This window comes from Rhineura floridana, chromosome 1 (assembly GCF_030035675.1).
Source record: "Rhineura floridana isolate rRhiFlo1 chromosome 1, rRhiFlo1.hap2, whole genome shotgun sequence".
Taxonomy (NCBI): domain Eukaryota; kingdom Metazoa; phylum Chordata; class Lepidosauria; order Squamata; family Rhineuridae; genus Rhineura; species Rhineura floridana.
In genome coordinates this window covers 90,263,451-90,389,406 of record NC_084480.1, presented here as the reverse complement: position 1 = coordinate 90,389,406, position 125,956 = coordinate 90,263,451, and the positions used below count along the sequence as shown (strand labels likewise).

At 41.7% G+C, this 125,956-nt stretch overlaps 1 protein-coding gene across 1 annotated transcript; it reads left to right on the top strand.

Annotated features, from left to right (window-relative positions):
* The first annotated feature begins 14,660 nt into the window (after nucleotides 1–14,660).
* LOC133376984 (actin-fragmin kinase-like) lies at nucleotides 14,661–120,967 on the top strand. Its single transcript, XM_061610141.1, has 19 exons — nucleotides 14,661–14,705; nucleotides 19,759–19,845; nucleotides 20,666–20,738; nucleotides 21,089–21,131; nucleotides 22,537–22,615; nucleotides 32,240–32,328; nucleotides 47,782–47,928; nucleotides 50,615–50,666; nucleotides 69,949–70,049; nucleotides 71,062–71,147; nucleotides 73,861–73,942; nucleotides 82,400–82,485; nucleotides 83,086–83,170; nucleotides 91,844–91,892; nucleotides 95,085–95,175; nucleotides 99,204–99,304; nucleotides 114,616–114,700; nucleotides 116,197–116,301; nucleotides 120,517–120,967. The coding sequence occupies exons 2-19, from the start codon at nucleotides 19,784–19,786 to the stop codon at nucleotides 120,619–120,621; spliced, it is 1,521 nt and encodes a 506-aa protein (XP_061466125.1). The 5' UTR covers nucleotides 14,661–14,705; nucleotides 19,759–19,783; the 3' UTR covers nucleotides 120,622–120,967.
* Nucleotides 120,968–125,956: the final 4,989 nt, after the last annotated feature.

Sequence of the window (125,956 nt, the reverse complement as noted above, 5' to 3'; positions counted from 1 at the left end):
ATTTTTTGCGTCTTCCTACCTATCTGTGCCCAAAATGATTTTGCCTTTTTACATAACCACCACATATGATAAAATGATCCTTCTTGTTGTTTACATTTCCAACAAACATTAGAAACATTACTATACATTTTTGACAACTTTTCTGGAGTCATGTACCAACGGTACATCATTTTATAAAAATTTTCTTTAAGATTATAGCATAGTGTAAATTTCAAACCTTTTTTCCACATATTTTCCCATTGATCCATTTGTATGTTATGACCAAAATTTTTTGCCCACTTTACCATACACTCTTTTACTTGTTCTTCCTCCATATCCATTTTCAATAAGAGTTTATACATTTTCGCAATTATATTTTCATCATTTGTACACAGTCCTATTTCAAAATCAGATTTACTTATTTCAAACCCATACATTTTCTTGTCCATTTTATATCTTTCTAACAATTGTAAATAGGCAAACCATTGAAAACTATATCCTTCCTTTGTCAGTTGTTCTCTCTCTTTCATTGTATATTCTCCATGTACATTTTCTAATAGTTCTTGATAAGTTAACCATTTCTCTTTTCCAGCCATTTCTCTTCTATAAAACGCTTCTTGACTTGAGACACATAATGGTATTTTCGAATAAAACCTTGGTTTATATCTATTCCATATTTTCAACAGAGGACGTCTTATAAAATGATTGTTAAAGTCTACATTTACTTTTACTTTGTCATACCATAAATATCCATGCCATCCCCACTTCAAATTATGGCCCTCCAAATCCAATAGTCTTTTATTCCTCAATAAAATCCATTCCTTTATCCAGACTAAACAGCAGGCAGCAAAATAAAGTCTCAGATTTGGTAATCCCAGTCCTCCTCTTTCTTTGGCATCTTGTAGTAGTTTAAATTTAACTCTTGGTTTTTTTCCTTGCCATACAAATTTAGAGATATCTTTTTGCCATTGTTTAAAAGGTAAATCAGAGGATATTACAGGTATTGTTTGAAACAAAAACATCATTCTCGGTAATACATTCATTTTTATCACAGATATTCTACCCATTAATGACAGTTGTAGTTTATCCCATCTTAGCAAGTCTTTCTTAATCTCTGTCCATAATTTTTCATAATTATTATGAAACAACTTTGAATTTTTATTTGTCATAATGATACCTAAATATTTCAACTTTTTCTCTATTGTAAAATCTGTCTTGTCCATTAACTCTTTCTGTTCCCTTAAAGTTAAATTTTTCACCAACATCTTTGTTTTTTGATTGTTGATCTTAAATCCTGCTAACGGTCCAAATTCTTTTAATTTGTCCATCAATACATTAATTCCTTCCAAAGGATTTTCTAGTACAATTATCAAATCATCAGCAAATGCTCTCAATTTATATTCTTCTTTTTTTATCTTTAATCCCGAAATTCTTTTATCTTGCCTTATATCTCTAAGCAGCACTTCTAAGACCAGAATAAATAAAAGGGGAGATAATGGACATCCCTGTCTTGTACCCTTTTGTATTTCACATGAATCCGTTAAATCTCCATTAACAATTATCTGAGCCTTCTGAGATGTATAAATCGATCTAATCCATTTTATAAAATTGTCTCCAAAATCCATTTGCTCCAAAACCTGGAACATAAATTTCCAATTCAAATTATCAAATGCTTTTTCAGCATCTAAAAAAATCAAGGCTGCTTGTTTATCATTTCGTTGTTCTAAATATTCCAAGACATTCAAGACATTCCTGACGTTGTCACATAATTGTCTTTTAGGTAAAAACCCTGATTGATCTTCCTGAATAAATTGTTGCAATATTATTTTCAATCTTTCTGCCAAGATCATTGTAAAAATTTTATAGTCATTATTCAATAGAGATATTGGTCGATAATTTTTTGTTTTAGTTAAATCTTGCTCCTCTTTAGGTATTAATGTTATATTAGCATTTTTCCAACTATCCGGTATCTTTCCCTCTTGCAGAATAAGATTCACTGTAGACTGTAAAGGTAGTAAGAGTTCTTCCTCCAAACATTTATAATACATTGCAGATAACCCATCTGGTCCCGGTGCCTTTCCTAATTTAATTTTATTTATAGCTTCAGATATCTCTCTTGACGTAATAGGACCATTAATAGCTTGTCTCTGAAAGTCTGTAATTTTAGGCAAATTCTGTTTAGATATATACTCTTCTATTTTTTCAGATGGAATTTCCTGACATTTGTACAATGTTGAATAATATTGACGAAAAATCTTTTTAATTTTTACATTATCTGTCAACGTCTCATCTCCTTCTTGTATCTTTAAAATGATATTTTTTTGACGTTCTTTTCTTAATTTATATGCTAACCATTTCCCAGGTTTATTTGCAAATTCAAAAGTCCTTTGTTTAGCAAAATTTAGTTTTCTTTCAATTTCTCTAACTGTCAGCATTGATACTTGCTTCTGTAACATTTTGATTTGATTTACAATAGAAACTTTAGTTGGATTCTTTTTCAATTCTTCCTCTTTTTGTTTTATTTCTTCCAAAATTAATTGCATTTTCTGTTGTTTCTTTTTTTTTAATTCAGAGTTACATTTAATAAGATATCCCCTCATAAATGCCTTACTTGTATCCCAAATGATATTTTTGCTTGTTCCTTTATGTAAATTATGTTCAAAAAACTCTTTTAATTTCTTCTTACATTCTTGTACTACTTTGTCATTCTGTAATAAAGATTCATTTAATCTCCATCTAAATCCAAGATTTTTCTTTTTTAAAGTTAATATCACAGGGTTATGATCCGAAAAAGTTTTTGGTAATATATCCATTTTAAAAGTGTCCTTCACTAAAATTTTAGACATCCAAATCATATCAATCCTCGAGAATGTTTTGTGTCTTTCTGAAAAATAAGTAAATTCCTTTGCATTATCATTTATATATCTCCAGGTATCCACCAATTCTCAATGTTCCATCAGTTCAAAGCAAATCTTCGGTAATTTACCCTGTGTCTCTTTGATATTTTTTTCAGAAAGCCTATCAATTTTTGGTGAGATTACCCCATTCCAATCACCCATAACGCACCAATGGTCATATGAAAACTCTGACAGTTTTTCCATAAGTCCTGTGTAAAACCTTGTTTTATCTTCATTGGGGGCATAAATACCCACTATCAAAATGTTTGTACCCTGTAGAGTAATTTCGACCCCCACAAATCTACCACTATCATCCAATAATACCAATTTAGGAAGCAATTGTGGGTTAATGTAGAGAACAACTCCATTTTTTTTTTTTGGTCCAGCCGAAATAAATTCTTCACCCAAATTTTTACAAATCAAATATTTGGAATCTTTCTTCTTAATATGAGTTTCTTGTAAACAAATTATATCCAATTTTAATCTTTTCAAATAATGAAACACTTTCTTTCTCTTCTGCGCCGTATTGGCTCCATTTATATTCCAAGTTAGATATTTGTAATCCATCTTTAAGCGTGTATTTTAAAGTGTGCCTGATGCTCCTTTTAATCCCTCATCTTCCTTCCCTTCCTCCGCATATCTTGTTGACTTTGTTCCCCAGGAATTATATCCATATCTTTGAGCAATTTGAACATCTATTCTGACTGGTGCTTTGGAAACCCGCTAGGAAAAAGCTGCAGTGGGTCCAACTATTGGTGACAGCAGCATATCCTCAGTCTCTGTGCTTTGGGGTAACTGGGTTAGCTGCAGCAAAATAGTAGTTCGTAAGGTGTACTTACTCATAAATGATTTCCTTCCCTTTGCAGAAGGATATGTGCAACAGTGAGATAAGAGGCAAGAGGCCTTCAGAGGGGTAAGAAGAAGCCACCAGCATAAGCTGTTCAGGTTAGACTCAAGTTAGACTCAAGGTACTACGAACTTTGTTTTCAGGCTACCCTGTTTAAGGGGAGGTTTGTCTGTGTTATGGTGTTTTCCCCTGTTGGTTTCACAATCCCGTACTCGAATTCCCAGCTGGCCTTCATGGCCTCCAACTTCCAGCTGGCCTTCATGGCCTACAATCTTCAATCTGTTTTAGTTATGGCGGTAATTGCCAGGGACGGAGTGTAACCTTTCTGGAATTCTTCCCTATAGTGGTGGCTGTTTATTTATTGGCCGAGAGGCTGAGGAACTCTACGGTCCATTTTTGGTGTGATAGCATGGCCATGGTCCATGTTATCAACTCCCTTACATCTAGGAACGCCAGGGTTATGAGCCTTGTCTGGGCTTTTGTTCTCCAGTGCCTGCGTTTCAATATGCTTTTTCGGGCACGGCATGTTCCTGGCATTGACAATAGTTAGACAGCCACAAAAACGCCCTCCCCCGGCACCTGGCTCCTCGGATGAGGAGACGGCGCCGCCATGGGCTGCCATCTTGACGCACCTGGAGGCTTTAGAACAGCTGACTCACTCGCTATCACTGATCAGCTCCAATCAGCAGGAAAGGTCAAGGAAGCAAGTTATAAGACTCTTCTCAGTGGCTAACACACTCCCCTTTCATGCTGATTGGCTTATATGATGCTGGAGATAGGGACCCTGCTGGGAAAGGACTTCCCTGGACTGGTAACCCATGGGCCTTGAAAAGTCCACCCCCAGCCTGGTGACCCAGTGGCCAGAGCAGGCCTGGCAGACTCACCTGTTCCCACCAGCGGCGCCGCCAAACCAGCAACGGGGCAGTCCACCACAGCTGTTGATGTCACTCCAGTCTGGGGTGTCGCCACCTCTCCTCCAGTCCCTATCGCCGCTATTGGCACAGGGGGAGCCACTGGCCCATCACTCACCATCTGGGTAGAGTCAGGGCGGGTCTCAAGAGTGTCAAGCCTCGCTAAACTCAAAGCAAGGATATTACTGTTAGCCCCTTGAGGGAAGATGGCGGCCGCAGCCGGTAAGCTAATTGAGCTGCTCTGCAGCATTTTCCTTTTTATAACTTTTAAACTCTTTTTAGACTTACCGGCTTCCCGTCTCCAGAAACTCTTTTTAATCTAAACAACCCAGTTCGATAATAACTCTGGTTTATCTTATTACGCTGTGTAGGAGTTCTTATTCCTACTATTTTTATTTTTTTTATTTTTTTTTCTGTTTAGACCAGGCGAGCTTCAAGGCCATTTTAAAGCGTAAGAATTTTACCAGCTGATGCTCCTGTTTAATACATTTTAGCTTTTTATATTTTTTTAGTTTCTCTTGAACTTGGAACTTCCCCTTCTGCCTTCTTTGTTTTATTTTTGTTGCTGTTTGAAGAATTATGGTGCTAACTAGGAAGAACTATAAATCTCTGGGCTTGGCCCCCATGGACTCTGAGTCTCTCTCTGGAAAACTTAAACAAACTAAGATTGTTTCTTTCTTCGACTCTAAATCAGAGGCAGAGCCACTAGACGAGCTGGGGATAACTTCTTGCTCAGAAAGAACTGAATGTAAGGAGGATTATATACAGGGGCTCTTTAAACCTGATGAAATCGGAAGCTTTGCTTTGCCGTCACAATCTGCACTTTCATCCTCTCAGCCTTTACAAACGCAAACGGTCCCCATCCAGGTAACTGCCCCCTTGGATTGGTCCCTGGACCTAAATGGAACGTTACAATCTAGATTTCAAGAGCCAGCGCAACTAAATTTAGCTTTAGAGATTGAGGAAGCTGAGAACCGGATCCAGCAAGACATCTCGTTATCGTTTGTTGCCCCTCATGAATCTGAGGGGAATCATGAGGAACCCTCTAATCCTGCAAGTTTCCAGCCATCAACTAAATCACCTCCTCACTCTACAGTATGCACTCCTTTTAATTTCTCAAATGACAGTGGTGGAATCCCTTCGCCCAATGACATTCCGATCGAGTGCTGGCTTCTTATGATGGCCAAAGATCTAGACTATATGAAGACCTTTTTGGCGGAATTGAATATGCTCCTCTCTACTCTAGTTGAACTGGCTAACAAACTTATTCATCGCCCGGAGACTGTTTCTAGGGGTTTACAAACTATTCCAGGGAAATGTAGGAATGGAATTTTACCACACAATAAATAGAAAAAAGGTTCCAATTGGCGGCCCTCGGTCAAGAAGACTTCTCTTACAAAGAAACCCAAGAATATTAAGCGATCTAAATTAAAATCTTCAAATAAGATGAACTTTGCTAGACTTTTTAAATGACTGGATGCACCAATTGTTGCTAGGAAGGCTGGGAGACCGAATTTATCTCCCTCTAAAGTAAACCAGAGAGAGGATAATACAGCTCCTAAAGGGATTCTTATGCCTCCTTCTCCCTTACCTCCCGCTGGTAAAAATTTAGATCGGACTTCACTACCTGTTTTACAGAATTCAAGGGCACATACTCAGCAGGAATCTACAGCTACCCATAGTTGCCCCTCACTCCCAAAATGGTCGCTAGTTCTTAATCGTAAAAAACTTATTTTTCTTAACTACTATAGACCTCGGGGCCATACTACTCCTTTTGAGCGCAAGCTTCATTTTTTAAGAATTTTAGAAAAGACCCTTCCAGGTTTTTTTGTAGTCAATGACATTGTTTGCGTGGAGTACTTAGATTTTACCCATTTTTCTTTACAGACTGCAGTTACTTTCAGTTCGTCTGTGCATGTACGTCAGATTCTTAATAATAGAAATGCTTTGCTCTCTATCGGCATTACTGCACTAAGATTTTTCGAGAATATTGCTCCACCTCAACATCTCTATAGAAATACTTCCTCTTCCCTGAATTTACGAAAATCCCCTCATCAGGTGATATCGGGGGATTCAAATACTTTGGATGGAGACCAAATGAAATTATCTCTCCCTCAGATGCTGGGTAAGATTTCAAAACTCTCTCAACCTCCAGTGAATTCGGATTTAAACTATAGTTTACGATGTACATTAGATAATGATGAACCCAGTGCTGAAGAACGGGAACTCCTTGAAGTTTATGCTTCACTGCCATCTCAAGATCGAGCGAATATTATTGTAAGTTTACATAAACTTATTCTTCAACTAAAACAACTCTCAAGTGAGGAGTCCCCTAACAAAGATCATGGTCTCTGTATTACCTCAGCTGCCATAAATATTTCGATGGATCTAGACGATTGCTCCTCAAAGCTAAACCAAGATAACTCTCCCCTCTTGACATCTCCTACTTGGACTGATAGGAGACTGCTGCATTCCTCAGAAGAAGATTCACCTCAAAGAGCTCCCTCTTTTCAGCGGAACCCTCTTCCTTCCTCTGGGGTAGTTATCTGTAATGTTAGCCGAATGGATCCTAGCTTCGATTTAATCGAACCCCTTGAGAATGATTTATCAATAACGGACGATGTTTCCATAAATCAGGATACTATGCCTATCCGCTCTACTAACACCATGCCTTGACTAGAATCTCCGAACTCGATATCCTTACTAAGGATTCTATCTTGGAATATTGCTGGATGGAGATCTAAAGAATTGGACCCCTCATTCAAAGAATATGTAAATAAATATGACATTATTTTTTTACAAGAAACTTGGTGTATTGAGCCGTTAGTATTTGATGGCTTTTCAGTTTATTCGATGGCTGCTACTCCCAGTGAAAAAGGTGGCCGTCCTAAAGGCGGCCTACTGGTGATGATCACCTTAAAGCTTAACATTAACGTCATTGTCTTAGATACTTTGCCTGGCCTTGCTTTGTCTCTCACCCTCAAGTTCACCTGGTTTTCTTTGATATTAATAAATGTTAATCTTCCGCCGATTCGTAGGAAACAACATACTAGCAAATCTTTTTGTGAACTTGAGAAGTTCATAGACAAACAGACATCGTTAAACCCGATGGCGGAAGTTGTGTTAGCGGGTGATTTCAACGCGAGACTAGGTCCTAATGACGAAATGCTATTTGCTCATTTCCACGAAATCCCTCCTCTCTTAGATGAGCTTCCTCACCTTCCCTGCCGACGCTTTAAAGACCCTGGACTCAATTATGCTGGTTTATGCCTTACACAATTACTCTTTAGGCTGAATCTTGTTTTATTGAATGGCTCTGTATACGGCGATACTAACGGGGAATTTACATATTTATCTGGATTAGGAGCTTCTATAATAGACCTTTTTATTACATCTATCAAATTATATAGTAAGACTCTTTCCTGTACAGTTGAAAGTCGCCTGGACAGTGACCATCTCCCTTTGCTCCTAACATTAGACTTTGATGACACGATCTATTTTGACCATCCAATCTCTCTGGAAATAGTTCCAGAAATGAGAGCTACTCGTGTAAGATGGTCGCTAAAAACAGAAAAGGACTTGAAAGCATCCCTTCATACTCCTTGTTTCCTTAGTTGCCAAGAACATCTTCTAGAGGCTGATTTTGGTGCATCTATATTGGCTGCATATCAGGAGCTGATACTGGAAGTCCAATCAAGTCTATCCGCTAATTTTTCTTTAATGCCCCCTCCACGTCAAAGGTCATCTAAGCCATGGTTTGATAAAGACTGTGTAAATTTAAAGAATTTGCTTGTTCAGCGATATAGGGATTATAGGGAATCGGATTTATCTGCCCTTCTGATTGAATGCCTCGCCCTAAAAAAGGAATACAAAAATTTAATTCGTCAAAAAAAAAGAGCGACCCAGTCCCATCTCTGGCAAGCCCTGATTGTTGCCTCCAGGACAAATGATACAGCTACATTCTGGAAGCTTGTGTCAGGGGGTTGGGCAACTAATTCAACCACAGTGAATTATCATGTCTCTGTCAGCACTTGGGAATCCTATTTTCGAAATATTTTTGATTCTGGATTAATTAAGCCTAAAAAAATGCAGCCCTCTATAGATGATTTGCCTATTTGGCCCCCTGTCTCAACTAATGAGATTATTTATTTATTTATTTATTTATTTATTTATTTATTTATTTATTTATTTATTTGGGTTTGTATACTGCCCTTAGCAAAATAGCTCTCAGGGCGGTTGACAACATGAGATAAAATACATAGATCATAACAATAAATCACTAAACATATACAATACAAAAGAAAAAAAGTACAATGAAACAAAATAGGAGATAATTAGGATTAGTGTAACACGATTCAAACGATACGATAAAAATGATTAAAATGCCTTGGAGCATAAAAAGGTCTTTACCTTATAATCTCCCTTATAGAAAAGCTGAAACCACATAAAGCACCTGGGCCTGATAATATCATCCCTGAGATTATCAAAACTAACATGGAGTGGTGGGCCCCAGTTTTAGCAGCTCTCTTTACTAGTATAGACCAGTCCCTCTGCATTCCGGAAGACTGGGGTTGTGCTATCATTGTTCCGATTTTCAAAAAGGGCTCACGAGAGAATCCAGCTAATTATAGACCCATTTCCTTATTAAACATAGTAAGTAAGCTAAATGCAAGCCATCTACTTTGTAAGCTTCACTCCTGGATGGAACAAGAGAATATCCTTGAACAGGAACAGGCTGGTTTCAGGGCATCGCGCTCCCCGTTGGACCACATCTTGGTATTACAGCATCTAATTAGAATAGAATACTTTATTGCAAGCTTAGCCATAGGCCATGTGCAACCAAACATACATATACATACATATATACACAAAACCTCTAGTTGGTTTAGACAGCTAAACAAATGTAAAAATAAGGAAGGTCTTTTCAGGATATGATTCGTTTCACAAAGGCATCTCTCAGTTTTTGTGCAGCCAATGCAAAATTGGCGACTGCGCGGGTCACTGAATCAAAATTATCCATTAAAACGTCGATTACCTTCTCACTATCTGAACTATGTACTAAAATATCTAAAAATGGAGATAAAAATTTCCTCCTGGGATCGTCGTAGAGTGGACAATGGAGTAAGTAGTGCACAATCTCCTCAATTGCATCGCAGCCATAGATACAGAGACGCTGAGTCACTGGTATGCCACGATAACGGCCATCAAGATAGGCTGTGGGCATTACTTGGTACCGTAATGCAGTAAAAGCTTTTCTGATTGGTGCTCTATCAAGTACTTCTAGGTACTTTGCTGCCATATGATTCAGTTTAATATATGGGAACCAGGTTGAGAACGGGGCCAACACTATGGACGCACGGTCCTGAGCAGCATCATAATCATAAACCCAGTTGGTAAGTGCTGCTTTGCTTAGTTCCAATAATTTAGCTGGGGAAAGATCATATTTGGAGAATAGTGACTGGCATTCCATGGCCCACCCTTCCCGCAGCATTTGATCATACCAACATTTCTTAACCAAGGTTGAATCTTCGCTGTTCAAGATTCGGATCCAATATCGTAAGTAAGTTAGATCAATTCGTGCCGTGACTGAGGGTAATCCCAGCTCAGCTCTAAGAGCATTACAGCATCTAATTGAAAAATATACGAACCGTCCCAGAGGCTCTCTCTTTGCTGCCTTTATTGACTTCAAGGCAGCCTTTGACTCCATTTCTAGAGAGATCCTTTGGGCTAAACTTGAATCTACCTCTATAGACAGACGTTTATTGGCCCTGATCCGAGGTCTTTATCAAAACACTCATGTCCAGATTAGATGCAATCGTGCTGGCTTACTTTCTAGTTCCATTCCCACATATAAAGGAGTGAAGCAAGGCTGCATTTTGGCTCCTACTCTTTTCAATTTGTATATTAATTCTTTAATTATAAATCTGATGCAAAACCCTTTTCATTATCCATCTCTAGCTAATAGGCCTGTGTTGATACTATTATATGTGGATGACGCTGTCCTTTTGTCTCTTTCACATGTGGGTCTATGCCGATTGTTAAGAGCCCTTTCTTCTCATTGCTTGAATGACCAGTTAGAAATTAACCATAGTAAATCTAAGGTAGTTGTGTTCTCAAGAAGGAAGACGAAATACCGATGGCAGATAAATGACTCCTCCATTGAGCAAGTCGCATCCTATAGATATTTAGGAATTTCACTCCATTCTTCTGGCCGATGGCACCTCCATGCGGCGGGCACTAGAGCAATTGCTGCAAGAACATCTAAAGCTCTGCTATCTTTTTTTCATACAAATGGTGGCCAGTATATTCCCTCGGCATTAAAGGTCTTCTCTGCTAAGGTTATCTCTAAACTGCTTTATGGGGCCCAAGTAAGTATATATAGTACTTTTTCACTTTTTGAGATAATTGTCCAAGTTTCTCAGAAGTATATTAGGCACTCCTCCTTGTGTCTCGAATGCTAAGTTACGATTTGTTACTGGTATGCCCACTATTGAGTCCTGTATTTGGATTCTTAAATATCGGTACTGGCTGAAACTAATTTTTGAACCAGTTGGTCTGTCTCCCCTTGTACTGACAGACAATTTTCAATCAAAATGGAAGAAATCCCTTGATACTCACCTTGTGTTCTTGGGATTTTCCCCTCTACGTGTTTTGGCATTGGGCCCTGTGAAAGCTATGGAGACCATTAAGCAGAGAATCCTAGATGTGGATTATCAAACTCTTATGTCCTCCTCTGAGTATGGGCATTCATTTAACCTGCACTCAAAACCATTCACTATGGCCCAGTATCTATCTCATTTATATACACCAAAGCTCAGAAGAGCATTTACATTGGCCAAATTTAATGTATTGCCGTCTGCTCTTTTAGAGGGCAGGTTCAAAAAAATTCCCTTCTCTGAACGATTCTGCCCTTGTGATGCTGGAGCTATTGAGACTGCTGATCATGTGCTTTTAGACTGTAAGTTCTACGACGACCCCCGATGTCGTTTCATACTGCCTATATTACAGAAACTTCAATGCAGGGATTCAACTTTATACGTCCAACATTTATTTGCTGACAAAGATCCTTTTATTACCTGTAAGGTGGCAAACTTTTTTGCCTCAGTGATTGAAATTCGAAAAAAACTGATGACCCCGAAATTCTGAATCTTATTTATATATTTTAAATTGCTCCGACTTAAAATTGCCCTGTATTTTATTATCTATTCTCTGATTTTTTAATGTGTTGTTTTTAACTGTATATTTGTTTTGTGAATATCTATATGAAAAATTTCTGGCTGGTCTATGACCGTAATAAAATTTATACAGTACTGTTAGCCCCTTGCCGCTGCCCCATATTTGAGCCACCTGGAGCCTTTGCTTTTGTTCGCTTTGGCCTGGTAGCCCCCCCAGTGGAAGTCCCCGGAGTGGCTTCCTGCTCTGAAACAGGCCGTGATAACCCAGGAGCCGGGGTTGGTGTCACCCTCCCCCGCTGTCATTCTTAGCAAAGGCAGGTGGTTTTCAGGATTATGCAGGGGACTTCAGGGTCCACCGCATGTTGGCAGGGTGGGCTAGGGAGCATCATGCCATGCCTGATTCCCTTCGACCTATTTCAGTCGACATCTTAATAGCTTTGAGTGGCCAGTGGGACAAACTTTGCTCCTCCAACTATGAAGCCTTACTATTTCAGGCAGTGGCCCTCACACTGTTTTTTGGTGCCTTTTGAATTGGAGACGTGGTAGCTGGCTCCAAGCGAGACTTATCTCGTCGTGCCCTTCATTTGGCAGATATTACCATGGAAGCGGGTTGTGCTTGCATGAATCTGAGAAGGTCTAAGACGGACCAGAAGTGTAAGGGACGACGCGTCAGGTTGGCCCCATCCACAGTGCCTACCCTCTGCCCAGTGTGGGCTTTACAAGCATTTTTGGCAGATAGGGGACCGGGGGATGGATATTTATTTACCCATGCAAGTGAGGTTCCCCTCACAAAATACCAGTTTGGGGCATTAACAAAGCAAGCATTGCATAAGTTGGGGTTTGACCCCTCACAGTTTGGAACCCATTCATTCAGAATTGGAGCTGCTTCTACGGCAGCAGGTATTGGTTTTCCCCAAACAAGAGTACAGGCAGTTGGACGTTGGTCCTCTGGTGCCTTTAAGGGCTACATTCGCCCCTTTTAGAGGGCTTGGGAATCTGGAAACCTAATAAGTTTTATTTGTTTTGACAGGTTGCTGGACGGGGAGGGAGCAGACGCGCATCCTCATATGCGGCCACAGCATGATCTTCTGGGCAGCCCGGAGGGCAGCGAGGTCGAGCATGGGCTCGCAGCTAGGCCTCAGTCGTTGGGCTACGGTACAGTGGCTTGGCCGGCGAGGAATGCGTTGGGAGGGGCTCCTACCCACTCTGTTCCAGCAGGATGTAGTGCGGACAACCCCGCACATGGTGGTCATTCACCTGGGTGGTAATGACCTTGGTTTGCTGCAGGGCAAGGCCCTCAGGGTTCAGGCATGTAAGGACATGCAGGTGATAAGGCAAAGGTGGCCTTCGGTACGTCTGCTATGGTCAGACTTGCTCCCACATAGGGTGTGGTGTGGGGTATGGAATCCATGGGCGCTCGATAGAGCATGGAAGAAGGTCAACAGGCATATTCGGTTGGCTCTTCTTGGGCATGGGGATTTAGCCATTCCGCATCCCCATATTCAGCATTCAGAGGTTGAACTATACAGGACCGATGGCGTTCATCTGTCTGATGCAGGTAACGACTTCTTCCTGAAAGACCTGCAGAGGTGTCTGCGAGAGGTTTTTCTCAGCAGTGGGGTAAAGGGGGACTAAATAGAGATTTGTCCCCCTTTTTGTGGTGGGAAGGTGCGGGAAGGGAAATAGGTAAGGACAGCTAGGTGGCCCCCTTAGGCACCTTTGGAGGTGATTGGCGGTTTTGGAGGCCTGTCTGTCAGAGCTTTCCGGCTTGAGGGCAGGATATGGGCTGCCTCTGGGGCCAACTTATCTCATCTACCCAAGGGTTATCCAGCCCCGGGTGGGGATGACGTAGGAAGGCCCCCCTACTCACCTACAAGGTGTGGCCTGGGTAAAGGTAAGCACATGGGCTTGCCCTTCCTCCGGCAGGGGCTGGTCGCCCGAGAGCTGTATGGCAAGATACTTGCTTAGAGACAGTTCCCGCACCTAGGTTCTCCTTCTGCAGGTCACTTTAAATTGGGTTTTTGTTTAATGTAATTTAATAAAGTGGCCCTTGTTCAACCCAAGCTGACGTCTCTGTGTTTTATTTCGCCCCTCGACTGCAACTGCTTTGCTAACTCTCCTGGCTATACATGAAGCAAAGCAGTGCTGTTGCAAAGCCCAGATTGAGCCTGTATAACAGCAGTTCTCAACAATAAAAAATAATAAAAATAAAAATTCATGGACCGCTTGAAAATTGCTAAGGAGCTTGATGGACCATTTACATTTTTTCTTGTTCTAGAAATCAAAGCACATATATAACTAATATTTTAATAACCATAGTCTTTCCAACGCAATGGATGTGCTTTGTAACTGATTTTTTTTTTAAGTCAGCCGTTTCAGAGGCCCCTGTCAGCTGCAGGGGCCCTTGGCTAGTGCCCAACCTGGCCACCCACTGGTGCTGGGCCTGTATGGTGGCAAAGATTTTGACACTGATCTAAGTTCAAACCTATTAATCCGTTCATAGATTTAAGCTCATTTACAATACAGGCCTGCACATATCTACACAGAACTAAGCACCCCTGAGTTCAATGGGACTTATTTCCAGGTAAGTGTATGTACAGTTGCAATCTAATTCTAATTATTCAGGGAAGTCAAGGTTGTTGTGGTTGTTATACTGGTCCTGCTGCTACTGTGACTTTAATGACAGTCTGCCATGCAGAAATGTAACAGGTTTTTCTTGACATAGAAATAAACTGATGAGAGTATTGTTACAATGTGTGGCCTAGATGTACAGTATACTTTCTCTATTGAAGTTGCCATGACTTCAAGTAACCCGGAAATAATGCTGAATCAGAAAGCAGCTGTGAGGTGTGTGTTTCTCTCTGTGTATTTTGGTGTCATAGCAACTACTATCAAGGTAGGTAAAAAGCTAGATAAAGCTGGTGAATAAAGTAGACTAGAAATTAATATTGAGAGCTTATTGAGCTTGCAGAGACCTATTTCCGGTGTTCCTAATGAAAGATTGAGGAATGACAGGTAAGCGAAAGATGGTAAGAAGAAAGGAAGAGGGGAAAAAGTCAGTTCTGACTCATGCTTTGTCATTCCTTTAACTTTTTTGCAAACTAGCATCCAATTAGCAGAACTATTTTGATCTTGAAAGGCTGAAATCCAGAGGGACCTCTGCATTTGCAACTGAGCTTTTCTGGGTTCCTCTTCTTAATGCAGCTCTTTGTGCTCTCTAAAAGCTTTTCAAGGGGCCCTTCTAGACAACCAGTTTATTGAGTATTCATTCTGAATTGCTTCCACAAAACTAACATGGAGGTTAGATTATATGCAGTCTTTATTGAGCATTATTTCTGTTTTGCCTGCAGGTCCATAGTGAATGGTCATTTGCTTTTCACACATTTTTTTGGAAGAGTGCAGAAGCGTATACTTTTTAAAAATTCCCACATGTGCAGGTTTATGGATGTGCTATTGGGTGGGAAGGAGACAAAGGGCTTGGCATATGATGGAGGAACTCCCATGGACTGCCTATGGCAGGAAAGTCCACGACATTGCATCTGAGCCCTCAGACATTAATGCCATTGATCATCAGTTTAGGAAAGCATCTTGGTTTTTCGGTGATATTTCTAATGTGGATTTGTTAATGCAAAAATCTGCACTAGCTTGCAGTGCCATATGGATGATGGTGAATTAATGAGGAGACAAAGCTATAACATTGCAGATTGTACAGTCCACAAACCTAAAATTCCAGTGTGCAGTTGAATCCCTCCAACAAAATGGTGATGGTCTGGAGGCACCCCTAAAGATCGGGGGGTGGGGAACTGTGAAGTGGATTTCTAGTTGGAAACCAGCAAGACTTCTCAACCCAAAAAATTGAAACATTCTCCATTTGCAAATTGGGCTGTTTGGATCCCAGACATAATGAATATCCATTTGCAAACCATTTTTAAAAAAACTTTCATATAATTAAGACAATTCATACTTCCCCCCCCCGAACACAATCTTTTCAGTAGTTCTAAGCAGAGCTTGGAAGTAACTAGTTACAAGTAATGAATTACTTGTAATTCATTATTTTTTTGAGTAACGAGTGGGTAATTCCTTTACATTTTGATTGTAATAGAACTAGGAGTAATTACTACTTTTGTGGGGTAATTGTAATGTTTCCAGCATTACTTTTGGGCATTACTTTTGGGCATTACTTTTGGGCATTACTTTGGGGAGTGTCGGGAGGATGAGCTGGGCTCCTGGGGGGTTGTCAGAAGAGGATTCAAATGGCTGGCAGAGGGAGGAGGGAGGAACTTACCCTCTGTGGAGCGAAGCCGAAACAGAGGACATGCCAGAGATAGGGTCGCCTAGCAACGGGGAGCCTGAGAGCCTTGAAGTTTTAGAATCCCCCCCAGACATTCCCAGGCCCTCCCTTCTCCGCAGCTCAGAGCAAGAGGGAGGGCTGATCACAGCAGAAAGGCGGAGAGATGGTTTACCCTCAGCTCCTCCTTTATCACCCATAGGGGAATCGGACACTTCAGAAGAGGAGGAGGTGATGCCTCCCCCCTCACCACGCACACGCAGACGGTTGAAAAGACAGGAGACAAGGGGGGGAAGGCGGGCAGTACCTGAGGGGGAGTTAAGGAGGAGCGAAAGGTTGCGCGCCCGTTTAGCCCCTTCTTAAAGAACAGGCGGGAAGCAGCCCCTTGCTCTGTCAACTTTCTCCCAATGTCGCAGGACCTGTATCCCTGTATTGCTTCATGAGAAAGCGCAGTCTTTGTTGGACATTACTCTAATAAAACACGAATTAACTACAACCTCTGGTCTGGTTCCTGAGTCGCATCCTGGGCCTGACAGGGAGGGATTTGTGGATGAGAATCATGTGCCTCAAACTGGGCTTCTGTGCAGCATCGCTCTTCCCTCATGCTCTGTGGATGGGTAGGAGGTGACGAGGGAGGAGGCGGAGAGTGAAATGGGGTGGAGTGGAGAAAACAATTGTTTAAAAAATGGATAGCGGTGGTGAAGAATGGAGTGGAGGGAAAAAGGAGCCGGAGGTCAAAAACATGGATAAAGGAGGAGAAGGAGGCAGCAGCGCAATGGAGATAAAGAACTGTGGAGGTGAGAGATGACAAAGCTTGTGTGTGTGTGTGTGTGCTGTGTTTGCACTTAGCACACAAAGTGGCCTCCACCACCCTCTTTGGCTACTATGCTGCATTTGCAGTATTTTAACTTTTTTGCATCTCAGGGGAAAATGTTTGCTTGAGTGAGTGTCCCTTAGTTGGTGGCAGGGCAGGCTCTGGGAGGTGGTTAAGTGAGAGAGATTATGCTGGCTGGCTGAGTGGGGGGGATTGCACTTGGTTTAACATGCAAAGATCTGAGTAGTGGCCTCAGCCTCCCTCCCCACCACCCTTACCAGCGGAGAGACCACCATTGCTATCTTATGAATAAAAATAATTACCGTATATTCCGGCGTATAAGAAGACTTTTTAACCCTGGAAAATCTTCTCCAAAGTCAGGGGTCGTCTTATACGCCGGGGGTCGTCTTATTAGGGTTGCCATATTGCCCAGATATCTGGGTTTTACCCAGATTCTAAGCATGCCACCCGGCGCCCGGCTAGCCCCTTAGGTGGCCCGGATTCTCAGCTTTCATTTAAAAAAAAAATTAAGTTTCTAGGTGGTGCGGTTCTCGAGATATATATAAAAACGTCAGGCACCCCCCCCAGTTAAATCTTTTTTTAAACTACTGTATAGCACTTCGTAGCTTTAACCCCGCCCGTTCAGGATTTCAGCCAATCAGTGAAGTGTTTGTTTGGTGGCAGTGTCTGCAAAACCTCATTGCGAGGCCAGAAAATGGTGGTTTCCCCTCCTGTTTATCTGAAAATCTCATAAATTGGGTAGGTATATACATTTCAGTTTTTTCCCCTGTTGTGTGTAGGAAGTCAGATCCTGGGCAGTGTTTTGAAAACCTTCCCAATAGTTGCTTTTGGGGGTAAAAACAGTGTTAATCCCATATGTCCAGAGTAAATCCTATTGAATTTAGTAGGAATTACTTTTGAGTAGACATGATTATGAATGTGCTGAAAATCAATGGGACTTTGGAGTGAATGTAAAAAGGAATTGTTTTTGTGTTCTCTTTCTGCCCCCCCCAGTCCTATTTTAAAGCAAGTAGGCAGGGCTTTGTAGGTATTGCAGTTTTATTCTGTAGGAAACTAATACTGATTTTTAAAAACTAATACTGATTTTTCTGCAATGACCAATTGGTTTGACAATAAACTATTATATGGGCTGTATGTATTTATACATCTGCAGTGTGTGCGTGTGTGTATGGAGTCTTTCCAACACCCCTGTGAGGTAGGGTTGGAAACCAAAGCAGCTCACAACAAGAAATAAAGCCATTTAAAATCCAATAACCATAAAAACAAGTATAAACAGTTGCAAAACAGTGTAAAGTGGCATGATTCGGAATTTTGGGTTGTGTGAATGAAGTTGCTTATCACTTGAGGTTGCATTTCTGTCCCTGTTTGAGTAAGCCCCATTGAATACGCTGGGACTTGCTTCTGAATAAATAAATTTAGGATTGCACTATAAATATCTTTACAGTTTGTGTAAATAATAAATATATTTGATAGTTATGCTTATATAAATATTTCTTCATTTATCATATTTTTGGTTTTTGGTTAGGAATCCTGATTGGTTGTGAGATGCTTAGTTTTTTGCCTTATAGGAATCTTGTTGTGGTTGGTATGGTATTACATTTAGGAAAGTGTTACTGCCTTCTGTATTTTTTTTTCCTATTTGCATTTCACTTATCTTTAACCTCACTCCGTTACAGCCATAGAAGCAACAGCAGCATATGCAAGATAATTAACTCCCATTAGTGATAAGAACAAGAATTTATAATTATTATTTCAATTAAAACAAGAGGCTTATCAATACTTTGAAGAGGACCAGATATTTATTTTCTTTCTGAGCCCAGGACTGTGTCTTTCATGATGCCCGGTGTGTGTGTGTGGGGGGGGGAGCAGGAGAGTAGTCGATAAGACAGACATCCTGGCATTGATAATCGAATTAGCAAGGTATGTGTGGGGTTGTTGTACACTTCCAGGCTCAGTTTCATTTTGAGTATGGAGGTGGAACCTGTGTAGATGTGGTTATCAAAGGGAGAAGAAATTTTGAGTTAAGCAAAGCTCTGCTTTTATAAAACCTAAGAAACATACAGTACTTTGAATGTCTGAGTGCCTGCACCAGTGGAATACTGGAGGAACTTGTAAAACTTGCTGCAACAGTATTTAGAACTGAGCATGTGGTGTGAAAGACTCCTTTTCCTAACATTTTGGCTTGTTTTTCTCTGATTGTGTATTTTTATTGTTTTTACTATATTTGTAAGCTGTGCTGAGCTCTGTTTTTAACAGCAAAAGGGCAGGATATAAATTCTCTTAATCAATCAATAAATACTCCATAGTGTTGGAAACTAGAGTCTAGGCATTTAATGTTGCTTTTAAAAAAAAGATTTCTCACATCTTTCCCCAGTTTTTGGTGGTAATTCCTAGGCACAAAAACAAAACAACTGGACAATCCAAATATTAATATTTATAAGTTTATAAGTGACAGTTTTCCTGCTAAGTACCTGCATGTCATAAGCAGGGGTAGTCTTATACAGCGAGTATATCCCAAACTCTATATTTTAACTGGAAAAGTTGGGGGTCGTCTTATACGCCCAGTCGTCTTATACGCCGGAATATACGGTATTCTACTACCTCTGTATATGTTTGTTTATTTTTAATGTTGTTTTAGGCTACTTAGATGTGCAGCAGCAAAGGCCAGCACCTTGTAGGTGTTTTTTTTAAGTAACTGAAATGTAATTGTAGTGATTACTTTGGAGGAAAAGTAATCAGTTACTTTCAGAGCAATTGTAATTGTAACGGTAATTGCTACTTTTTTGGGCCATGTAACTGTAACTGTAATTTATTACTTTTTAAAAGTAATCTTCCAAGCTCTGGTTCTAAGATGGCATTAGCAAGTGGACACTGGATCAGAAAAGAAGTGATTGGGAACCCTCCAAATCCTAGGTAAGGCATAATGGTACAGTTGGCTTTTTCACAAAGTAGCTTGTTCATTTATTGGTATGAATTCTAATGAAACATAATGTTAAAATATTCAATGTATTATTGTTGCATTTGGTTTTTTCTCTAAGGAACATCAGCTATTATTTGTATTTAATGTTTTGACTTGACTTGTGATACAGCTTAACAAAAAAGAAGAGCAGTTCAACATATTTCAGCAATCTTTTTTATTCAAAACTAACGATACACATGTCTGAAATTAAACAACCAGATCAGGTAAGCCTTGCATACAGACCACTTGAAGGCTTCTTCCAAAATGCATCCAGGGAAGCCTGCCTTGCCTTTTTTCTTTTATCATGTAGCATCTTGCTATAGCAATCTAAAGCTTTAGCACAGTTCTCTCCGTACACTCATAGGCAGGCAAGGGGCAGCCACCACCACCTGTGGTGCACCACACCACCCTGTGCTTGGTCTCTCTCTCTCTCTCTCTCTCTCTCTCTCTCTCTCTCTCTCGTCCTGTTGGAACTGAATATACCACTTTGAGGGACCTGAGAGGATTGTGCGAAGAGTGCGGAGGGATGATGGGGGTGTACTTTGATAGATTTTGTGGATAAGCACTTTGTTTCTCCCAGGCTATGTCAGCTTCAAGTCATGAAAAATTGCTGGCTCACTCACTTATACGACACCCAATTTTACCCTGTGAAAAGAGCTGTATTCATAGGCACACACAATCGTTAGGTTGGCCACTCTTCTGAGTAAGGGGAGAAAGATAAACTGTTATTGTTGCGACCAAAGTTATTTACCATTGTTTCATGTTACTCTTTAGACACGGACATGCATTGGCAGTTGCAGGAAATATAGCATTTATATTTGGAGGCTGCTCCTACTATAATACTTCTGTAAGTACCACCAGTTGATGTTTGTTGTCCTTTGTTACTTTGATTACTATTTGTGCTGCATAATAAATGGCATGTCTCATGTATGTTTGCTGTTTGCTTTACACGCTCTCTATTTTCCACCATACACAAGTATTTACTTAAGAATTACTGCATTCCAGTCATTGTCTACTAATGGGCATTATGAAGACATGCCTGCTTCTGTCTGGGTGACTGGCTATTATTTCTAGCAGGAGTCACTTGAGATAGCTTAAACTTGAATACAATTTTAAAAGCATTCCTTATCTAGATGACAATATCGATGCCCTGTAAATAAAAATATCAACTTCAATCTATCTCTCTTTCTCTCCCAGGATGATCAGCCAACATATTTCAATGACTTCTACATGTTGACAAGTGAGATACTATTAATCTTTTCTAGCAGGCAGCTTGTTCATGGGTGTATTCCTCCCTTTGGAGTTACATATATTTCACTATAATAGGCCAGTCATTTGTAATGCAAAAAAAGGCTTATCACTATAAAATTGTAGAAGGGCTTTGCAAACAATGCAGAGCATAATACTAGAATGGATTAAGGTTAGGTGTGTTGTTTTGTGTTTTTCCTCCCAGTCTAGTCTGAACAGTTGTACAAAAACCAAGATATCTTTTTGCTAGTATGAATGTCCCTACTATGGTCCATTTTTGCATCAGTAGAGCATAGTGAGTACTATTATGTGCAAGTGTAATCACTCAGTTGCTGTTTTTGTGAGTTTCATAAACATGTATTTTTATTTCTTGAGGCATATATGTGCACTTCATATTCAGAAAATTTCCCATAGAAACAGCCATTCTACTGGTCTTACATCTTTTCTCCAAGTTTAGCTTTAAGCACTTCAAATCGGTGCCATCAGAAGCAGTGCAATTGTTCCTTAAAACAACCTGAGGTGGCCGACTTTATAGGTGTCTTTATGATCAGCCTAACTGGAGTTTTTCAGAAGGCAGGAAATTTTTCCAGGCAGCCAGAAGTGGACAATGTGGTACACTGGTGTCACTCACTGTACCTCCCAACAGTTGAGTCACTGCTGCTTACCAGGAAGGATGAGGCAGCAAAGATGGTGCAAATGCATCATCAGGAATGCCAGATTGGCTTTACTGGTGTGTTTGCATTGTGCCAACCTCCTGTCACCTTGCTCCTCTCCTTCGTGGTAAGCAATAGTTTCTCAGCTTTCAGAAGGTCACGTGAGGTCAGGTCGCTCACCACACCATCCAGTATTGCAGGCAACTGATGCCAGTGATAGTGGTTCTCTTGACTGCCAAAACTAGTACTAAGGTTATTTCTCAGTGAGACCTATAAAACACGGTGTGGCAGTTACACCATGAGATTGTTTCACCATAATGATGTCTCAAAATACCACTAGGTTGTACAGGAAAGGTTTGATATTTTGCTTGCAAATGGGGGCCATTATCACTACGGACAAGCTAACTGGACTTCATTGTATTTTGGCAGTAGGAGCAGATTATGTCATATAGCATACTCAGGATCACGATGTAGCTATGATTTGATTTTTATTTATCAATATGTTACAAAGTTGGCAAAACATTTTATGAACGAGAAACTACTTTATAAGGAGTCACACTGTTTATGTAGCTAAACACTGGTTTTTATGGGGGAAATAATGGTGAGAACAATTACAATTGACTGCTCATACACATACTGCTGGTAGTTTTAGTAAATATATTTTGATGCTATCCTTCACATGCATTTGTGTGTGTGTGGGGGGGAGGTAATTATACTGATCAGCTCAAATTCATTCATTTTCAGTTACTTCCACTGATTTGACATGGGAGAGGATACCACAAGATGGACATATTCCTTGTCCCAGGCAAGGTCACTCGCTTTGGTAAGCAAGCAATTCAGCAAAAGAAATTCTGGTTATTTTTAGTATTTTTATGTCATTCACTGTAGTAATGAGATAGTATGCATATGTGGAAATACATTATATTGAAATTAAGATAAAGACTTCCAAATAAATGTGAATCTGATTGAGATGCAAATATTTATAGTGAGTAATCGCTATTCAACCATAAAAACAACAACCAGGCCTGTATTATGAATAATTTGTGAGAACTGTAGATAAGTCTGTGAGAGAAAACCAATAACTGAAAACAACGCTTTATGTTTACCAGTTATGAAGATGAAAATACTCGATTATTGTTAGCCACCTACTTCATATAACAGACAAAGCTGTCATATCCAGCACACAGAATCAACCAGTAAAAAAACCCTATAAAATATAATATTCACATTTTTGTTTAAATCGTATTTTTTTAAAAAAAAACAACATATAGCTACATTATAGCTTCATTTATCGTAGTGATAAATCAATTTAGCAAGCACATTTTCAGGTGTGATTCAAGTCTTAGTTTCTGGTGCAATCTTTGCTGCTCACTTTGTTCCTTATTTGCCCATTGAGGGCACAATCCAACGTGCATTTACACTGGGCTGAGAGGAGTTGGATGTGGCAGATCTCCAGCTGAGCCAGCTTAGTCCTGGCTCAGCTGGGCTACGTTGGCAAAAGTCTGTGAGCCCGGCTGAGCCAGGACCCAGCCAGCTTATCCAAGACTGGTGCAAGTGGAGCCAGGGTAAGGAGTGTGTCAGGGGCATGTCAGAGGAGAGACCCAAGTGAGGGGACTAGGCCACATTCAATTTGTGTTCAGTAGTTCCCAATCTAGGCAAACGTTACGCTGGGAAAAGGTTGGTCTAAGAAAATAATTGCAATAGAAGCAGAGCTTGGAAAAGTTACTTTTTTAAACTACAGCTCCCATCAGCCCTAGTCAGCATGGCACTGGAGTGGGCTGATGGGAGTTGTAGTCCAAAAAAGTAACTTTTCCAAGCTCTGAATAGAAGTCAATGGAGAGGACTTACTCCCCGGTAGGCATATTTGGGAGAGGAGGCTTTTTTCTTTCTGGTCCCTATGTACAGCTCTCAGCTGAGCCGGCGTTCAGTCAACCCAGAGGCTCCTGAATGGTAACCGGATTCAGTGGAGCTTTACGCCAGCTTCTCTTGCTCCAGCACAACTTTCACTAGCTTCCCCCAAGTTAGATTGCCCTTTAGGTGATTTCTTATTTTATTTTCTAGCAGCTCCAGACCTGCTATTTCTTTCATCCTGATCTTGTTTCAGCTAGGCATGGTGGTGGTTGCTTTAATCATCTCAGCCCCTTTGCCTTGCTTCCTTAGTGGATGCCTGGAGTATTATTAAATCTGCTCAGTTTATTAGACCACCTCTTGTACCAACATTATTCTAGGCCCATCTTTTAAAGCCTGATTATAATGAGATTGCTCATAGATAGAAAATTTGATTTTAGAAAGAGTTTGAGACTGGATTAAGGCGTTTGTATTCTCTTCTGCCTAATGAAGAAATAGCTGTTTCTGCTATTTACTGAATCCTTTCCTGAAAGGCAAGCGCTGATTTTGTTTGATGCAAAACTGCCCTGCTTCTAAATGCCCAGGTAGTGGTGGTGACGAGGGATGGCTTTTTTGGCTTCATTTTTTATCCTATCTGTGCCCTTTCATAGAGAAAACCAGACTTGTCCTCAGTCGTTCATCTTCTAGTAACTAGTGATGGACTCCGTTTCTGCAGTAATTGGATTTGCCATCAGATTATCCACTATTTCTGATATTCTCTGTCTTTGTGGAGAGGATTTAAAAGTCTCAACTCTCTGCACAGGTTTTCCAATTCGTATTTCCCCCCCCAATTTTTTTTAATCCACTTTGAAATCATCGATAGTGTGAGCCTCAGTTACAGTACATAGCTATTTTAAAATAAGCAAGCCTCATTGAATAGCGGGGGTAAGGCTTTTCAATGAATATCTTTAAAAACTGACAGATAGAAAGCAAGGGGCGAAGACACTAACTTAATGATGGGCAATTATCTGCCTAATTTGCACTTGAAAAGGAATGTAAACAGGCAATAATTACAGAGTTCAGAATAAAGATTGATACCAGTGCAGGAGACTCATGAATAAATAGCTATTATAATATCAATAATTCTCTGCAAAGCCAAAAAGAAAAAAAATCAGATCAGATCAGAAAAAAGGATAAGATATGGAGGAAAAAGGAATTGGATCGTTAACGATCACCAGGGGGCCACACTTAATAATGAAATGTAGAAAAGGAGAGGATTCCATCCCTACTAGCAACTCTTATGTTAGATTACTCTAAAGCACTCTGTGACCTTGAAGACAGTCAAGAAGCTTCCATTCGTTCAGAATGCTTCTGCCATAATATGGCAGATCATAGTACACCAGTTCTTTATTGGATACACTGCTACGAATTTGTTTCTTAGCTAATTCAAGTTGCTGTCTTTAAATTCATAATTGCTAAGAAGCTTTTTTGTTTATATTTTTAGAAAGGTACAATAGAAATTTTAATAATAAATAAATAAAACAAAAATTTATATGCCAGACTATCCACTAGACCAGGGATGGAGAATCTGCAGCTCTCCAGATCAGATGTTATTGAATTCCAACTTCCATCAGCCCAGCCAGTATGGCCAAAAGGTCAGGGGTGATGGGAGTTGTAGTCTAATGATGTCTGGAGACCACCAGGTTCCCTACCACTGTGCAAACCTTTGGCTAGAATCACATTATCTTATATTTCTTACTACTTTTATGATTCTCTGTTATCTAATCGATAGGTTTTCTTATGTGAACTACAGTTGTTCTAAAATTAGGCTGCAATCCTACGGACTGCTTTATGGATTTTGAGGGTAGAGAGACACTTACTGTTGTGCTGGTTTCAGTGTGTCTCTACCTCCCATCTGAAACGGGCACACAACGCTAGTCAAACTCTGCCCCTTTTTACTCTAAAACTCTGGTTAGATCAGCTTGAGTGTGGTTTTTTTTAATTATTCAGCTGCAGGCAGATTTTGCAACTGATTGGTAGATCAACCCATTTGTCTTCCAGGTGTGGCCAATGGAAACACTTTGCTGCAGGCTCAGGCAGAGACAGTGACTGGCCCAACACTTTGCTGTAGGTTGTTCTGAAAGGTCTGAAGTCAGCAGTGGGGAAGGGAGGTGTGGCCTGCAGAGGGCAGAATGGCTTCAAAATGCAGCCAGAAAAACAATTCTGGCTGTTTTTGTAGTGTGCCCACAGCCTGAAAGTAAAGCTGTTTGTACACTGAGCATTTACTGTGGAATAGCTAGGCTTTGTTCACTCACTTTCTATGGAGCATCATTCCCATCCCATATTTTCTTCTTTCAGTTTTTCTTTTTTCCCCTCAGATCCCAGAAAATCCATTTTTAATAGACACAATGGAACACCTAGCTGAAGATGACCCATCATGAACTCCCTAGCTGTAGATGACCCATCATGCAGCTGTTTGATAGTTTTTTGTTTTGTTTTTAAACTGGTTATGGCATATATAGCCATTCCCTTCTCTATGGTCCTTTTTCCCTCTCTAGAAAATATCTTTAAGCCTTCTTCTTCTTCTTCTTCTTCTTCTTCTTCCCCTTCCTCCTCCTCTTCCCCTTCTTCCCCCTCTCCTCCAAACTGAAGCAGCAGTGGGTGACCAGCTTCAGTCACAAATGGGACTGCGCTAAGGGAGGATGTGGTCCACATGAAAATTGCCTCCAACATTTCCCCCACTGCAATCATAGAATGCCATTAGGATTGCAGAGGTTCAGATGTAGAGTTGCTATTCTGTTTGCAGCTTGAACTGGAAGAGCAATGATTGGATGCTATTTAATTACCCATCTCTGGAAGCACCTGAATTTTCATTAATATTGTCAACATGCCTAGTAAACATGAATAGGATCAGGCTGCACGTCTTCATATTCACCATGTGGTGGCTCAGGGAAGTAAAACAAAACAGAACAATCTCACAAACCCAGAAGAAGGGGATCAGAAGCTGTGAGTGCCTTTTAAGCAGCAAACATCCGCTCATTGAGTTCCCTGCACTGTGCATATTTAACTGATCCCATATGTTAATCACTTGGATCCTCTGTGCTTGCTTTACATTGCCTCTGATTTATGCTGCTGCCTTTGCTGCCTTTCACACAAACATTGCCCATATGGAGACCATATTGACTATACCAAGTTTAAAAATGAAAGCTCCAGGCAGGAGGAGGAAAGTTTATGAAAGAAGAACCTCTTGGGTTTCAGTAGTGAATATCGTAATGTCTCAATCCTGGAGCCTAAGAGTGGCAAAATGGCACTCTTGCAGCATAGCTGTGCTGCTTAGGACCCAGGAGGGCAGCAGTGACCAAGGAAGCAGCTGCTTCAGGAAATGTCAGGGCACCAAGGCAAGTAGTTTTATGTAGTTTATTATTTCATAACATCTAATATTATGTTCTGTATTTGTGGTCAGTTGACTGTAAATAAAGATTTGATTTGAGTTTTAGTATCTATAATGCCCTGATACTTTATAGCACAAAGTACTGATAGCCCAAAAAAGGGGGAAGGTGAGAACACAAAAAAGACACCCCAATTTCACTGATTCATAATTATTCTTGCCAATTTGATTATCTCCATTGACATTTCTGTACAAGCAATTCTGGTTGCAATCCTAATGAACACACACCAGGAGTCAGTTCCTTTGAATCCAGTGGAGTATACTTCTGAGTAGCATGTATAGGATTGCAGGCAAACTATTTAACAACACCAAATCCCATGCATGCTTCCTCTGAAGTAATTGATTCTAATTAGACTCTGAAGAACCCTGAAGTTCTAACTGAGTCATATTCTAATGTAGTTTGTAACAGTGGAATGTAGTGAGAATAGATTCTGTCATCCGCCTTTGCTTGGGGTCTGCAGGAGAAGTAGTAGCAAATACCAGAGCCACAGGGAGCTCCCAATGTTCCCTCTTAGCTGAAAAGACATTTTTTTCAACAAAGCCTTAGATAATCCGAAGCTTCAAAAAGGCGAGCAGGGCTTGACCTTCCAGTGGCTCCACCCCCTGGGAGAGCTGTTTGCAGTATTTAAGGGGTCTGTAGCCTATTGTGCAGTCACATGCTCCTGTATGGTGATGGAGCAGGAGAGGCTGCAGGGAAATCATTCTCAGACTCTAAGGATGATGGAAGAGCCACATCCTCAGGCCAGGGCAGTGTAAATGGGGGAGCTGAGGGCTTCCCTTTCTGTGGGGCAGCAACTGGTGCATCACCTGAATCAGAGTCCTCCTTGGGCCAACGCTAGGACCAGTGACAGAAGGATCTGTCAATTTCGGTTCTCTCAGTTTCTCATTTTTCCAGTTTTCCACATTTCTGCAGCAATTTGTGATTTTTTTTCAAAATCCTCGTGAAAGTTCTCTAGCATTTTAGTGAGAATTTCTCTAACTAAACATATTTTTGTAGGTAGTTTTGACTAATGTACACATTTTATGCAAGCAATTTCTCTTAGTGTAATGATTTTTATGTTATTTTTATTAATATATTTGTTTTTATGCTCACTTTCCCCTTATATAGGCATTTTTGCAAACATTGCTTAGATGGAGAACTGCATCACAAAATTCAGAAAGATGGCCATGTTTCGGTTCTCATGTTGTTTTGAAAAGTGCGCATTTGATAAATTCAGCTTTAAATGTGAACTGAATTGAATTTCTGGCTCATCCCTAGCTGGATCCCTGAGCCAGGGACATGATAACTTTCTCCAAATAATAATGAAACTTTTTGCCTTCTCAAGTGTCCATTATAGATAAATGCCTACACAATATATTATTTTGCTTGCACTAAAAAAAATTGGCCTGGAAAACACTTAACTTTTGGAAAGTGTTGTGCTCGGTAATTGTTTCTCCTTAATTTAAAAGTTGAAAAGAAGTATTTCTTTTGAAGTTCTTTTTTTAATGGTTGAAAATCCAGTGCATTCCTTTGCCAACTTTAGCATGACACTAGCAAAATGTGCAAAAGTTCTACAAACATTTGTGAGCCAAAAGCTGTCAAAACCACATGGGGCATTTCACGCCTCCCCCCCCCCCCCAAATATGCCATTGAGCTCCAAACAGTCGCCTTTTCTTTAAGGAAATGTGTGAATTTGTATTTCTAACTACATAGTTTATTTGATTGAATATATACTTCACTATGTCCAATATGCACAAGATGGGATGAAGGCAGTCCCCTTTTTAGCACATAGCGCTCTCTGCATGTGTGTGTGTGTGTGCGAGAGAGAGAGGCACACACACACACACACACACTCACAGAGAGAGAGAGAGAGAGAGAGAGGTGGTATGTATGTTTTGGGCCCATCCACCACTGGCACACAGCCTTTGACAGCTTTCCCCGTGTCATGATTCCCTCTGAGAACTCTGATTCAAACCAGGAGTGGGAGGCAGTTGAGGACGAGGTCTCAGAATGGGAGTGGGGATGAGACTATGCAGCTGACACCTCCCCCCATTCCTGGATGTGCCCAATTCTACTGACAAGGCAGAATATCCATGGGCTACCCCTTCCCTGCCCATGAAGGATGAGGGGAGCAACCACCTCTGACTAGGTATGGGCAAAAATTTCAATTCAGTTCACATTTAGAGCCAAACTGATCAAATCTGCACTTTCTGAAACAATATGAGAACCAAAACACAGCCATCCTTTGAAATTCGCACTCATTCAAATTTTGCGATGCAGTTCACGAAACCAAGTAGTGTTTTCAAAAATGCATATATTTGGGGAAAATGTGCATCAGAATGGTATATAAGTGAAAATAACATGCAAAAATGCATTACATGATGAGAAAAATGTGTACATGAATCAAAACTGCATTTTTCTGTGTTTCAGAGAAAAGGGAGTTAGGAGAAATTCACACTAAAATGCTAGAGAATTTTCATGAGGATTTTTTAAAAAAAATATTGCAAATTGCTGCAGAAATGTAGAGAACTGAATTTAAGACTGGAAAAATTAGAAATGGAGAGAACAAAAACTGACAGATTTGTCTATCCCTGGCTCTCGCAGAGCAGGAGGATTCAGAGGTGGAGGCAGGTTCAGCGCTGTCTCCCAGGGAGAGGTGGCACATCAAGAGAAAAGAGAAGATGTCACCTCTGGGTGAAGCACCTGCCTGCAGGCCAGGAATTTCTGCAAAGACAGGAATTCTTGCAAGTAGCTAGGCATTCTCCACCTCTGCTTAAAGACTTGGCAGGTAGGAGGGGAAACTTGTTGGAAGAACTTTGCAGCTCCCGTGTAGTCTTGGAAATCTTGCTGCTAATCTTGGACTTTGCTCTTGGATCAGATTTATAGTTGCTACTCCTTTGCCTTGTAAGAGTACCTGGACTAGAGTCTGTTTTTTTCCTAGCCTCTTGGTTTGTACCATTGTACTGCTAACAGTTCACTTCTTTACTTGCAAGCAAGCACACCTATCTTGTTTTGGGGTTTTGGACGGAAGCCAGGACACCCTGAGAGAATAAGGTCTTTGGAGGGAAGGGAAAGTTCTTCACCTGTCTTACACTGTTTTAAAAGCACTCATTTAACCCTTGGGCCATTTTCCCCAGTCCTGTAGCCATTGCTTGTCTGCTAAAGCTGATATAACTATGGTGTCTGCCACAGGCCTCTGTAAACTGTTCCACATGCCAGCTTTCACTGTCTGGTTAGCCCTTCATGTGCAGCAGCTTTCTAAGCAGATGGTGCTGTTTGGGGTGGAGGTTGCAGTATGCCTCTGAATACCAGTTGCTGGGAAAATGTTGCTGTGCTCAGGTTCTGCTTTGTAGGTTTTCCACAAGCATCTGGTTGGCTACTGTACGAATAGGATGCTGGGTTAGATGGGCCATTGGCCTGATCCAGCAGCAGGGCTCTTTTTACGTTTTTGCACACACAAATGCCTCCCAGTGCCAGGACTGCTGAAGTAATTTAAAAGTGGCTTCTGCATTAAAAGGAGACTCAGCCGTTAAGTTCTAGGATAATGTCTGAAAAACAAAATAGCTTCCTTCTGATCTTGTCTCTTTCCATTCACTTCTGGAGCTTTTCAGTTTGGAAAAAAACTTTTTAGTTAGGGAAAAACAAAGAGTCATGATACTAGAAGATGTTGATGATGGGAGATTCAGGACAGATAAAAGGAAGTACTTATTTATATAGCCTGCAATTAACTTATGGAACTTACCATCTCACGATGAGATGACCTCAAAGCTAAATGGCTTTAAAAGAGGAATTAGACAAATTCATGGAGAATGAATCCGTCAGTACTAGTAGCTATATGTTATGTGCCTCCAAGTCGACTGCAACTTATGGTAACCCTATGAATCAGCGACCTCCAAGAGCATCTGCTGTGAACCACCCTGTTCAGGTCTTGTAAGTTCAGGTCTGTGGCTTACTTTATGGAATCAATCCATCTCTTGTTCGGCCTTCCTCTTTTTCTACTCCCAGCATTTCCCAGCATTATTGTCTTTCCTAGTGAATCACTTCTCATTATGTGTCCAAAGTATGATAACCTCAGTTTCATCATTTTAGCTTCTAGTGATAGTTCTGGTTTAATTTGTTCTAACACCCAGTTATTTGTCTTTTTGCAGTCCATGGTATCCGCAAAGCGCTCCTCCAACACCACATTTCAAATGAGTTTATTTTTCTCTTGACCGCTTTTCTCACTGTCCAACTTTCACAGAGATCAGGCATACCATGGTCTGAATGATCCTGACTTTGGTGTTCAGTGATACATCTTTGCATTTGAGGACCTTTTCTAGTTCTCTCATAGCTGCCCTCCCCAGTCCTAGCCTTCTTCTGATTTCTTGACCATTTTCTCCATTTTGGTTAATGACTGTGCTGAGGTATTGATAATCCTTGACAAGTTCAATGTTCTCATTGTCAACTGTAAAGTTACATAAATCTTCTGTTGTCATTACTTTAGTCTTTACTAGTTATATGCACTCTCCTAATTCAGAGGCAGTATGCCAGTCTATACCAGCTTCTGATGAGCAACGACAGGAACTCTACCTATAGGCCTCCCAGAGGCATCTGGTTGCCCACTGTATGAAACAAGTTGCCAGACTCAATAGACCTTTCGTCTGATCAACTAGGATCTTCATATGTTCTCATTTGAGCCTCCACCCTCAACACAAAACTCTCCCCACCTATTCAACTTATTATCCCAAGCATTTCCCTGTTCCTGACCCTCCATCCCCAATGCCCATCAATTCTTGCTCATTCCTGCTGTAACTAAAGTCCCTCATCAGAGTTAGCATCCTTAACGCACGATAGGTTGTCCACCAACAGCCATTTCACTAGGAGGTATCACTACACTCTGCCATTGACATGATTCCTAGCTAGAATTGATCATCTTTTTGTTTCCTGTAACTGTTTTCAACAGAGCAATCTGTTCATGTATGTACACACTGAGTCAGCCCATTCCCAAATGTAAAACAAGCTGTTGTACAGTTGCAGGTAATGAGCTGTCAAAAGTAAACACTGGCCAGAATCTAGATTATAGATATAACTGTGTGGCCAAAAGATAAAAGAGCTTGGTAATGTCTGCTGTGACACGAAGTGTATATTTTTCTATACAAAATTCTGGGGATATGGTTTATGGCTGACTGTACCATTTCAACTTTGCTTTATAGTGTAGTAAAAAGCAAGATATATTTATTTGGAGGTTGTTCAAGCAAGAATGCTGATCGGTGCCTTCCAGGAGTCTACACCTTTGATCTTGGTGAGTAAAAACATATAATAAGTTTGCCAGGGATTTATAGTTCATTTAGTTAATGGCAAGTCAAAGGGCTCTTGCTCTTGTTACATAAAAAGCATTTATTATTTTAATTTATTATTGTTTGGGGGCAACAGCAGTAGTTTGCAATTATGACTTTGGATGATCCCACCCTTTTCTAAAAGTGGCCAAATCATCTTTGTGATGTAACCTCACCATGATGGGGCAGGGGAAGGAATATACCACCTTTGCAGAAAACTAATAATTTTAAAACCACAGGCTTTAAAGAGAGATAAACAAAAACCCAATTGGTTATCTGGACTCCTGGTTCATAACTTATTATTTCCCTCTGGTAAGATTATTTATTATTTCTATTCATGGAAAATGACCTCATTTTGCACAAATATATCTCATAGTGGTTGAACAAATGAAAGATGAATGAATGCCATTTGATTAGGTCTATTGCCATGGAGTTTTGGAGCTTGCTTTTCCATGGCACCTAGAGATCTGAAAGGAATGTAGCTCATTTAAAACAGCTCCTTTTTAGATATATCTTCCGTTTGCTCACTGAAGGTGATTTGGCTCTTGGGTTAGATTCCCTGCTGAGAATATTCCAAATCAAAGGCTTGCTCACTGCTGAATGCCAGTTCATAATGCACCATTTTTTAAATCCCACTTTCAATTGATTAGTTCCAGAAGGGAAAACACTTTAACATATTGAGTATTTAGCCTGGGGAAACATCCCAGCCCTAATTTTGGCTGGAGTTGTAAGATTTTGTAATGAAAACAAATGTGACTACCTTCTGAAAAGCAAAAATGTATTATATAATAGGTGGTTTAGGATATAGTTTCAACATTCTTGATGAGTAGCCACTCATGCACTGGTCACTGGAGGAGTTCCACTATCTCTACTGTCACTAAGTGCCTCTGCGTGAGGAAGGGAAATTGACACCCTTACTGGAGAGTGTTGCAAAGCAGGAGAGTAGACCGCAGGGCCCACTAACTCAGCATCAGCCCACTAAGTGTGCATCAAAAAACAGTTAAAAACAACAAAAAAGCAGATACATTAAAAAAAAAAACAGACATCCATAACAGAGACTCATTCCTCAAGCTGAGAAAGCCTGTTGGAACAAAACTATCTTCATTTTTTCTCCAGAAAGTGCAAATAGTGAGTGCATGTCGTATGTTGACAGGAATGCTATTGCACAGAACAGGGGCAGCCACACTGAAACCCCTGTTCTGAGTTATGTGCTAGTGTTATATGCTGGTGGTAGTTTGTGCCCACCAGCAAGCTGGCTGCCACATTCTGCACCAGTTGCAGCCAACCTCAAGGATAGCCCTACACAGAGCACATTTCAGTAATATATCTGTGAAGTTACCAATGCATGCACAACTGTGGTCAAGCTATTTCAATCCAGAAACAGCTGTAGCTGAATAACCAACCAAAGATGGTAAAAGTCACTGAGGACAACTGCACCTCTAGAGACAGAACTGTATCTAGGAGCACCCCCAACTACACACCTGCTCCTTCAGGGAGAGCGCAACCCCACCCAGGGCAGGGAACTTATCAACTTCCCAGACTTGGAAACCACTCCCACAAAGCCTCCCTATTGCCAGGAATCAGATTCAGTTTATTAGGCTCAGGGCTTTTTGTGTGACAGTACTCACCGGTACAGAGTACCGGTACCTCTTTTTTTGCTGCTCATAGCAACCATTTTGTGCTGGCACCCACAACACTTTTCTCAAGTATCGGCACCTCATTTTTTACCAAAAAAGCACTGATTAGCCGTCGGACCGCCCACCACTGTATCCAGATACCAGTCCAGGGCCTTCTCAGCCATTTCTGATTCAGATGTTACAGAGAAATAGAGTTGGTTGTCATCAGCATACTGGTGACACCTTGCTCCAAATTTTCTCATGACTATTCCCAACAGCTTCATGTAGATGTTAAGTAGTGCTGGAGACTGTATAGTGCCCTGCGGTACCTCATAGCTCAAGAGCCAGGGTGCCGAGAAGTACTCATCCAATGCTACCTTTTGGAATCGTTCCTGGAGATAAGACTGGAACCCCTGCAAAACAGTGCCCCCAGCCCACATCTCCCATAGACAGTCCAGGAGGATACCATGGTTAATGGTATCCAAAACTGATGAGAAGTCTAGTAAGAGCAGCTGTTACACATGTGTCTATAGAGAATCCTTGAGTGTGAACCTGCCACCCATGTATCCCCTTAAACACACCTCTTAGAGAGGAGGGGGATCTTTTGCTAAAACCAAACCAGGTGCTTGCCCTGAAGTGTGCCTAAACAGTTTGTGTATAACCCAAGAAATGTAGATCCAAACCAGGCTAAAGCAAAGCTTTCTTTAATTGGAAGAAAATAGAAGAATAGTGATACAAAATTACTGGGAGCGTGGCAGCATTAATCATTAATACACTAATCCATTCATAACTCTAAAGAGATAACAGGTCCCTACTGCTATAAAAAATATCAGGCAGCAGAAATTACCTTTCCTAGACCCAAGAGTGTGGGCAGTGCAATACATCTGCAGTGGTGTGAAGGAGTTCTGACCAAAAAGCAGGAAGGAATCTCTTTGCCTCAAGGGTTGCATCAAGACACAGACTTCTGTCCTGACTTGTGGCCCGAAGTCCTGTGCTGCATTCCTTGAGAGCATAGTTACAAGTTGGAACTCTGATTGTCATCTTATGTCTCAAACCCTGCTCTTACATACACCTTTTCTCTTACAAATCAATGTGAAAGCAGGGGTCTGGGTATGAGGTGATCTTGTGCTGTGAATGTATTTCTTGCTGACACTCTGAAAAAAATCTAGTTCTCCTCTTCTGACGCCATCTTAAACAATGGGATTGTTCTGCTAGGTGAAAGGAAAATTTGCCAAGAAATAAGATAAAATTTAATTCAGGGTCTGCATGTTCCTTGGGGAGCAGCCAAATTATTAATGTGTGGATTGTTGCAACTGATGACTGAGTCCATGTCTCTCAATAAGGCTTCACGGGCTAGGGAAACCAGAAGGGGGAGAAGTAGTCCAGGGTGATTTTACAGTTGCCAAGTCCCCAGCTCCAAACGAATCAAGCTGGGCTGCCATGGGCACACACCTTACACAACAGGGTCACACTCCCTCTGTCCCACTCCTGATAGAGGTCATCCATTAGAGTGACCAAAGGCAGATTCAGTCCTGAACCCAGGTCTGAACTCAGTTTAGAATGGGTCCAGATAATTAGTTTCCTCCAGGAAAGCCTGCAGCTGTGCACTATGAACCTCTTGACTCCCCTGCCCCAAAAGGGGGAATTTGCAATGGGGCTGTAGTTGTTAAATACCATCAGATCCAGGGTGTTTCTATCAGGTGTGGCCGCACTGTTGCCTCCATTATAGGAGCATTTATCATGCCCTGAACCGACACAGTCATGCCCCCTCTGGCTAACTTTAATCAACCATGAAAGACAAGTGCCAAGAGGGCATGTCATTAGGTGTATGTTCACAAGTATCCTGACAAGTGTCATCAGTGTGCAAAAAAGGAAATTAATTACACAAAACATGGCTTGTTGGGGTATTGGAAACCTCACTTGGATCTGAATAAGTCATGGCATCTAGCTCACTATGGAGACAAATGACTTTTTCCTTAATGTGCCCAGAAACGCACAGAGGGTCTCTGACGTATTCTGGGTTCATCCACTGATATAGGTGTCAACAGTCTACAGAGCACCCTGGAGCTCCACTGGGTGATTACTCAAGGACTTGATGGAAGCAGCAAATTAGGCCCTATTTGCTGCTTTCACTGCCATGCAGCATGCATCATTATGTTCTCTAGGATGTGTTTAGTTGTCTTCGCAGCAGGACTTCCACCACCTGCACTCTAGCCACCATCCATCCTGTTTTATTGCATGTAGCTCCCCAATATACCAGGGAGCTGAATGTGCTCCACAGTGTTGGAGAGGGCAGTCAGGAACGATTGTATCTATGGCCCTCTGATGGAGAATTTTCTCCTGTGGGATCTTTTACTGGGGGTTCTTGAAGAAATTTGAGGACACAGGCATGAAGCAAAAAGGTAGGCCTTTATTCTTTACAAGCATATGCAGGGTCAGCCTCCCAGAGAGTCTGGAGAGGACTGCACTGAGGTACAGTCTGCATAGATCTTTTATACAGTACTAAATACACATGTGACATTAGTTTACCAATCCCATAAGTTCCTTCCCACATAACATAACAGTTCCTCCTCTCTGCAGTCTTTCCAAACCAATCAGAAAGCATTAGGTAATATACTTCTTATTCCAATTTTCTGTCTGTCTTACTAACATCACCATTGTTCTGCTGTCCACCTGGACTAATGGTCTTCCAGGCCAGTTGAAATCAGTTACTATTGTGAATGTGCCTTCAAGCAAACCCGGTACACCCATTGTTCTTGATCGGCCAGGCTAACATGTTCCTTAACAATGCCAGGTTGGGTTTGGCTTAGCTTAGGGTGCCTGAAAGTTTATGAGCACTTACAGTTGTATTTGTTGCTATAGGTTTCTTATTCCTTATATTTTCTCAGAAATCCTATTCCAAACTATAAGAATACATAGGAAGGGATAGAATTAAGGTACAGTACTGTGCATGGAGACCATACATTTAAGACAAGGTACTGGGTAATTTTCCATAGGAGGAATGCCATCATGCGAGTTATAGCTCCACCTATCGTCCGAAGGCAAGAATGTTTCTGAAGTCAAGACTAGGGGCGTCAGGCCCCTCCCACTCTCCAGTTCATTCTTGCCTTCATCCGTGCAAGATCTATAGCTAGTGACTAGATAAGTTTTGTGTGACAGAGAGTGGAGTTTTGTGTGTGTATCTCACGTTGTTCCCTCTGTCTTGTCTTTTATTACTGTTTGTGTGTCATTCCTGGGGAATCCCTTGGGGAGGTCCTGCCTGGCCCGGGTGTTTCTTCCCAGGTCAAGCCTAACGACGCTTTAGAGAGACCATGGCTGCGGTCTCTCTCCCTTAGCGGCGGACGCAGCCTTAAGCAGGAGCTGCGGCTGCAATTTCCTCCCTGCTCCGCCGCCTTTTTCGTGCCCTGACGATCGGGAGCCTGCGGCTGCGGCTTCTTTTTGTCTTCGGCTTTTTTCTGGGGCGGCGTTTTCAATCTCCCCCGCCAGGAGCCTGCGATTACGGCTCTCTGCCTTCCCCTTTTTAGCAGCTTCTGCTGGTTGGGCTGCTTTGCCTTTCCCGACTCTTCCACGGCGTTTAACTCCTCGCCGGGACGGTCTCTGCAATCTGCGGCTGCGGCTTGCCTGTTTGCCGATTTTTCTTCCTGTTCGGGGAGTTCGCTGCTGCTCTGCCTCTTTGACGGAGGCTTCCCTGCCTAACTTACAGCCACGATTGCGTTCAGCCCCACGGCTGTAGAACTATTTAAGGTTGTCTTTTTGCAGTTAAATTTCTGACATCTTATATTTTATCTCAACTGTTGTTTCTGTGCAACGTATCCACCATTTTTGATCAAAATTTTCCCGCTTTTTTCACGGGCGCCATTTTGTTTGTTCCCCCTTTTTTTCCCGCCCTTTCTGTTTAAGGTACTAACAGGGGGCCTAGTTTGACAGAGCTGTGGCTAGCAGTTTCACAGCCTCCAGTCAGTTTCTCAGCGTTCTCTATCCTGTGTGTGTGTGTGTGCTGCAGATAGAACCCATAGGGTCACAAGTTATACTTTTTCTGCCTTTTGCAACACCTATTGATTTTACACGTTCTCATCTGGCTGTCTCAAGGCTGTGGCTGTGCACCAGGCTGTTTGAATCGTACATTCTGCCCCACTCGTGGCTGTGTACTAAGACTGTGGTCATTGTGGAACGCTATTCGAACTGTACATTCTGCCCCATCCGTGGCTGTGTACCAAGGCTGTTATTACTGGGCAAAGATATTTGAACTGTGCATTCTGCCCCATCTGTGGTCGTGTACTAAGACTGTTCATACTGTACAAAAGTCGCTGTGTACCAAGACTGTTGCTACTGTACATTCTGCCCCATCCGTGGCCATGTACCAACGCTGTTAACATTGTACATTCTGCCCCATCCGTGGCCGTGTACTTAGCCATCTGCCAGTGCATTCTGCCCCATTCGTGTGCCGTGTACTGAGCCTGTCCGGGTCTGTACATTCTGCCCCACCCGTGGCCATGTACTGTTACCCATAGAAAATATAAGATGGCGGAACAACTGGAGACAACTAAGACAGCCAAGCCGAAACTATCCAAGGCGACCAAGCATAAGCACAGCAAAGCGGTTGCCAAAACTAAACATCTTGCCAGCCACAGCACAACTAAGTGCCCACGCTATGTCTCTGTTCCGGCTTCCGATGGCACAGCCCAGGAACAGTTAACGAATCTATTTCACTCTCCTACTGCTTCCTCCGAGGAGGAGGACTCCCAGCCAGCTGCCTCCCATATTACCGCCCAGGGCTTATCGATCATCACAGTCCACTGGTCCGCCTCTACAAGCGCAACCATCTGCTTCACCGGGGCTGCAGCTGTCTCATGAGTTCCTATCCCAACTACAAGACATGCTCTCGTTCTTTACTCAATCACAGTCACCGCCTCAAGTCTCTGCCATACCTCAGCACAGTATGGGCCACCATCCATCTTGCTCCCCAAATCCCTTTGACATTGCCAGAGGCAGATGCATTGATGACGTTTCATGTGGGGAGGAGGCATCCTTTGCGCTACAAGCCGATGGAGACAAATGGAGTGATCATTCGGAACATGAGGAGGATACTTCTTAACACCTGTTCGATGCCTCAGATTATCAGCCTCTTGCTCACAGAGTATTAAACACCCTTGGTCTCCAACCTACACAACCAGCAGCTACCGCTACCGCTATTAAAGGGGCCAGGGTCTTGAAATCCCCCGCGCCAACAGAGCACTACCTTCCTGTGCCAGATCCCATTGCTAAACTGGCCAATGACGAATGGTCCCATCCATTACAAACCCATCGCTTTAACACACTTGCTAACAGGCTTTATGTTGGTCAGTGAAGCAGGCTGTGAGACTCACAGACAGGGTTTTTAGCAAAGAGAGTGAAACCTGAAGCAGAAGGGTTAAGCTGTGAGAACAGAGCGCCAAGTTTGCCAAGGTCAGTAGCTGGCTGGGAAGCCTGATAAGGAGGGATGCTTGGAAAATCTCAGTGTGGGGGAAACGTCGTCTGTGGAGAGAACTGTGTCTAATGTCTTTGCCTATTAAAGACTCTTACAAGAAACTTGCCTGGCTTATTCCTGTTCTATGCGACTCTTGGATTCCATCCTTGTATGATCTATACACGCACACACGCAACAGGGGTTATGGGCCCAGCTTATCATACAAGGTAGCGGGTTCGAGAGCAGTTGACGTGACGTTGTTGCTGAGAGAAACAAAGTGCAAGAAAGAGGCAAGTAAGAGTGGGCAACATGGCTGTAAACCTGTTATCCGGGATGCCGATGGAGAGACTGAATGCTGTAAACTACTCCAGCTGGAAATGGAGAATGAGAGCAGTTCTGATTAAAGAAGAGTTGAATGATGTCGTAGAAAACCCCCCTCCGGCAGCTCCTTCAGCAGCGTGGTTGAAGAAAGACGAGAAAGCGAAGGCTTTTATTACTCTGGGGCTGTCTGATTCACAACTGTTGCTGGTGAGTAATGAGCCGACAGCTTATCAGATGTGGGAGAAGCTAAGAGCCGCTCATGTGCAGCAAACTGCGGGGAGCAGGCTGTGTTTAGCACGGAAACTTTATCAGATGCGTTTTACAGATGAAGTGACTATGACAGAGCATCTGGCTGAATTTCGTAGATTAAATGCTGAGCTGCAAGATAGAGGAGTGCATCATAGTGACATTCAGATGGTCTATATACTGTTATCTTCATTTGATCAAAAATGGGATGTCCTGGTATCTAGTCTGGAAACTTTACCCGACGGACATCTGAATTTGGACTTTGTAGAACAGAAACTTCAACAAGAGTGGAATAGAAGACAAGAGAATAAGAAAACAGAGTTAAAAGAGACTGTGGCTGTACAACAACAACAAAATCAAAGAAGCAGGCAAGAGAATAAAATATGTTACTTTTGTGGGTCCCGTGGACATATACAGAGACATTGTTTAAAGAAGAGGAATAACAGGGACTTTGGAAGTCAGAGAACAAGCGTGAACTTTGTTACTAAGGAGGACAATAAACTAATTAACTCTAAGTGGCTTCTCGACAGTGGAGCGTCTAATTGCCTAATCACAGACTCTAGTTTATTTTACACTTCACAGCCAGCGCAGGAGAAGATTTATCTGGCTGACGGATCGACTCAGGACGCGATTGCAAAAGGCACGCTCAGGTTGAGTAATTTGGGAACTATATTAACAGATGTGTTATTGGTTTCTGGTTTAAAATATAACATTCTATCAGTAAGAAAATTGGCTCAAATAGGTTGTAAAGTTACATTTGAAGGGGATAGATGTTTTGTGAGAAAGGATGGTGAAATATGCATGCAAGGGAAATTACAGAACCAAATGTTTATGGTTGAGTGCAATCTTGATAAACCCACGTGTGCTTGGATAGGAGTTAATAAAGATAAACATGATAATTGTTTACATGAATGGCACAGAAAATTAGCACACGCACATTTCGAAAAGGTACAAAACACCCCAAAGCATAGTCAAGATTTGAAATTAACACATTGTGAGCATGTGGATGAATGTGAGGTATGCTATAAAACAAAAATGACTGTGACTCCGGTAAATAAGAGCTGTTAAAGCATGACCACTGAACCCTATCAGCTCATACATGTGGATTTGGCTGGACCTTTCCAGTGCTCAAAAGGTGGAGCAAGGTTTTATTTAGTGATTGTGGATGACTTCTCCAGATTTACACATGTGTTCTTATTGAAAAAGAAAAGTGAAGCAGAAGAGAAATTGAAGGCATTTATACAGAGGACAGAGACACAATATGGGGTTGTTATCAAAAATATCAAATCAGATCAAGGTGGGGAATTTACCAGTAATTCATTTAAAACATATTTGGAAAAGAAGGGAATAATACAGAGTCTCACTGCTCCCTTCAGCCCATCCTCCAACGGAACTGCAGAGAGGAGGAACCGGTCATTGCAGGATTCAATGAGAGCCATGCTACCAGATGCAGATATGAATAACACTTATTGGGGTGAATGTATTCTGTACACTGTTTACATTCAGAACCGCCTTATGCACAGAGTAATAGGCATGTCTCCCTATGAGAAGTTGACTGGAAGAAAGCCCAGGGTGAAACACATAGAGCGTTTTGGGGCAAAATGCTGGGTACATGTTGCAAAACAGAAAAGGCATGGTAAATTAGGCTCAAGAGCTCAGGCAGGACGCATTTTGGGATTTCAGAATTCATATTATAGAATTTGGTTGCCTGAGAAACAACAAGTAGTGTTAAGCAGAAGCATAAAGGTGATAGATAAACCTTGGAGAGACAGTCAGTTATCCTTGATAGTGCAAGCAAGCAGGAAGCAGCAGATGTTCCTTTTGGGCAGCAAATTCCATTAAGAACTGCATTGACTGATCTAATACACGGTGGCAAACGTACTGTAAAAAGGCTGAGAGGTGAAGACATGGCAATGCAAGATACAGAAATGCCAAGTACCAGTGCAGGAACAGGTGCAGGTCCAAGTAAAATTGAAAGTGAGGAAGAAATGGAAATAGATAATGTTAGGAGATCAGAAAGAAAAACGAAAGGTCAACCACCTCAGAGATTCACATTTAATGTTACACAACAGAATAATGAAACAGATAAATATCCAGTAGAATGGGAAAAAGAAGGACCAATTGATAAAGAAACAATGGATCTCATGTGGAAGTTTTGTGTTGAGGAATGAAATATAAATGTATTATCAAATAAAAGTGAACAAAAATGACTCTGTGAAACTTGTGTGAATAAAGAAATAAAGAAACCTGAACTGAATTGAAAAATGTAAATAGAAACTGTAAGAAAACAAACCATGTACTGATATGTATAGTAATGAGAAAAGTTAATATTGTAGAAATGTAATAATGAACAATGAAGTTTTGTAATCTGTGAGTCTCAGGTGGGGGCTGTTGGTCAGTGAAGCAAGCTGTGAGACTCACAGACAGGGTTTTTAGCAAAGAGAGTGAAACCTGAAGCAGAAGGGTTAAGCTGTGAGAACAGAGCGCCAAGTTTGCCAAGGTCAGTAGCTGGCTGGGAAGCCTGATAAGGAGGGATGCTTGGAAAATCTCAGTGTGGGGGAAACGTCGTCTGTGGAGAGAACTGTGTCTAATGTCTTTGCCTAGTAAAGACTCTTACAAGAAACTTGCCTGGCCTGGCTTATTCCTGTTCTATGCGACTCTTGGATTCCATCCTTGTATGATCTATACACGCACACACGCAACACTTTATTCTCTGGCTCCTGACTTCACCAGCAGACTGGCTGTTCCCGGCATAGACGAGCCGATATCCAGTCTAGTATCTAGCTCCCTTTTGCCGAGGGAAGGAGAGTCCCATCTAAAGGACGCCACTGAGCGGAGGCTGGACTCTGCCTTACGCAAGAATCATGAAGCCACCGCCTTCTCCATGCGAGCCTCTGCATCAGCTTCCATATTTTCCAGGGCAGCGATGATGTGGTTAGATGACATTTTAGAGGATCCTAATCCTGATCCTGTATCCCTAAGGAGGTCATTGATAAAACTGCGCAAGACAGCGGCATATGTAGCTGATGCCACCTTGGATGCAAACCAACTGGGAGCACGAGCTATGGCAGCTCAGGTAGTCGCTCGACGGACCCTCTGGCTTCGTCACTGGCAAGCTGACTCTACAGCCAGAGTTAATCTTTCAAGGGCACCTTATTCCGGATCGTTACTCTTCGGCGATGAAGCCCTAAAAGCAGTGCTTGTTGACCCCAAGGATGCTCGCAAGCCTGTCTTGGCCACTGTTAGAAACGTTGAGCGCAGACCTTTCAAACATTTTGCCTCGTACCGCACGTCTCACCCCTTTTGAGGAACGCGGCCCGGGGGACGAGGCCGTGATTTCCCAACACATGATTTCCGTTCCTCCAGGGGAGTCTGGAACAGATGCTTCCCAGGCAGAGGTCAGTACCAGGGGCGCAGAGGTTCTTCAACGTCCTCATACAGGGGAGGGTCTCACCAGCGCAGACAGTACTAATGCAATACCGGTTGAGGACAGACTGCTTCTGTTTGGAGAACATTGGCTGCGTCTGACTCAGGTCTCCTGGATCAGAGAACTTTTTAGTTATGGATATGCACTTGAGTTTTGGGCAACACCCCCAGACAGATTTCATCCCTCCCCTTGTCCCAGGGCACCAGCCAGGCACTGCATCATGCAAACAGCCATACATCACCTCTTGGACATAGCGGCGATAGAGCCAGTCCCTACTACAGAGAGGTCGGAAGGGGTATACTCCCTCCTATTTGCTGTGCCCAAACGAGATCTGTCATGGAGGGCGGTATTGGACCTCAAGTTCATTAACCGTTGCGTAAAGTATCGAAGGTTCAAAATGGAATCCCTCCACTCCATTACAGAAAGCCTGCACGAAGGAGACTTCCTGGCTTCTATCGACCTAAAGGAAGCGTATCTCCATGTGCCTATTTGCATAGCCCACAGAAAATTCCTTCGATTTGCCTTTGGCTCCCAGCATTTCCAATATCGAGCGATGCCGTTCGGTCTCTCGTCTGCCCCGAGAGTATTTACCAAGGTGCTACTCATACTAGTAGCTTACCTCCGGCTTCAAGGGGTCCACATCTACCCCTATCTGGACAATCTTCTAATACGGGCGAGTTCCAGGGAGCTGGTTCATCGCCATCTAACTCTCACGCTCCATGTCTTACAGGCCCATGGCTGGCTAGTCAACTTTGACAAAAGCCATCTCCAACCAACCCAAAGCCTACAGCATCTCGGGGCGATGTTGGACACCCTGCAGGCAACAGTGTTCTTGTCCCCAGACCGCATAACTGCTATCACAGACATCGCAAGATCTCTGATGCACAAAACATCCGCAGACGTCATGCTTCTAGCCAGGGCTCTCGGAATGTTGGTGTCCACCATCCATATTGTTCCATGGGCTCGAGCTCATACTCACCATCTACAGTGGGCTTTGCTGCCGTTCCAGCAGGACATTGCCACCTCAAATCATCGCACAATTCCCTTGAGCCCCGCACTGCGCCTGTCATTTCACTGGTGGACGAGGGTCCAACATCTTACCAAGGGCACTCCGTTCAGAGAACCCCGCAGGACTGTTATCACCACAGATGCCAGTCTACTTGGCTGGGGAGCCCATTGCCACTCCCAGTTCGTTCAAGGGGTTTGGACCATAGTAGAGCAGGCTCAGAGCATCAATTGGCTGGAGCTAAAGGCTGTCCACTTAGCTCTGGTTCATTTTCAATCTCTGTTCCCCTTGGACCATGTTCTCATTCGAACGGACAACACGTGTGCAAAATCACATTTAAACAGACGGGGACACCAGGTCCTGTGCTCTGCAGAACCTAGCTTACCCCATCTTCGACTGGGCAGAACAACATCTACAATCCCTGAAAGCAGAACATCTCAGAGGAATTTGGAATGTGACAGCAGACTGGCTCAGCAGACAACAGGTCTTTCCGGGAGAATGGAAACTTCATCCGACCATTTTCCATCTTCTCCAACGTCGGTTCAGCGTCCTCTCAGTCAACCTATTTGCCTCCAGTCGCAATTGCCAGCTACCCAGGTACTTTGCACGATACCTGGACATGACAGCGGAAGCTGTAGATGCTCTGTCAATACCGTGGCCGGAGGGCCTATTGTATGCCTTCCCTCCAATATCACTGGTAGTCAGAACCTTGAGGAAGGCGTGGCGCGAGAGGGCACGGCTGGTTCTGATAGCACCATATTGGCCCCGTCGACCGTGGTTCTCGGATCTCCTTGCAATGTCAGTGACGGATCCTTGGACACTCCCAGTCAGGCCAGACCTTCTATCCCAGGGCCCAGTATGGCATCAGGACCCCAATTGGCTCAACCTAACAGCGTGGCTTTTGAACGGCGACATTTGAGGTCAGCTGGACTGTCTGACGCTGTTATTGACATTATCTTAGCCTCAAGACGACCATCCACCACCCGTATATATCAACATACTTGGGTGGCATTTTCCAGGTGGTGTCAGACTCAGCACCTTGATCCTTCACAGGCTACAATACAACAGGTGCTGCAATATCTTTTGGCAGACGAGTGTTGCAACAGGTTCTTAATGATGATTAGCATGTGGATGGTCCCTCCTTGTTATGGGTTGCTTTGGTACATCCTGCATGATGGCATTCCTCCTATGGAAAATGGACCATTGGTCTCACCTGAAGGGTGATTTTCATAGGAGGAATGCCATCACGACCCTCCCAGTTGGAGGAAATTTGGATGCCTAGTTGGAGGATACCTGGATTTCTTTTCTAGGGCCTTTTATATATTCCTGTTATGCTATTTTATTACATTCAGTAGTGAAGTCAAGACTGCTATTAATGTTATATCACTATGTTAGAGTCATGTTATTATGAATATTGTTATTGTATTATGTCTTTGCTGGTAGGCCAGTTGGCCCTTTTTCCTGCACTTTTAGATATCTCTCTGGACTCGCTGCAAATGAACTGGAGAGTGGGAGGGGCCTGACGCCCCTAGTCTTGACTTCAGAAACATTCTTGCCTTCGGACGATAGGTGGAGCTATAACCCGCATGATCGCATTCCTCCTATGAAAATCACCCTTCAGGTGAGACCAATGGTCCGTTCTGAATCAGTCCCTGTCCCTCAGCCTTAGAGGGCAAACCATTTCAAAATACCTTTTTACTATGAATACCCACTTACCAAGTTGTATTCTATTTATCAAAAGTGAGAAAACACACCTAGTTATTTTAAAAATCATTATTAAACCTCACAGTTTCTCTCATTTCTAACTCTACACAAGAATCAAATATAAGTGATTTCTACCTATTTCCCAGGATCAAGCAGTAAATTATATCAATCGCAGCTTACAGAGGTTACATGTCCATTGGGTTTAAACAATACACTAATTAATAATTGTCAGTCACGCACCGGCCGAGTTTTGGCAAGAAAACAAGAGTTCAACCTGAGTTTACTTTGCCTGCTTCTATAGGCCCTTACTCACAGGTCTGATTCTGAGGCCTATTGATTTTTAGGGTTCTCTGTGAGACTGGATCTTAGGGTCTCAACAGGCCTGCAGGCCTATGGTTAATTCCTTGTGATTTTAAAACATATACCTTCTAATATCTATGATTATTATGTGTGTGGATATATAAAATTTCCCATTACCTCCACAACTTACTATTCCACAGGTGGACGAGGGCCTCAGCAACATTGTCAGTTCTATCCACTGGAAAATCCCTGAGTATTCAGTCCATAAGTCTCCAGTGGTGGACCATTGTAACAGGTTCCTAACCCCTACAGGGAAATTGGTACCATTAACCCAGGCTTCACCAGGAAGTGGTCTGACCATGACAATGGGATCACAGAAGGCCCCCTCCCTTTACTTCCAGACTACCAATCTCACCACTAGGGGCAAAAACCAAATCAAGTTGTGGCCCACACCCACATTGGGCACTGCTGAGCACTTGGCAATCATGTACCTTCCTGGTGCTAAAAGATTCTATCCCTGCCTCGTAAGGGTGCCAGGTCCCCTTCCTCTCTCCAGTGGTGCTCTGTGTGGGATTCTGCACATCTAAAACAAACTGCCTTATCAGCCACCATTACTCATCATGCCTGGCCTATACTGTGGAGGTATTTCAGACCATGCTGGTCTCTGCTACTCCATAGGGAGAGGGCCAACAGATCTGGCTACCCACCATGGGGAAAGAATCGCCCCCAGGATCTCTGGGGAAAAGATAGCCAACACACCAGAACTGCAGGAAGCCACCATTACAACAATCCTGAAGCTTGTTCGTGTAATTCTAAACCATACTTTAGCATTCTGTCTGAATGAGACCACTTTTATACATGAAAAAACATGAGCAAAAACATGCATTGGATGTTGTCTTTTTGTATCAGATTAGCAGCACAGTATTCATACATCTGGGTACATAGTGTGCAGGACTGAAAAGCTGATGCCTAATTTGTGAGATATTTGTTTGAAATATGCATGATGTGATTCTTTCATAGCAAAATAAATATTAGATTCTCAATTGTTTTATCACAATACAGCAGCAATAAAAGCTATTTTAAAAACTATAGAGACCGTTTAAAAAGTTAAGAACATGAAGAGCCTGCTGGATTAGGCCAGATAAAATAGCCATTTTAAAACCAAAAGCCTTCCTGACAAGGCAGGTTTTAACCAACTTGTGAAAGGGGACACACTAGCCTTCCATTTAGCAAGGTTTTGGCAGTACATTGTGGAACAAGCTGAATTAGAAAGTGGATTCCTCCCCCACCTCACCTTACCTCACCTAACCTAATAGTAAGAGGAGATTAATTTACTGTAATTTTCTTCTTAAGGTTCTTTAATGTGGCAAAAAGTAACCGCTACTGGCATTGCACCTCAGACTCTCAAACACAGTTCAGCTGTAGTTGGGGAAAACATCTATGTATATGGTGGCAAGCACTGTGGAAAAGCTGTTGATGACCTGCATGTGTTCAACACAGGTGAGTAGAAGTAAATCCTCATTAGTATATTCGTTTTAGTACATGATCAGTCAATCCACAATTATTCAATAAAGCAGGTTCTATCCATAAGTACAAATAGAACGTCTAAATATTTGTTTATTTTTAGGATTTCTTACCCTCTCTTCACCATAAGGTCCCAGGTCAGGTTACAACAATGTAAAGATACAGTATTTAAATCAATTAAAACAATTTACATCAAGCTGATCCCACCAGGTTTTACAGTAAAAAGGAGTGGGGTTTAACTAGTGTCATGTGCCCCCATTTGCAGAAAAGAGATGGAGACACACTGGAAATGGCAGAATAGTGAGTGTGTCTCTACCCAGAGCAAGAGGATTCCCAGGGAGAGGCGATGTATCAAGAGAAAAAAGGAGACTTGTCTCCCTAGGCAGAACACCTGGGGATTCTTGCGAGTAGCCGCGTATTCAGCCTCTGCTTAAGATCTTGGGGGTTAAACAGGAAAATTTGCTGAAAGAGCTTCACAGCTCCTGTGCACGACAGTCCTGAAACCCTTGTAACTGAACCTGGACACCTGAACTTTGGCCTTCATCCTTAATCCTTATTGTTGCTGTCCCTTTGCCTTGTAAAACCATATGGACTATATTCTGCTCTTTCCACAACGCTGAATTTGTACCATTAGTCTGCAATAATAAACGTTCAGTTCTTTACTTAGAAGAAAATGCACTTCTTGTTATTTTGGAGTAGGAGCTATGACTTTGGGCCTCAGCATTTCCTCCTACTTTTTATATTTCTGCATTTACACTTCCAGGCTTTTAAAAGTTTGATATTAGTTTGGTACTGCAACTATTTATACAGTGAATCCCTAGAGCAGGAGTGGGGAACCTGTATCCCTCCAGATGTTGCTAGATGTGTGGAGGAAGCATTAGTGCACCCATGTCTGTGTAAGTATTTGCAGGAGGCCCCACCAGCAATAAATCAGGCCCAGATGAAGGGACATTGCTTCTTTCAGTGTGCACAGATAAAAGGCAAAAACACTGAGGGTGGGGGATGGGCTAGATTAGGAACCAGAAAAAGGAAAGCTGAGAGAAGCAAGAGAAGGAGACGGAGAGGAATTATCAGGATGCATTCCATTTCTCTCACAAAGTGAGCAGTTTGGTGGGGGAACAGAGATAAGAGGGGTGCGCCCTCTAAGAAGCATTCAGAGAACAGCCAGAAGAGAAGGGGGAGAGCCCTCACAATCTGAGCAAATGAGAAGGGAACAATAACAAGAGACATTGGAATCAGAGTCTGGGACAAAAAGTCCTGGGCTATGTGCACATTAGTTGTTTCAAAAGCAGTAAGACCGTTTTGTCTGGCTATAGTTTCAAATATATTTGCCCACAGCTGGACACAACTTCCTTCCCTGCTGCTGATGTCAGACATTTTAGGACCACCCACAGCAAAGTATTATACCAATCACTGACTCCGCCTGAGCCTACAGCAAAAAGTTGTCATTAGACACACCTGGAGTGGCAACTGGGTTGATAGCAAATCAGTTTTGAAGTCTGTGTGAAACTGACTTCAAGGTAAAATGCCCTTGATCTCCAGTTTCCCAGGTTTTGGAGTAAAAAGGGGCAGAATTTCACTTAATGTCATGTGCCCCTGATTTCAGAAAACAGTGGTGGGGACATGCTGAAACCAGCACAACTACGTCTCCAGCCCTAGTGGTGAATTTAAAACAGAGAATGATGAAACATAAGGAAAGTAGGGGCAGGAAGCAGGATAAAGGACAAGTGGAGGGAACGAGTCCAGAGACAAAAGGGGAGCCTGATCTCTTGTAGTATACTCTGGAGTAAGAGTATATTGGCACTTTGAGAATCCTCGGGGTGAGGGAGAAGAGAAAGTAGATGAACACAGAGTGAATATAACACTGGACTACAACTCCCACCATCCCTGACCAATGGCCATGCTGGCTGGGGCTAATGGGAACTGGAGCACAACAACATCAGGAGGGCACCATATTCCCCACTAGGGTTGCCAAGATCAGGGCCTAAGACTGATCCTGTGTCTAGGAGAAGAGAAAGTCAGCCAAGTGCAGGTGTTCTTACAACACTGTAATGGGAAAAACCACAAGATGGAATTCTCCCTTCCCCCTGCACAACTTTTAAAGATACAGAAGACCTCTTGGAGGCTGGGCCTGGCAACCAAGAGGTCTTCTGTATCTTCAAAAGTTGTGCAGGGGGGAGAAAGAATTCCACCTTGTGGTTTTTCCCATTACAGAGTTGCAAGAACACCTGCACTTGGCTGACTTTCTCTTAACTTTCTCCTAACGGTACAGGATCAGTCTCAGGCCCTGAACTTGGCAACCCTATTCCCCACCCCTGCCCAAGGTGGACCAGTGCCTTTATGTGCCAATTATTATGGTTTTGAAAGTATATAGGCACACTTTTTATACACATGCTTTCCAGTTTTGATGCTAAAAAATTAATATTATATTGCAATGGTAGCCAATTTCATGCCCTCCAGTTATTGTGGACTCCACTTCCCATCAGCCCTAGCCAGTTTGGCCAGTGGTCTGGAATGATGGGAGTTAAAAGTTCAAAACACCTAGAAGTGTATCACATTGTCTACCACTTTTATATTGAATGCATTTTTCCACTTCTGTACATTATTCTTCAAAGCATCCTAAAGTACTCTCTGCTACCATGACATTTATATTATCTTTCAGTGTCCCAAAGCTGGATGCCAGTCAAAACCTCTGGTTCCGCCCCTGGTGCCAGGTTAGTCCTGATGATGATGATTAGTCACTAGCTAACCTCAGAGCTGAACTGAAATAAAATAGCACAAGCAAAGACAGTTTAGTCATGTGCTCCTCTTCTCTGTCAGAGAAACTGCTGAAAAAGACAGAAATAATGTTTTAAGTCTAAGGCCTTGTTCTCAAGGCCAATCCACACACAACATGGCTGCCATTCCACCTTCATCTGTAAAGCGGGTAGGGGGGTAGAGGGACGTCTTACTTTACAGCAACAGCATTGTGCAGAAGAGGGAACTGAACCCTTGGGTCCCTGCTCTTGGTTGTTCCAGACCCTTTTCCCCAGTCCTGACTCCAATAAAATGTGAGTTGGGAACAAAGAAAAGAGGCTGGTGCAACAAACTGTAATGACACATAGGAGGGGAACAATGTCTGTACAGGGCCAGCACCAGCACTCAACACCCTCAGGCAGTGGCTGGGGTCAGGTACTCACTGCTCATTCCCCCAGAGAAGGACTTATCTGATGGCTGTACTTGGTTCTGAGTACCCCACCAACATCATTTTAAATTTCCTCCAATGTGTCAGAGAGATATTATGACAAGGTACTGTGGGAGATCAATGTGGCAGCGCAGCTTAGGCAGCAGCTTAGGTGGCAGATTCAAGCTATGTCCCTTTGGGACTTTTTTTCTGGGTTAGGAAGCTGTGTGGCTCTGCTTCTTAATTCTGCCCTTGTCCTGCACTTCAGGATGGAGATTATCAGAATGAGGGCACAAGGTGTGTTCTTTTTTTACTTACTTGCTGGGTTGTAGGGTGGTATACAGAAGGAGCAGCCCCAGTTATTGCATGAACGAAAGTTTGGTTTCAGGAAGTGATGATGATCCTCTAAGCCAGCCTTTCCCAACCAGTGTGCCTCCAGGTGTTGTTGGACCACAACTCCCATCAGCCTCAGCCAGCATTGCCAATGGTCAGGAAAGATGGGAATTGTGGTCCAACAACATCTGGATGCACACTGGTTGGGAAAGGCTACTCTATGCATAGGCCCAAGGCCGTGGAAGCTGAAAAGATACTGGTCAAACTTTCTTGAATACAGGGGTCATACTTCCTACCATAAAATGTTGAGATAAACATAGAGATAGACCCTATATTTTTGCTGACAGTGGGGCACCAGGATGGGAGATAGCTGTAAGGAAAAAATGAAACGGACTGTCTTCAAGTTGATCCAAACTTATGGCAACCCTATGAATAGGGTTTCCATGGTAAGCAGTATTCAGAGGTGGTTTACCATTGCCTTCCTCTGAGGCTGAGAGGCAGTGATTGGCCCAAGGTCACCCAGCGAGTTTCATGGCTGTGTGGGGATTCAAACACTTGGTCTCCCAGGTTGTAGTCTAACACTCTAACCACTACACCACACTGGTTCTGATAGCTCTAATAATAACACAGAACGCATCCTTAGAAAATGCAATTCCCTCCCACACACACACACCACCACAAATAAATAAGCAGATAATTTATTTCTGTGACCCATTCAAGCCTGCACTGAAACAGCACATAATTTTTGGTTAATTGGGAGTGAAACATTAAGCCACAAGGCTAGTGGTATCTAAATGCTGCTTTTTGATCTGGTTAATACTATGTACCAACCATGTCATGAATGGTTGGGACTTTTATTGTCTCGCCAAAGACTGTTGACTCTTCCTTGGAAGGCAGAGATAATAGTTTGAATTCTAAAAATCTGTTTTATTCTTGGACATTGCCCTGATGGACAGTAGAGGTTGTTGTTGTTATTGTTCTATCTCTTGGTTTTAGCAGAACTTGGAGTAAGGGTCTCCTACTACATTTTGCATTTATTACCTATTTCCTTGTAAGATGCCTGATTCCTGGTTCAGCCCTGCTTAAATTCAGAGAGAGTCTATGCTATCTTTTAAATTTATTTTATTTACAGTCCCATAGGCCAGTATCAAATCTTGTTAATTTGATCCATTGGTATCTTTGGATATCTTTTGATTTGACCTGATCCCTGTTCAGAGTTAAGAGTTTCCTATGTTTTTGTGTGATTAAATTGGAATGCAGGGGTTCATGGAAAAGCACTCCAGTTATCATAATCTATAGGAGATGGGGTGAAGGGGCCAATAAAACATGAACCAAACACTTCAGGGTTGAGGTGAGTGATGTCTTCCTCAGTTATTTGGTAACTACCCAAGTATGTGTAAAAATAAACCCAAGGTTGGAGATTTATTTCTCAGAATGGCCTAGCTGGTCAGGGACAGATTACTTTTAACTAATGCACACTTAAAAGTTAAATTAGTATAGGTCCAGATGAGATCTTGGAGTGTTTTAAACTAAAGTATTTCTCAGTTTTTCATGTTTTATTCTCATATGGTTTTATTGCTGTGGGGTTGCCACAATAAATGTGGCTCTGATGTGGAAACGTGGAAACTTTTATTTCTGATGAAGTGAGTCTTGCCTTCTCCTCCGTAAGCCAGAGAGGGAGAAAGAGGGGCAGACATGGCTGGATGGCCTAATTTTTGTAGTGTTGCAAAAGTCTGATGAAGCCCACATTACATTGGTTACATTAGAGCAGGGTTAGGGAGCCTCCAGCCTCTGGGCCAGTCATAGCCCTCAAAGGGGTCCAGATTGGCCTCCAAGGCCATTTTCCCCAAACCGCACCCACCCACCAGCTGATGTCATTAGTGAGAATGGGCGTTTGAAGGCCTGCTCCCATCCGCCCTTCAGCTGATGAGTCAATCGGAGCATGCCTTTAATCCCCTCCGCACTTCTCTGTGCAGATTGGAGTGCAGCTTTGGGTTCTCTTTGAAGTCTTGAAAATTGGGGCTTCAGAGGGAAGCATCACCTAATGTCACTATGGCATCAGGTGACTGAGAGGTGTAGGGCCTGCCCACCTTCAGCTTAGGCCCACCATGGGTCGGGGAGATGAAGATCTGGCCCTTTGGACAGAAATGGTTCCTCACCTGTGCACTGGAGGATTAATTTTATTTTTAGAAACTTATTTCCCCTGTTCAGAGGTAAAATCCTTTACTTTGGGCAATTAGGCTGAGAAAAGGGGGGCGGTAGATTTATGATAAGAATTCATGGGGGTATAATCTTCCTCAGCCAGAGACCAAGTGGTGTCCAAGTTCCTCTTGGCTTAAACAATCTGTATGACCCAGTTGTGATAAGGATGATGAAAGATTTCAGGTTGCCATTAGAAGAAAGAAAATGAACAGTCTGAAATGTTGGGTTGGCATCGTGATTGATTGGGGAATCAATTTTAAGGAAGTGTAAGTTACACCCTCTGAATCACCCTCTAAGTCAAAAAAGAACTAGAAAGAACCAATCAGTGGCCGGAGATTTAAAATGAGAGGGGCTTTGTATTTTTTTCTCTCCCCCCCCCTTACAATGTTTAGCTTACACTGGTTTTCCTCTATAGATATCTTTCTCCCTCTTCCAACAGCATCTTCACTGAAGGCATGCTGGTTTAATGTTTCTGCGGAGATGGAGTAGATCTGTGCTTCTTGCATTTAACCTTAGCTTTTACCCCAAGCCATTTCCTTGAGTAAACTGGTCTGTTTGCTAAAATAAGACCTGTACTCCTCCCAGGACAAGCCTCATAGAAAATAGTTTTTGTGGGTTTTTAAGGCTCTTTTTCCTCCATTTTTTAATTGTGCTATTCCTCATGGGTGATTTTTCCTCAGGAATCTTCCAACAGAAACCAGTAGACTTCACTGCAGCAATTCTAGTAGACTTTTAACTATCTTGTAGATTAGGCAGTTAAATATTTTCACTGCTTTTGTTCTTAAGTTAGCTGAACAGGAGGGTGTTAGAAAGATAATTGCTTTCTTATATTTCATTTTTTTCTTGTTATGCCTTAAGCAGTTAAATTGTTTTTACAAAATCCAATCCAGTTCGTTTTTAAAGGGAAACCCTAATTCCCACTGTCCAAAACAAGATGCAAACCAAAGCATAGCCATCCTTCAAAATTCAGACTTCTCCAAATTTTGCAAAGCAGTTCTCCAGCCAAGTAATGTGTACAAAAATGCATATACTAGGGGAAAGTGTTCATATAAATGCACAGAGTAGTGCAAATAGCATATATTAAAATTCATTATATTAGGGAAAATTGCTTTGCAAAGATGTGTATATTAGGAGAAAATTACACTAAAATGCTGATGAGTTTCCATGAGGACTTCTTTTTTTAAAAAAAATCACAAACTGTTGTGGAAATGTGGAGAACTTAAGACTGGAAAATATGAGAAACTTGAGAGAGAGAGCAAAATGGACCAATTTGCCTATCCCTAATCACACTGGAGCAAATTATCATAGAAAGTTGAGAACCATTTTTCAGGGGGCATTTTTTGTCAGGACTACAGCACAGGGGAAAGGGTTAAAAACACTCATCTTTATGCCTCCATGTCACAGCTGCTATTGAAAGTGGGGGGAGGGGGAAATCACACAGCACCAAATTATACATTTGAGTGTAATTTATAACTAGGGTTGCTAGGTCAGAAGCATCCCAAATCCTGAGATTTCAGGGGTGGGCCCTAGTGATGTCATGGGGGTGGACCCTAGTGATGTAATTAAGCATGATACATTAAGCCTCAACCACAGATGCTGGGAGGATACACTGAAAAAAATTTTCTGATTGGAAATTAAGATAGAAATCTTAGCTAAATGAGGGTGTTTCCAGGTCCAGCTGAAGTGATGGGATAATTCCTTCTTACCTGCTTAGAAAGCCTGGGTAAGGAGTATTTAATCTAGTCTACTTGCTTCTGGCAAGAAGGGTTTAAGTGCCCTCAGGCCAGGCCAGTCACCAGAAGGCCATCGTAGGAAGAAAGAAGCCTAGTGTTGTGGAGATGTTAGATGGGAGCACTCAGGAGTAAAGATGGATACCCCTGAAGGTTGCAATTCTAAACACTTACTACGGGACTAAGCCTGATTGAACTCAGTAGAACTTACTTCTGAGTACATATGGTTAGGATTGTGCTGTTGGTAGGGCTTGACTAGGAATCCTTTGCAACAATGTCCATATGAAAGCACGGTTGGCAACCTCCTGCCTGGAATGCCCTGCCTTTTAACAAGGCTGTTCCAAAAGTCTTTACAGAGTTGACTCTGGACTGCAAAGAGAGGTTTGAGAAACGAGTAAGAGTTAAGAAGATTCTCTACTCTTTCCTGCCTACCTTGTGGGCTCCTATAAACTCACTTTGACAGCCATCCCAATTCCATTGAGTAATAACTGACAGAAAGAAAACACAAATGGTATGGTCTACCTTCCTAGGCAGTAGATTGGGAAAACAGCAACTGAAGCCACACTTCCCAGCATGTGAAACAAATAACAAGGTGCATCATCGGTGGGTTTAAGGGGGCTGAGCTGAGCGCATGGAACCACTGTTGTTGCTTCTATGGATGTAAGGGAGTAAGGTCAGAGATAAATTAAATGCAAATAGAAGAAGAAAAGACAGTGATGATTTCCTAAATGCAATACCATACCAACCACAACAAGAGTCCTATGAGTAAGACAGAAAACTCAGCATCCCCCAACCAGTCAGGATTCCTAACCAAAACTAAAAAAATCCCAGCACCCAGTCAGCCAAGGTCATACAAATCCCCATGCAGCACAACCTGACCCCGGGGGCTGCACTTAATGCAAAATGCTGCGGCATGATTGCTGACATGAGTGAGACCCTATCAGCACATAATACCTCTGCTTTGAAATGTGCACTGATTGTCGATTTGCTACCTGGCCAAGTTGAAGGTGTTCTTTCCATGTTACAGGTTTCATGTTGTACTTGTTCCGCTCTTGTAAGAAATTGATCCTTTAGTGTAGCAGCACCTATGCTTGGGAACTCCTTGCCTATTAACATTAAGCAGGTGCCTTCATTGTACTCATTTTGGCACCTGCTAAAAACATTTTTGTTTAAGCAAGCCTACTCATGCATGTAGAAGCTATTATATTTTTTATCTTTTTAAACTCGTTGGTTTTGTTATTTTGAATGTTTTTAAATACCTGTCTTTAACTGTTTTTGCCAATAATTTTACTGTTTTAATTCCTTCTATAAACCACTTTGAGGGTGTGTGTGTTTTTACAATAAAACCATATATAAATGTTGTAAATAAAATAAATAAATAAATTTTGGAATTACTGTGGCCCTTGAGTCTCTTTCCTCTTTTGTACCAAGTCAGGCCATTTGGTACCATCTAGCTCAGTACTGATGACATGGACTAGTATTAGCTCTCCAGAATTTAAAAAAACCCTGCATACACACTTTTATTACAATTATAACTAAAATTGTTTACTGTGTATGCGCACCAAGATCCTGCTGTAATCTTCTGTTGTAGCGCAATCCTGTGCATGTTTACTCAGAAGCAAGTTCCAATCCTGTACACAGTACTCTTTATGCTGCTGAACATTATATATTTACTGAATTCCTGCTGTGAGACAAGCAGGAAAGGAAACTTATCAGAACTTGCAATGGGGTTTAGGTATTGTCTAGGGGTCAACAAATCTTGTCAATCATAACCCTGACTTCACTTATTGGCTAAAAACGTGAAATGGCAAGGATAAGAGCAGCTGGTACTAAGAGAAGTTGCGGGGGCAGGGCTGACATTTTCATTTATATCTTTTGAACCAAACCACCTAGAAACTTTTTTTTAAAATGAAAGCTAAGAGTCCGAAGATTAAGGTGACTCACTCAGAGAGGATCCCCAAAACCCAGCATCTCCGGGTGAAAACCAGAGACTTGGCGACCCTAAATTACACCCTTAAGTAGCATGTGCTCTGGCCCTTCTGCATTATGAGCTGTGCTTAGTCTACTTTTAAAGATAAATATTAAAATGTATTAGTGGTATTAAATGTTGGCAAAATAGTTCACAAGAAGAGACATTGTAAATTACAACTAATGTATTATAGGGAGTTTGATACTATTGTGAGGGCTTGACTGAGTATGGCTCACAGACATTGTCTTAATTCCTTTGATTCCTGACCATCTATGCATGCATCTCATCAGGTTCCTTGAGCTTTAAGTTTGGACATGGCAGGGGACACTATGCTTAGAGTTCTTCCATAAAGGTGCAAAAGCTCTTGGCAGAACAAAGTCAAAGAGAGCTTCTCCACACAACCTGACATGGCAGTAACAGCTAAATGCAATTCTTTTCCATAGTGTGGTGTAGTGGCTAGTGTTGGACTAGGACCTGGGTGACCAGGGTTCAAATACCGACTCAGTGATGGAGCTCACTAGGTGACCTTGGGCCTGTCAGAATCTCTCAGCCTAGCTTACATGATTCTTGTGTGGATAAAATGGGGAGGGGAAAAAACATGTATGCCACCTTGAGGTCCTGGGAGGAACGTTGGGATATAAATGTAACAATAAATAAATATTAAACTATGTGTAGAACTGTCAGAGCATTGCATATTGTGCTACTCAGATGCTCACCCAGAAATAATTGCCATTCACTTCAGGGGCTTGCTAAACCATATGAAAGGCGCTTTATTTCTAATATAAGTGATTTTTCACTTCATTTATTCCCTCTACCAGTTCTACCATAACTGAGGGAGCTAATACCAGTTTATGAAAATTTTGAAATTATTCTTTGCTCACTCAGAGCATGAAGGGGAGTGTGTTGTTTTTTAATACTCTGGAGTATGCATAGAAACCTGAACATGACAAATTACAGCCAACCTAAAATCATTAGAGAACACAATGCACTTGCTCAAAATGCAAGCATGACAAATTAGTAGCTATTTTTCCCCTCAGCCTCCAAGAATTCAGATGCATGTGCCAGACAGGAAAAAGGGACTTGCAACAGTGCAGCATTCTGAGGAGCTGCCATCACTGTAAAGCACTAGAAGTGCTGTAGTCTCCATTTCTCCAGTCATCTTTGTATATGTTATTTTGTAAAGTGACAGTTTAAAATAAAGTATGAATAACCCCTTAGACATGACATGTGAAGATTTGATTTGGCAAGCTGCAATCCTGTGACCACTTTCCTGGGAATAAGCCCCACTGAATGCAATGAGACTTACTTCTGAGTACGCATGGATAATGGAATGGGTAACCTTTTTCAGCCCAAGGGACACATGCCCTTCTGGGGGCCACATGCCAATGGTGGGCATGGGCAGAGGCAAAAGTGGGCAGAATAACAAACATAGATTTAATCTTTGTGCAGTAGATTAGTTTTAACATACATTTAGACACCCTTCCTATTCTCCAGCCAGACAAGCAAAGGGCACTGAACTCTGACAAGGGCACATTTCAGCAAGGCAAAAACATTCAAGGAAGATTCAAAGCAAGGTCAGTGAGGGGTGTAGCTAGGAAGGGGTGTGGCTGTAATGTGGTGTGGGAAGAGCCCCAAGGGCCAGATAGAGAGCTTGGGGGACCACATTTGGCCCTTGAGTCTGAGTTTCCCTATCTCTGATGTATAGGGTTGAGCAGTAAGCCTCCTGGATCAGATTTAAGGTACATTGGGGCCACAGATGTACAGAGATGATCCACACAACAATTCAAACCAATAAGTAAAATGCTATTTTGTTTAGCAGTGAGTTACAAAGTCTAAGGCATGTCCCAGTCAGGATTCTTGTAGATACGGGAAGCTGGACTATAGATCCAAGTGCAGATTTGTAGGAATTTGGACAATATGACTCATTCTATATATTGATATGATTGCTACTAGAAAACTTAATGGCAGAAATCCTTGAATTTGGTTTATAAATAAATGGCACTTATGTAGCTTTGGATGAAATTTTGTCTTGGCATAAGCATGCACAAACACATTATTATGCCTTGCCTTTGCCAAGATCGATTTTGTATTTTTCTGTAACTAAACTACTGTAATAAATGTACTAAGTTTAAAAAATCAACAAGTGGAGCTCCCAGCATAAAAATAATAGATGTTGTTCCAGTTGTATAATCACATTCCTTCTGAGCTAGGCAATGTACCAATTATTGTGGTGGAACAAATTATTTGGTATATTTTCAGTTACTATAAGGAAAGCAATAATTTGATCACTGGGAGTGGGGGGCAATAGTGCCTTCTGTTCACACAAGTTCACACACACATACACACCAATTCCCCTTTACCACTGCATCCCCTCCATCCCATCCCGGAGGATCCTCTGACAGCCCTGTAGCCAACCTTCTTTGATAGGTGGGGCAGCCACATTTCTAGATGGGCAATTGGGGGTAGACTCAGAGCACTAGCAAACCCTCCCCACTTGCGGAGACGGCATGAGGGTCAGGACAGGGGAAATGAAAGGTAGTGACTTTCCCCCTCACTCTTACTCTATCCAGAGAGTGTGTTAACTTACATGAATGAAGTTTAGTCTATTGAATTGCCTCACCCTTTTTTGAGAGACCCCCGGGAATACCAGATTCAAAAGCTTGACTTTGCCTATAGCTATAGCCCTCTTTCATTTGTAGACTATCCCTGTGCTCTGATTCTTCATGAAATGAAAATTTTTGATAACGACAATGAGCTCCTGAGATTGGCTTTGATACCGCGTTAGGTATCTCCGTTTATTCCACACACAAAACCAACTTGCCAATTCTACACTTTTAGGGAAGGGCAGAGAGAAACTAAATATTTTAGGGCATGTTTCTTAACCTCCTTGAGAGTCCCTCCCTATATTCTTGTTCCTGACCTTTAGATTTTCCTTCCTGTTAGACAATCAGGGAAAACCTTTTAACTGGTTGCTGTAGAAAGGACTTAGTAAGCAACTAGAACCTAACTGTGGAAAGCAATTGAATTTTTTTCTGGTTGTTGGGTTGATTTTTTTGCCCAGAAACCCCAAAAAGCCTTCATACTGAGCTGTTACAGAGGCAGAGTTACAGACTAGGTAGTCAGCCAGTTAACTGTAGTATGTACATCAGTATTTCTATGCCTGTAGGGCTTTTTCATCCTTTGACATCAAATACTCAAGAAAAAGAAGATAAAATAGCCACTATGATTATGGGAACAGAGTGTTTTAAAAGAGTAAAGAGTTGATCTTTCTGTACAGAAACCCTGAAAAGGCCTCATGCTGAGCTGCACATATTGGGAAAATCAGAAATCAGGCCTGAGTTATAGCCTAGGTGGCCAGGCAGCCAGCTAACTAAGTGCAGTGTTGTTGTTGTTATGTGTCCTCAAGCCGATTTTGATTTATGGCGACCCTAAGAATCAGTGACCTCCAATAGCATCTGTTATAAACCACTCTGTACAGATCTTGTAAGTTCACGTCTGTGGCTTCCTTTATGGAATCAGTCCATCTCTTGTTTGGTCTTCCTCTTTTTCTACTCCTTTCTGTTTTTCCCAGCATTATTGTCTTTTCTTGTGAATCATATCCTCTCATTATGTGTCCAAAGTATGATAACCTCAGTTTTTATTATTTTAGCTTCTAGTGATAGTTTGGGTTTAATTTGTTCTAACACCCAATTATTTGTCTTTTTGTGGTCCATGGTATCCGCAAAGCTCTCCTCCAACACCACATTTCAAATGAGTTGATTTTTCTCTTATCTGCTTTTTTCACTGTCCAACTTTCAGATCCATACCTAGAAATCAGGAATACCATGGTCTGAATGATCCTGACTTTAGTGTTCAGTGATACATCTTTGCATTTGAGGACCTTTTCTAGTTCTCTCATAGCTGCCCTTCCCAGTCGTAGCCTTCTTCTGATTTCTTGACTATTGTCTCTATTTTGGTTAAAGACTATGCCAAGGTATTGATAATCCTTGACAAGTTCAATGTCCTCGTCAACTTTAAAGTTACATAAATCTTCTGTTGTCATTACTTTAGTCTTCATGACGTTCAGCTGTAGTCCTTGTTTTGTGCTTTCCTCTTTAACTTTCAACACCATTCGTTGCAAATTACTGGTTTCTACTAGTATTATGGTATGGCATATCTTAAATTATTGATATTTCTCCCTCCAATTTTCACATCTCCTTAATATTGGTCCAATCCTACTTTCCATATGATACGTTCTGCGTACAGATTAAACAAATAGGGTGATAAAATACACCCCTGTCTCACACCCTTTCCAATGGGGAACCAATCAGTTTCTCCATATTCTGTCCTTACAGTAGCCTCTTTTCCAGAATATAGGTTGCGCATCAGGACAATCAGATGCTGTGGCACCCCCATTTTGTTTAAAGCATTCCATAGTTTTTCATGATCTACACAGTCAAAGGCTTTGCTGTAATCTATAAAGCATAGGGTGATTTTCTTCTGAAATTCCTTGCTCCCTTCCATTATCCAACGTAGGTTTGCAATATGATCTCTAGTACCTCTTCCCTTTCTATATCCATCTTGGACATTTGGCATTTCTTGCTCCATATATGGTAAGAGCCTTTGTTGTAGAATCTTGAGCATTACTTTGCTTGCATGGGATATTAAGGCAATAGTTCGATAATTACTGCTTTTCCTGGGATCCCCTTTCTTTGGAATTGGGATGTATATTGAATGCTTCCAGTCTTTGGGCCATTGTTTTGTTTTCCATATTTCTTTACAAATTTTTGTCAAAATTTGGACAGATTCAGTCTCAGTAACTTGTAGCAACTCTATTGGTATACCATCTGTTCCTGGTGATTTGTTTTTTGCAAATATTTTAAGAGCAGCTTTCACCTCGCATTCTAAAATTTCTGGTTTTTCATCATACGGTTCCTCTGTGAATTATTCTGTCATCCTTGCATCACTTTTATAGAGTTCTTCAGTGTATTGCTTCCATCTTCCTTTTGTTTTATCTCAGTCACTCAGTGTGTTCCCCTGTTGATTATTCAATAGTGTTGATTATACCTACTCTTAGTTTAAATTTCCCTTTACTTTCTCTAATCTTTTGGAATAGGGCTGTTGTTCTACCTGTTTTGTTGTCCTCTTCTATTTCTGCACAATAATTATTGTAGTAGTTCTCTTTGTGCCTATGTACTAGTCACTGTATTATTGCATTTAGGGTTCTGACTGTGTTTCTATCTCCTTTTGCTTTTGCTCTCCTTCTCTCTTTAACCATTTTAAGAGTCATCCATTGAGGTCTTTCTTTTTAACTAGAGGTATTGTTTTTTTTCATTCTTCCCTGATAATGTCTCTGACTTCAATCCGTAGTTCTTCTGGTTCTCTATCAAGTAAGTTTAAAGCCTCAAATCTGTTCCTTATTTGATCTTTATATTCTTCTGGGATATTATTAAAATTGTATTTTGGCATTATGATTGTTTTGTTCTTCTTCTTTAGCTTTACTCTGTTTTTGATATTACCAGTTCATGATCTGTACCTCAGTATGCTCCTGGTCTTGTTTTCACAGAAAGTATGTAATTTTTCCATTTTCTGCTACAAATTATATAATCAATTTGATTCCTATATTGACCATTTGGTGATGTCCACATGTATAGTCATTTTTTTGGTTGCTCAAAAAATGTGTTTGCAAGAAATAAATTATTGGCTTCGCACAATTCAATAACTCTTTCTCCTTCGTTTCTATCTCCTAAGCCCTGTTTTCCCATAATTCCTAGTTCTTCTCTGTTCCCTACTTTTGCATTCCAGTTCCCCATGATGATCAGAACATCTTGTTTTGGTGTGTGATCAATTTCTTCCTGTACTTCTGCTTAAAATCTCTCCAATTCCTCTTCTTCTGTGTTTGCTGTTGGAGCAATGACTTGGATGATGTTTATGTTAATAGTTTTCCTGTTAAATCTCATTGATATCACTCACTCAGACCTTGTGTTATAGCTCCTAATTGCTTTTGCTACATCACTTCTCACTAATAAAGCAACCCCGTTTCTTCTTAATTTCTCATTTCCTGCATAAAATATTTTGTAGTGGCCTGATTGAAAGTGTCCCATTCCTGGCCATTTTAATTCACTCATACCAAGTATTGTAATGTTGATATGTTCCATTTCTTGCTAGACAATTTCTAACTTTCCATTGTTCATGCTTCTCACATTCCATGTTCCTACTGTATATGTCATACAACTCTGGACTCTTATTTCGCATCTGTGTACATCAGGCTCTGGGCTTCCTTTCGGCTTTGATCCCAGTAGCATCATTATTTACTTATTTATTAAACTTGTATACCACCCCATAGCCAAAGCTCTCTGGGCGGTTTACAATAACTAAAAACAAATACAATTTAAAATACATCTTTTAAAAACAATTTAAAAGACAATTAAAAAAATTAAAACAATGTAGAACAATTAATTACAGCGCTACTCATACTTGTCCATTGTTCTTCCCCGTAGCTCGTTGAGTGCCTTCTGATCTGGGGGTTTCATCTTCCAGCACTATCTTGTGTTGCATTTTGGATACTCTGTTCATAGGATTTTCATGGGAAGAGGTATTCAGAGGTGGTTTACCATTGCCTTCCTCTGAGTTTGGATGCATCTTAGTCTGGTGTCTCAGTTTTGACCATTCCGCCATGGGTGCCCCTGTTAAGAGTCTAGCCTTTTGGTCTAGACTCGTGACAGCATTGCTCTCAGCTTCTGTGACACTCTCAAACCCCCTCATCACATCAAGGTGTGCATCCTAGAGGAGGAAGTGTAGGGTACACATCAATATTTCTGTTCCTCTAGGACTGTTTTTATCCTTTGGCATCAGGTACTCAAGAAAAAAAATAGCCACTATGATTGTGAATATAGTGAATGCTTTAAAAGAGAAAAAGGTAATCTAGAGTAGCCATTTTTTCAGATCACTATAAGTTCTCTCTCTGTTTCACTCTTTTGTGATAAGCATCCAGTTGTGCTCTGCTCATCATAATAATTGCAGAATAAACTCTTCCTTCTTACTATAGGCAAATAACATGCTCCTTTATTGTTGGCTGGGTAGAGAACACAACTGAAACTGAAAAGCAGAGCAAAGGAAACTTTAAGGGGTGGAGTCTAACTCTGCCCCATAATACAAAGTTCTAATATTTAACTCTTTAAGGGTCATGTTATTATATAGGCTGTTTTTTTCCAGGATCTCTTAAGTAATTATAGGGTGATTGTGATCATGAAATATCCAACCTTAGGGAAAGTCTTGAGTAACTGTTTTTTTTTCAGGATCACTTAAGTAATTATAGGGTGATTGTGATCATGAAATATCCACCCTTAGTCAGGGAAAGTCTTGAGTAACTGTTTTTTTCAGGATCACTTAAGTAATTATAGGGTGATTGTGATCATGAAATATCCACCCTTAGTCAGGGAAAGTCTTGAGTAAGCAGACTTTTGCGGGCTCTTCCAGATGAGGCTTTTGTTGTGCACTCACCCTGCCTTATTCACTGACATTTTAAGAGGATCTTATTCTTAAATTGCTCCTGTTCTTAAAACAAGTTGTCAAAAAGTCTTTTCTTCTGTTGTGTGTATGAGTCAAACAAGTTTAAATTTTCCTGGGCTGTTGAAGAGGGCAACCTTCCCAATATGAAACTTTAATCCTATACAGTAGGGCCCCGCTTCCCAGCGCTCCGCTTCCCGGCGTTCCGCTAATGCAGTGGCTTTCCTCCCCTCTTTTAAAGCCGATTTTGCGGCATTTTCATGGCATTTTTGTGCGACGTGCCCCATTAAAGTCAATGGGGTTCCACTTTATGGCAATTCCCACTTTACGGCGGGGGTCCGGAACGGAACCTGCCATATAAGCGGGGCCCTACTGTATTTGCTTTTCTGGGAGTAAAGCTGAAATGCTAATCCTACATACCCAGAGTAAACCCCATTGAATTCAATACGACTCACTTTTGAGTAGACATGGTTAGGACTGTGCTGTAAATTAATGGGACTTTTGAGTGAACATAGCAAAGATTGTGTTTGTGTTGTAAATCTTTCCCTCTCCAATCCTATTTTTTAAAGCAATTAGGCAGGGCTTACATAGATATCACTGTTTTTATTATGTAGGAGACTAATACTGATTTTTTTTTTAAAAAAAGTTCTGCAATGACTAACTCATTTTGACAATAAACTATTGTATGGGGTGTATGTAGTTTTATATCTCCAGTGTGTGTGTATGTGTATGGAGTCTTCCCAACAACCCTGTGAGGTAGGATTGCCAATTGGAAACCAAGGCAGCTCACAACAAGAAATAAATCCCTTTCATAACTATAAAAAGTATAAACAGTTGCAAAACAGCTTAAAGTGACATGATTCTGAATTTTGGGATGGGTGAGTGTTTCTTATAACTTGAGGCTGCAGTTCTGTGCAGGCTTCCCTGTTTAAGTAAGCCCCATTGAATACATTGGGTCTTGCTTCTGAGTAAACAATCATAGGATTGCACTACAAATATCTTTACAAGTTGTGTACAGTAGGTCCCCACTTTACGGCGTTCCATTTTCCGGCATTCTGCTGATGCGGCAGCTTTCAATTAGGAGAAATTCCCCGTTTTAAAGCCAATTTTGCAGCATTTTCACGCAACGCGACCCATTATAGTCAATGGGTTCTGCTTTACGGCGATTTCCGCTTTACGGTGGGGGCCTGGTCCCTAACCTGCCATATAAGTGGGGCCCTACTGTAAATAATAAATATCTTTGACAGTCATGCTTCTATAAATATTTCTTCATACCAGGTCCTGATAAGTATTTGATTTCACACTATGCTTGCACATTATTACTTCCTCTACATTTTAAGTGTGCCCTTCTTCCTTGAGGTTGTCATGGTTCCCCTCTGTGGTTTCATTCTGAAGGGCAGATTAGGCTGAGAGATGGTGAGTAGCCCATGGTCACCCAGTAAACTTTATAGCTCAGTTCAATTTTAAAAAATTAATTAAAACGATTTACATGCAGGCAAAGTTTATTAAGTAGATCCACACAATACATTTAAAGCACATCCAATAACATTTAAAGTGCATGACGTCCCCTAAAGAATCCTGGGAAGTGCAGTTTCCCCCTCAATTATAGTTCCCACCACCCTTAACAGACTACAGTTCCCATGATTCTGTGGTGGGATTAGTGTACTTCAAATGTGTGTTTAATTGCTTTAAATAAATGATATGGATCTGCCCTAGATATGCTGTGTATTCATTAGTGAATTGAAAAGAACAATTTTAAAAGATACTTTTTAAAACAGTGGTAGGGTATATGCTTTGCATGCAAAGGTCCAAAATTCAATCTCTGAAAAACACGATTGTCTGGAATTCTGGAGTGCCAATGCTAGTCCATGTCATCAGTAATGAGCTAGATGGTACCAAATAGCCTGAATCGGTATATGGCAGATTCCTTTGTTTCTAAAAGTGGAAAGAGAGCCATGGGCCACAGTGACTCCAAAATTTATTTATGTATTTTATTTACAACAGTTATATACTGCTTTATTGTAAAAAAAAATCTCAAATCAGTTTTCAGAAGGAATTAAAACACTAAAATTATTGGTAAAAGCAGTTAAAGAAAGGTATTTAAAAACATCCAAAATAATAAAACCAACAATGAGTTAAAAACAGATAAAAAAATAATAGCTTCTACCTGCCTGGGTAGGCTTGCCTAAACAAGAATGTTTTTAGCAGCTGCTGAAAAAAGTACAATGAAGGTGTCTGCCTAATGTCGATAGCCATGGAGTTCCAAAGCATAGGTGCTGCCACACTAAAGGACTGATTTGTTACAAGAGCAGAACAAGTACTATGTGGCACCCATAGCATGGAAAGCACATCTTGAACCTGGCTGGGTAGCAAATTGGCAACCAGTACAAATTTCAGAGCAGAGGTATTATGTGCTGATAGGGTCTCACTCTTGTCAGCAGTCATGACACAGCATTCTGCAGTAATTTCAGCACTTGGGTCAGGGTGTGCTGCATGGGGATTTGTGTGACCTTGGCTGACTGGCTGCCAGGATATTTTAATTTTGGTTTTTGGTTAGGAATCCTGACTGGTTGTGGGATGCTGAGTTTTCTGTCTTACTCATAGGAATTTTGTTGTTGATGGTATGGTATTGCGCTTAGGAAATCATCATTGTCTTTTCTTTTTCTGTTTGCATTTCATTTACCTTTAACCTCATTCCCTTACATCCATAGAATCAATAACAGTGGTTCCATGCACTCAACTCAACTCCCTTAAACCCACTGATGATACACCTTGTTGGTTGCCTGACGGTTTGTTTCTTGCCTAATAGTGGTAAAAGACAATTCATGTACTGGGAAGTGTGGCTGCAATTGTTGTTGTTCACAAGCTGCTGTCTGTGAAGGTAGATCAAACCATGTGTATTTTCTGTCTGTCAGTTATTACTTGCTGGAATTGGGTCAGCTATCAAAGTGAGTTTATAGCAGCCCACAAAGTAAACAGAAAAGTGTAAAGAATCTTCTTACTTTTATCCATTTCTCAGACCTCTTTCGTGAAGGGTCAAATCTGTAAAGAAGTTTGGAGCAGCCATGTGGAAAGGTACGGGCAGGGTGTTCTAGGCAGGGGGTTGCCAAATCTGCTTGGATATGGATATCTTTGCAGAGGATCCCTAATCAAGCTTTACCAACAGCACAATTCAAACCGTATCTACTCAGAAGTAAGTCCTGTTGAGTTCTATAGGGCTTAGTGTGTTTAGAATTGCAACCTTCAGGGGCATCCATGTTTACTCCTGAATGCTCCCATCTAACATCTCCACAACACGAGGCTTCTTTCTTCCTACAATGGCCTTCTGGTGACTGGCCTGGCCTGAGGACACTTAAACCCTTCTTGCCAGAATCAAGTAGCTAGATTAAATGTTCCCTATTCAGGCTCTATCTTTTAGCTAAGATTTCTATCTTAATTTCCAATCAGAAAAATGTTTTTGTTTGAATTGTATGCTCCAAACAACTGTGGTTAATGCTTAATGTATCATGCTTAATGACATACCTAGCACCTGCCCCTGTGACATAATTAGGGGGCCCCTTTGACACCACTTGGGCCCACCCTGTGACATCACTACAGCCCATCTCCATGACATCACTACGACCTGCCCCTGTGACATCACTAGGGCCCACCCCTGAAATCTCAGGCTTTGGGATGCTTCTGACCTGGCACCTATCACCCACAGATTCCCTACCTTATTTTCTGGGTGCAAATTCCTTGATGTGGGAGGAGGCTGCAAGCATATGGTGATGATCACTGGCATTGAAACACCTGCAGAGATGGAGGCATGCCATCTTGGATGTACACCGAATGACTGTCTGCAGCCCATTCTGGGTCTGGAACAGGTCACGCTGATCCTGCCTGGGAAGATGGGAGGCCTAGCTCCTTGATGTCACCATTCCAGGGTGTCATCAGAAGAAAAAAGAAAACATTAGGATGGGTGTTCTTTATTCTTGGAGGGGGCAGACAACACGGTAGCCCAACTGTACCTAACATGGTGTGATTCCAGTGGGAAAGTAGGGGTTTCCTTGATTCAGAATAATTAGATCCCAGAAATGAACACACACCCCTTTGTGCTTTTTAAAAGCTTGGCTGCAGTGTAGCTCAATGTCAATTCATTTGTTCAAGGTAGTTCCTATGTTTCCTGAGTTCTTATTGTTTCACAATTTGTTTTATAGTGTCAGCACATTCCAAACCTGGGGGAAGCATTTCCTATAAGAATAGTTTAAAGCAGTAGTTCCAAAACTTTTTCCCCCATAGACCACTTGAAAATTGCTGAGGGTCTTGGTGGACCACTTAATGATTTTTCTGCCTGTTGTAGCAATTGTCATGCATTATGCTATTTTTAATTTAATTTTATTGTTTCAATTCTATTCCACCTCTCCTCGAAGGAGCTCAAGGAGGCATCCACAAACATTGTTCTGCCCCTCCCAATTAGGGTTAGGCTGAGAGACAATGAATGGCCCAAGGTTACCCAGTGAGCTTCACAGCCGAGCAGGGATTTGAACCCTGGTCTCCTAGGTCCCAGTCCAACACTCTAACCACTGCACCACACTGGCTTTGTAACAGATGCTGTATAATTTTGATTGTATTTTTATTGCTTCTTTTAATTTGTTAAACTGTATTGTATTGTGTTAAAATTTGAATTCCATAGAATTCAGATTGTGAGTGTTCTTCACAGACACGCCATGGACCACCTGAATGAAAGTTGTGGACAGCTGGTGGTCCATGGACCACGGTTTGGGAGCCCCTGGTTTAAAGCATCTGTTTCCAAGCAGTGCATGTCCTATAACTTCCTGCTGAAATCCTGTAACTTTTCATACCACAAATACTCTGGTTTATGTTTGGTCCTGCTTTTGCAAGAGTGCCCCTCCAGATGGCAATAATGCAGAAATATTGGGGAAGCATGACAGAACAACTAATCAATGTAATTATGGATGGATGGTCCAGTATAAATCTACCACTAATGCACTAGTGACATGTTGCAGAATACACCTGAATAGGTCTTTATATCCTTTTGAATTCCATGACATTTCTGTTTGAGTAAGCTGTGAGGCACAGCGTTCAGTTCAAATGATGTTTTAACTTTTCAGGTCAGGCCACGCTTTTGCAACAATTGGAGACATCATCTATATGTTTGGAGGTTGTTCGGATGAAGATGAATATTGTACTGATGTGTTTGCACTGGACACAGGTGACTTTCATTATTACAGATCATTTCCCTCACTGTATGAATTACTGGTGTAAATTAGCAAAGTAGTTTTATAAACAGATGAAAGTCAATATAACAACCCTGCACCTCTTTTGCATCTACATCAGTACTATCATCCCAGAGAACTAAGAAAATCAGAGCCAAACATCAGATAGCAACTTATTCATGGAAATCAGCTTTGAATTCCACTCCATAAACAAAGAAAGGAAGCCATGGAGATATAAGTAAAAACATGCAGGCAGTATTCTAACTTATTGCTCAGTGAGAAATTACCTGCCTCCAATTTCTATTATTCAGGCCAACCAGTACAAAAGTCCTTGGAAAATTGACATACACTTGGGACTTTGGCACTTATTTTATAATTGTATTAAAATTGCAGTGAACCCACCAGACCAAGCTAATTACATTTCTGTAAAAGGTAAATCCCATTGATTTTAATGGGAACTAAGTGTGATAATTTGGTCTAGAACCAACCTTTTGTATGTACGTGTATGCCATTTCCTGTTGGCTCACTGGCCATCTCCTAGAAAAGCCATGTTGGGTGAGTGCACTAGACTTCCACAGAGCTAAACTCTTAATGTTAAATGCCGTGAAATTCTTCATTGCAATCTTAAACCACATTGACTCTCACTCCCTGATCTCCTTTCTCAGTTTGTGTAAATATTGCTGTGAAATCTGCTCACTTAATAATATCGGCACTTACTGCTTTGGTTAGTGATGCTGTTATGATCTTCCACACGTCCATTGTCTCTGATCAATTACTCCAAAAGCCATGGGTGTGAAATTAGAGCTAATGTAATTTATGAATGCTGTCAGGTAAACTTAGAATAGGCTAAACAGTCTGGTCAATGGGCTGCTCAGTGAGTTAGCCCTATTTTGATAAGAATAAATGAGTGCAAATGTCAAAGACTGAAAAAGAGCAACACTCACAGATGAAAAATAACAATGCAAAACATATATGTACTTTTTCTTCTCTCCCTTATCCCTGCCCAAGTATCATTAATGTGGCAAAAGTGTAACATCAAGGGAGAAAAGCCTATTGGAAGGGCACATCATACATTTACAGCACATCATGATAAGGTAAAAACCTGCAAATTTTATCCCTCTGTTTTAAATGAGGTTGCCTTCAATTCCATTGGGTTTGAAAGAAGAATGGGAAATCTTGTTTGCATGGCACCAGTGGGCTGAAGTGTTTATAGCTGGGGTCCCCATTGTGGCACCCATGCCCCCAAGGCGCCCTCAGACAAACACACCCTTAAAACATGAAGGTTTTTGTTTTGCTTTTGTTGTTGTTGGAGGGGTTGTCTGTTTTTTGTGGGAGCTGCTTTCTACCTGATTTATTTGTTTTGAGGTGTGTATCGGTGTTTTGCCTGATTTGTGGAAGGAAAGGGTTTTGAGCACTGCCGGTTTTTCTTCTGTGAAATGGGTATCTTATGGTGCCCATGACAGTTTGCTAGATTTCCAGATGTGCTCCAGCCCCAAAAAAATTGTGGACCGCTGATGATCTATACTACTGTAGGTAAAGGAAAGGTAAGTCATGTTGAACTATAACAAAAAATTACAACATCTATAGTAGTGCTGTACCTTATTGTCGGAGTCCTTGACAAGGGTGGTAGGCAGAAAACATCACCGTTTTGAAGAAATGGATCTACATCAAATTACAGAGCTAAATCCTCTGTACAAATTCTGCACATAAACAAGAGTCTCATAGAGTGCCTCCAGTCTCAGTATTTACAGGAGGGATTCATGTGCATACTGGAATTTTAGGTTTATTCAATTAAACTGGATTAAAGTGCTTTATTGCCCTAGTGCAGAGGTAGGGAACGTTTTTGGCTTTGGGAAGCCACCCCACAGGTCACCTTTGACAGATAGGTAGAATGACCCACCTGTCAATTAAATGACATAATTATGATATTGCATGATTGACATGTGAATCATCCCGCCTACCTGCCAATGCTTTGCAAGCCTTTCTGTGCTACTCCTTTCCACCTCTGATGCCTTTCAGGCCAAATGAGGAGCTCTGGCAGTTTGGCCTGAGGGGTGGAGGTTTCCCTCTCCTGCCCTACCCTAACACAACACACCCATTTTTAAAACGAAACAGACTTTTTGCAGACTTAGGAAAGAGACCAAGAAATGCATGGAAAAGTGTGGGGTGAATGAATGACTAACTGGAAGATGTATAAACACTCCACAAGCAAATCAAGATGAATGCGGGATGAATTCTCATTGTATAACCACCCCTAGAACAAATCAGAACAAATAAGGACTGGACATAAGTCTAATCTCCATGTAAGCTTTGTGCAAACAAATTAATGCTCAATAACAACATCATCTGGAGGAGCCCATAGGCAAGAAGGAGGCCACTAGAAGTGATGTTAGATTTATGTGCACTCTGCATTCCACAGGATTAGGCAGTATACAGATATTAGTTGTACTTTACGTTTTAAGGCTTCTTGGGACATGAATCTGTTCTTTTTGCTTATGTTACTACATAAAACATGTACATTGATGGTTCTAGGTTAATAATTATGATACTAAGAAATATATCAATAGTTGGAGCACTGTGTGTCTCTTCTGTATCTTCCAATGACTCCTGCTGCAACAGGACCTTAAAGGAAAACCTAGGAAGAACAGTTATAATCTATGCAGCCTGGAACAAAAGGGTACATAGAGATCCTCTCCACAAACTGCCCATCAAACATCTCCTGTGGCGTTCTCCTTGAAAGGATATCAGAGGAAGTGCTGCAAGATGATATCTCTGTGCATTCTGCTTGCTCAGGGGAAAGAGCTGCAGATCCTGTGTTGAACAGAGGGAGGGGGTATTCCCCGATGCTCAGCTGAGAATTCTCTCTCAGCACTGGACTCAGGGAAGCTGGCCGGGAGCCAGGTTGTGCAGTCCAATCCCCAGCTTGGTCCAAGTTTCAGTCTTCTCCACAGACTCTTGGTTTCAAACATCAAGGTTCAGGAATGATGGAGAGATAGGAAGATGGTTCCGCATTCTCCCCTTCTTCACTGAGGTTCAAACCAAGGGGCAATGGAGTGCTGCTTCCTTTTCCAAACTTCTTCCATCCCCCATTCTTCCCCATTATGCTTAGAATTTCACAGGTGTTTAGTTATATTCACCATGTCTATGGGCCCCAAGAGTGGAGAAGCTTCCCTGTGGGTTTGCCAGACCACACCTGTCATTTGTAGTCCTTTGAAATGTAAGGTAATGAGATAAGCAGGAGTTGGCTACAGTCCAATCCAGAGCATTTTAGCAGATTGTTAATTAGCAGACTCTGGCCATTTCCAAGGCAACCAGCAGTAATGGTCCACATGTATCCCCAGAGGTTTAGTTGAGGTGTGTAGGGCAAGACAAAGGATTACAGCAGACTTCCAGACATCAGCAATTGGAAGCAATCAAGGGATCCCCTGAGTCTATGTGTTTGCAGGATGAAAGGAGTTTAGAACAATCTGTCTTTTATAATGGTAAAGGAACTCAGATTAGCAGATAGCTCTTTCCCCTCCCCCCACCCCACCCCCAGCAAAATGAGCAAATAAAGTTGCTAGTAATGTTCATTGTAGGTATTAATGCCAAGCCTCAGCAAGAAGTTGAACAGATACCCTTCATTGTTATAAAAATGTGACACCTTGATTGTTCATCAAAAGGAAGCCTTCAATGGGATGCATAAAAACATCCCAGTAACTTTTCTTAAAAAATGGCAGTTGCCTTAGGGAAGAATAAAACAAAGATAAAACTCTGAGGACCATATCTATTACTGTTGCTACATTTACTTTTTTTTCTTCCTTTCAGGACATTTATTTGTTTGGAGGAACTTCCAAGTCCAAAGATGGGAGTAAGATCCCAAAGAATGATATTATGAAATTAAGTTTAGGTGAGTGGGGGTGGAGGGTGGGAGAGGAAGGGGAGGATAAGAGATGTTGTCTACCAATGACAGTTTGAAATTATTACTTTTGAGGCATACTTTTGCTTTTGAAAACTGCCTTCTTCTCTAAGCTTCAAAACATACCTAGTTCTTTTAATTCCTGTTCATCAAATGTCTGCAGTTATCCCTTGTAATACTTTCCTTTGAATCTGTTCTTTGTTCACACATCCTGGAAAAATGTGGCAATCAAACAAGAGTACTCACTCCATTCACTCCAGTTAAATTTGATGTGCATTTTTAACTTCAGGGCAGTTTTTTTTAATTATCATTTTAAAAAAACCAATCCAAGTGTCTTGTGGCACCTTAAAGACTAACATATTTATTATGGCATATGCTTTTCTGGACAGAAAGTGCTCAGCAGCTGCTTACATGTTGCTTCTGAATCTTCTTTATACAGCGGGGGAGGGGGGGATACTGTTTCACATAATCAGGGCCAGCCTTACCATTACATAGAGTGACCAGCTAATTCTAAGAGTTATGAAAGGGCGGCAAATTGTTAGTTATCTAATCCATTATTGCTGCATTTTTTACCAGGAGAGGAGCTTATGGGACTCACTGTCTCAGGCACCAAAATAACTTGGGAAAACAAGGAGGGGAGGCACCCTGGTCAACACAAAAACAAGAGAGAAAACAATTGTTTCTCTCAAAGTGCCAACTTTATTGGCACGAGATGCATTTCAGTAATAATTATTTCCTTCTTCAGAGGCTTATCTAAAAATCATACAAATGTGTTATAGGTTCTGTAATTAATCTGTTACAAAAAAGATTAAAGAACATAGAGCACAAATTCTCAGTCAGACATTTTTTAGGATAATTATGTCATCCACGTTTAAACTATAAACATACATTCCATGCATCTGAATGAAAATATTTGCTATATTTTATGCCATTGAAACCACATATTGAAGCAAAAAGACTCCTAGGAGTCTAAACCACAAGGAAATCTTAACTTTAAAACACAAAACATAACACTTAACATTCCTGACGTCAGTACTAACTTCTTCACTCAGGAACTTTTGCCAGAATTGGAACTTTCCCTTTTATTTGTACTTTGACACAGGGTAAACAGAAAGGGAGGAACTACTAGTTGGTATGTCTCACCTTTTTATGGTAGATGGAGAAATGTTCCATCTGGACTTGGGTTGCTGGCTTCCAGAGATGATAGACTAGGTAGCCGCCTTCAGAGCCAGCCAGGAGAGGGGGAAGAAGTGAGAACATCCATAGCTCAGCAGTGGAGCACATGATTAGGATTTTCATTCCACAAGTCATTCTCTTATTACCCACTTTTTAACACTAAACGTCTGGCACAGTGGCAGATCCCATACAAGTGGTTAGGTAGATAGAGCCTGTAAATAATGCTGGGTCCACAGACAGGCTAGAGGGATGAGGAGTGACCTGAAATGACTTTAGTTAAGACAAACTTGTGCAACAATCTGACGTTTGGAACTGCCTGGATCATGTGGCCTTAGGGCAAATCCTCAAATTACCAATTTGTTAATACTAAGGCAATATCTCCAGATCACAAACTCCATGATTACAGGGCCTAATGAATAAGAGGCAAGGTGACTATGCCACTGTAACCCCTGTATTGATCAGGAAAGGACCACACTAGTGCATTATTCTTCTTTCAAAAGGGAGCTTGCACTTTCAGTCATTGGGAGATTGCTGCCTTTCCTCTTTGAGGGGGGGAAGCTATAAGAATAACATCCCTGCCTTGTCATACTTAACCTGCTGCACAACATCATCTTTGGCATCTGGCTGCTGCGTCTTGAGAGCCAGAAACAAGATGGGGATGCTGGAGTCAGTGCCACACTGCAGTGGAAAGAGCTACAGTGGCTGTAAGGCAAGGAGGCAGCCCCATCACCAGAAACATATACCAATGGCAACTGTGGGGGGGGAGAGGGAAAGATAAAACAGAAAGATAGATGCCAGAGTGGTGACTTTTGAACAAGGAGGGACATGAGAAGGGCTTCCCAACCTTAGAGGAGGGAGGAGGAAGAGCTATAACCTCTAGTATAACAGTGCCAGATGCCCTTATAGATAGAATCTTGTCAAAGATCCTGGATGCTTCCAGATTGTTGCTGTTTTCAGGAGGGATTCTATCATGTGCTGGCAAGTTCAGGTTGCACAATTATAGTTTATGTAAAGCTCTTGCACAATAACCATCTTCCCCAAAAGGCTTTTTTAAAATAAGGAAAGTGATTGTTCTGGCCAACTCTGTTGATTTCAGACTCACTGGTGTGATTCTCTCCCTTATGTCTCTGCCACCCTGGGCACTTCTGGGAGGAAGGGCGGGATATAAATCTAATAATAAAAATAAATAAATAAATGTTTAATGTGAAATTTCAGCTTAGAGCACTTCATATATCAGCTTACAGGTTACACAGGATTCTTCATCTCTACACAGCATAACTAGACAAGACTACTTAAGCTAAAATGTCGCAGCAATTAGGCATGCTCCTTGAAATAATTTAAGTAGGCTCAGCATAAAAAAATGTAAATGTACTGCCTTCAAATCAATTCTGACTATGGCAACCCTATGAACCTCTCATGAAGCTGAGAGGCAGTGACTGGCCCAAGGTCACCCAGTGAGCTTCATGGCGATGTGGGCATTCAAACCCTAGTCTCTCAGGTCATAGTCCAAAACCTTAACCACTACACCACACAGGCTCTCATAGGCTCAGCGTAGGCTCCCTCTATTTGCATGGGGATGGTTTCTCTGGATGGGACTGTGTGTGCAAGTGAGCACTCCTGCTCAGTTGAAAAGCTGGCACTATCTGTGCATGCCTGCAGATCTACCTGCACATCCTTGGTGACAGCAACACTTCATTGAGCTTGGGCTGAGTCTCCAGCTCCAGCGGCGTCACTAGTGGGAGTGCAGGGGGGGTGCAGACCTCCGGCGCGCGCCCTCCCAGGACATGGATGGGGTGGCTGGTCTTGCATGCGTGTGCATGCGCTCACCACGTGCTCCAGGCTGGTGGTGGAAGGCCCGTCCCGGCTTCACCACTAGCGAGCGGGCCCCTGCTGTCGGTCTCGCCCGCCCACCTCCGAGGAGGAGTTGGCTGCGCCGACCCGGAGCGCTTCTCAGCTCCTATGCCAGCCAATGGTGTGGGGCGGGGCGGATCTGGGTGTCACCCCCCTCAGGGTGTCACCCGGGTGCAGTCCGCACCCTCCGCACCCCAGTAGTGATGCCCCTGTCCAGCTCCTCCTCTCAAGGAGGTGTGCACATCAGCAACTCAGGCAAAGAGGGAGGGTGGAGGGGAGGAGACGGGACCAACTCATTGTAGGACACCGTTTCTTCAGTTGCAGCTAGAGCTAAGGGGGTGGAGCTGTCATTGTCAAAAGTGCTGAAGTCTCCTGTTTCAGTCCTCCCTGCTGCAACCCACTGGGCCTCTCCCCCAGATCCCTTTCTGCTTTTCCTGTTTCTGATAACTCCAGGAATGCTCCACGAGGCTCATGACAGTCATGGGAAAATGCAGTCAAAAGTGTGAAATAACATTTGCTTTGAGACAACATTTTGCCTCTGGCCATACCCACCACTGGCCCTAAGGGAATCTAACCCTCAGGCTGAAAATGTTACTCCCCTTTGAGCAGCAGACTAGGAGTGGGGAGACTCCATTTCAAATCCTTACTCAGCCATAACATTCACTGGGTGATCTTGGGCCAGCCATTGTCTCTCAATCTATCCTACCTCACGGTGTAAGGATAAAATAGGATTGGGAGAGAATCATGCATCCTACCTTAGCTCCTTGGAGGAAAGGTGGGTTAGAAATGTAATAACTAAATAAATAAATGTGAATGACAAGATAAAGCCTTGGAAGGAAATGTTGAGTTTGATTTCTGTCATAAAAATCAACCACAAATAGATGCCACCCCCACCCCAATAAAGGGCTTTCTGTCTTGGAAAAGCTTGTGATCCATTAGTTGCATCATAAGTTATTAGGCAGTCCCCACTCAAACATTTTCTCATACCAAGTCTAAATAATTGATTATTTAGATCAGAGGCTCCTGAACTGTGGTTCGTGAATTACCAGCGGTCCACGAGCTTCATCCAGGTGGTTCACAGAATGTCCACACTGAATATTTATGGTATTTTTAATTGTGTTTTTATTGCTTCTTTTATTTTTTGTATTATATTTTATTGTATTACAATTTGAATTCCATGGAATGGAAACTTTAATACAACTTAATACTGTTGATGGTGGCGGTTCTTGCGTGACACAGCATATGTTACGTTGGAGTTAAGTTGAGCAAGAAACTTCTCAGAGGCATTAGATCAGGTTAAGAGTCTTTACTGCAAGACATTATGGCTTAAGGCTTTAAGATTACATGTAGAGTTGCTCCCCCCCCAGGAGAGAAGTTCTCAGTTCAAAGACATGACACAGAAGACTCAGCTCAACACAGATAGCTGCTAGAACTCTCCCAGTCTATCTTGATGCTACCATGGCAACGGCCTTGGCTGTCCGTTCCCAGACTGGGCAAAGACATAACTCCTTCTAGCTACAAATTTCCAGACTTGCAGACTTGATGGAAAATAAACTCAGTGACAGTACAGTTCAATGGTCAACAATTCCCCCTTTTTCCCATCATGTCTGTAATTCATGACAACAATAACAATAATACATTTCTACAATACATCTTGCAATACAGTTTACATTTCAGTACAGTTCAGAACATCTCTGTACATTTAGCTAACACTTTATTCAATCAAACTTTGGCTGAACACAAGTCAGATATAACGTATCAGGATCCATTTCAACCTGTTTGTGCATTCCAGGACTGGTCACCACCCCCACTGTGAATCTTTCAGGCGGTTTCCCTATGTTTGATCTTGTAGAACGTCTTAAAGGCACTAGGGCTTCTGCTCTCTCTGCCCCCCCATTTGTGCTTGTGCTTGGCACAGCGTGCCCAGGATCCTCCATTTCCTCAGCCTTACGTTTCTTCGATCTTCGTTTCCCACAAATGAGCTCATTTAACGCATCTCTGAGTGGAATATGTGTGCCCTCCACCTTTATGTCTAGATTTGGCTTAAATGTTTGTGCTTGTGTGTCATCTGACCCTGTAAGAATGACTGTTTCCCTTTGATCCCAAGGCTTTTCTGAGACTTTAATGCTTCTGCTCAGAACTAATTGCTGTGTTTCTGGCAACCAAATTCTGAAATATGCATTCTGAAATCCCAAAACAAACCCTTGAAGTGCTTTGGGTGCAAGTTTGCCTCTTCTTTTTCCTTGTGAAATGTGGACCCAGCAACGTGCACCGAATTTTTGAATGTGTTGTATTTTCGGCTTTCTGCCAGTGATTTTCTCATAAGGAGACATTCCAAGTGCACTGTGTAATACCCTGTTGTGAATATAATTCGCATAATGAATTGCTTCTCCCCAAAAGGAGTTCCCTAAATTGCAATCCATTAGCATGGCTCTCATTGCTTCCTGAAGCACCCTGTTTTTTCTCTCTGCAGTTCCGTTGGAAAACGGGCTGTAAGGAGCAGTGAAATTCTGGTTTATTCCCTTACTCTCGAGGAAGTCACTCAATGTTTTACTCGTGAATTCCCCCCCCTGGTCTGAGTGTATCGCTTTCACAGTGACGCCATGTTGAGTTTCGATTCTCTTAATGAACAGCTTCAGCTTCTGTTCAGCTTCACTTTTATGCTTGAGCAAATAAAGATTAGTGTATCTAGAGAAATCATCTACCAGTACCATAAAGAATTTCGCACCTCCGCGTGAAGCATTTATTGGCCCTGATAAATCAACACGAACTAGCTGGTAGGGAGCTGTTGTGGTTCTTTCAGCCTCCTGGTTAATTGGTGCAATAGTCATTTTAGCTTTATGACAAGAATCACAATCCATTAACTGTCCACAGTCCTTCAACTTCATGTTTTCACTATGCATTGGGGTTTTCTTAATCGTGTCAAAATTTGCATGCCCCAGCCTTTGATGCCATTCATGGACGCAGCCTTGATGTGTGTGTGCCTCAGCGTTTAACACAGCACACCCTGCTTGACTGCTTTTTATTACAAACTGAGAATCATTCAGGCTTCCCTGCATGCACACTTGATCTCCCCTCATTACAAAACATTGGTCTTTGTGAAAGAAGACTGAAAAATCACAACTCACCAGTTTTCTCACAGACAACATGTTATGATGCAGTTCTGGTACAAACAAACATTCTGACAGTATTCCAAGTTCATCAAATCTCACCAGTCCTCGGGCTTCCACATTTTTGCGTGATCCATCCGCTAGTGAAACAAAGTCCTGCACGTCTTCTGAAGCGTAAAACAAACTCCTGTCTTTGATTAATATATGGCTTGCACCGCTGTCAAGAATCCAGTCAACAGGTGCTAAAGTTTGTGGCTTCTGTTTACAAACAAAGTTCACACTTCCCTGCTTCAAGCCTCCTTCCCTGGAGTTGCGCTTGACTGCACAGTCTCTTTGAAGATGCCCACGAGCCCCACAGGCATAACAAGATTTCAGCCGCTGCTGCTCCCGCTTATTTTCCTGTCTGCAGCTGCTTTCTTCTTTCAGCTTGGCTCTTTGCTTTTCCTCAGCACTTTTCGCCTCTTGTCTCCGCTGCCATTCCTGGGACAGTTTTTCCTCAATAAACGCAACGTTCAGACCTCCGTCAGGCATGGCTTCGAAAGCCATGACCATATTATTCCAAGTCCCATCGAGTGAAGCCAGGATCAGATAGATCTTCTGAAGTTCAGAGTGTTCCATGCCTCGATCCTGCAACTCAGCAAATAGGCATCTGAATTCAGTGAGATGCTCACTCATTTCACACTCACCCGTGAAGCGCATCTGGTACAGCTTCCTTGCCAAACACAATTTAGATCCCGCAGTCTGTTGCACATGTAGGGCCTCCAACACATCCCACATCTGTTTGACGTTTGTAACATCTCTCACGTGTAACAGTTGAGAGTCTGATAGAGCCAGAAGTATAAAAGCTTGCGCCTTCTGATCTCTACGCGTCCAGGCCGCGGTCAGTACCGCCGGAGAGGGTCCATCTATAATGTCCCATAAATCCTCTTTTATCAGCAAAGCCCGCATCCTCGGCTTCCAGCTGGCATAATTCTTTTCCGTCAATCTTTCCATTGGCAAGCCTCCCCCAGACAGGTTTACAGCCATGTTGCTCACCTCTGTCTGGTACAATCGATCAAGCTGCCCTCTGGAACTCCGTCTGCTGTTCAGACCAGCCACTTACTCCTGTGTAACGCGCTGTGGATCTGGGCCCATAACCCTGTTGATGGTGGCGGTTCTTGCGTGACACAGCATACGTTACGTTGGAGTTAAGTTGAGCAAGAAACTTCTCAGAGGCATTAGATCAGGTTAAGAGTCTTTACTGCAAGACATTATGGCTTAAGGCTTTAAGGTTACATGTAGAGTTGCTCCCCCCCCAGGAGAGAAGTTCTCAGTTCAAAGACATGGCACAGAAGACTCAGCTCAACACAGATAGCTGCTAGAACTCTCCCAATCTATCTTGATGCTACCATGGCAACGGCCTTGGCTGTCCGTTCCCAGACTGGGCAAAGACATAACTCCTTCTAGCTACAAATTTCCAGACTTGCAGACTTGATGGAAAATAAACTCAGTGACAGTACAGTTCAATGGTCAACAATAAGAAATAAAACATTTCCAGACTTGCAGACTTGATGGAAAATAAACTCAGTGACAGTACAGTTCAATGGTCAACATAAGAAATAAAAGAAGCTATAAAAATACAATTTAAAGTCATAGAGCACCTAGCTCGGTGCCTTATGATTGCTACAACCAGCAGAAAAATCACTGAGTGGTCCACCAAGACCATCAACGCTTTTCAGTTAGTCCATGGGGAAAATGTTTGGGAACCACTGACTAAGACCAAGGAGTCAAAATAATCTACTACTTTGTTGTTATTCTTCATGGGATTTATAAAACATTTTGAGGGAACTGACAATTGAAAGACAATTTATATAGGTGTCAGGTTTGTTGTGGTAAGGTTGGCTTTTCTTTCATCTTCTGTTCCTGAACCTTTGCCCTTTCCGGCTTGTTTTACACAAATTCATTTCATTATAACATTGGTGGCATGTATTTGGATTGAAGGTGGTTGGTTGGCTTTAGTCATGTTGAACACACTCTGTAAAAACTAGACAATAATCTTTCTCAAAGGATTTTTCCTTTATCTTTTTTGCTACCCAAATGGGGGCTTAACTCACTGTTGTTTTTTTACAGATCCCTTGAAGTTTGTTTGTTTTTACTACTACTGCTTCTCTAGCATGCTCTACAACAATTATACAAAGCTCATATATTCAGAAGTTTTCTCAGGAGATATTTATACTACTAAGAACACCTCTGGCATGACCCATTGGAAAGACTCATTGTTTAGCTTATTGTCAGTGAATCTTGTTGTTGTTGTTTCTTTTGTGTTCTACAGCACGGATGAAATGGAAGATGCCACTTTATGTAGGAATCCCCCCTGCCTGCAGACAGAAACATATAGCATTTATCCTTCATAGCCATGTAAGTGAAAATCATTCTGAAGCCAAAAATCTGCCATTCTTTGAATGTTACTGTGTTTCTCAGCCTCTCTCAGTGGAGAGATTCTAACAGATCTTCATATTTTGAATAAATACAGAGCACAAACCAGTAGATCATGTAATATATATGCTGAGCTTTAAAATGGAAATAGATAATGGTGACTACTAGATCCCTCTTCCAAAACTTATACTGGATGTATTATGGGAATTTAGTGATTAAGGCTGCAATCCTAAACCCACTTACTTGGGAGTAAGCCCTACTGAAGTGATCAGGACCACAGGGGAAGGGGATTCAACCCTGAGTCAACCCTCTTCCTGTCTTGAATGAAAGGCAACCCAGTATTTGGCAAATGGCAGCAAAAACTGACATGTACAGTCTAATTTCAGAGTGTGGATTTGCCTACAGTTTAGGGTGAGGCTGGTGGACATCTGTAGTAGCTTGGGCTTGGGAGACAAAGCCTCCACAGTGACTATTCCCAAGGAAAGAAACATGAGCTTCCATAAATGTGATTTGTGTTATTGTTGTTTTAATGCATATTAAGCTAATTCACTATTGTGTGTGTTTATTTGTCTGTATTCATAGCTTTATATCTTTGGTGGAATAAATGAAAAAGAATTCAATGATCTAATGGGAATGAAACTGATAAATCCTTCTGACAGACAACCTAGTAAGTTTCTTTAGCATCTGTTTAGTTTTTGATGGCAACTTATCACTTATATAAATGATAAAAGGGCCCGTGACCCTTCATCACCTGGCTTCACAGTTTTCAAGTGAGGCATCAGCCATCACTGCTTTGCAGTTATAAAATCACATTTGGAAAGTACCCAGTAAATTTTCAAGTTTCACGTAAAGTGCTCCTGTCCAGGTTTTTTGAAAAATGTTCAAACTCCAAGGAAAAGTAGTCTACAACCTCCTTAACTGTCCTGTTCCATTGCTGAATATGCTCTACCAGCTTCTCTTGTGAATCAATATAGCAGAATGCATTCGGCCACATAAAACTGATTTCACCAAAGGTAAATTTCTGCATCCTATAAATCTAAGTTAACTATACTTGGAGGAATAATATGACTTGTTTGCAGCAGCAGTGGAAGGCTGTGGCTCAGTGACAGAATATCTGCTTTGTATGCAGAAGGCACCAGATTTGGTCCCTGGCATTGCCAGGTTGGACTGGGAGAGACCCCTGCCTGAAACCCTGGAGAATATAGATAGTACTGAGTAGAAGGGCCAGGGGCTGACTCCATCTAAGGCACCTTCCCAAGTTCCTGTGTCATTAAGTTTACATTATAACCTGATTGACACTTTTACGTGTGATCTGCCTTCCTACAATTTTGCATTCCTTATCTGATAAAGATTGTAATCCTAATCAATGCCATAATAGAGCACATGCTTCAAATGTTTGAGCGGGACTTTCTGGTGCACCCTTTCCCAGCTCATCTGTTCTGGTTGTGCTGTATTTTATGGTCTAACTGGGCTGATTGCTGTTTCCTTTGGTGGCTATCTTAAAGTTATTGGTTGTTGTTGAAGTTTTAAATTATGGGTGACAATTATGCCCATTTGCAAATGGAAGAAACTTCCTCTTGTGCAATGGAACTTCCCCTTCTCTCCTCCTCTGCCCCCCCTCCGTCTCCCAAAACTGTTTTAGACAGTTGGAAGACCCTTCAGGGCAGATTGGGGGAGCTGCAGGGGGGAAGAAAGAGATAGAAAGTCATGTTGTGCAACCAGAAGTCCACTCATATCACACTGGATATCACCCTATGTATTTATATACTGCTATTGTATGTTGTTTAGTTCAGGGGTTCTCAACCTGTGGTCCGTGGACTACTAGTGGTCCACAAGCTTCATTCACATGATCTGCAGGTATGTCTGTAAAAATACAATTAAAAATCATACAGTACCTAGCACAGTGCATTACAACGGCTACAACAGGCAGAAATATCATTATGTGGCCCGCCAAGATGATCAGCAGTTTTCAAATAGTCAGTGTGTGGGGGGGGGGAAGTTTGGGAACTACTGGTTAATAAATAAATAAGTTCTTATATTTATATTTGCCATCTTGTGAGGAAAGGCAAGATATACATTTATTCAGTAGTAGTAAATAAATGACAAGCTGATGTAGGTATCTGAGAACAGAACAAGTCCCAGAAGGGAGGAGAAACTGGGTTTTCAAGAATGATGCTTGGGGACAAACTCCACATAATGTTAAACATGTGGCTCAACATTGTATCTTTTTAAAACTGCAAATTCTAAAAATTAATGTTGTGTGTATCTTTTTAAAACTGCAAATCGCAGCCACTTGGCAATGGAGCGGGGTGTGATCAGGGCCACAGTGGGAAGGAAGAGGGCATTTAACCCTTCCTAACCTGAACGCATTCTATTAGACTGACTCATGACAGAAACCTGTACTGTATAGCATAATCAGCAATGTAGTCCTGATACTGATTGCCCTGACTTAGGGTAGAAACACACTCACTGTTCTGCAGGTTCCAGTGCATCTCTCTCTCTCTTTTCTGAAAACCAGTGCACACAACAATACTCAAACCCCACCTCTTTTTCCTGTAAAACCTGGAGGAGCTGCTTGAGTGCTTTTTTTTTTAATCACTTCTAAGAGATTTCACAACTGCTCAGCAGATAAACCTGTCCCCCCTCTGGGTGTGGCTAATGGAAACGCTTTGATCCAGTGACTAGTGTGTTTACAGCCCTAGAAGCTTTTACATGTAATCTTTTTACATGTACTGCAGAGTTTCCCACCATGCTTTGTCTCTCCTCTCCTCCAGGGATAGGGAACCTCAGGCCCAGGGGATAAATGTGGTCCTCTAGGTCTCTCTGTCTAGTCCTCAGCATTCTCGCCAGGCCACACCCATCACCAGACCTATGTAGAATGTGTCTTTGAATGATGATAATACCTCTTGCTTACCTGAAAGGAGACAGATGTCTAACCATGTAAAAACCTCTGGCTTTTGTGTGGCTGGAATGCAGCCTATGTAAGAGTCGCATCTGTTGCTCTGCCCACTTTTGCCTCTGGCTCTGCCAACTGTCATCCCACGACTGTGGCTCCTGGAAGGTTGGCTATAAGGGATGGGCGGAGCCACTATGCTAACTTCCCTGCAGATGGGTTGTGTTACTTACCAGGAATGAAAGGGGTGAGGCAGCAGAGAGATCGGTGTGGTGCAAATGCACTAGCAGGAGCTCCAGATTGGCTCTTCAGGTGCATTGGCTCCGCACCAACCTTCTCGCCATCTTCACCCCTCTCCCTCCATCAAGTGCTTCTGTTCCCCACCCCTGGTCTACTCAATTGAGGCCACACACACACACAATCTGAAAAATGCTGGAGCATTCAGCCTGCAAGCACAGACACATTATGACTCTGGGAAATATTTGAACTTGTTCCACCCCTCTGTAATGGCCTTCTGTAGGATGGTCAAAACCTCCCTTTTTAGGAAGGCTTTGGGTCTGTGAATGGTTGCTTTCTCTTTGACGTGCTTTTTATTGTTATGATTAAATTATTTTTAATTGTTTGTGTTTTCTGGCTTTCTTCTGTGGTTATAGTGCTTTATTGCATTTATTGTTCTTGTAAAACTTTTTTATTACTGTGCTGATATTCAACTAAGTCGTACTGAGAAGAGACCATTGAAATCAATGAAGTTATTTTGCCCATTTTAATGTTTTTTAGGTTTTAAATTATGTATGACATCCAGTTGTGTCCATCTGTGAGTGGAATGGGCTTGGATATCACTCATTGTTTTAATTTATTTGTTAGCCACATTGAGCTCATTAAGGAAAGACAGGATATAAATGTTTTAAATCAATCAATAAATCAAAATAGAACAGGTTTTTAAGCAAAGGAGAAAAACAAGAATAAATTACAGTTAATTGGGCAACCTGCTACTACTCCATGTCTGATGAATGATCAAGAAATTATTAGAGAAAAAGGATCTAAAAGATTATTGCTGACATAATGAATGCAATAATTATTGAAAAGCACTTTGAACATTAAAACCACTGTAGAAATGATTAATATTGGAAATCCATTATAGAACCTCCTGTCTTTAGTCAACTACATTTATGCATCAAAGGCTTAAAATGTCAATGTAACTTGTCAATTTTATTTTGCTGTAAACACTGGATATTTTTTTTTAAAACTTCTAGATCTCGCATAGTAAATTATGAGAAATAAAAGCCATGAACACCATAAGGTTAGCAGTATGGATATAATGCAAGTAACATACTTTGATTTGAACTTCTCCATAGTGCAGAAATAATGATAATTTATGGCTTTACTGAAAGCCATTTAACACTTCTTGAAGCATGCATTCCTGAAGAATAAATGTCACCATTTCACCCTGTAGGACAGAGTAATAAATTACCCCATGGAATACAGCATATCAGCATTGGGGCTGAACTAGACATTACACTAAATGCATTATACTAAATACTAAAGCAATAGTTGCACATGTAGTTCTCTATTACATTTAGCAGAACTAACCTCATATTGTGACATTGTGATATTCTGCTCTTTCCCACTTTGTATTCCCACTTTCTGCATTGTTGACTGTGGAAGTCTTTCTGGAGTCATGAAACCTATTAGATGTTACAAAGAGAGAAGGGGAGCTTAAACGCAAAACTGTCATTTTTGACTACAACAATGCTTATGGTAGTATCTCATTTTAGCATTTAGTCACCACTCTGTCAGAATAAAATGTGTGGGAAAAAGAAAAGAAAATACTATACCTTTAGACTCATTTATTTGTTTATTTATTAAAATAAATGATTCTAAAAGTATAGTATTCCCCCTCTAGGATGCACACCTTAACGTGGTGAGAGTGTTGAAGAAGCTGAGAGCAAAGCCATCAGGAGTCTAGACCAAGAGGCTAGACTCCTAGCAGGGGCACCCAAGGCGGAATGGTCAAAGCTGAGACACCAGACTAAGATGCATCCAAACTCAGAGGAAGGCAATGGTAAACCACCTCTGAATACCTCTCACCACGAAAACCCTATGAGCAGAGTATCCAAAATGCAACACGAGATAGTGCTGGAAGATGAGACCCCCAGGTCAGAAGGCACTCATCAAGCTACTGGGGAAGAACATCGGACAAGTACAAGTAGCGCTGTGACTAATGACACAGCTGGGTCAAAGCCGAAAAGAAGCCCAGAGGCTGATGCGCACAGATGTGAAAGGAGAGTCCGGAGTTGTACGATGCACACAATAGGAACATGGAATGTGAGAAGCATGAACCAGGGAAAGTTAGAAATTGACAAGCAAGAAATGGAACATATCAACATTACAGTGAGTGAATTAAAATGGACAGGAATGGGACATTTTCAATCAGGCAATGACAAAATATTTTATGCAGGAAATGAGAAATTAAGAAGAAATGGGGTTGCTTTAATAGTGAGAAGTGATGTAGCAAAAGCAATTAGGAGCTACAACGCAAGGTCTGAGCAAGTAATAATGAGATTAAACGAGAAACCTATTAACATAAACATCATCCAAGTCTATGCTCCAGCGGCAAACACAGAAGAAGAGGAACTGGGGAGACTTTAGACAAAAGTACAGGAAGAAATTGATCACACACCAAAACAAGATGTGATGATAATCATGGGGGACTGGAATGCAAAAGGAGGGAACAGAGAAGAACTAGGAATTGTGGGGAAATGGGGCTTAGGAGAGAGAAATGAAGCAGGAAAAAGACATTGAATTCTGTGAAGTCAATAATTTGTTTCTTGTAGACACATTTTTGAGCAACCGAAAAGATGACTGTACATGGGGACATCACCAAATTGGCAATATAGGAATCAAATTGATTATATAATTGGTAGCAGAAGATGGAGAAGTTTCATGCTTTCTGCGAAAACAAGACCAGGAGCAGACTGCGGTAATGAACTGGTCGTATCGAAAATCAGAGTAAAGCTAAAGAAGAACAAAGCAATCATAATGCCAACATGCAATTTAAATAACATCCCAGAAGAATATAAAGATCAAATAAGGAACAGGTTTGAGGCTTTAAACTTAGTTGACAGAGAACCAGAAGAACTATGAAGTCAGAGACATTATCAGGGAAGAATGCAAAAAGATAATACCTCTAGTTAAAAAAAGAGAAAGACCTCAATGGATGACTGAATGAACTCTTAAAATGGTTAAAGAGAGAAGTAAAGCAAAAGCAAAAGAAGATAGAAACACAGAACCCTAAATGCAACAATACAGCAACTAGTATGTAGGGACAATGAGAACTATTAAAATATCTATTGTATATAAACAGAAAGGACAAAAAAAGGGAAGAACAAGAGCCCTATTCGGAACGAGTAGAGAAATGAAAGGGAAATTTAAACCAAGAGCAGGGATGTTGAACAATCAACACGGGAACACACTGACTGACTGAGATGAAATAAAAGGAAGATGAAAGCAATACACTATAAAAGAGATGCCAGAATGACAGATTCATTCATGGAGGAACCGTATGATGAAGAACCAGAAATTTTAGAATGTGAGGTGAAAGCTGCTCTTAAAATACTTGGAAGAAACAAATCACCAGAAACAGATGCCATACCCATAGAGTTGCTACAAGCTACTGAGACTGAATCTGTCCCAATTTTGAAAAAAATCTGTCAGGAAATATGGAAAACTAAACAATGGCCCACAGACTGGAAGCACTCCATATACATCCCAATTCCAAAGAAAGGGGATCCCAGGGAATGCAGTAATTATCCAACTATTGCCTTAATATCCCATGCAAGTAAAGTAATACTCAAGATTCTACAACAAAGGCTCTTACCATATATGGAGTGAGAAATGCCAGATGTCCAAGCTGGATTGATAAAGGGAAGAGGCACCAGAGATCATATCGCAAACATACATTGGATAATGGAACCAAGGCATTTCAGAAGAAAATCACCCTGTGCTTTATAGATTACAGCAAAGCCTTTGACTGGGTAGATCATGAAAAACCATGGAATACTCAGAGCTTGGAAAAGTTACTTTTTTGAACTACAACTCCCATCAGCCCCAGCCAGCATGGCCACTGGATTGGGCTGATGGGAGTTGTAGTTCAAAAAAGTAACTTTTCCAACCTCTGGGAATACTTTAAAAGAAATGGGGGTGCCACAGCATCAGATTGTCCTGATGCTCAGCCTATACTCTAGACAAGAGGCTACTGTAAGGACAGAATATGGAGAAACCGATAGGTTCCCAATCGGAAAGGGTGTGAGACAGGGGTGTATTTTATCACCCTATCTGTTTAATCTATACGCAGAACATATACAGAAAGCAGGATTGGACCAAGATGAAGGAGGTGTGAACATTGGAGGGAGAAATATCAATAATTTAAGATATGCAGACGATACCATAATCTTAGCAGAAACCAATAATGATTTGAAACGAATGCTGGTGAAAGTTAAAGAGGAAAGCACAAAAGCAGGACTACAGCTGAACATCAAAAAGACTAAATTAATGACAACAGAAGATTTATGTAACTTTAAAGTTGACAATGAGGACATTGAACTTGTCAAGGATTATCAATACCTCGGCACAGTCATTAAGCAAAATGAAGACAATAGTCAAGAAATCAGAAGAAGGCTAGGACTGGGGAGGGCAGCTATGAGAGAACTAGAAAAGGTCCTCAAATGCAAAGATGTTTCATTGAACACTAAAGTCAGGATCATTCAGAACATGGTATTCCTGATCTCTGTATGGATTGTGAAAGTTGGACAGTGAAAAAAGCGGATAAGAGAAAAATCAACTCATTTGAAATATGGTGTTGGAGGAGAGCTTTGAGCGTACCATGGACTGCGTAAAAGACAAGTAATTGAGTGTTAGAACAAATTAAAGCAGAACTGTCCCTAGAAGCTAAAATGATGAAACTGAGGTTATCCTACTTTAGACACATAATGAGAAGACATGATTCACTAGAAAAGACAATAATGCTGGGAAAAACAGAAGGGAGTAGAAAAAGAGGAAGCCAAACAAGAGATGGATTGATTCCATAAAGGAAGCCACAGACCTGAACTTACAAGCTCTGAACAGGGTGTTTCATGACAGATGCTATTGGAGGTTGCTGATTCATAGGGCCATGTAGTGGTTAAGGTGTTGGACTACGACCTGGGAGACCAGGGTTCGAATCCCCACTTAGCTATAAATCTCACTGGGTGACCTTGGGCCAGTCACTGCCTCTCAGCCTCATGAAAACCCTATTCATAGGGTCATCATAAGTCAGAATCGACTTGAAGGCAGTACAATTACATTAATTAAGTTGTAATCGACTTGAAGGCACATAACAACAGCATTTATTTATTGCATGTATATACTGCCTTTTTGCCAAGGCACCTAAGGTGGTTATAATATTATAAAAATAAATAATGAAAGATACAAGGAGAGAATCCTACAAAGTCCTCAGGAAGGCTATATATCACTGAATTAAGATGCTTTCAAATCCAAAAGTTCATTTAGCTGACTATTCTGGAGCATTCAGTTCAACCTTTGCAGAGCAGGGCTTTTGCATGGCATACAGTGGAGCCCTTCTTTGGGAGACTCACTGAATGCATTTTGGACATATTCAGAAGATGCCCAGCAGTCATTTGGGAGGGCTGAAAAAGGATATTCCTTAAAAACAGGTTGAACAGGTCAGTTACGCTTATTGGCTTCTGTTTAATGTGGTTTGCCAGTCTTCCTTGCTTCACATTATGTGCTCTGTGAGCACCTTTCTGTGGGACACCTGCCCACTGCTTGTTGCACGCTGTGCAGCATAGATCTAATGGGAAGAGGGTTAGTTGAGACAAGCAAATATCTGTGTTGACCAGCTTCTGTGCCCATAACAGCATTTTCATCAGCAAAAATCAGCAGGTGAATCTTTTCATAGGATGGAGATAAGCACTCCTCTGGACACGTCCCAGTTTGTCAAAGTCTTTCTTAACGTGTCATGCAGAAGCGGATACAGCATTCCAGGTGTGGTCTGACCAGTACCAAAAAGGTGGAACAATTACTTCTTATGATCTGGACACTTTGCTTCTGTTTATTAGAGCACAATCCTATACATATCTACTCAGAAGTGAGTCCAATTATTTTCAGTGGGGCTTACAACCACTTAAATGTGTATATGTTTACAATCTTAATTTCTTGGAGGAAGAAAGCAATAAAGTTTTCTCTTCTCTCATTTATCACCTGCAGAAGCTGCCAAGCAAGCCTTTGTATGTTTTTCTTGTGACTACTGCTAATATTTAAAAACTGTATATGGTGCATATAATTGCAATCACATAGTCTTTCCATTTTTTCTTGATGATTCCATGATAGCTTGTTAATTTCTTTTTAAACAAAACATAGTGCTGAACTAATTTCCGGTGTTTTTTTCAGTTATGAAGGGGATTCTTTCAGAACTGGGAATCCAGGGAATAAGCAGCAGGTATTGTTTCTGTCATCCTTCTTTTCTTCTCCATTATCAGAGGGAAAACGGTAGGAAACAGCAATTATTTTTGTAAGGTGGTACTGTATGAATCTAATAGCAAGAAAACCTGTTCCATATATCTTAACATGAGTTTGGACTTGTTCCTGCTGGCTTTAGCCTGCAACAAATACCCACTTGTCTATAAATCAGCCCCATTGAACTCAATGGGACTCACCTCTGAGCAGCCATATATAGGATTGTGCCATTAGGCTGCATACATGTATACCAGGGGTGGGAAACCTGTGGCCCTCTAGATGTTATTGGACTCCAACTCTTAATAGTCCTTCCCAGCATGGCCACTGGTCAGGGATGAAGAGAGTTGTAGTCCAGTAACATCAGAGGTGCTTACGTCTGCACAGACGTGACTAGGATTGTAGTTTTCCTACCATGTTTCAAATATATTTCTGCAGCTATTTTTAAAATAAATTTATGCCCTATTCTTAAGTTTTTTTAAAAAAAATCACAACAAAAATCACAATATCTAAAAAAAAAAGCAATAGAATATAATAAACCAACAATGAGAAAAACAAGGTAAAATAGAAGCAAACCATCATATAATAATTTTTAAAAGCAATCTGGGATATTCAAAAATGATGATACAGAAGAGCAAAGGCAATTATAAGCAAACCATAAGTCATAAACTCACCTCTGCCTTAATGCCATGTTACTCTTCATAGATTTTTGTTTATTTTATTTATTTTCTTATATTTACATCCCCCACGTTCTGCAATGGAATCTGCAGTGACATACATGTAGTTCCCAAGAGCCAGACCTGCTTACTTCAGCAAGGTGGTAGTCTCGTGTGCTTTCAGACAATACCCATGTCTGCTCCAGTGACAATCTACTGGCAATCTAGGATTGCCTTGTGAATATCCTTCCAAAGATTTTGAGTTCAATCCCAAGTGTTCAGTCTTACAAAAACGATATCTCAACCCATACTATTCTGCATAATGTTCAGAACTGCATGTAATGCACTTACCTGCAGAATCCATGCAAATCATTTCACAGTTGCATCTTACAAAACAAACCATATAAAAGTTTGCAACAAAGCTGGTCAAAGGATTCTTAGAAGAGTGAAAATGACATGATCAGGCTCTGTAGTGGTCTTCAGCTTTTTCAGAAATGGAATCCATATGTAGCCAAACATGATTTTGGGACTCTTCTCCTTCTCCTCCTTCTTCTTTTACAGTATAGTTGTATAGTGGTAGCGCTGGCTGTGACTGGCCCCAATGCACCGGCTGAAGGCACAGTTCTAGTAAATTGTTTCATGGGGGTGTTAGTTCCCATTTTGCCTATATAGCAAAGAAAAGCAGTCAAGTTCTGTAACGTACTAGAAGCAGCTATCCATTTGCTAAACACACCCATTGATGGTTATAATGCCATCCTCCTATATTGAACAACATATGTTTGCAACAAGGCATTGGACATTAAGAGTTTCCACTATATTCAGTTGGTATGATTTGTTCTTGTTTAAAAGAGTTACAAGAACCAGACAGAAAACTCATGACAGAGATTACACCTCCACCTATTGACTGGACTAGATAAGCAAATTTATCACTTTTTTGTTTAGTCAAGCCTATCCAAACACAGAGATGTTAATCTGTTTTTACTTTTTTTGTTTGTAGCAGTTTTAATTATTTAAATATGTTTTAAACTATTTTATTGATAATTTTAATGTTTTTTTGTAAATCAGAGGTTTTTACATTCAAGAGGTATATAAATTTTGTTAAATAAATAAAATGACAAAGGGAATGATGGAGACCATAATGACATTTCTAGCTAATGGCAAATATGCTTTTCTTCACCTTTCATACACTAATACAGGAATGGCTGCAGTTCTAAGCAGCTTTAACATGGAAATAGTGTTAAAATATGTGGCAAGAAAATGAGCTTGGTATTGGCGTGTTAGAATCCAATGCTCAAATCTCATTTTTTTGCATGTGCAACAAAAGGTTTTGGCTTTCTTACGGGCTCAATACTAAAATGGATTGATTATCTGTGCAATTTCAAAATTGCATATCCAATTACTCACATGCAACTACATTTGGCTATAAATAAATATCTGCCAGACTTCCTTTTTACATACTGGGGTGCTGATGAAAGAAATTGCTTGATCATGTCAAAGAAAAGGATAGGTCCCTGACTTCAGGCTTATCCACGTGGTAGCATTACTTCGTACTACAGACACTGTTTTTACCTCCATTTACTATTTGCACCGTCCACACTAAGAGTTCAATACCAGCTGCAAACACGGTGTTTTTTATTCACAATGAGGGGAAGGATCAATCACACAGTTTCCTAATGACCACACCCTCTAATTTAACATTTCCACTCCCTCTGGTTACCTGACAACTAAGCATGCTCAGTTTGTTCTACCAGTTTCATTTTAAAAAAAGAACCTGGAAGTGTGATTATTTGTATTTTCACTGGTACAATACAGCTGAAATACAAATCTTTGAGCATTTTTATGCTTTTGTGCACAAGATGGGGGGGAAAGAAAAAAGGCAGCAACATAAAAACATTAAAAAGCTTGCAGGACTGGGGAGAGCAGTTGTTTGTCAGCCCACAGGAAATGAAAGAAGGGAGGAAGAGGGAGTGGGCATGGAGAGGGGAATGATTGACATATCCACCTAAAAGCATTGGAGCAAAGTGTCTGCAAGCACTAGAGGCTAGATTCCTTCCCTTTTCATATTATCAGGATTGGGTTAACACAAATTTACAGGGAGGAAATTGTGTGATAGCTTGTTTGCCAGTAACTTCAAGTGAACCAGAGAATTAAAAGGGAATGTGAATAGCACCAAACACACACTAAACCACTGTGTAGAGGAGCCATTTTTAAAGAGGCATGTTGTGGGGTGTGGGGAGACAAAGAGGATTCAAGGACAACTCTGACAAAAAGCTCAGTTAAAGTACAGCTGCTTGCAAAATGTTACTCAGTTCAGCTGCTCCTAGTGTATATAGATAAGAGACATGTTCTGGAACAGCTATGATTCCCTCAAGGAATTAGCTTTCTAAAACCTTGTCTCCAATTATACACATAACTAGCAAAGACGGTAAAATACCTTCACTAACACTCACTCGCTGTATCTCACGTGATATTAGTCTAATCCTAAATTCACTTTGTTAAAAAGTTTGTGTTTGGATGTACAGGTTTATTCCCACTAAAATCCCCAAAGTGAAATATGAATTGACAGAGTCTCCTTTGCTGACTGGATCAGTTTCTCCTCCACCTCCTGTTCTAGTAAGTGCCTTACTTCAGTTTTGCCTGGTCAAGGGCTTTATAAATGTCTTAGTATAATATTAGATCCTTGCTGTTGTTGGGACATAGGAATGTGAGAGATTATCATTCCCCTTGCAGCTGAGCAACTATGGATTGGCAGGATATGTTTCATGCTGTGACATTATATCTCAGGTGCATTCGTGATAAACAAGGCAAAAATAAGTGTGCTGAATCCCTTGGGCATGTTTCCTTCTGCACCACACATGCCTCATGGTAATTAAAAAAGAAAGACTTCCTGCCAGATGGATTTGTCATATGTGTCTAGGATTTCTGCTTGGTTGGTTTTTCTTAGTGTTTTTCCACAAGAACTTCCAAGAAAGAAAGAAAAGAAAAGATTGTTGTTAGGTAATAGTAATGATAGCCCACCCACCCACTGAGAGAGGTAATATTTGCCCAGGGATGATGGATGGCATTTCTGATTAGGATAATGCCTCCTATTGCAAGGAACAGGCAGGGACCACAAAAGCATCTTCCTGGTGCTTCTCTTCTGGAACTGACCCAGTAGCTCCAGAGGTTAAGGATGTGCTGGAGTTTTTTCTCTAGGAGGGCGTGATTAAGGGGCTGAGCTGCAGCACCATTAAAATATAGGCTGTCATTTTAAGCAGTGCTAGCTAGGTTGGGTGTGCTCACATCCCATCTACAAACATTTCGTGAAAGGTTTGGCCCTGGTTTCTCTCCAGTAGTGCACCAGTTTCTCATTTGGGATTTGAATTATATCCTCACTGTACTGATGGCCACTTGTTCAGTAATTTTTGTCTCTTAAGATGGCATTTCTGGTGACAATAACATCAGCCATAAGGGTGTCAGAGTTAAAGGCTAGGTCTTCCTATTCACAGCTTTGTATTTTTTCCATCCTGATAAGGTGGTGTTGCAACCCAATCCATCTTTCATGCCTAAGATCAACGCAGTGCTCCATCGGTCCCACAGAGTGTTCCATCAGTCCCAGGAGGTGGTGATACCCTTCATGCTCACAAGAGTGCAGGTGGCACCCTTTGGATGTCAGGACACAACACTTTTATCTAGAGGGAACCAGGGACTTGGGGAACACTGAGTCTCTGTTTCTGGTTTTTGCCAACCCTTCGACTGGGAAGAAGATTTCTTCCTCCTTTTCTAGGTGGTTCAGGGAAGCCATAGCCCAGTTCTATCTGGCATTGCACAGGCTACTGCACATTTCCTTAGGAGTGTTGGGGCTTTAGCTGCTTTTAAGAATAGCTTTCCTGTGCTGGAAACTTTTAGAGCAGCAATTTGGGCTTCTCCTCACACTTTCTTGAGACACTATAAATTGGGTACATTTTCATCATCGGCTAAAGTTTTTGGTAGGTAAGTCCGGCAGAAGGCTGTAAGGCAGTGAGGAGAGGGGCAGAGGAAGCGCACCCAGGTCTTGGAGACTGTTCAGTTATATCCTTAATCAGAAATGTCATCCATCCTCAGGCAAAAACAGAAATTTGTCTTACCATGAATTTCTGTTTACTGGGGATGATGGATGACATTCCACCCAGCTCTCCTTCCTCTGCTAACAACCTGAAGGGTGTGGGTTATGGCTCCTGTCACTGTCATACATATGTTTTTTTGGGGGGGTCTGTCTTTTCTGCATCTGTGCTGCATTGGTTGTGGGGGTGTCTATTCCACCTTGGTGTGGTTAAGCCCTTTTTTTGTTGTGCTTCTCTGTTCCCTGTTGGTTTCTCTTTTTCTGTTCAGTACAGTTTCTCAACAGATAGGTTTCAGTCATTGACAGAGTTGACATTGGAATGTCAGCAAGGGGTTGATGAGTTGTCTGCATTGCCAGTTGGTCTGGTGAGAGGGATGACCCCTCCCCCTGGAGAGATGGCAAAAGGCTTTAGTGGACCCTTCCTGTTCCTTCCATTGGGATGTGTCATCCCTAATCAAGAGTGTCATCCATCATCCCCAGCAAACAGAAATTCAAAGGAAGACAAATTTTTCCATACTCTGCATCATTTCCTGCCCACCTCCTTGGCAATCCATGCTATTGGGTACAAAAATACTGGCCTGTCTCAAGTGGTAGCTTTTGGGGTAGTATGAAAGGTTATTATACTTTTACCACCTCATTTGGATTTCTGCCTCAGCACCAAAGTATCTCTGATTTCCCTCCCTCCCAGAACATGGTAATTTATTGGTGATATGGCCTGACATGGAGCAGAGAGGGGAAGTACCAGCAAGGAGAGGCATGACCTTCTCCCCACTTGACACATCCACACCTGCACTTCCTGTGCTTTTGTTTACATGCTTTATCACTACACATGCAAGAGTGGAAATTGCCCCTTGAAAAAGCAGATGAAAAAGAAGAAAAAGAAGCTGTATTGGTCCATAAAACAACAACTCCAGAACCCCTGGTTGGCCAATACTTTTATGTGGGGCAATCAAAATGTCACAGATGTGTGGCATGCTTTTGAGTTTATTTTATTGCATTTATCCTTCCTCCCAAAGGAGCCAAGGGCAGCAAACTCACAAGCAATTAAAACAATTAAAGCATCTGAAATAAATTCCAGTACAGATGCAGACTGTTTTCCAGAACTCTTAACCAAGCGGTTAACAAAGCAGAAGTGCAGGGGAAAGAGAAAAAAATTTAAAAGTACAAAAATTAGCTCTGAGATCAGCTTGTAGACGTAGTTCATTTTTTCAGATTTTGAAAAAGCAGGTATAAAAAATATTTTTCTCCTGTAAAGTCTCCATGTTAACCATGTGGTATATGATGCAGCTAAGAGCCCACATATAACAAAGTGTTACATTATTCTAAACCAGTGGTTTCCAAATGTTTCTTTCCTACAGACCACTTGAAAATTGCTGAGAGTCTTGGCAGATCACTTATTGATTTTTCTGCCACCTGTGGTCCACAGACCTGTTCTAAACTGATCTGGGATTAGTTTTGATTAAGGGTTATATATAAATATTGTAAACAAACAAATCCAGGGGCATAGTTGCTTACATATCAGGGTTGTTCAGATAGTCCTTGAGATGCTGTTGAAAAAGCCATCACTAGATTCTGCAGTCTGTTGATGTGTAAGCATTGAAGCCCAGGCACTAATTCAGCTGGATCACTTTTGCCCATATGCCCACGCTAGAGGACCAAAAGGCAGGGTTAACATTTAAGAAATTATTAAAATATAAACAAATGAATTCTTTTTGAACACAGCCCTGCTTGACATGTAAGAGAGCTCCCAAAACCCATCAGGTCTGTTTTATGTACTTCTTCCAGTATTGCAAGAGAAAGTCTGCCTATCTAGTCTGAGACCTACGCATTTTGTCTCCTGCAGATGTGACTTGAAAAACTTTATTTACTCAAATGCAATTTCAGGATAAACTCTTTGCTGGAGGGACCCATTTAATTATTATTTAAATAATTTCTTATAAAGATTTCCCAGATTTCCTCATTATCACCATTACTTAGCAGATTAATTGCTCTGTACTTAATTTACTTAGCAATTAAACTTCCAGTTAAATATTTGTCTACATAATATACTCCTTGGCAAATGAATGAATTAGCACAACATTGAGAAATGACTGTTAAGCAGTAGGAATTATGTTTAAAAGACTAGTTACATTATGTTAATGACTATTAATAACTTTATTAATTAAGTAAATGCCAAAATTTTCCCCTATTGCCTTTAAGTGCTGGAACAAAATATTTGATAATCAAATATAAAAGCAAAGCAAGATTTACCAGTACATTTACTAATATGTAGCAGAGTTGATTCAGTGGTAGGACTGAATGACAGAACAAGATAATGGGCCACTGGTTCTGAATCAGTGTTGCAGTAACAGCACTTGTAATAAGTGCTGTCAGTGATTACCACCACCAAGGAAGAATCTATTAGGCTAAGGAGCAGATTGTGATGGGGGAGGGGGAGGCTAACAGTAAAAGACTGCTGTCACTCATCATAGCAGAGACATGAATCATTATAAAAGCTTTTTCTTCATTTATCCACCTTTATAACAGCCCTATTAACTGATACTAATGGCTTTCCACCCAGACACCTCAGCTCCAAGATTTTCATTCTGTGCGTAACCAAGCAGTGGACATGATTTCAGGAGCCTTTGATTTGCTGGATTCCGAGTTTCAAAAGCTCGACTTGTAGGTATTTTTTTGGCATCACCGGAACTACTGTTTCATCTCATGCTTCCATGAAAGATGGGGTGGGTGTCCTTATATGAGTGGAATCAGTACTTTTTTGACCGTTATGAAATGTTTAACCCTTTGAAAATTCTGAATGACACTCCTCATTACTTTAAAACTCAGGAGAACCTTGTGATGTCCTTCCCCGCCTGTGACCACTAGTGATGTCTTACCACTGTCAGGCCCACCTTATGATGTGTAGCCTACCTCTGGCCACCCCCAGTCAGGAACATCAGGTTTATTTTTACCTTTCACCGCACTGGCACAGATCTCAAAAGATCCCCCTGCTAGGCCTCACTACCCAACCCTCTGTATCCCTTATAGCCTATAGACTGTGCCTTAGTCTCTGCCTGGCTATCTCGATACCTTGTGTCTATGGGTATAGGTAATTCCCAAACCCCCCTGCAGCCTCTTGCCTCTGAAGCTTACAGCTCTGGGTTTCTCTGTGGTTCTGGATACAATATCTTCTCCGCCGCTGCCACCATTTGATACAATTACTGTTCAGCCTTGGTTACTCTGCCATCCCCCCTGGATTGTGTATCCCAGCTGAAGAATCAGGCTTTTTGTAACCCAAGAAATATTTATTAAGCATTAGAAATAACAAATTACTTAAGACTTTGTTGACAAGTGTATGGTTTCATATATGTTCTCTTATGTACTTTACTTCTTAATAATTGCCCCAGAACTCCTATTTCACTCTCTCAACAACCACCTTATACTCTCCACACCAACCTCTCCAACACACCAACAACACACCACCACAAAACACCACCACAAAACACCACCAAAACACCACCACCACACTCAACTGTCATCCTCTCATTTATACTTCCAGCCATTCAAATGCTCAGTCAATCATCCAGCATTCTACAGCCCATGTACTCCCCCTCCTCACTCACTCCACTTACCATATGTCTTATATTAAACCAGCACTTACCATATTTACATTACAATTCAGGAACATCACAAACCTCACTGCAAATAAAGCTATTTCTCCTCCACATAGGTAGTGTGTTTCCTACTGTTGTTAGTACTTTAAAAACAAATGTGAGGTATAAAATACTGATGATCCTTCTTATTGGCCCAAAGTCTGAAGATGAAAATTTAGCAGGGCTAGCCCTAGACATTTTGCCGCCTTGAGGCAAGGACAGCACCCTTCTCCATTCCACATAAAGAAGCCAACCGGAGTCGTAGCTGAATCTTGCTTCAATACAAGTGATGCGATTGCATCCTCCAACACACCTGAGGTAGCAAACTAATTTAGGGCTTGTTCACATTTGAGCATTATTTAGCTATTAATCCACTACCCCCCTTTCAAATTAGACCAGAGTAGTGCACACCCACACAAATTTGAATTTGTATATGAGAAGCAAGCTCAATTTTTCCCATTCATATGAGTAGGCATTCCCTTTTGTGTTTGTCTGCTGTGTTTGCTGATTCTATTATGCCAATTAAGTACCAGAGGGCTCGAATACAGATAGCAGTGTGTACACCTTATTTTCAACCAATTTCCTCTGCATAGGAAGTGCACAAAAGCACAAATTTGCTTGTGCAGTTTTCTGGTTTTGTGCAAATCTGAAGAATCAAAAGGTACATATATATGAGGCTATATGCAGGAAATAGTTATGAGCTGGGCTAGAAAAGAAATGAAAGTAATTGTAAATCCTCAGCATACACTTTTCAGATTGCTGCTCAATAGCTGGTGTAGAAATTTTTAATGTGGTTCTTATGCAGTTTTCTAGTTTTGTCCAAATCTGAGGGATCAAAAGAAGAAAATATATTTATTTATTTATTTTATTTTATTTATAGACTGCCCATAGCGAATAGCTCTCTGGGCGGTGAACAGCAGAGTTAAAATACAAAGTTACAATAAAACATACAAGGTCACAACAAGGTAGAGTAAAAAACATTGAATATAAAACATGAACGTTAAAATGCCTGGGGGTATAACCAGGTCTTAACCTGGCGCCTAAAAGAAAGTACCGTAGGCGCCAGGCGTATCTCCTCAGGTAAGCTGTTCCATAGTTCAGGGGCCACCACAGAAAAGGCCCTGGATCTAATAACAATCCTCCGGGCATCCTGATGGGTTGGTACCCGGAGGAGGGCCTTAGATACTGAACGAAGTGAACGGGTAGGTTCATAGCGGGAGAGGCGTTCCATCAGATATTGCGGTCCCACACCGTGTAAGGCTTTATAGGTCAAAACCAGCACCTTGAATCTGGCTCGGAAACAAATAGGTAGCCAGTGCAAGCAGGCCAGGACAGGTGTTATATGCGCGGACCAATGGGTCCCCGTCAACAACCTGGCTGCCGCGTTTTGCACTAGCTGAAGTTTCCGAACGGTCTTCAAGGGCAGCCCTACGTAGAGCGCATTACAGTAGTCCAATCTAGAAGTTACCAGAGTGTGAACAACAGAGGCGAGATCGTCACTGTCCAGATAGGGGCGTAGTTGGGCTACTAAGCGAAGATGGTAAAATGCATTCCGCGCCACCGAGGCCGCTTGAGCCTCAAGCGACAAGGAAGGGTCAAAAAGGACCCCCAAACTATGAACCTGTTCCTTCAAGGGGAGTGTAACCCCATCTAGAACAGGCTGAACATCCACCATCTGGGCAGGTAAAGAGCTCACCAACAGTGTCTCAGTCTTGTCTGGATTGAGTTTCAGTTTATTAGCTCTCATCCAGTCCATTATCGCGGTCAGGCAACGGTTCAGCACATCAACAGCCTCACCTGAAGAAGGTGAAAAGGAGAAGTAGAGTTGCGTGTCATCAGCGTACTGATGGCAACGCACTCCAAAACTCCTGATGACCGCACCCAGAGGCTGCATGTAGATGTTAAAAAGCATGGGGGACAAGACCGACCCCTGAGGGACTCCACAATGGAGAGTCCAGGGTGTCGAGCAATGTTCCCCCAAGCACTACCTTCTGGCGACGATCCGCTAAGTAGGAGCGGAGCCACTGCCAAGCAGTGCCCCCAACTCCCAACTCCGCGAGCCTCCCCAGAAGGATACCATGGTCGATGGTATCAAACGCCGCTGAGAGATCAAGGAGAATCAACAAAGTCACACTCCCCCTGTCCCTCTCCCGACAAAGGTCATCATACAGGGCGACCAAGGCTGTTTCGGTGCCAAAACCGGGCCTAAAACCGGATTGAAACGGATCCAGATAATCGGTTTCATCCAAAAGCGCCTGGAGCTGGCCGGCGACCACCCGTTCCAAGACCTTGCCCAAAAAAGGGACATTCGCCACCGGCCTGTAGTTGTTCAAAACATCTGGGTCCAAAGAAGGTTTCTTCAAAAGAGGTCTCACTACTGCCTCCTTGAGACTACCAGGGACTACTCCCTCTCTCAAGGAGGCATTTATCACCTCTTTGGCCCAGCCGGTGGTTACAGCCCTGCCGGCCTTCACCAGCCAAGATGGGCAAGGATCCAGGGCGGATATATAAGGCTACGCTCCCTATTCAGGAGAACTCTGAAGATAGTTATGAACACTGCTGGAAAAGAAATGAAATCATTGAGGAACTAGTGGGCGTGGAAAGGGGAGTAGCAGAAAGTGATGATTGATCCATCCACCAAAACCACAAAAACAAATTGTCTGCGACCCCAAGTGGAGCTGCTTGGAGCCCAATTTCCCCCAACTTATCAAATTATCCCAGTATCAGGTAAACCCAGAGTTACTGGGGGAAAGCATAGATATTGGTGTTGTTTAAGGGTAGTGTCATGTGGACTATGCAAATTAAATGGAAATGCTAACAGCTGCAAACACACAGTAAACTCTGGAGTTGACAAGTTGTACAGGGCTTTGTACACCGAAACCAGAAACGTGAACTTGGCCTGGTAGGTAATGGACAGCCAGTTCCAAGCCAGCAAAGGCTCTCTTGGAGGAGGAATAAAAATACCCATGGAGGAAAACCAATGTAAGCTAGAAGCTGTAAAAAAAAGATAGGACAGAAAAAGTAACCTAAGAAAGCTCAATTTCTGAGTGTGTTTCCCTAATATAAAACCCCTCTCATTTCAAATCACCAGCCATACTGATTGGTTTTCTCTGGTAACACCCCTGAATAATTTTACTCCTCATTAAACATTAGTTCTTCATTGAGTTAAGACTTACACCAAGATCATGAAACTTCTTCATTTTCTCTTCCTTTAATTCCATCCCTGGGTCTTATCAAAACTACATCGTATATATTGACCATGTCACATAAAAGAACATGGAAACCATTTGGTTTCTGCCTGAGAGGTATATTGTAGCCCCCTTTTCTCAGACTAGTCCCCCAAATCAAAGGGTTCTATCTCTTAAATCAGGTGTTTAAACGAAAAATAAACCTCCAATGTAACAAATATGTCATCCCCACTACAGTAATTGATAAAAGAGTAAAACTGGAATCTACTTTGTAAAACAGCCCTACCCCAAATCAACTGGACCTATATTATCTTTTAACTATGGATTAGTAAAAGGCAATCTGCTTTGTCTCATAACCAACCAGGACATTCCTAGAGATGAATCTCCATCTTTGAGTTTGACATACAGGTACACAGTTGGGTAATTACCAGTAAATGGTGAAGACATCACTCACCTCAGATTTGAAGTGCTCAGTTCATATTTTAGACTTTCATCCCAAAATGAAATTTAATTTAGGTGTGTTTTTCCATGAACAGCTGCTTCCCAGTTTAATCAAACAGAAACATAGGTAACTCTGATCTGTGAACAGGAAACATGTAAAATCAAAAGGTACCTGAAGATATCAATGGATCAGACTAATAAGCTATTTCATTTCCAATTAAACAACAATTCTGTGTTGCTCCAGCACAGACTTGAATTAATCACAGGGATATATTCTCTCCTTTTTTTTGGTTTTAATTAGAATAGGGGGTAACCAGGATTCACTCATCTAGGAGTCCTTTTGGTGCTGCTATCAGAGAGCTATCAAGCATCAAGACTCCCATCTTCAAAGGAAGATACAGAGCATATCACTGTGTTTCTCTTGAAGCTGGAATGGTAGGAAGCTAATGATGCCTGTATTCAAGGACACTTAGCCAGCATCAGTAGTAATACTAGACCACCTCACGTCAAACAGCTACGCCATGCCCCTTTTGAGTTTGATGGGTGACGTCAGCGGAAGGCCCACCCCGGAAGGCCCACCCGCCATTTCCGGTTCCCCTGATGACCTCACTGGATATCCTGTCCCCCAGAAGCCCCAGCCCTCATACCCCACCCCAGAAACAGTAACCCTGTGACCCCCCCAGGAGCATGTGGCCCTCGCTGGACCACTGGGCGTATTTTTACTCAAAATGGGGTCCCGGATTGGTCCCTACAGGGGCATGTGACCCCTCTATGAGCACGTGGTCTCCAGGGGACCAATCTGAAGAGGTTTAAACCCCAAAGGTGAAAGCAGAGTGCCGGAAATGCACCCCAAAGGTGAAAGCAGAGTGCCCCCCTCTCCGGACCGCTCCCTATAGGGGCATGTGACCCCTCTATGAGCACGTGGATGCCTGGGGACCAATCTGAAGAGGTTTAAAACTCCTAGGTGAAATTAGGGTACCGGAAATGGACCCCGAAGGGGTCCATCTCCACCCCTCCTCTCCAGAACAGCCCATTAGGGGTAAGTAACCCCTCTACAGCTACGTCACCCAATGGGGAGGTTTTGAATCCCTAACCAATCAGGAGAGGGGACGGAGAGATCTGGTACAGAAGTGCATTTTGCATGCCCAGACACGCTCTGAGGATCGAACATGGAACCTGCCAGCACCCCTTTGAGTCCTACGGAATTAACTATACCCGCAGAGAGACCTAACCCTCGAAAGCGCTTTATTAGCACAAGTTCTAATGAAGATGAACGTTTTTCACCAACTAAACTGCTAAAAGAGGAAGAGAACAGCCAAATGTGGAACAGCATGTTGGAGGCCATTGCAACAGATAACGCTGTAATGCCGGTAAGATTTAAGTGTAAACTACATGCGTGGAGAACTGCAAAATATAGGAGAGGCAAAAAATGTGAAAACATGTCCTTACTTTTCTAGGGATCTTCAGTAACTGAAAACGCTGCTGAAGCTAGCTCCCCGACATGTCCAACAGTCCTGTGGAAGACGATATCAACAGGAAACATTCACATGCAGGTTTGTAGAGTGATTATATGCATGGTGTATTATAAAAACAAACAAAGGTCTGTGTTTGATTTTTTTCTAATTTTTTTCTTTTTTAGGACTCTGCAGATCTGACAAGAAATCATCCCAGGCATATCATCCTTAGAAGCATTCTAGGCATTCAAACCCATGAAACAGACAATATTTTACCAAGAAAACAGAAGGCAGCAATGAAATGCATTGTCAGAGCAGCTGTGCATGCCATTTTGAAGCACTGTTTAATGCAAAATATGTATGAAACTTGTGAGGAATGTCTAATTCAAGTCCCAGGTCAGAAATCACATGAATGTCTGAACTGGACAAATCCTGTCCTTTCTAGAATGTTGAGAATTATATGTGGAAAGATCTGTTTTAAAGTGTGCTTCATGTTGTTATCTTAACAGCTTACAGTCTGAATTGTCTTGTTCTAACACAAGAAACTGTTGATGAAGTATTAAATCTTGTTACCAAAGTAGGCCGTTCCCAGAAGTCTGTCAAAGTTGTTGAAAAGATACTGAGAGATACTGACCAGTCATATCTAAGCCACATTTTAAATGTTATTAAGAACAGAAGTTACAAAACTTTTCTAATATCTCTCAATGAATCTTCTGAATAAAACGCTCTATTTGGAAACATAGTGTGTTTTTCTTTCTTTTTTAAAAATAAAGATGTAAATACATGACTCCTCCAATGGAACACATGAATGATTAAATTAGGACAGGGCTCACGGGGTGGGTGGGGGGTGGGGGTGAGCTAATCATCCTCACCATTTCTGCTTTAATGCCAAAAGTAAATACATCTATTGGATGCTGACCATGAGCAGCTTCCTAGGATTTAATCCTATATGGACAGCTTCTCCTAGGCCTTAATTCAAACTAGGGAGATTACTGTTTAAACAGAATAAATGTACAGGATCTGTTTTTTATACCCCTCTAGGTAAATCTCTGAAAACTAAAATATAGGGTTACCTGTGAGCTAAAGAAGCTGCCCCTGCATGCAGCATGTTTGTAAGATGTAGGGTTTTTATACTGTATAATCTGAATGAACTGTGTTAAATTCAGGCTTACCAGAGAGCTATAGCAACCCCCACAACAACAAAAAAGAGCCACTTTGCAACATACCTGTAATATTGTGGAACCAATCACAGATCAAAGATACCCAGTTTAGCAGTGTTTTTCAGGATGCAGTTATCCATGGTTATTTTTGTAAAACACGTGGTTTTGCATGGCACCCTAGAAACTAGCCATCCATACAGTGTAAGGTCCTGGGAAAAATGGCTGTGACCACATGGGCCAGAAGAAAAAATGGCTGTGACCACATGGTATTGGATGTGGCCAATACTGGACGCTCTCTATAGGTAAAAAAAAAAATAGCAGTTCTCCAGGGTGTAAACCAATCACAGAGCCTTGGTCTGTATACAATAGGTGTGGTGATATAAAAGAGCCTACACAACTCAAGATCTTTCTCTTTTACCTGGCATTGGTGAGTACCCTCTACTGTTTTCCTAGCATGATTTAATAATTTTAAGGCCTGGTGGCTGTTTCTAGCCCTTTTTAAAATTCTTTTTAAAATTCTTTGCCCCCCGCAGTCTGTTTCTCTCAGCAGATACTCTCTAATCTTCTAGAAGGTAATTGTTTATTTCATTAATGTGGTGCATGGTTTAAACATAGTATAGATTACCCCACAGCAATTATTTGCAAGTATGTACATTTTTCCCTAGCACTTTTTAAAATTCTTTTTAAAATTCTTCCCCCCCCCCCGCAGTCTGTTTCTCTCTGCAAACACACTCTAATCTTCTAGAAGGTAAATTGTTTATTTCATTAATGCGATGCATAGTTTAAGCGTTGTATAGAAAAGTCCACAACTATTATTTGCAAGTATGTACATTTTTCCTAGCACGATTTTAAAAGTTTGAGACCATGTGGCTGTTTCTAGCCCTTTTTAAAATTCTTTTCCCCCCGCAGAGGCTGTCTCTCTCTCTGCAAACACACTCTAATCTTCTAGAAGGTAAATTGTTTATTTCATTAATGTGATGCATAGTTTAAGCATTGTATAGAAAAGTCCACAGCAATTATTTGCAAGGATGCACATTTTTCCTAGCACGATTTTGTTGATGTGTGTGCGTTGTTGCGTGAAACAGCATACGTTACGTTGGAGTTAAGTTGCTCAAGAAACTTCTCAGATGCATTAGATCAGGTTAAGAGTCTTTTATTAAGACATTATGGCTTAAGGCTTTAAGATCCCCCCCTCTAGGAGAGAAGTTCTCAGTTCAAAGACATTACACAGAAGACTCAGCTCAACACAGATAGCTGCTAGAACTCTCCCAGTCTATCTTGATGCTGCCATGACAACGGCCTTGGCTATCCATTCCCAGACTGGGCAAAGACATAACTTCTCTTAGCTACAGATTTCCGCACTTTCAGACTTGATGGAAAAACACTCAGTGACAGTGTGGTTCAATGGTCAACTATCCCCCCTTTTTCCCATCATGTCTGTAATTCATTACAACAATTACAATAATACATTTCTACAATACATCTTGCAATACAGCTTACATTTCAGTACAGTTCAGAACATCTCTGCACATTTAGCTAAAACTTTATTCAATCAAACTTTGGCTGTACACATGTCAAATACAAAGTGTCAGGATCCATTTCCACCAGTTTATGCATTCCAGGACTGGTAATTACCCCCACAGTATATCTTTCTGGCGGTTTCCCTATGTTTACTCTTGTAGAACGTCTTAATGGCACTAGGGCTTCTGCTCTCTCTGCCCCCCCATCTGTGCTTGTGCTTGGCACAGCCTGCGCAGGAGATTCCATTTCCTCAACCTTACGTTTCTTTGATCTTCGTTTTCCACAAATGAGCTCATTTAACACATCTCTGAGTGGAATATGTGTGCCCTCCAGTTTAATGTCTAGATTTGGCTTAAATGATTGTGCTTGTGTGTCATCTGACCCTGTAAGAACAACAGTTTCCCTTTGATCCCAAGGCTTTTCTGAGACTTTAATGCTTCTGCTCAGAATTAATTGCTGTGTTTCTGGACACCAAACTCTGAAATATGCATTCTCTTGTGCTCTAGGTGCACGTTTGCCACGTCTCTTACCCTGTGGCTTGTAACTTCGGCTGCTTTGCACTCTCTTAGGCATTAACCTGATTGCATTACATGAAGATTCCATGTGAGCAGTAAACACTGACTGTGTGCCTTTTTCCACTGTCTTTTTACAGCTCTGGCGGTCATTACCTTTCTGCCCCATTAAACTCAAGGCATCAGCACACTTCACACCTATGGTCATTTTAAACTGCCCTTGTGTCATGAATCCCTGGCAGACAACTTTGTCTCTTCTCTGCACAAAACATTTTCCTCTGTCAAACGTTACACAATACCCAGAATTCACCAGTTTTCTGACTGACAACATATTATGAGCTAATTCTGGAACAAACAAACATTCTGAAAGTACTCCCAGTTTATCAAATCTCACCAGTCCTCGGGCTTCCACCCTCTTCTGTGATCCATCCTCAAGTTGCACAAAATCCTGCACGTTTTCTGAAGAGTAAAACAAACTCCTGTCTTTGATTAATATATGGCTTGCCCCGCTGTCAACAATCCAGTTAACAGGTCCTAAATCTTGAGACTTCTGTTTACAAACAAAGTTCACACTTCCCTGCTTCAAGCTGCCATCCCTGGAGTTTCGCTTGACCGCACAGTCTCTTTGAAGATGCCCACGAGCCCCACAGGCATAACAAGATTTCAGCCGTTGCTGTTCTTGCTTGTTTTCCTGTCTGCTGCTGCTTTCCTCTTTCAGCTTGGCTCTTTGCTTTTCCTCAGCACTTTTCGCCTCTTGTCTCCGCTGCCATTCCTGGGACAGTTTTTCCTCAATAAATGCAACGTTCAGACCTCCGTCAGGCATGGCTTCGAAAGCCATGACCATATTATTCCAAGTCCCATCGAGTGAAGCCAGGAACAGATAGGTCTTCTGAAGTTCAGAGTGCTCGACGCCTCGGTCCGTCAGCTCAGCAAAGAAACGTATGAATTCCGTGAGATGCTCACTCATTTCGCACTCACCCGTGAAGCGCATCTGGTAAAGCTTCCATGCCAAACACAATCTAGATCCCGCAGTCTGTTGCATATGAATGCCTTCCAACACGTCCCACATCTGTTTGGCGTTTGTAACATCTCTCACGTGTAGAAGTTGAAAATCTGATAGAGCCAGAAGTATAAAAGCTTGCGCCTTCTGATCTCTACGCGTCCAGGCCGCGGTCAGTACCGCCGGAGGGGGTCCATCTATAATGTCCCATAAATCCTCTTTCATCAGCAAAGCCCTCATCCTCGGCTTCCAGCTGGCAAAATTCTTTTCCGTCAATCTTTCCATTGGCAAGCCTCCCCCAGACAGGTTTACAGCCATGTTGCTCACCTCTGTCTGGTACAATTGATCAAGCTGCCCTCTGGAACTCCGTCTGCCTTTCAGACCAGCAACTTACTCTTGTGTAACACACTGTGGATCTGGGCCCATAACCCCTGTTGATGTGTGTGCGTTGTTGCGTGAAACAACTCAGTGACAGTGTGGTTCAATGGTCAACAGATTTAAAAAGTTTGAGGCCGTGTGGCTGTTTCTAGCCCCTTTTAAAATTCTTTTCCCCCCACACAGAGGCTGACTCTCTCTCTGCAAACACACTCTGAGCTTCTAGAAGGTAAAATGTTTATTTCATAAATATGATACATAGTTTAAACATTGTATAGAAAAGTCCACAACTATTATTTGCAAGTATGTACATTTTTCCTAGCACGATTTTAAAAAGTTTGAAGCCGTGCGACTGTTAGCGCTCTGCTGCAATAACACGGTTTAAAATTACTTTTCTTTTTTAAATATAGTATAGAAAAAAGCCCCCAGACGTCATAAAGAGAATGTCTGCAAGTAAGCTCTTTTTTCTCGTCAAGTTTGCAACATATAGTTTATTTATGGTCCCATGTGAAGAATTCCCCCTATTTTTTTCCACAGATTCTGTTCTTCAGGGTGGGAAAGCATCAAAGACAATGCAGCAAAATTTATCCAATCTGTTTGAAGGTAATTAATGCATGTTTATATAAAGAAATCCTCAAAAGGCACGAGGTCTAAAGACTGGTGCATAAATTATAGGAGACCTTCTGAATGTTATGGGGCTTGTACATTTATTTCTCAGCTAGAAAATTAAACTGGGTATATTAACCAAAACATCGAATAGTAAGTCTTGAATAAGTCCATGATTCTGATCTTCGCATTGTGGAAAGGTCTCTCAAATTGCTTAACAAAACCATATTCCTGCAATAAAGATAGAGAGAATTTATTGTTATGGCTGAAGTCAGCTATTTTCTCAAACTTAAGAACTATATATATATATATATATATATATATATATATATATTTGTCATACTCACCCAGCCACCATTTTCCAAGATCCATTCTGATTTTGTACTCATGATGTATGCTGTGATGTAATGTGTAAGCTGTTCCTCATTGCTCTGTGTCAGAGGAACTCCACACAACTGTAATTGTGAGTCAGCCTCTGTGGGGGGGGAAAGAATTTTAAAAGGGGCTAGAAACAGCCACACGGCCTCAAACTTTTTAAATCGTGCTAGGAAAAATGTGCATCCTTGCAAATAATTGCTGTGGACTTTTCTATACAACGCTTAAACTATGCATCGCATTAATGAAATAAACAATTTACCTTCTAGAAGATTAGAGTGTGTTTGCAGAGAGAGAGACAGCCTCTGCGGGGGGAAAAGAATTTTAAAAAGGGCTAGAAACAGCCACATGGTCTCAAACTTTTAAAATCGTGCTAGGAAAAATGTACATACTTGCAAATAATAGTTGTGGACTTTTCTATACAACGCTTAAACCATGCATCGCATTAATGAAATAAACAATTTACCTTCTAGAAGATTAGAGTGTGTTTGCAGAGAGAAACAGACTGCGGGGGGGGAAGAATTTTAAAAAGAATTTTAAAAAGTGCTAGGGAAAAATGTACATACTTGCAAATAATTGCTGTGGGGTAATCTATACTATGTTTAAACCATGCACCACATTAATGAAATAAACAATTACCTTCTAGAAGATTAGAGAGTATCTGCTGAGAGAAACAGACTGCGGGGGGCAAAGAATTTTAAAAAGGGCTAGAAACAGCCACCAGGCCTTAAAATTATTAAATCATGCTAGGAAAACAGTAGAGGGTACTCACCAATGCCAGGTAAAAGAGAAAGATCTTGAGTTGTGTAGGCTCTTTTATATCACCACACCTATTGTATACAGACCAAGGCTCTGTGATTGGTTTACACCCTGGAGAACTGCTATTTTTTTTTTTACCTATAGAGAGCGTCCAGTATTGGCCACATCCAATACCATGTGGTCACAGCCATTTTTTCTTCTGGCCCATGTGGTCACAGCCATTTTTCCCAGGACCTTACACTGTATGGATGGCTAGTTTCTAGGGTGCCATGCAAAACCACGTGTTTTACAAAAATAACCATGGATAACTGCATCCTGAAAAACACTGCTAAACTGGGTATCTTTGATCTGTGATTGGTTCCACAATATTACAGGTATGTTGCAAAGTGGCTCTTTTTTGTTGTTGTGGGGGTTGCTATAGCTCTCTGGTAAGCCTGAATTTAACACAGTTCATTCAGATTATACAGTATAAAAACCCTACATCTTACAAACATGCTGCATGCAGGGGCAGCTTCTTTAGCTCACAGGTAACCCTATATTTTAGTTTTCAGAGATTTACCTAGAGGGGTATAAAAAACAGATCCTGTACGTTTATTCTGTTTAAACAGTAATCTCCCTAGTTTGAATTAAGGCCTAGGAGAAGCTGTCCATATAGGATTAAATCCTAGGAAGCTGCTCATGGTCAGCATCCAATAGATGTATTTACTTTTGGCATTAAAGCAGAAATGGTGAGGATGATTAGCTCACCCCCACCCCCCACCCACCCCGTGAGCCCTGTCCTAATTTAATCATTCATGTGTTCCATTGGAGGAGTCATGTATTTACATCTTTATTTTTAAAAAAGAAAGAAAAACACACTATGTTTCCAAATAGAGCGTTTTATTCAGAAGATTCATTGAGAGATATTAGAAAAGTTTTGTAACTTCTGTTCTTAATAACATTTAAAATGTGGCTTAGATATGACTGGTCAGTGTCTCTCAGTATCTTTTCAACAACTTTGACAGACTTCTGGGAACGGCCTACTTTGGTAACAAGATTTAATACTTCATCAACAGTTTCTTGTGTTAGAACAAGACAATTCAGACTGTAAGCTGTTAAGATAACAACATGAAGCACACTTTTAAAACAGATCTTTCCACATATAATTCTCAACATTCTAGAAAGGACAGGATTTGTCCAGTTCAGACATTCATGTGATTTCTGACCTGGGGCTTGAATTAGACATTCCTCACAAGTTTCATACATATTTTGCATTAAACAGTGCTTCAAAATGGCATGCACAGCTGCTCTGACAATGCATTTCATTGCTGCCTTCCGTTTTCTTGGTAAAATATTGTCTGTTTCATGGGTTTGAATGCCTAGAATGCTTCTAAGGATGATATGCCTGGGATGATTTCTTGTCAGATCTGCAGAGTCCTAAAAAAGAAAAAAATTAGAAAAAAATCAAACACAGACCTTTGTTTGTTTTTATAATACACCATGCATATAATCACTCTACAAACCTGCATGTGAATGTTTCCTGTTGATATCGTCTTCCACAGGACTGTTGGACATGTCGGGGAGCTAGCTTCAGCAGCGTTTTCAGTTACTGAAGATCCCTAGAAAAGTAAGGACATGTTTTCACATTTTTTGCCTCTCCTATATTTTGCAGTTCTCCACGCATGTAGTTTACACTTAAATCTTACCGGCATTACAGCGTTATCTGTTGCAATGGCCTCCAACATGCTGTTCCACATTTGGCTGTTCTCTTCCTCTTTTAGCAGTTTAGTTGGTGAAAAACATTCATCTTCATTAGAACTTGTGCTAATAAAGCGCTTTCGAGGGTTAGGTCTCTCTGCGGGTGGCGGTATAGTTAATTCCGTAGGACTCAAAGGGGTGCTGGCAGGTTCCATGTTCGATCCTCAGAGCGTGTCTGGGCATGCAAAATGCACTTCTGTACCAGATCTCTCCGTCCCCTCTCCTGATTGGTTAGGGATTCAAAACCTCCCCATTGGGTGACGTAGCTGTAGAGGGGTTACTTACCCCTAATGGGCTGTTCTGGAGAGGAGGGGTGGAGATGGACCCCTTCGGGGTCCATTTCTGGTACCCTAATTTCACCTAGGAGTTTTAAACCTCTTCAGATTGGTCCCCAGGCATCCACGTGCTCATAGAGGGGTCACATGCCCCTATAGGGAGCGGTCCGGAGAGGGGGGCACTCTGCTTTCACCTTTGGGTTTTAAACCTCTTCAGATTGGTCCCCTGGAGACCACATGCTCATAGAGGGGTCACATGCCCCTATAGGGACCAATCCGGGACCCCGTTTTGAGTAAAAATACGCCCAGTGGTCCAGCGAGGGCCACGTGCTCCTGGAGGGTCACAGGGTTACTGTTTCCAGGGTGGGGTATGAGGGCTGGGGCTTCTGTGGGACAGGATATCCGGTGAGGTCATCAGGGGAACCGGAAATGGCGGGTGGGCCTTCCGGGGTGGGACTTCCACTGACGTCACCCGTCAAACTCAAAAGGGGCGTGGTGTAGCTGTTTGACGTGAGGTGGTCTAGTATTACTACTAGCATCTTTTTTGCTCCTCCAGCCTTTGACTTAGACATAATGATAATCATGGCTTTCTGAAGCCAAACATTGGTTCATACAATAAATGGATTTACTACTCCTTCTGTACAGCATCCCAGAACCCTAAAAATAAGTGCAAAAGGGACATAATTAACACCCCAAGCAAGACTGTAGGAGCACAAAGTCAATGTCCTAGCTGGGACAGTGGGTGGGATCTTTTTAAAGAAAATGCACTAAACTATGTGATACTTTTTTTAAAAAAGTGCCAAAACCATAATTTGCTTTGATCTACCCCTTATCTCTTTGGTATGTTTAAGTTTAGGTTTTCATTTTGGGTGTATGTGGGGGGGGGAGGAACCCCTCATAAATCCAACCTTTATTTTCTTGTATGGTCTGTTTTCAGTGCAAAAGCTGAACTGGTCCAGGCGACATTGGCTTTCCAAGATGAAAAAGAGCAGTACAACAAACACTTTAAAAATCAACAGAAGGTAGGTTTCTGTCCCTCTCTAAAATACTGACCTGGCACTGCTACATCTGCTTAGGTAGCTTTTACTTATGACACTTGGCTGGTACTCTGATAGAAAAAAGGCTAAAACAGGTGGAAGCAAAAAGAAATTTAGTGATGACCACAATTTTTATTAATGCTGGTATTGCTTCACTGCCTACATTTCATACGAAGAACATGATTGGCAACCTCTATCACCACTTGACTTGCTCTGGACAGATGTTTTGGAGTTGAATCGTTTCATTGTGATTTAATGGGAACGTCACTTAGTTTGATGCCGTGAATCTTCTATTCTACTGATTGCTTTGAAATACTTTTTGCTTGCTCAGTTTTTATTGTTGTTACATGAATGAATGAATGGTTGGAAGGGTTCTAAGGCTGAGATGGGCAGACTTCAGCCTTGCAGAAACTACTTTTTTACTAGGATCCCAAGATCCACCCATCAGAGGCTGATGCAAAAAGATTTACACTTTGAATTAAAGAATTCTTAGCCCATGAATATTTTTTCGTATCAGAATTGAATGGAGTTCATAGTTTCCCTGCATTAAAGTCTACTCATGGTTGTCCCAAGCTCTCTCCATTTCAGCAGTATAATTTAGGATCAGCTGGGGGAGGAGCTTTTACTGCTGCTGCTATTATACATTTGGGAGTCAAAAATCCTTACTGATGTATTGTAAATCGCTCAGAGATCTGTCAATAGATCCAGTTCTATATTATGGCCACCTCTGTGAGCATGTTAAATTAGATGTCTGGAGCTATTCTGAATGTCTCATTAATCTCTGTCATGGGGTGAGATCCAAATGTGGCAGTTAGCGGAACAGTCATCCACTAGACAGGAGTTCTGTTTTTAACTGAATCCGATGGGCAGACTGAGTTGGAGGAAGTGATGTGAAGCATTAATCTTTCATATACTTTATTGTACTGTTATATACTACTTCTATTTGTACTGCTGCCTGTGCAGTGAAAATCACTTGTGCAACAAATACAGCGCCAACTCTCCCACTTAGAGAAGACAGAGGGGAGATATGATTGCACTCTTCAAGTACTTGAAAGGTTGTCACACAGAGAAGGGCCAGGGTCTCTTCTCCATCACCCCAGAGTGCAGGACATGGAATCATGGACTCAACTTACAGGATGCCAGATTTTGGCTGAACTTCAGAAAAAACTTCCTTACTGTTAGAGCAGTATGACAATGGAACCAATTACCTAGGGAGGTGGCGAGCTCTCCAGAACTGGAGGCATTTAAGAGGCAGCTGGACAGCCACCTGTCAGGTATGCTTTAACTTGAATTCCTACATTGAGCAGGGAGTTGAACTCAGTGGCCTTATAGGCCCCTTACAACTCCGCTATTCTATTTATGATAAGACTTCTTGTACTGTTACGTTTGATCTCGCCCTATATCTTTAACTGAGTAGCAGAAAAACACTTAAAACTGTACCAGAATGGATTTTAAAATTATTTTTATTTTAAAAATGTCAGGATCTACAAGAGATGCTAGAAAAACACAAAACTCAGAATGAAGCGTGGCTCAAAGCCAGAGCAGAAGAGAATGACAAGGAAAGAAAAGAGCTCTACAAACTGAGGGTAAATATTTTTACAAATTAGGGCTTTTCCTTATGTCCTGTCCTTAAGGCTTGCTTTCTGTGGTATGCATGGAACTTTTTGCCAGACCAACATGCTGCTGTTACAGGAACTGTATTTCAGCATTGTAGGGTCAATACATCACTGTCAGTCTTTGGAACCAACTGCTAGTTATGTCAACTATTCGTTAGTTATCTTTTGTTTCCAGACCTTGGCATTTCTTTCTATTCAGTGAGTATGGAATGGGCCGCATAGTACTCATTTTCCTCTAGCTTCAAGGTGGCTGGTTCACTTCCAGAATTTTTTCTGTTATCCCTGAAGGACATCTGGATTGAGCAGCTTCCTTTTCATGTGGGACTTCCAGTGTGCGCACAGAGCTCTTGTGTGCCCAAAGGCTTCATTGCAGTGTGTGCCATGGGCACCAGAATCATCCCACGTCTAGGCTCTAGGGCCACATTAGATGTGTGGAGCAATCACTTTATGATATTTGCCTTGTATGCATGTAAAACAGAATCTGGAAACTACTCTTTTGCACCTAACAGAGATATCTGGGAGGTGGAGCAAACCATTCTTGAAATTACTTCACTGCACTCCATAGATTTTCAGGTTTTTCCCTATTCCAGCACCAATACTGGTGAAGTAAAGTGAACTAAGGCTAGTCAAGAATGTTGGGTTGGTTTCCATTTGCTACCCATGCTACATCCACACCATACATTTATTCCACTAATATTCCACTTTAAACAGTCATGGCAACAGTCATCCTGGGATGTGTAGTTTGTGAAGGGTGCTGAGAGTTCTTACGAGACTCTGATTCCCCTTACAGAGTCACAGCTCTCAGAGTGGTTTAACAATGTCCCACTTCCCAGAGAACCCTGGGAAAATGAGAATGACATGTAGGGTGACTGCTTGCTAAAGCAATGGTCACAACTTAGAGAAAGTAATGAAAATAAAGAATCTTTGGCCCTCCAGATTCCAATTCCTAGCCAGCCATCAAGGCTGATGATCATGGATGATAGTAGAAGGCAGGTGCATTAGAGCAAATGGGGCACTGCCTCTCCAACCTCGTTTGCCCTCAGCCAACCCCACACCTGCCTGCCCCCTTAGCCTCATTGTTGCCCTTGTAGAACTCAGGAAGGAGGAGGATAGGGACAAAATTGGAATTAGTTGGCTGTGCCTGTGATTGGCTCTGGCTCCACTTACAGTTGGTCTCCTCGCCTTATATCCCAACAATCTCAATGGGCACTAGCCAGCACTGGATAGCAGTCCAACATCATCCGGAGGGTCATAGATTAGCCACCCCTGGTATAGCATAGCTACCCTCACAATTCTGAATTGGCTAAAATGTCTCCCTTTGTTCCCTTTGGCACAAAGCAGACCTGTCCCTTCCATTGAAATGACTGGAGAAGCCCGAATCCACAGAAGCTTCTTGTGGCTGCTGTAGCAGACACTAAGGGCTCATCCAGACGACTGTATAATGTGTGACATGATCGCTTTGTGTTCTCATTATTTTTCGGTCGTCCAGATGACCTCGCAATTTTTTGCACATTTTCGCGCGGTTAAATCCGCTTTGGCATAACCGCAAAAAATACGATTTGCTTTTTAAAATCGGGAATCATCCACTGTGCCTTCAGCCGCTCGGATGCAATACCGCGGACTTTACAGCTGTGGGCAGTTCTTGGGCGTTTCCTTCCCTCTTTCCCAGCCAATCATGTATTTCCACTTTTGCACATGTGTGCGAATGTCCGGGGAAAGCCTGGGAAAAAGGAACCAGTCAGAGCAATGGTCCAGTGTTGTGGGGGGGGCTCTGCAACTTGTACTGTGCAGATACAGGAAATATTGGCACAGGAATACCTCACATTAACGTACTCAATGGGACCAGAGCGAGTACATAAATCGAAAATGTCCTTAAAGTGAAGCACTACCTTTTAAAACTTTTTTTACCTCTCCTTCATCCAGAGCCTCAAAGCCCCGCGCTAAAGCCTCTGCTGCTGCGCTGCCGCACCTCTCAGCTGATCGCGCCTCCCAGCTGATTTGTAGTGGCGCGATCACGTCTATTTCCACCCCATGCGCTAAAGCCTCTGCTGCTGCGCTGCTGCGCCTCTCAGCTGATCGCGATTGTGCCTCCCAGCTGATTTGTGTACATTAAGTGAAGGTCCGTATAGCGGGGTATTCCTGTAAGTAGTTTGCTAGAGCATCCGCTGCGTTTCTGGAGAAATAAGTGGAATTGCCAGCCATGTGTATCTCCAGAAACGTTAATATGCGTAAGGGTAGAAACACATACAGTCGATTTTGCAAAATATCGCAAATACAAACTAACAGAAATACAGGTATTATTGGCATGTAAGTGGTTTGCACGTTTCTTTTATCAGTGGGAACACCGCAAAGCCTGTGCTGGCCGCTTCAGTGCAGCTTTGCACGGCAGCGCGCGGGGCTCTTTTCTGCAATTTTGATATGGATTTATGGGTGGGGGGAGCGAGTTGTGTAACTAGGGCGCCCTCATCATCTGCAGGGATGCTTTGAGCAGCCCTCGCGTGAAACTGACTAGCCTGTTCCCTGCTCTCTTGTCAATTTCAGAGGGAGATTTTTTTTTGTTTTAAAAAAATCCCTTTTAAAAATCAGCATGTTAACCCCACGCAAAGTCAACATGACAATGGCTTGCCCCATTCTTTCTCTAACACCCCCCAATACCTCGCAGAATTGCCTGGACCTCTTAGGCTTTGCACAGCAGTGCGTGAGGCTCTTTGCCCGCATTCCCTACCCGAGCCAAGAGCGGCCACCCGCGGGGGGTGCTGCTTGCTTCCCTCAGGGGCAGCATTCCTGGGGAGGAGCTGGGAGCCACAGCCAAGCGCTGCACTGTAGAAAAGCTCAGCAAAAACACATACATTCGTTTTTCCGTAATATCGAAAATACAAGAGTGGCGAGCAGCAAGGAACTCCATTACTGACACAGGAAATTCAAAGTTTCGCGCTCTTACGTTCAAGCGCATGCGTGTTGCTGATTGTGGGTGAATGGGCGGAGGAGCACATGTCAGATTTTGCGCACCAATTGGCTGGTAGTGGGTTGTGTTGGAGGCGGAGCTGGGAAAAAGCAAAAAGAATGTGGGGGTCCTCCTGCTGCGTGTGTGGGTGTGAAAAAGCGGGTTTTTTTACATCGGGAAAGAGCAAACAAACAGGTGAGTGGGGACTGTCAGATGACAAAGCGGATATGAAAAACATGGATTATCCCGCTCTGTTTGGATGAGCCCTCAGCTTTACAAGTGTGTCACTAGTCTTGTTCTCCAATTCTACTAGTTGTTACTATCCCTGTGGATGTGTTGCACAACAAAGACACCAGTCATCATTAGTTACTTTTACAATATCTGAGTGTCCTCTCATGGTACTACAGCTTCAGTCTTGGCCACTGCAATTTAGGGTGGGCAACAATTATTTTCCACAGGAATTATATGGATTTAGCTCTTTTGCTGTGTATCTGGTGAAATGACCAAAAGTTATGTTTTTCATAAAGACTATTTACCAAGATTAAAAAATCAACAGCAAACACACTTCGACTTCAAGAGCAGAAATAGTCCAAAGTCCAATGGACTTTGTTTTTCTTTGTGTTTGCACTAGGAAGTGACCCAAAGTGAGATGCAGTGATGACTCACATATAGCTAGTTCTGACTCACAGCATTAAATTGCTTTCAGAGAGTGTAATTTGGTGTTAGCCTATAGTTTCTTGATGTGTGAGTGTGTGAATGCATGCGCACACACACACTTTTTACTGTCAAACGTTTCAGGAAAACAACTGATTTTTGTAGGAGCCATAAACATAATTTTTTCTCTTCAGATCTATTTTTATCACTGATTTTAGTTTAAGAATTCCTGTGGTGAGAATTCAGTTTTTTAAAAAATAATAAAAAGGAAACAAAACAAAATCTCGTGCCTTGCCTACTGTTTAAACTACTTAAACAAAACAGTACATAAGGCAATAAATTTTGTATAGTTTGCTGTATGGCTGTGTTAATTTCTGTGGTTCACTTGAAACCAAGCGCATAATTCAACACTACAAATTGAAAATAAGGGCACACCTCAATGAATGGACAGGAAACACTGGGATTTGGGGGAGGGCAAAGACAAACTACTGGAGTATTGACTGTCAGGGTCTAACAGAACAGGCAAAATGTGGACTATGTGGAGGTGTGGATGAGCACTAAAACTCTGTTTTCTGATTTTGTCACAGGAAGAGATTCTCCATGATTATGAAAGATTGACAGATGAACAGCAAAGTATTCAGCAGCGCAATCAGCAACTCTTTTCTATAATGCAACAGTTCAAAGGGATGTGAACAGTTTGCTGAAAAAAGCCAGGTCACATGCTCTAGATCATAGCAACAACACAGCACCATTTGAAAAACTGAGCTCTTATGACTGGTGTAAAAAAGATCCAGCTACCATACAAACTGAAGTTTGGTCTCGCCAAGTTTCCATTCAGCCCTAAGATGAAATTCTCACTCACTTTTGAAAACTTAAGTTCTTGATTCAGTATTTTTTTATATATATTTTGGAGAGATATCAAGCACTTGTCTGTAATTACATGACATGTTTAAAATGGTCAGAATGAACATAATGCTGTATTCATACACTTAGTAAATTGTTCTTGTTAAAAAAGATTAACAGCTCTGTGAAGCTGGAAACGGGGAAGGGGAGAGATTGTGACTAGGAAGCTCTCTCTCTCTCAAAGTGACTATTTGAAACAATAGTGCAGTGATGACTAATGAGAAGAAGAATCAGATTGATGAGGGGAGGGCAAAGTGTGAATACTTTTTTTTCTCTCTTCATAAAAGATTTGGGTATGTCTGATCTGTGCGTGTTACATTTTAACTTTTTGTGAGTGTAATTGCTACAGTGTGTTGTTAATTGCCTTCAATGAAAAGTTCCCCAAATCTCCAGTAAAATGTCCAAGGTGTGTGTTTGTATTATGGGTTTGATTTGAGAGGGTGGGCAGAGCAATCATATGCTTACATCACACTGGAACCAGAGAGATGCACTGCTCTGGAACAGCCATCTTATTGAACAAGGGAGAAGGGAAGACACACAAATAAAAATTACAAAAAAGACAAAGATGAGAGACATCCTCAGTCCCAGAGACCCTGGAAACTGTTCGGTATTATAAAAAATACAGAAATAGGAACTAATTTGGTTGGTCCTATTTCTTAGCAGAGAATGAGAATGTAAACCAGCCCACTGTTCTCTATATAAATAACAACAGACACAATCCTTTAGGTAAAAGAAAAGAATATTTACTTACGACCTTTCATATGTTTAGAAGAACATAGGCTCTAGCTTGGAAGAAAGAAAAAATAGGAATCTCAGTCCATCTTAGTCTTTGTATTGATGCACTCAGCAGAGAGCATCTTGCCATGCGGCCTCTCTCAAAGGTAGGAAGATCAGCAATGGAGGATATTCAAAAATCCCCCAGGACAAAGGAGGAGGAAGTCAGGTAACTAAACCCCACCCATTAGGAAGTTACATCATGGTAAACAGGTACATGGGATATTTCCCAAATATCCCTTAAAGTGAACATGCAATATTTGCCTATTCCAACAGAAACAGCCCCTTTAGCCTACCACTCACGAGAGCGGGACAGTGATGACATGCGGCTCTTCCACACCCAGGGAACCGTCAGCCCTGTCCCCAGCTACAAGTTTCAGTCATAGATGCCAGGACCACAGGGACTGTAAGATGCACCCTGATCTGGTGGAGAAGCATGTTTTACATTCTGGAGGCCCCTAGTTTGAATTACAAGCCCACACCAGGAAAGGGGGTGAGGCCCCCATACTCAGGCGCACTTGAGCCAATCAGTAGGATGCTGCATGGTCCAACCAACCCTTTTGGTCCATCTGCTCCTCCAGGCAGCACCCGTGACTAATGCACATATACCCCTGCATTTTTGTCTAATTGGCCAGTTCTGGTATGAAGCATCCCAGCAGGCCTAACTTTCATCATATCCACACCATACTTATAAAGCACATGGCTTCACCCAAAGAATTCTGGAAACTACTTTGTAAAAGTTGCTGGAAATTGTAGCTCTGTGAGGGGTACACTACAATTCCTAGGATTCTTTGGGGTAAGCCATGTGCTTTAAATGTATGGTGTGGATATGACATCCCACTCCTCCCTATCCCTAGCTAGGGAAGGGAGAAATTTGATTCAGTTCTCATTTAAAGCTGAATTTATCAAATTCACACTTTTAGTAACAACATGAGAACCGAAACTCAGTCCTTCAAAATTCATGTTTATCCGAATTTTGCAATGCAGTTCTCCAACTAAGCAATGTTTGCAAAAATACATATATTAGAATCATAGAATAGTAGAGTTGGAAGGGGCCTATAAGACCATTGAGTCCAACCCCCTGCTCAATTCAGGAATCCAAATCAAAGCATTCCAGACAGATGGCTGTCCAGCTGTCTCTTGAATGCCTCCAGTGTCATAGAGCCCACCACCTCTCTAGGTAATTGGTTCCATTGTCATATGGCTCTAACAGTTAAGAAGTTTTTTCTGATGTTCAGTTGAAATCTGGCTTCCTGCACTTTGAGCCCATTATTCCGTGTCCTGCACTCTGGGATGATCGAGAAGAGGTCCCGGCCCTCCTCTGTGTGACAACCTTTCATGTACTTGAAGAGTGCTATCATATCTCCCCTATATTAGGGGAAAGTGTGCATAAAAATGAATATATTAGTTAATAACATACAAGTATGTATTAGAAATTGCTTGAAAAAATGTGTACATTAGTCAAAACTACATACACAAATGTGTTTATTAGAAATTCACAATAAAATGTTGGAGAAATTTCATGAGGATTTTTTTTAAAAAAATCACAAATTGCTGCAGAAATATGGAGAACCAAATTTAAGATTGGAAAAATGAGAAAGTGAAAGAACCAAAACTGACAGATCCTTCCATCCCTATCCCTAACTGGCTAGCACCCTAGCAGTAGCAGTCATCCCACTTGTGGAGTCTGACAGGCTTGCCCCCTCACAGCTGATGAAATCTGAGTGAGCAGAGAGGGGAGGGCAACTGTCACACAACCTTTCAAGCTCTCCCCACCCTGCAATCCCATCCTGAGACTAGCTGAACCTAGATCCTACAAAGGTAGAGAAAAGGAATTCCTGTCTGTTACTCCTGAGCAATTAAAAAAATGTGGCACAAACAAAGCCTGTATTCAGCAGCCAGACTGCCACAAATGATGGAGGATAAGGTTATTGAAGGCTAGTCATTATAGTTATATGCTATCTCCTGGATAAGAGGCAGTTTGCCTCTGAATACGAGTCATTGGGGAGGTACTATTGCCCTCATCTGTTTCGTGGATTCCTAAGGAATCTGATTGGCCACTGAGAGAAACAGAATGCTGTGCTACATAGGCCTTTGGTCTGATCTAGTAGAGCTCTTTTCACAGTCTCATATTCTAATGGATCTTGAAAATGAAAGACATGTATGTGAGGTTGCCACAGTGTTTTCTCAGCAGGGCTCCTATGCCTTGTACAGGCTTGATAGCAAAATAGCTTTCGGCATCAACTCCATGCTAGGAAAACTTCCACCTGATGTATAACTGCTATGGAGCTTACAAGGGTGCAGAGCCTGTCTGAAGCCAGCAGGTTAACCCTACAGAGGAACAGGACCATCCTGGTCATGGCAGCTGGTCGTAGGGTGGACCTCTGCATGTAATCATGGTTCCCAGCTTACTGGTGACAGGGAATTTTGGGGTTCTTGGACCCGGTGTACTTAAGGAATTAGAAAACACAGGCTTCAAGCAAACTAGGCCTTTATTCCATACAAGCACACTCAAGGACAGCCTCTCCAGGGCAACTGGCGAGGACCGTAATGTGGCACTGTCTGCATGGGCCTTTTATACAATTTGAAGCATAACATGTGACACTGTTTCACCAATTATACAATTGCCTTCAAGCGTTACATAAAGGTTACGCCTTTCTGCAGTATTTTTACACTAACCGTGAGTCTAATACCTACATAGAAAACAACCTGGTACAGGTACATTTCCACAGTCTGCAGGCATACTCTTATACCATTGTTCTGCTGTCCTCTTGACTGATGTTCTAGAGGCTACTTGCTACTAAGCATACCACTGTACTATTGTTCCTGGTTTGCCAAGCATACCCGACACCTATTGCTGTAGAAACATTTGCTACACACCTACTGCATTTAAACAATATAGCAGTTAATCATATATAGGCCTGTTGCTCTTTATAATTTCCTTTACTTCTTTCAGTTCTTAAAGTATACTTCCTAAATTATATATGAACTTAATTGTGATTAACAAAACAGAGGTTTTTATTGTATTAACAAAACGTTTCAGCTTCCACCTTCATCAGCTGCTAACATACAAATGCTGTTACCAAGGTGGCAGTTACAGCGCTTTGAGGATGGAATGCTCAGAGGGGCTTCATTTGCAGAAGCTAAGTAGTGGTGGTACTGTCCTCCAGGTTCAGGCCATGTGGTGCCAATGTGTCCAGAGAGTATATCCAAAAGTTCTCCCTTTTAATCAATGCTGCTGGACCTGTCGGCATCTCTATAGCTGTTATAGAAAAATCCAACAGGCTGTGACCCTCAACGCTGAAATGTTTTGCAACCGGTTGCTCCACTTTTTTTGTTAAGATTGCTGATTTGTGGTTTCTGAAGCGTGTGCGTAGGTCAGTTGTGTTTTTTCCTACATATTGGATATGACATCCTGGTCTTTTGCATTCGATGACATAAATTATATTGCAGGACCTGCAGGGGATGTTCTGTTTGATGTAATATGTCCTGCCTGTCCTAGCGCTTGTAAAAGGTAGCTGTCTCCCTGAGATACACAGGTGATACAGCGTTTGGAGTGACAAGGATGAGATCCAGGATTGGTGATAGGTGGCTTAAACACAGCTTTCACTAACAGTCTGCGCAAATTAGGAGGCTGGCAAAATGCTACAACAGGAGGCCTGCTGATGGCTCTAGCAAGATGTTCAGAGTTTGCCAGCAATGGGTAGCTCTCCCTGATTGCTCGGTGATAGGAGATGCTGGATGGAAATCTACCACAAATGGAATCCGTTGCTCTCTGCTCTTTGACTCCTCAGTATGATGGAGGAGGTTTTCTCTGGACAGAATGGAAGCTCGGTGAATGTTGCAATCGATAATATGTGGAGGATATCCTCTTAGAAGAAGGTGTTCTTTAAGTTCACTGATCCTTCTCTGGTATTTATTTTCACTGTTGCAAATAAGTTTGATTCTCAGAGCTAAGCTATACACAATGTTTTTCTTTATATGCTTGGGATGGCAGGATTTCCAGTTTAAGTACGTGTGGGCTTCAGTGGGTTTGCTGTAGAGATCAGTGACTATTTTGTTGTTTTCAGTGGTGAGAAGGATATCCAGAAAAGGGATGTGCAGATTGTCATTTGTACTATTAAATGTAAGCTTAATAGATGGATGGATAGAGTTGATGTAATTTTTACATTGTTCTAAACTCTCTTTACCATTTGTCCAGACCATAAAGATGTCATCAATGTATCGCCACCATATAAGTGGTTTGCTGATGGCCTTTTTGAGGATCTCCTGTTCCAGTTTACCCATAAAAAGTTTCACATATGATGGAGCCATGTGAGTCCCCATAGCTGTGCCTTGTAGTTGCAGGTA

Excerpts from the sequence above, each read along its gene's own strand:
- LOC133376984 (XM_061610141.1), top strand. The coding sequence starts at position 19,784 with ATGGCATTAGCAAGTGGACACTGGATCAGAAAAGAAGTGATTGGGAAC. Across the intron at positions 20,739-21,088 it reads GCTCCTACTATAATACTTCT|GATGATCAGCCAACATATTT; the intron begins GTAAGTACCACC and ends TTTCTCTCCCAG. Across the intron at positions 47,929-50,614 it reads CCTGCATGTGTTCAACACAG|TGTCCCAAAGCTGGATGCCA; the intron begins GTGAGTAGAAGT and ends ATTATCTTTCAG.